The sequence below is a fragment of the Schistocerca cancellata genome, chromosome 2, assembly GCF_023864275.1.
Source record: "Schistocerca cancellata isolate TAMUIC-IGC-003103 chromosome 2, iqSchCanc2.1, whole genome shotgun sequence".
NCBI lineage: Eukaryota > Metazoa > Arthropoda > Insecta > Orthoptera > Acrididae > Schistocerca > Schistocerca cancellata.
The window spans coordinates 122,529,365-122,673,543 of record NC_064627.1 but is presented as its reverse complement, the minus strand read 5'-3'; the positions used below and the strand labels follow the sequence as shown (position 1 = coordinate 122,673,543).

The following is a 144,179-nucleotide window of genomic DNA, read 5'->3' as shown; positions in this document are numbered from 1 at the left end:
TTGGTTAGCAGAGCTTTGTGGCGATGTGGCTGCGACTCTTTTTCTCTGTTTATCGAGAGTGGTTGTGCAGTTTTGTTTCGTTTCGCTTTGCCCACAAGTGAGAGATTTACGTTGAATTTATGGTTACACAGGAGCCACGAACTACTGTGAGAAATTAAATGGAATTAGGAGCTGCCATTCATGTTAAGAAATAACGCAAAGTATACCCTCCGATTTTGCAGTGATTATCAGTTTGAAGCTTGTGCTACAGAAGTAGAATTGATGGAAAGTTCACAGTAATAGTCGCGACACAGTGGGCTCCATCTTGTGATTCTAAGAGATATTTATACGCATTATTAAAGCTTTTAGCTTCTAAACACAATGGCGTAAGTTCCTATTGTAATGCTAAGAGGACATTTTAATTTAGATGTTCAGGACAAAGCTATTACATGGTTATACACAAGCCCCTTGTCATGTCATATAATCTAATTCTCTTTCACACAATTTATTACAAGAGTTACAATAATAAGTAGTGCTGCTATTGACAGCATCTCTACAGACACATCGGATCAATTGTGTATACACTTGTATTTAAACTACAAGACGAATGAATAAAAAAAGGAACTGAGGACTTATAAACGCGTCGAGGGTCGGCACAATTTGCTCCACAGAGTCCACCCACCGTTCTGGAGTCTGAAGATGGTTCTTAAATAGAATCGAAACCGGTCACTCCAATAAAACTAAAAAGTTGCGATCAAGACAGTTTTTAATCTTTAAAATATAAAAAAGAGTTTAACGTTCAGTCCGGAACGACCGAAAGTGGAATGGCCACATAGAACAAACTGTAGGGAAAGGAGATGCAAGGATGAGGTTCAATGGGAGAATCGCAAGGACATGTAACTCATCCACGAAAGAAGTGGCCTAGAAAACACAGCTTTGATCGATTCCTGAATATCAGTCTATAGTCCTTATCAAACTGGATTAATTAAAGAGAGAGGGAGAGAGAGAGAGAGAGAGAGAGAGACATACAGACGGAGAGAAGATCCAACGAAGAACGGCGCGTTTCGCCATGGTGTCGTTTAGGCGGCACGAGTGCATTAAGACCCCCATAAACCACCAAATGTATTTCACGAAATCGCTCTTATCTAGCCACGGATTTGCCAAGCAAACAGTGTTTGTCGGCTTAACCCCACTTCGAAGCAGGCGCTGTCCGTGTTCGTGTGTATTGTGAGCGTAGTGAGTGCGGCCACAAATGCAGACACGGCGCTCCTGGCATTGACTTTGGTGCTGTGTTTAAATAAGAAGAAGAAAACAAGACTCTGGTCCAGGGAATGGCTTAAAAAGAGATTTACCCACGAAAATATGCTAGAGGAAATGTTACTCTCAGAACCCGATGATTGCATCATCTTTCTTCGAACGGACAATGAAACTTTTTAAAGCTTATTAAGTCTCTCCTACAAGAGCAGACTTGCCTCTCAAATTCACTATTGTCTAGCCACGGATGTGTCAAACAACCCGATGATTACATCAACTATCCGCGGAAGGACAGTGAAATACGCTGAAAGGCATAATCAGTCTTAAATGATGATGATGATGATTCTAAGTGGTCTCTAATGACAGGTCATTAAAAAAAGCGCTAGGTGGGAACGTATACCCTGCATCGTCCGTGGAAGAACAGGAGAACTTCGATTTATTTTATTTCATTCCACTCCACTTGTATATCACTGTATGTGTAAAATAATGATTTTGTTCATAACCTCTTCACACGTAGTGTATGCCTGGGAAAGATGTGATACCTCTACTATTTTGGGAATTGTCACTACTATTTCGCTTTTATGGCTCTAAGCACTATGGGACTTAACATCTGAGGTCATCAGTCCCCTAGACTTACAGAACTACTTAAACCTAACTAACCTAAGGACATCACACACGTCCATGCCCGAGGTAGGATTCGAACCTGCGACCGTAGCAGCACCGCGGTTCCGGACTGAAGTGCCTAGAACCGCTCGGTTACAACGGCCGGCTTTTGCTTTTATACTTGATAGTTTCCATAGTCGTGGAAACTCACGATACAGTGAGATAAATAGTAACAAAACATTTTTTCACGAAACATATGTGGCGGAACGTCAACACAAACAACGTCCGCCATCTTGCCAAACTTGTGAGTCAAAATTTCTCTCAAAGACGTATCACGCGATCTATGCTTGACAAACACGTCAAATTGCACTGAACGCTATCAAATATTTGGCAAACTTAATTAAGTTTGACAAAATGTTTGATAGATTACGGAGGCCTTTACCGAGATGCACAACGAACTTCGGCGACAGATACTGCAAGAGAGGCGTTGTGCATCACGAAGATGTTTACTGTTGAAATTTTGAGGAAGTACGTTCCGGCAAGAGACACTTCCTCCCACATACGTCTCTAGAATTGTCTACGACAAGATCAGAGAAGTTCACTGACAATCATTCTTCCTGAGCGCCAGCCTTGCCCGAACAGAGATCGCGATCTGTATCCAACGTCTGCGTTGTCGACTGGGCAATAAACCCGTATCTCCGTTTGTTGCCAGTGAAGAAAGAAACTTTGAGGGTGTATGACGCTTGAACGACCAAGGAATTTTTGTTTTTATGGTTTTAAGTCACGAGGAAGATTTTGTTTATGATGTATTCCGCAAATGCAGTAAGTCTTTGTTTAGGCTAACGTTTACGTTTGTTTCAAAGAACAATGAATGGTCAGTTTGCGTATTTAATATGTAGTGTGTAGCGTGTATGCCTGCCGGAGTGGCCGAGCGGTTCTAGGCGCTACAGTCTGGAACCGCGCGACCGCTACGGTCGCAGGTTCGAATCCTGCCTCGGGCATGGATGTGTGTGATATCCTTAGGTTAGTTAGGTTTAATTAGTTCTAAGTTCTAGGGGACTGATGACCTCAGAAGTTAAGTCCCATAGTGTTCAGAGTCATATGAACTTTTTTTTTTATAGCGTGATGTGGCGAAGGTCTTGACGCCTATCCGGAATGGCAAACAGACAATTGATATTTTCGAATAAACTGCCGTAAAACACGTTTGGCCGCTGTATTTCTCCGGAAAACGTCGTAAAACAGAGATTCTCCAACAAAGTCTTTTTTATGACCTATTACAGTAACGGTGTTTCAGTGCTGTAAGGGCGCCAGAACGGGATTTCATTCCAGCTGCTCCAGCGCACGAGAGCCACAGTTTCACCACGGAGTAGCCCCACGTGGTGACGCGGCTGTATCACAGTATCACTCGAACAGAGATTTGCATATACTGGCTCGACGACTTATAGTTCCTCTTGCAGCGCCAAGAGCAGCGCTTTCGCTGGCGGTTGATCGGCGTGCTGCATCACCGTGTGACAGACAAGCTATCTGACCCTAGCCGGTGTCACAGTGGCTGTCCCAGGTGAAAGTGACGGCCGAGACACAGATGCGCATGCGCGCCTCTGATGACCGAGGCTTTCTCCAGTAGCTCGGGCATGCGCACTAGCCATGGTGGCTGCAGCATCCGATCTGCTAGTCATGTAATCGTCCTGGGATGTAACGATATATTTCAAAGTCTGACGCTGTTACTTCCCGTAGTTTCTTGATAATCTGGCATTAGGCGATCGATGAGAAGTACTCGATTTTTCTAATGGGCTGGTGAAAGCGAATTTGTAAGAAAGTAATCCGAAGAGAAATAAGTGACATATTGTATATGTGACAAATATGATTTTCCGTAGCCCTTATAACAACAACTGAACGTCAAGACGGGGGCCGAGAGTTCGGTTTTGACGAGAAAAAGCGAGTAGCTACATGACGCGTAGGAAAAACGTCAAGATCTACCGGAACACTGGTAGTAAATTGTTTCTTCCAGAACTTTTCCTCCAAATTTACTTCGACACTCCGCAAAAAACTGCGAAGAGCATGGTAGAGGGTACTTCACACTGTACCTGTTATTAGTGCTTCTTTCCCACTCAATTCAAGCATCGAGCGCGGAGGATTGATTAAAAACAAAGCCTCTGTGTGACCTGTAATTAACTTAACACTGCTCCCGCGATCAATGCGGTTGCGATACGTCGGGATTGTATTCCTAGATGCATCGCTTAAAGCTGTATCCTGAAATTTTCTAAGTAGGCTTCCTCGTGATACTTTGCATCTATCTTCAAGTGTCTGGCAGTTCAGTTTCTTTAGTATCTCCATGATCCTCTGTCCTAGGATCAGACAAGCCTGTAACCCTTCGTGTCACCCGGCTTTGTATATATTCATTATCCCATGTTAGCCCTTTTGGTACAGATCCCATGCACATGATCGATACTCCATGATGCATCATACGAGTGTTTCATCAGCAGTCTCCTTTGCAAACTGATTGATTTTCCTAGAATTCTGCTAATGAACTGAAGTCTGCCATCCGATTTACCTACGGTTGATGATGATGATGATGATGTTTGGTTTGTGGGGCGTTCAACTGCGCAGTTGTCAGCGCCCGTACAAATTCCCAACCTTTGCTCAGTCCAAAGTCGCCACTTTCATGAATAATGATGAAATGATGAGTAGAACACAAACAGCCAGTCATCTCGAGGCAGGTGAAAATCCCTGATCCCGTCGAGAATCGAAACCGGGACCTCGTGCTCGGGAAGCGAGATCCTACGATTGAGTCTCTGTGACTGATTCATTTCATATCCCTACAAAGTATTACACGCAGGTATTTGTGTGAGTCGAACGATTCCAGTTCGTTGATATCAAAGTCGTAGGATATCACGTTTTTTCGTTTTCTGTATTACACGATTTTACGTTTCTGAACAATTAAAGCAATTTGGCAGTCTTTACACGACTTTGAAATCTTATAAAAATCATACTGAACGTTTGTACAACGTTTTTCAGACAATACTTCATTATACATAAATGCATCATCTACTAAAAGTGTGGGGTTGCTATTAATGTTGTCTTCAATATCATTTATATTCCGCATTAACAACAAGCGTCCCAAAACATTTCTCTGGTGCGTACCTGCATCTGCCGATGACTCTCCATACATGACAATACGCTGTGACCTCCCTACTAAGGAAACCTAAATACAGTCATAAATGTCTCTTGATACCACATACAATCGTACTTTCAACAACAAGGTATGGTACTAAGTTAAATCCTTTTCCGAAGAAAGTAAATAGTGCATCTATCTTACTGCCTTAATCCAAGACCTTCAAGATGTTCTGTGAGAAAAGTGCAAATTAGATTTTATATGATCAATGCTTTTGGAATCTTTGTTGGTTGGCACGGAAGAGGTCATTCTGATCGAGACACCTCATTACGTTAGTGCTCAGAATATGTTCTAAGGTTTACGGCGAGAAAGGAAGAATGAATTGATTGTTGGTGTTCATAACGATCATCCTCTTTTACCTCCTCTGCATTACTGCAGAAGACGTGTCACTGAGCACATTTGTTCTGTGCATGCAGTACACGTGAGGCGCCTACTTGTTTCCACTGCCCTGTGTGGAATACAAAGGTTCTGTTATAGTTCACTGATCTGCTGTCTTCAAGTAGATGTCCCCATAGCAGAAAACAGCACGCAGGTCGTAGGTTTTGTATCTTGAGGTTGAAACTGACTTTTAGCGAGGTTCTGTTCTGAAATAATGTATCACTTCTTTGGGATGCCACTTGCGTATTTTAATATAGCTACACGTGAAGACTACATGATCTTAATACAACACCTTCTGATACAGCAAAGTACGTGATCAAACACAATGTTTACGAAAATGTATCTTTACACTATTTGTGGCACGTGTCTGTGCCTCATGACTACCGGAGTGAATCTTTTAATACTGAATACTGGCAAACACATCCTGCCACAGACAACATGACTGAACATCTCGACTGCCTAGTCCAGAGTGACGAACAGCCCGAAACACTTCGCGCGCCATACCAGAAAAGGCGTGACCCGAATGCTTCCGAAGTGCTTCGTCTGCAATTTCGTGTCATTTGTTTTTGATTTATATTGTTTTTAATAATTCTAAAATGACTGTTTGATAGCTGTTGAGAGATATTTATATTAAAAAGTGAAGTCATTCCAATGAGTAGTTTAACTAATAATAGTAGCTATACTTTAACGTTTTGGCGCCCTTGCTCCGAACACAGCAGACAATCACAGAGCAGTAGCATTATGCAGGCGGTCTTTCTCACGGGAATGGTACCAAATCTAACATCTGTCACAGGTACCTCAGACCACATTTCGTGCATCTCCACTGCTCTGGGAACAGCTTCTTGGAGCCTGATATGATGGCTGACTAAGCCCGAAATACAGGGTGATTCAAAAAGAATACCACAACTTTAAAAATGTGTATTTAATGAAAGAAACATAATATAACCTTCTGTTGTACATCATTACAAAGAGTATTTAAAAAGGTTTTTTCACTCAAAAACAAGTTCAGAGATGTTCAATATGGCCCCCTCCAGACACTCGAGCAATATCAACCCGATACTCCAACTCGTTCCACACTCTCTGTAGCATATCAGGCGTAACAGTTTGGATAGCTGCTGTTATTTCTCGTTTCAAATCATCAATGGTGGCTGGGAGAGGTGGCCGAAACACCATATCCTTAACATAACCCCATAAGAAAAAATCGCAGGGGGTAAGATCAGGGCTTCTTGGAGGCCAGTGATGAAGTGCTCTGTCACGGGCTGCCTGGCGGCCGATCCATCGCCTCGGGTAGTTGACGTTCAGGTTTCATAACTCACCTTTTTCGTAGGACTCTCCATACAGTTGATTGTGGAATTTGCAGCTCTCTGCTAGCTCTGCGAGTCGATTTTCCTGGGCTGCGAACAAATGCTTGCTGGATGCGTGCTACATATTCATCACTCGTTCTCGGCCGTCCAGAACTTTTCCCTTTGCACAAACACCCATTCTCTGTAAACTGTTTATACCAACGTTTAATACACCACCTATCAGGAGGTTTAACACCATACTTCGTTCGAAATGCACGCTGAACAACTGTCGTCGATTCACTTCTGCCGTACTCAATAACACAAAAAGCTTTCTGTTGAGCGGTCGCCATCTTAGCATCAACTGACGCTGACGCCTAGTCAACAGCGCCTCAAGCGAACAAATGTACTACTAAATGAAACTTTATAGCTCCCTTAATTCGCCGACAGATAGTGCTTAGCTCTGCCTTTTGTCGTTGCAGAGTTTTAAATTCCTAAAGTTGTGGTATTCTTTTTGAATCACCCTGTATTATAGGTTCTACAAATAATGGATGTCAAGTATATTGGACGATACGAGGGGCGTTCAGTAAGTAACTCAACCCCTTTTTTCCGATAACGGATTGGTTTTATTCTGGACTCCAATACGCCATATTATTCTCCACTCTTTTGGCGACAAAATAATATTTTTCTATATAATCTCGGTTCAACGCGACGGCCTTACGTTCTAGGAGGCCTATACACCCGTGTGGTACCACTCTAATGGTCGACGTCGGAGGCAACCTCTTGCTGTATCATTGACTTCACGTGGAGTGCATCCTTCATTGGGCCTAATACACTCCTGGAAATTGAAATAAGAACACCGTGAATTCATTGTCCCAGGGAGAGGAAACTTTATTGACACATTCCTGGGGTCAGATACATCACATGATCACACTGACAGAACCACAGGCACATAGACACAGGCAACAGAGCATGCACAATGTCGGCACTAGTACACTGTATATCCACCTTTCGCAGCAATGCAGGCTGCTATTCTCCCATGGAGACGATCGTAGAGATGCTGGATGTAGTCCTGTGGAACGGCTTGCCATGCCATTTCCACCTGGCGCCTCAGTTGGACCAGCGTTCGTGCTGGACGTGCAGACCGCGTGAGACGACGCTTCATCCAGTCCCAAACATGCTCAATGGGGGACAGAGCCGGAGATCTTGCTGGCCGGGGTAGTTGACTTACACCTTCTAGAGCACGTTGGGTGGCACGGGATACATGCGGACGTGCATTGTCCTGTTGGAACAGCAAGTTCCCTTGCCGGTCTAGGAATGGTAGAACGATGGGTTCGATGACGGTTTGGATGTACCGTGCACTATTCAGTGTCCCCTCGACGATCACCAGTGGTGTACGGCCAGTGTAGGAGATCGCTCCCCACACCATGATGCCGGGTGTTGGCCCTGTGTGCCTCGGTCGTATGCAGTCCTGATTGTGGCGCTCACCTGCACGGCGCCAAACACGCATACGACCATCATTGGCACCAAGGCAGAAGCGACTCTCATCGCTGAAGACGACACGTCTCCATTCGTCCCTCCATTCACGCCTGTCGCGACACCACTGGAGGCGGGCTGCACGATGTTGGGGCGTGAGCGGAAGACGGCCTAACGGTGTGCGGGACCGTAGCCCAGCTTCATGGAGACGGTTGCGAATGGTTCTCGCCGATACCCCAGGAGCAACAGTGTCCCTAATTTGCTGGGAAGTGGCGGTGCGGTCCCCTACGGCACTGCGTAGGATCCTACGGTCTTGGCGTGCATCCGTGCGTCGCTGCGGTCCGGTCCCAGGTCGACGGGCACGTGCACCTTCCGCCGACCACTGGCGACAACATCGATGTACTGTGGAGACCTCACGCCCCACGTGTTGAGCAATTCGGCGGTACGTCCACCCAGCCTCCCGCATGCCCACTATACGCCCTCGCTCAAAGTCCGTCAACTGCACATACGGTTCACGTCCACGCTGTCGCGGCATGCTACCAGTGTTAAAGACTGCGATGGAGCTCCGTATGCCACGGCAAACTGGCTGACACTGACGGCGGCGGTGCACAAATGCTGCGCAGCTAGCGCCATTCGACGGCCAACACCGCGGTTCCTGGTGTGTCCGCTGTGCCGTGCGTGTGATCATTGCTTGTACAGCCCTCTCGCAGTGTCTGGAGCAAGTATGGTGGGTCTGACACAACGGTGTCAATGTGTTCTTTTTTCCATTTCCAGGAGTGTAGATGGAAGTCGGAAGGTGCGAGATCCGGGCTGTAGGGTGGATGAGGAAGAACAGTCCAACGAAGTTTTGTGATCTTCTTTCGGGCGCGCAAACTTGTTTCATGAAGGAAGAGAAGTTCGTTTTCATCTTTGTGGCGACGAACGCGCTGAATTCGTTTCTTCAAATTTCCTGAGGGTAGCGGAGCTGTGTGCGACCGGCCGGCTCGCGGGAGACGGGACAGGTTTGCGCGACCTCGTTCCGCCGGTGACAGACTCCTCGATCAACCACTCAGCGTTCTTTTGTTCCCTGCCAGGTCTTCGTAGACATTCTGCAGGCGCCTATGAATATCTGCGATGTTCTGGTTTCCCGGCAAAAGAAACTCGATGATATCTCTCTGCTTGGAATGCACTTCCGCTACAGACGCCATTCGGAGGGCTACGTACAGCGCCGCCATCTATCGTAACTTGTGAAACTATAGGGGGCTGAAGTGGGAGTCTTCCACGATGCCCCACAACAAATAACGCGTTGTTTCAACCGAAACTGGCCGAGAAAAAAAGTGTTGCATTACTTATTGAACGCCCTTCGTACTTTTGTGGATCTCTCCTGCTTCCCTTCCTGTAGACGAATGGGACCTATTGGGTACGATTTTTTGCTGGAGGTTTCTCCGGTATATTGTGGTTAAAAGACATGACATTTATTTATTTAATATCTGAGATCATCTGAAGATTTACAAATGGGGTAGAAGTTTACCTTCTCTGAAATTACCTTCTCAATTGTAAATTACTGGGTAAAGTTCCAGTTCTTGTTTGGCGATTGCACAGAATTTTATCTCTATTCTTTGTTCGCAAAGAATGGTAGTAAGTTGTACTATCAGTTTCATGGCTGTAAATAACAAGAAGTTCTGAAGCGGACACTTCTCTTACTCTAGTAGTACTATAGTGTTACTCCTACTACTGTCAATTGCTACTAAATGAGACCGAACACAGGTTGTTTCCCCTTAGAACTTAAGGCAAATGCCGAGATGTACGCTTTGAAAAGACCGTGGCGTAATTCCTTCCCCATCCTTCCACAAGCTGCGGTTGTTCCCCGTCACTAATAACCTCACTGTCGACGGGATGTTAAACCCATATTCTCTTCTACACTCCCCGCCAAACATCAGCTGATGGAAATAGCCTCAAGGGAAGTGGTAAAACAGTTTCTTCAAGCAACATGAGTAATTACCCAAAGACGCAAGTAATGGAACACCAATGGATACGCCGGCCGGAGTGACCGTGCGGTTCTAGGCGCTACAGTCTGGAGCCGAGCGACCGCTACGGTCGCAGGTTCGAATCCTGCCTCGGGCATGGATGTGTGTGATGTCCTTCGGTTAGTTCGGTTTAATTAGTTCTGAATTCTAGGCGACTGATGACCTCAGAAGTTAAGTTGCAGCCATCCACGTACAAGTAGAACCCTCCGGGCGTCTTTCACCAAACGTCATCGCCTGAAAAAAAGTAGGAGCCGAATCACTGCATTTTTTCTGTGGCATCAGCCAGGCAGTGGTGGGCTGACTCAACAAAATTTACGACGTAGGGAAAGCTTTAAATGTAGGGGTGGTGTTAAGGGGGGTGGAGGCTCATGACGTAAAATGGTCCTGAAAATTCTAAGACGACGTGTTAATACAGTCTCGGCCATAAAAACTGTAACACCGTGAAGGCGGAAAACATCAAATGTAAAATTGACATGAGATGTACTACATGCTTGGATATGCAAGCGATTAGAATTTCCATCAGCGGAGTGTCTGTATTTGACAGTTTCTATAAAGTTCTATGCAATGTTATTTCCAGCATGCATGCATGTCCTAAGGGGCAGACACGGCTGGTGTTTTATAGACGTATTAAATCATGAAGTGTATTCGCAAAATGCGAATACAGCACCACCGGAGCTATACAATTTACTGGAAACAAATGAAAATTCGTGTCGGACCTGGACTCGAACTCGGATTTTCCGCTTCATGTGAGTCGCGTTAATCGCTTAGACTATCCGAGCACACTCCCTGGACTGACCGGAAGTACCAATTGCCCCAGTGTCTGCTTCCCATAGCGCTTGCGCAGTTATGTGATTCCTGCACAGGGAGAGTCTTATTTAGTTTTCTCGTCGTGTTGTCTTGGCTATATTTGTGCAGTGTCTGTATATTTCGGTGTCTATTAGTGCAGTGCCTGTATTTGAGAGGATATTCGCACTTGCATGCATGTCCGAAGGAACAGACACCGCTGACGTTTTGCAGCCTTATTAAGTCATGAAATGTATTCGCAATATTAAGCAGCCACTTTCTCATTCAGAAACCGCAGCTGAGTGTTCTTCGTTTGTGAGAGTGAGAAGGTCATTTTATATGTCGTGTAAGAAGGGCAAACGTCTATCATTAATGTGTCGGTATTCGACTGCGACATGATTGTACTGTATGAAAACTGCGGTTTATCGTCCGGGATAATGCTGTTCACGTTGGTCGTCTTCCCACGAATGTCGTGCGAATATAGAATCACTGGCTTCAGGAGGACCACACCCAACACGATACAGGATCTCATCGGCCCCACACGACTAGCGCCCGAGAGGACGGACCACGGTTCACTCGACTGTGCAGCATCGTACAGCCACGTCATATGCCTTCAATCAGGAAATGGGCATTTTTGCAACAATCCCCGGACGACGTCTCGAATATCAGCAAGGCGACCACTGTTGCGGCTTCCCTCGATGGAGGAGCAAGGAGAAGAGTGGCGACAATCGTACGCCCAACGACAATAATGGGCACATAATTGTCGCCACATCGACTTTTCAGAAGAGTCCGGGTCTGCGTGCAATATCACGTTGCTCCAATACGTGTGTGGAGGCACTGGGAATAAGAAACTTGACCTGACTGCAATCTTCATCGTCATTGCTATCCTTGTTGGTGTTGCAGTTTAAATGGCCGGCAGTGCACCTTTGTAAAACGTGAGGAATAAGCAGCTGGCCTTTAGAGCTTGCAATGACGGCATCGTGGAGATCGTTTCATGCAGTTCTCGCCGGCAGAGATTTGTATCTGCGCGAATAGCCCCGGCGAGGTGCTAATTGGGTGTGATCGTTCTCGTGTGCGCCGGCCGGAGGCGGGCGGGCTGTTTCCGTTTCCACGAGTCACGCTCGCGAGAGTGAGTCGTGTTTGCGAGGGAGAGCGCTTCGCCATCTGTCTAACCTCTCTCGCCGCGGCCGCCCCCAGCGACTATCGGGCAATTTCTCGGCCTAACTAGCTAGCTGCTGCAGAGAGGCTTTCTGTTTGTACAATACATGGCCGGCGGACCAGGAAAGCGGCTCAAGAGCGGCTCGCGCCCACGCAGAGTGACCTCTGCCTCAACATCTGCCGGAACCGGGCAGGGCAGTGGCGGAGGCGGAGGCGGCTGAGGGCACACGGCGTGTGTGAGCGCCAGGGGCGTGCGGGCTCTGACGGCACGTACACCTCGTCAACAGTATCCGGACATCTGTTAGTGGTGATTAATATGGGGTGTGTCCACCCTTCACCTCCATGATGGCTTCGTCTGGAGGCACTTTCACTGAGATCTCGGAATGTCTATGGAGGGGTGGCAGCCCTTTCTTTCCCAAAGGTAGAAACTAGAAAAGATAGTCTACATGTACACGGTTACTCTGCAATTCACACTTAAGTGCCTGGCAGAGGGTTCAAAAAATGGTTCAAATGGCTCTGAGCACTATGGGACTTAACATCTGAGGTCATCAGTCCCCTAGAACTTACAACTACTTCAACCAAACTAACCTAAGGACAACACACACATCCATGCCCGAGGCAGGATTCGAACCTGAGACGGTAGCGGTCGCGCGGTACCAGACTGAAGCGCCTAGAACCGCTCGGTCACACCGGCCGGCGCAGAGGGTTCATCGAACCATTTTCAGTCTACTTCTCTACCATTCCACTCTCGAATGGCGAGTGGGAAAAACGGAACACCTAAATCTTTCCGTTCGAGCTCTGATTATCTCTTATTTTATTATGATGATCATTTCTCCCTACGTAGGTGGGCGTCAACAAAATATTTACGCATTCGGAAGAGAAAGTTGGTGATTGAAATTTCGTAAATAGATCTCGCCGCAAAGAAACCCCTTTCTTTCAGTGACTGCCACCCTAACTCGAGTATCATATCAGTGACACTCTCGCCCCCATTGCGCGATAACACGAAACGAGCTGCCCTTCTTTGCACTTTTTCGATGTTCTAGTAAGGATCCCACACCGCGCAGCAATATTCCAGCAGAGGACGGACAAGTGTAATGTAGGACGTCTCTTATCGGGTTTGTCGCATCTTCTAAATGTTCTGCCAGCAAAGCGCAGTTTTTGTTTTGCCTTCCCCAAAATATTATCTATGTGTTCATTCCAATTTAAGTTGCTCGTAATTGTAATTCCTAGGTATTTAATCGAATCGACAGCCCTTAGATTTGTGCGATTTATCGTATACCCAAATTTTATCGGATTTCTTTTAGTACGCATGTGGATGACCTCGCACTTTTCTTTGTTTAGTGCTGATTGTCATATTCCACGCTGGAATGAAGTCGATGTGCACATTCCAGAGATGTGCCTCTGGGGTCACGTCGGGACTATGGGTGGGCACGTCCATTTCAGGAATGCCGTTGTCCATTCCTTCACAGATGTTCCCTTATGGCAGGGTCCACTGCCACACTTATACATAGAATCAAAGTTTCTGAACTGCTCCTCTACTGCACGCAATACGCAAAGCTGTTAAATGTGTTCATAACATCCCGCATTTGTCCTTTCCTTATGCGCAATAAACGGACGACCTCCTAACCACGAAAACACCCCTGTACCTTAACAACACTTCCAGCGCACTTCACTGCTGGCGCTACACATGACGGCAGGTAACCTTCTGGCATTCGCCAAACTCAGTCCCTTCCATCAGATTCGTCATTCTAAATCACTCATTTCCAGTTACGGACGGTCTAGTGGCGTCACTCTTTACAGTAGATGTAGCGGCGCGGCGCTTACCACTGACTGCAGAAACATGTGGCTCATGAGGGGCTGCTCGACCATCGTATTATTTGTAAATAGCTATGCACATGTGGTGGCTGGACAGACAATGAGCACTTCTATATGACATATTTTACCAGGGTAGGAAAAGTGTAAATTATTTTAGTAGCACAGTATTTACCCTATCGTACAATATATCTATTCATTCTCATTAATCTGACAATGGATAAGGGGAAATGAAATTTGGGGTCATAAGCATCACATATTGTAATTACTAGAATATTGCGTGAATATACCAAAAAACATGTCCGTTTGTCGTAATGGATGAACCAAAACTGTACCAATCTTATCAACACATGGCAGTTGCTATTTCGTCAGATCCATTTGCGATAAAATTGCCACCTTTTATAGGATGTCGTACGACCAGATAATCTGAAAACCAAAGTTAGAAATCGTGCAACAGTTTCAGCTAATGTACAGCCACATTTACTTTGAGAATTAATGCAACAAAAAATGCATTCAGTGGGCCTAAGCCTGTCACTTACTTTTGTGGTGGGAATGGGTTATTAGGGGTGCGCAGTGGTTATGTATAATCCTCTGGTAGGTTACTCTTGTACAATGTTTTCAGTTAAAGTGTATTCTGTATAACTGATGGGGTTATATTTGCTGTTTAACCTTTTATAGGATGTCGTACGACCAGATAATCTGAAAACCAAAGTTAGAAATCGTGCAACAGTTTCAGCTAATGTACAGCCACATTTATTTTGAGAATTAATGCAACAAAAAATGCATTCAGTGGGCCTAAGCCTGTCACTTACTTTTGTGGTGGGAATGGGTTATTAGGGGTGCGCAGTGGTTGTGTATAATCCTCTGGTAGGTTACTCTGTTTTCAATTAAAGTGTATTCTGTATAACTGATGGGGTTATATTTGCTGTTTAGCCTTTCGTTTCTGTTGTTGCTCTTTAAACGTGGAGAATGTCGGTACCTCTACGCGACCAGCGCCCGCGAGGCCAGAAGTGATGTTCGCTCGACCGTGCAGGTTCACAGAGCCAAGCCAAGTACCTTGATTCAGGAAATGGGCTTGTTTTCAGCAAGAAAAGTATCCACAGATGATTACGATTACCTCTAGAGTACTTCGGACTGTCAGGAAAGTGATCATTGTTGCGGCTTCCCTTGACACGGCAGCACAGAAAGGCGCGTCGAAAGGATAACGCAGAAGCCGCAGCAGGTAACACTTTGGAATTCACGAGTAAATCCTTACGTTGATTTCATGCGATTTTGTATAACCACCATACGCAATGCTCGACGACCCCTGTCTATCAATACCTAACGTCTGCCTGGACATGATTTAGCTTTGTTTGCTCGCTCGTGTTTGCACTTCACAGTCACATTATCAATAGACGACTTGGGCAGTCTTAGATATGTTGAAGGGTCCCTGACATCCAGTGACTGGTCCACATTCGAAGTCAGTGAGCTCTCCCGGTCGACCCATTCTGCTGTTATTGCTTCCCTACAGGGAACGTAATACTTGATTATATGAAGGAAGACAAAAACTTTAACCAACAGCTTGATACAATGGTGGCACATAACACTTGAGCATATTAAAAGTTCTTGATCCCTGTTTAAGTGCGGACTCTGTCTTCCTCTGACCGTGGACACAATGATCATTGCGATATGTAATTCCAATGTGTTCAAGACCGTTATCTGATAGAGTATGGATGAGGTAATGTGGACGGATATGCCGATATGTCGAAGTCAAACCTTGAACAACGATTATCTGATGCTATTGTTTTACTACACGTAAAAATCCAAAAACAAAGAAAGAACTGTAACAGAAGAGAAGTAGTACTGAAATGAACCAGCAGTAGGCCTTAGTACTAAACAAAATAAACATTGTCAACCCTTCTACTGCACAAGCTGCTTAGCACACGTCGGTGCGACTCTGCGATCTTTGGCAGTAAGATTACTACGTCACGACTCAACGGTTCCGCCATTGTGTTTAGGCAGTTCGGCGTGTTGAGTTTGTTTTAAGTTTGGAAATCATCTAGCTCTCCTTTATAGCTTCTGAGAATGTCCCCAGCACTAAGGACGAAACGTTGTGCAGAGAAACATGCCCTGGGCCACGGCCTACTGTCCGTGAATCAGAAATCACCATGAATTTTAATTAACTTGTCGGTAAGACTATTTAGGACGCTCCACTAGATTACGGTACTGAATATTTCATATTAACGCGAACTGTCATGTGAGAAAAGCGTTTACCTGGAGTTAGTTTTCAAAAGGCAGTTTAGATAAGATACTGTACGAAAATAGTTCATCAAACTTCACTGGTGAACAGAATTTAGTTTCTATCCTTTCACGTTACCTGCTATACTTTAAAAGAGGTTCACTTTTTACATATATCTGTCGCCAAAGAATACCGCTTAGGTTAACATCGGGTTAAATAACAGTAAGCTTATTTAGACGACTTCTGCTAAAGGAAAAATCAAGTTACAAAGTCCGATGACTTCATTAAAAATTCATTTTAGTTTGAAAAAGCTATCGATAAACTATATTTAATTTGTCTCACAGCCAATCACTTAATTATCACAAAGGTAAGGAGTCAAGCCCTCTCAGACCACGTTGAGCAAATTTAGTTGAAGTGAAACAGTTCCACTGTACGACGGTTGGTCATAAAATTTTGATTATGGACTCGAAAAAAAATAAGGTTACGTAATTAATTTTTAGTTTGTTTGCAAGTCCATGTCTGAAGTTCTGGTACACACTGAAATCCCCATGTCCTAGTACCGTATTACGCTGCTGCAGGATCCAAAACAAAACGGAGGACTCCAACCACAAACTGGTGATTCATGTCCTGCGTTTGAAGGGGAACAATGCTGCATCAAGCCATGCTGAGTTGTGATCTAGTGGAAGTATATGGCGACAATGAACCATCACATGGCACTGGTTAGATGGCGCAGACGCTTCCAATGTGGTCAGACAAATGTACTTGACGAAGAACGAACTGGGAGACCATCTCTCCGTGAAGTACCAGGAATGGCAAGAAAGGTAGAGGTCCTGGTGCTCGAAGACTGGCTATGACAACCGAGGCGACTGTGGAAAAAGTGAAAATCGCTGATGGCTCAGAAGACTCGAACGTGATGAAGTCGCCGCTCGCTGGTTTCTGCGACTACTCACACCCATTCAAATGAGACCGCGAAAGCGAGGCATAAATGGAAGTGTTGCAACTATGTTAGGCCAGTCCAGATGGCTTCTTTAGCCACCTAATCACTGTGGACGAATGCTGGATGTATCGCTGTGGCCACGAGATAAGGGAGCAACGTAAGCAGTGGAAACACGTGGAATCACCACTACTGCAAAAGGCGAAGACTCGATCTTCATTGGCCAAGGGGATGCGGAGTGCTTTCTTTGTTTGTTCCATTTTCGCTTTTTGGTACTGCCACACCCTGGTTCAAATAAAAAAAAACACTCCGTCGTCAGGCCACGAGTGGCCTACCGTGACCATCCGACCGCCGTGTCATCCTCAGTGGAGGATGCGGATAGGAGGGGCGTGGGGTCAGCACACCGCTCTCCCGGTCGTTATGATGGTGTTCTTGACCGAAGCCGCTACTAATCGATCGAGTAGCTCCTCAACTGGCATCACGAGGCTGAGTGCACCCCGAAAAATGGCAACAGCGCACGGCGGCCTGGGTGGTCCCCCATTCAAGTTCCGACCATGCCCGACAGCCCTTTACCTTCGGTGATCCCACGGGAACCGGTGTATCCACTGCGGCAAGGCCGTTGCCTTGGGTTCAAATAAACTGCGGACACCTGCAAAGACAACGTCGAATTTGATCCGATGACGGCATATGCCATGTGGGGGGTAATAGATGTACTAATAATGGCTCTGAGCACTATGGGACTTAACTTCTGAGGTCATCAGTCCCCCAGAACTTAGACTACTTAAAACTAACCAACCTAAGGACATCACACACATCCATGCCCGAGGCAGGATTCGAACCTCCGACCGTAGCAGCACCGCGGTTCCTGACTGTAGTGCCTAGAACCGCTCGGCCACCTCGGCCGGCAGATGTACTAATAATGGTTTCACCGTCGTCTGCCAAACGTAGCGTAGTGGCGTAGCTACCAGAGCGCCATCTGTGTCTACCCTTTAATAGCAAATGCTCACAGCCGTGAGGCTCAGTGTGGTGCAAACGTGTGAAGCAAGCAGGGAACCATTCCACTGAAGCGTACTCGTGCTCCCTACAGCCAAGTGAGCGAGATTGATAGGGACCAAATTGTGGCCTTCCGAGTGGCGGGATGGTCCTTTTGGAGAACTGCCGCACAAGTTGGACGAGTTATGTGGGTTGCGCGACCATGTTCGTATCAATGGTAACGTGATCATTCTGACACCTGTAGACGAGGTTCCGGACGCCCACGTAGCACAGACGCCCGCCAGGATGGTCTTATTGTAAGGGCAGCAGTGGCAGTTCATACAGCTGAGCACATATAAGAGGGCTTATAAGCACAGACGTGTCAACACTGACTTGCGAACTGGTTAGTAGCAATGGGACTACGGGCACGCACGACTCTAGCCTGTCTTCCAATGACGTCAGAGCATCGACGTGCACAGCAATACTGATGCCGCCAGAAGATCTGTTGGAAGATGGAATGAAGCATCGTGATCTTCAGCCATGACAGCTGATTCTGCCTGTACACAATTGATGGTTATTAGCCTATACAGTGTAGACCTGGTGAGCGCTGTCTTGTAGAGAGTATTCCTCCAAGAAACACCCAGTGCCTTACGATCTGCAGTGTGATAAGCTACGACTCTCATTCAGCTTTTGTGTTTCTGGAAGGGACGCCAACCAGCGCTCGGTAGGTGCAGAATGTTGTTAGATTCGTTCTTTTGCTGTGCTTGCAACAAGAAGCTGATGTGTTGCTCCGACAGGATAATGCTCGCCCACAAACTGCCTGTGAAACTCAACGCACTCTGCAGGACATGCAGCAACTTCCCTGGCCAGCACGACCTCCGGTCTTGTCTCCAATCGAGCAGGTATAGGATATGATGCGGCCAGAAGTGACTAATGCCACTTTCAGCCAACAACTCTTAGAGAAGTACGTGGACAGGTCAGACAGGCGTGGCATAACGTATCCCAGGACAATATGCGCCATCTATACGATCGACTGGATGCCAGAGACAGTGCCTGCATTACCGTCCGTGGAGGCTATACCACGTACTAATATAGGTGTTTCTGCTTGGGTAACTAAGAACCGCTTGTACTATTGATCTGTAAATGTAATCATTTCATGTACTCAATATGCACTGCTGCAACAGTAAATCTTGTGTGAACAGGAAACTTCTAAAAGGGTGTACTAAGTTTTTCACGTAGATTCTGCTATACTAGTAAAACGTAAACCATCACAGAAGGATACTAACGAAATCTCCTGACGTAGGAACAGTAAATTGTCAACCTAAACACGACAGCCTGATCTCATACTGCAAAGGACGTGGTCACACATGCTGCTTCTTCGGACCTTCAAATTTTGAGTCGCCCCCGGCATTCTCCTGCTATGGCGGCCAGTAACTGTTTTCTCTAATGAATAAACCACAGCGTGTCAGCCACTTCGGGAATGACGAATTTTTCGAGATGGAGCGTTCCCTGATCAGCCAAAATGCAGACTTCTACAACCAAGGCACCCAACAATTCATCCATCATTGGGAGAAACGAAGGGATGCAAATTAGAGTTTATGATCTCGTCGACAACGGGGTCATTAGAGACGGAGCACAAGCTCGGATTCGGATGAGGCAGTAAAATGGCGGTGCCCCTTTCAAAGGAACATCTCGGCATTTGCCTTAAGCAAATTCGCGAAACCACGTAAACCTAAATCTGGATAGGTGGACGGGGAATTCAACTGCCGTTCTCCCGAATGTGAGTCAAGTGTGGCAACCACCGACCCACCTCGCTCGGTTGGGAGAAATTTGTCTAATTGAAGGATATATGTGTAAAGAAGGACGAAGACTATCACCAAGTTTCATGGTTGCCTCTATAACAATATGGCTACCACAAGTATTTGTGATATATCGAGCAGAGAGATCTTGCGAATAACGCAACAGACATTTAGGTGCGTGTGAAAGGATTGTAACGTTTCGGTCGTTACCTAAACATATCGAATGGGAGAGGGACTTAGTGAGAATTTCCCTTCGTCTTGCACTGTGCAGTGGGTTTTAATTGTATATGGGGAATTAATGATAACTGTTTACATCGTACCACAGTGGTGTAGGGAATGTCGAGACAAACAGTTTGTGTAGGATACTTGTGGTTTAAGCTGTAAAACTACGATCATAAATCAGCATAGATTAGGGTAGTTGTCCTAGTAGCCTTGATCAATTGGGACTGTACCCTGTTACCTGTAAAATAGGTGTGTTGCATACCATTCGGACCTTTCCTTATATCGATCGCTTTGCTTATGTATGTGATGAGTGTCTTACTAGAGTCCCCTAACATCAGAAGCGGTGAACCGTCTAGAAACTGAGTGTGGATATATAAGGGACCACGTAACCTACTGAACATTTCTGTTCTACATAGTAATCATTGTGTCTGTTACTTAAACAATATTTACAGCAAATCTATCAGTGTTTAATTCAGGCTTCAGTCGAAAATGTTTGATTTGTAATGTGAAACAGAGGGATGTTGTAGTACGAAAGATAGAGGTTTATCATATAGCTCTCGAAAACACAGTTTCCATAAAAAGAGAAAAAAATTAGATAAACGCAGAACGATAGGTATCAAACACTGCTTCAGTACTTCGTCGAGCTCCTATAATACATTTTTTTAAATCCACAAACAACCTTGCCATTTATCAATAATAACAAGCTTGCCTTTGATCATGATGAAGAACGTTCTATTGAGTACAAAATAACAACAATAATTATATACATTTTTATGTTTGAAGGTGTCAACCGTACACGACCAACTAATTTTTATTACTTATAAAATGCAATTAACATTCGGTAAGGGAACAAAATACACAATGGACTAACACTGAGTGATGTGCCTTTCTAATAACATGCAAAACAAACAAACGAATAAACAAAGGGAAATCGTCGACTCCCAGTTTCTTCGTTACCCATTTACCTACAAATGCTACCGGTGATCCTACCATTTACTTCATCATTTATGTGCCGTACCAAAACTACCGAATCGTAGTATTGGTAGGACGCAACTCTATTTGCCGAGAAACAACCCCACATTGGCCTACGAAAGCCGCCTAATCTACAGCACATGTGTGCCAATATCCTCAAGCCCTGTTGCGCCACCGACTTATTTGGTCATATTTTTAACATTTTTTATTTCGTTAACATCAGTAATTTAAACATTGCCGTGAGAGTAATGAAAGAAAAAAAGACTTATGTAAACGTTACGCTAAAACTAATTAGGGTTCACAATTCAATCGTAGCAAAAAGGTCAGGGAAACAAAATGATGTAATTTTTAATTTTGCGCTGTTAAAATTAAAAAAATTGAGTTAAAATTTGTACAAAAGACAGTTTTGCAATTTCTAAGCTTAAGAACAAGGAGTGTAGGCTTATGTGGCTTTTTTGTATGGGTCAATTTGAGGTTGTTTCGCGGCTTGACAGACCACTAGTGTCCCATACCGAAGTGCTCCTCTAGACTTCCCTACACCATTGTGACGCCGGCCGGTGTGGCCGAGCGGTTCTAGGCGCTCTAGTCTGTAACCGCGCGATCGCTCTGGTCGCAGGTACGAATCCTGCCGCGGGCGTGGACGTATGTGATGTCCTTAGGTTAGTTAGGTTTAAGTAGTTGTAAGTTCTAGGGGACTGATGACCTCAGACGTTAAGTCCCATAGTGCTCAGAGCCATTTGAACCATTTTGAACCATTGTGATGCTTACTAAACAGTTGAATACTCAAGTGCAGAAAGACTGGTAAGAATATTGGGTTTAAGGCACATGCCGGGATGGTTACTTTATCGAAAGGGCACGACCGCTTTCCTTCTCCATCTTTCCCTAATCCGAGCTTGTGCTACGTGTCTGATGACAACTGTCTTTTGTATGAATTTTAACTTAAAATGTTATTAATTTTAACGGCGTAAAATTATTAATTAAATCATTTTGTTTCTCGACGGGACGTTAAACATTAACTTCCTCCTGGGTTGCCAAAGCCCGAACGAGGTGGTCCCACAGGCTGGACTGAATTTAAATCCGGTGTGTTTGGTGATCAGGGGAGTGCAGTAAACTCACCCCGAGTCTCTTCATACGCCGCACCTACACTTTGAGGTGTGGGACACGTTGCGTTGTCCTGCTGGTAATGCCATCGTGCCGAGGAAAAACCAAACTGCGTATAGGGGTGGAGGTGGTCCCCAAGGACAGATCATACTTGTGTTGGACCATTGTGCCTTCCAGAATGAAAAGATCACGAAACCATTCCCCAGACCATAATGCTCCCTCCTCCAGCCTGGACCGTTCCGACGATTGTTGCAGGGCCGTACACGCCAACGGCCATCTGTACGACGGAGCGCAAAACGTGAAACATCTGAAAAAGCCACTTGTCGTCACTCAATTGACGTCTAGTTGAGGTATTGGCGCTGGAAGTCCGCCTACGGGCGACAGTTCAGTGTGGTTGCATGAACCAGACGCGGTCGCAGAGGCCCCCAGGTAGCAACGTTCGCAGCAACGGTAGTTGATGGAACGCTGATGATAGCTCTTCGGTTCATCTGGACTGTGAGTTGCTCGCCAGTTGCACGTTTATTCGCCCGTGGACATCTTCGGCTGCCGTTGTTGACCCCTGTCATCTATGGCCCGTGTCCACCACAGTTGCCTCGGCGCCAGTTTTGGATAGCACCATTTTGCCATGTACGGTATACTTTAACCACGGCACCAGGCGAGCAGTTCAGGAACGTAGCCGTTTTAGAAATGCTTCCACCTTTGACCCGAAAGCCAGTGATCATACCCACTTCGACGTTGGATAAATGGCTCCGTTTCAACATTACGACAACGACAGCACTGTTTTCCGCGTCCCCGAGAAACGCTTTATGTACCCTCCACTGCTAGTGCTGCCATCCGCTTCTGAGTACGGTTATTGCACTTTTACGTCGAACGTAGGCAGTGGTGACAATCTACATCTACTTTGAGTACCTCTGTCGGTTCTCCCTTCTATTTCAGTCTCGTATTGTTCGTGGAAAGAAAGATTGTCGGTATGCCTCTGTGTGGGCTCTAATCTCTCTGATTTTATCCTCGTGGTCTCTCCGCGAGATATACGTAGGAGGGAGCAATATACAGCTTGACTCCTCGGTGAAAGTATGCTCTCGAAACTTCAACAAAAGCCCGTACCGAGCTACTGGGCGTCTCTCCTGCAGAGTCTTCCACTGGAGTTTATCTATCATCTCCGTAACGCTTTCGCGATTACTAAATGATCCTGTAACGAAGCTCGCTGCTATCCGTTGGATCTTCTCTATCTCTTCTATCAACCCTATCTGGTACGGATCCCACACTGTGAGCAATATTCAAGCAATGGGCGAACAAGTGTAGTGCAACCTACTTCCTTTGTTTTCGGATTGCATTTCCTTAGGATTCTTCCAATGAATCTCAGTCTGCCATCTGCTTTACCGACGATCAACTTTATATGCTCATTCTATTTTAAATCACTCCTAATGCCTACTCCCAGATAATTTATGGAATTAACTGCTTCCAGTTGCTGATCTGCTATTTTGTAGCTAAATGATAAGGGATCTTTCTTTCTATGTATTCGCAGCACATTACACTTGTCTACATTCAGATTCAATTGCCATTCCCTGCACCATGTGTCAATTCGTTGCAGATGCTCCTGCATTTCAGTACAATTTTCCATTGTTACAACCTCTCGATATACTACAGCATCATCCGCAAAAAGCCTCGGTGAACTTCCGATGTTATCCACAAGGTCATTTATGTATATTGTGAATAGCAACGGTCCTACGACACTCCCCTGCGGCACACCTGAAATCAGTCTTACTTCGGAAGACCTCTCTCCATTGAGAATGACATGCTGTGTTCTGTTATCTAGGAACTCTTCAATCCAATCACACAATTGGTCTGATAGTCCATATGCTCTTACTTTGTTTATTAAACGACTGTGGGGAACTGTATCGAACGCCTTGCGGAAGTCAAGAAACACGGCATCTACCTGGGAACCCGTGTCAATGGCCCTCTGAGTCTCGTGGACGAATAGCGCGAGGTGGGTTTCACACGATCGTCTTTTTCGAAACCCATGCTTATCCCTACAGAGTAGATTTCTAGACTGCAGAAAAGTCATTATACTCGAACATAATACGTGTTCCAAAATTCTACAACTGATCGAAGTTAGAGACATAGGTCTATAGTGCTGCACATCTGTTCGACGTCCCTTCTTGAAAACGGGGATGACCTGTGCCCTTTTATAATCCTTTGGAGCGCAACGCTCTTCTAGAGACCTACGGTACACCGCTGCAAGAAGGGGGGGGGGGGGGCAAGTTCCTTCGCGTACTCTGTGTAAAATCGAACTGGTATCCCATCAGGTCCAGCGGCCTTTCCTCTATTGAGCGATTTTAATTGTTTTTCTATAGCTCTGTCATCTATTTCGATATCTACCATTTTGTCATCTGTACGAAAACGTAGAGAAGGAACTACAGTGCAATCTTCCTCTATGAAACAGCTTTGGAAAAAGACATTTAGTATTTCGGCCTTTAACCTGTCATCCTCTGTTTCAGTACCATTTTGGTCACAGAGTGTCTGCACATTTTGTTTTGATCCACCTACCGCTTTGACATAAGATCAAAATTTCTTAGGATTTTTTGCCAAGTCAGTACATAGAACTTTACTTTCGAATTCATTGAACGCCCCTCGCATAGCCCTCCTCACACTACATTTCGCTCCGCGTAATTTTTGTTTGTCTGCAAGGCTTTGGCTATGTTTATGTTTGCTGTGAAGTTCCCTTTGCTTCCGCAGCAGTTTTCTAACTCGGTTGTTGTACCACGGTGGCTCTTTTCCATCTCTTACGATCTTGCTTGGCTTCTGACTCGACCTCGTAGCACGACAGAAAATCACATTTTCGTAATAGTAGTTACTTCCGCGAAGAAGAATTCGACGGAGCCTGTAGGAGGTTGCAGAGTAGGCTGCGACAAGTGGTCGGCTCCCAGGCTAGGCTAGGAGAAGAGAGAGGCCATGTCAGTGGGCCAGCTGGGAGCTTCGCCGCCCGGTCGCCTGGGGGCAGCACCGCCGGCCCACGCACTTTCCCTTTTCTTTGCTTTCTCTTCTCCTCTTTCGCTCTCCGCCCGGCGTCCTTGAAGAGCCCGCAGCCTACCATCCGCTCCCGTGTCCCCGTTTGCTCGCAGTTGACTTCCGGAGATCTGCCGTCGCGATAGCGACGCGGCTTTGCGCAGTATTCGCGGTCGAGTTACGTCGCCGGCCGACGTGGAAGTGCTTCACAGATAATGGGTAGCCGTGGGAAGTTCTGGTAAGTGCTTCCTCATCTAAATTTCGTTTCGTAGCCGTTGCCCACTGTTATAGCGCTGCTCGGAAAGAAATGCTTCATTTGTTAGGATGTACTGTTTGCTTGTCCTCCTCCGCGCTTCTCGTAGGGTGATATTTTCATGGCTGGCTTTTCTTATGAGACTGTTGATTCTTCAGTTCGTCTATTTAGTTGTTCTTCGGTTTCTCTGCTTCTCACGGTGTTCATTCTCGTTCGTTGGGAACTTAAATGTGTTTCACGGTCTTCTTATTTTCGCCGTTTTGCTCCAGAACTGTTAAGATCTCCTCCTTTTTTACGTTTGGGCATTGTCTAAAATATAAATGAAATCAATTTTTCATCACCCAATAGACTGAGTACACTTTACACACTTTTCACACTTTATTTTCGATTTATATTGAGTCAACGTATCATTTTAACTACTCACACTCCACTGTTTCGGTTTTATTCGTTCATTGCACCACTTTTCCGGTTCCTTCCTTCGCACTGATAAGAAACTGACGTTCGAACCCAACAATGGGTAGCCTCACCAGTGGCAAACTCCAGAACATAACAAAAAGGCTTCGAATGGCCCACAATGTTCCAGGACCAAAGCAGTTACTTCTGATCAAGTACGGTTTACATGCACAAATATAAAAGAAGTCAATAGAACATTCAAAAAATGGCTCTGAGCACTATGGGACTCAACTGCTGTGGTCATCAGTCCCCTAGAACTTAGAACTACTTAAACCTAACTAACCTAAGGACACACATCCATGCCCGAGGTAGGATTCGAACCTGCGACCGTAGCGGTCGCGTGGTTCCAGACTGTAGCGCCTAGAACCGCTCGGCCACTCCGGCCGGCAATTAAAAGCCTGCCGTTACGTCATGTAGCTATAATTTTTACTGACGAGTAGCACTGTTATGTCAGTTTCAGTACTTGTAATTTTTATGTGGTTTTAAATATGATTAACCGTAATTGTTTTAGGTTTTAGTCGGTGTAGAAACCAAGTCAAGTTAAATCTTGTTGCAACCGGTTTGCTATATCATACAAATAATATTGTTGATATTAAATATTATGACAGTTACTGTATGACAGTTCTTATGATAATTTTTAATAATGTATACAGTAGTTTGCTAACAATGAAACAGTTTCTTGTTTATTCCCTGTAATCGTCACAAAAATGATAAGTGTCTACTGGATGACGAAAACAATGATTATCCTTACACCAGGCACACTTGATAATAGAAAATTAATAAATTCAGGAACTTCACAGTAATTACTAATTTTATTTAGAGACAACTGGAATGCAGTTATAATCCTGCATATTGTACTTTGTGCCAGGCATGCTTGACCAAATTCGCAAAACGTTATGATGCAAACAAACTGACAATTGAAGAAATGACTGAAGTTTAACAATATATTACGCTGATAAACCTCAAATGACAAAGAGGTATCGTAAATTATTTTCTGACAATTATCCCAAAAGTGCTTTACACTGTTGAAAATATGTTTTATCGAGAGGCTGAATCACACTATTAGTTCCGGGTGGAGTTCGAATTATGTTAGCATTTTTCTCTGTTCAGGGTGTTATGTCCAGGCCAAGAGTGGAACAAAAGCAATGAATTAGTCTCTGCAAATGGTAAGAAGACAGATATGGCAGGGGGTGTACACTTCTCCAACCATTCGGCGCGCAAGGAATTCGGCAAATCCGAACATTTTTTTTTTAAATTCTTGCAGCATGTCTCAGTTAAAAATTTGACGTTACGTTTCTTTCGCTGTATTCTTCCTGAATAAAAACATTCAGGGCAGGTTTAGACATGTCGGATAGTACAGTTCCCTTGTCAGATAGGTGCAAAACTACTGTGACGTGGTTTCCGTCACTGCAGGAACAGCTCAGCATAGCATCCGTGTGATGTTCTTCTCTTGCATTCAGTAAACCCGTACACAAGGTGCATATCGGCCAACTCTTCATCGGCAAAGTTATGCATACTGCTGATATAGGTGCTAACGTTCAGCTAGCACTGACACAAAAACAAACTCGACAGACAACCGAGCAGTACAGAATGCAAAAATGAGGCCGAAGAGAAAAGTGGACATTATTATTGGCAACAGCAAGTAACCTGAGTGAACTGAAGAAGTTTGTTTGCAAACAAAATATTTGCACCATTGTGCAAGTATTTCCAGCGTAGTACAGATACCAAAATAAATGGGGGTAAGAAATCAAATGAAATGCAAACCAACATACTCTGAATATATCTCTCAATAATCTACGAAATTTTGTTTTAGGAATGCATATTCATCCTTCATATTAACAAGCTTTCTCCATCCAGATGTACTTTACTGGTGAGTTAGTTTTTATGCGATCGATCTCAGAATATTGGAACTGCGTGCTTCATATCCTAGTGCAGGTTTATGTTTTCCGTGATTTCCCTAAATAACTTCCAGATTTACATCTGCATCTTTCGTATACGCCGGAATGTCTCTAACACGCTTCCGCTTGTCAGACGTGAGCGCTCTGAATTTTGGGAGTAAGACTAAGCACGAAACTCTTTGCCTTTCCTACAGAATATCCCACTGCATTTCTGTTTGAATCTCTATCTCTCTCTGTCACAGAATACATAAATTTAAGTTGAATATAATGACTGCAGCACAGGGCCCCAGTTTAGTCTACATGTCACAATTGTATTATATATAAACCTCCCGTATATGGCATTTTCAAGTAGACGTTCTTTAGTATCTATACGATTCTCTTCGTCTCTACATCGTGGAGAAGGTAGCTGGTCCGCTACCTAAGTCAATTATTATCCTCAAAGTAGTTATAAAATTTTATTGTAATCAGATAGGAAACTTACAAGAACATCATTTTTCGACATAGTCTCTTTGCGTTTAAACGCACTTGGTCCATCGTTGTACAAGCTTCCTGATGCCCTCATAAATACACCGGTTGACTTGCGAGCCAGGAATGCACCCCTTCTTTCACTGCTTCGTCCGAGGTAAATCGAAGGCCTCTTAATGCCTGTTTTGGTGGACCAAACAAGTGATAGTCAGAAGGGGCAAGATCGGGACTATATGGAGGATGATTCAGTACTTCAAACTTGAGTTTCTGGAGCGTTTCAGCTGTGTGGGCAGCAGTATGCGGACGGGCATTGTCGTGCAGCAACACAACACCTTTTGACACCAATACTGGGCGTTAGCTTCGAATTGCAGGCTTTAACCTGGCAGTAAGCATCTCACTGTAACGTACACTGTTTACTGTTGTGCCCCTTTCCCCCTAATGTTCCAGTACTGGACCTTGTGGGTCCCAAAAAACAAAATGTGTGTGAAATCTTATGGGACTCAACTGCTAACCCTAAGCTTACACACTTCTTAACGTAAATGATCCTAGGGACAAACACACACACCCATGCCCGAGGGAGGACTCGAACCTCCCAAAAAACAGTAAGCATTAGTTTTCCTGCGGACGGTTGGGTCATGAACTTTTTCTTGCACGGCGAATTTGGATGTTTCGATTCCATACTCCGCTGTTTACTCTCCGGCTCGTAATGATGGAACCATGTTTTGTCACCAGTAATGATCCTGTCTAAGAAGTTGTCCCCTTCGTTGCCATAGCAATCCAAATGTTTTTTGCAGATGTCCAAGCGCGTTTGTGTATGCAACTGTGTGAGTTGTTTTGGGACCCATCTTACACAAACTTTATGAAACCCAAGTCTGTTGTGGGTCATTTCGTAGGCAGAACCGTGACTAATTTACAGACGATGTGCCATTTCGTCAATAGTTAATCGTCTGTCTAAGACAATCATTTCGAGTGAACGCTCAATGGTTTCTTCATTTGTGGCGGTAAACGGTAGTCCGGCTCCTTCATCGTGCGTAACACTTGAGCGATCATTTCGGAATTTTTCAATCCATTCGTACACACTCCGTTGTGGCAAAACACTGTTCTCAGTCTTCGATGAATTTCGGCCCGTGATACGCCTTCCGACCACAAAAAACGGATCACTGAACGTTGTTGCTCTTCTTTGGTGCAATAGACGGCGGAGCAGCCATGATTAACAGCACTGCAGCGATAACGAAACTAACCTGGCAGCTTGAAAATTGGAAAGATGTAACAACAAATAAACAAGCATGCGTCTTCAGCATAAAACGACAGTACTACCAAAATAAATAAAAATATAACTAAATTGCGGATAATAATTGACTTACCCTCGTACATCACAAGACCTGTTCCAATATTCTTTTGAACAGTTCAACTCCAATTCCATCCCTATCCTTGAGCATCTAAGCTAGTAGTGAGTGTAATAAGGCGTTCTCATGCTAAGAGGATACGAAGTTCTGACCTGCCTCACAGTGCTTGTGTGATGGAACGCCCAACGCGCGGTGGTAGTGCGGGAAGCATAATCAACATGCTAGCAGGGGCCTCATTGGCGCCCTGTAATAATACACAGGTTTTCCGAGGCGCAGAAACGACCAGGCCGAAGAGCAACGCGTGTCGCTGCGTCCTGTACTTGATACATAAACTAGTCAATCAACACCAAGCCACAGAACAGTCTGTGTGCATACCGAGCATTCTGTACATAATGGATAGTGCGCAACCACGAGAGCAAGACTAAACTCTGGCAAATGAATGTGGTGTCTATTAGACCAAAAATAAACTTGTATTTTGACATAACCCCCATGTTGGAACAGGTATTCCCTTTATTTTTTCATCCCTGAAGAACGATTCTAGAAAATCTGCAAAATACCCCTGTATGTCTCTTTTAACCACTCCATTGGATTCAAAACGTTTTCCAGCCACAGGTTTCTTGAGATGTCGCAACTGGTGAAGGCCAGACGGTGCAAATCAGTTGAGAAACATGGATGTTCCGAATTATAATACTTCATATCCACCCACTGTCAAATCACCTTTCTGGGAAGGTACATTCTTTACGAAGATGATTTAATTTTTATTTGTAATCCTGGTCTCTTCTTATGTATTTTTCCAGACGACTTGTGAACTATTCGCGTTATTGGTTTACCGCTTGCAAGTTAATCAATGAGAAAAATTACTTTTGCATCCCAGAAACAATGATCTAAGCCATTCCAGCAGGTGGAAAGACCATTATTCTTTTTGAGCTGGGATACAACCTTTCTCCCACTATATTCATTGTCGATTTGTTACCAGGGTAAAATGGTGATCCCGTGTCGCAGGAACAAATATCAGCCCTCTATATCAGTAAGTATTTTTTTGTAAAACTTTCCTAACGTTACGGAGAAAATCTTTTTCACATTTTCTTTTGTCAGGATCAACAATTATGGCGGCACGCATCTTGTACAAAGAACTCTCGCAGTTAATTCTTTACGTAAAATGTACCGTACTCTATTTTCGATATGCCAGTGACGTCATGTATTTTGTATACCTTCTGTCGCTGCCTTTCGAGTAACGTGTTGTGGACTTTCTCGCTATTTTTTTCCTACGGTTAAAGTTCTGTGACGTCTTTCGCGACAAATGTCTTCAAGAGGTATGTGACCGCGTTTGAATCCCGTCATCCTTTTCTAACTATTGAAAATTGAGGAGAAGACTCATTACAAATGACCACCAGCTACTGATAAATTAATTTCATTCATCGTTATCAATGTTTTTCGAATTCAATAAGAAAACACTGCCCCAGTAATTTGAAATTGTAAGTAAATTAGCCTCTGGCTGCAAGACTGATTTTTAAGCTCCTGAATTCATTAAAAAAATTAAAAATCCTTCTTCCAGCCAGAGACTGCTCTATTTACTTTTTCATTTCATGACACAGCTGCATTTCACCATCCACTACTGCGGAAAGTCAAATACGGTTACTTTTTTTTATGCATAGCACAACGCATTTCGAGAATTTATTCTCATTAGCGAGTGCAGATATTTACAGTAGTATTTAATGTGATGTTTGCGTGTGTGTTACTGTGCCTCTCTTGCCCTGAAGTCGTCTTTTTGTGGTTTTTAGGGTAGCAGCCTCGCTCACAATGCAGAAATCCACGACACGCAAATCGTCTCTCACATTGTTTGTGAATTTCTGCACGATGAAGTACCTTGAAAACACACGAAAAACATCAGATAAAGTAGCTATGAAAATATTTGCACTTGATAATGAGAATAAATTCTTGAAAGACTTAGTGCTGTGCATAAAAGAAAGTAACTGGTGAAGTGTTTTATTATTTAAATCATACTGGTAAATTCCTTTTTCCGATAATCCATCAAAATAAAGTACTTTGCAGTAGCACGGTGTTCCAGTACAAGCACATAAACTAATGGAACTCAGTAAGAAAACCATAAAAACCCTTGTGAAGAAACCTATTTCGTATATCATTCAGACACTGACTGTTACTATTGCACAATATGTACCAAAGTAATAAAAACAAATAAAAAATTCCTTTTGTAATAGTAAAGGCAAAAAGAAACATCTGGTAAATAGTGACGAGTGTTGAATTACCTGCAAGCCCCTTGAAAAGACTGTTTTGGTCGTTCAGACAGAGCTGTGGCAATTAGGTTATAGGAACATAAGAGAAACTGGAGCGTAGGCAAGGCATATCCGACCTTCGTGGAGCATAGAATTTTTAACACAATACCACCTACATGATGTCGAATGTGATTGTTACGGAAAGCAGAAAGATATCCCTACTGAAAATACTTGAAGTCAGTAAATACACGCCCCAAACTTAGTATGATTTAAATACGATTTCCTTTTTTCCCCCTCTATTAAATTAAGTTTGAGTTATGAAAATGATAGGTTACAATAGTAAATCCAATTTTATTTTTCCACGCAATATAAAAAACATTATTTCATAATTCTGTTGTTGAACTTCACGATCTATGCGTTACATAAGATAGTAACGCTTTTGTTTGTAAACACTTTGTGTCTTTAGAACAGAAAAAACAGTCTTGGTTGCGCAAGACAGGTTTACCATCAGACAATGACGGCAAATGACAAGCTGGTATAAGAATGAATTGCTATTAAAGGCAATAATAAATGAATAAATTAAAAATAACAAGAGGAAGACATACACCGATTGGACTAAGTAGCACAGGGTCACATTTGTGTTTCAGGGGTTGGCGAGGAGTATAAATTTCAACCAATAAAATATTTCACCATAACTGAGCTTACCGCTAAAAATAGTTGCTAATGGTATTCGAGGTGTCGAACGTAATTAAGAGTCCCATAGAACTGGGAGGTAACTAGACAGCCATTGTCGATGCTTCATTACATCACCCAGAAGCAACAAAAAATTGTTCAAATGGCTCTGAGCACTACGGGAACTACCTAAACCTAACTAACCTAAGGACATCACACACATCCATACCCGAGGCAGGATTCGAACCTGCGACCGTAGCAGTCACGCGGTTCCGGAATGAAGCGCCTAGAACCGCTCGGCCACCGCGGCCGGCCAGAAGCAACACGAAAAAAGGTAATGACAGTAGGAAAAAGAAAGCTGCTATCTGATGATACCTACAACAGACGAAACGCGTCATATGTAAAGATTAAATAAACCTGTCTTGTGCAACCAAGACTGTTTTTTTCTGTCCTAAAGGTCTCTCACGGTTCCTGCACCAGCGCCACTGTGGTAGTCATGGAGTGGAGTGATTTTAATCTCTCTGAGCCTCTTATCTGTACGAGTAACGTCTGTGTAAGTCGCACGCCATTTCATCTGTGGCTGCGACATTCAACTGTCAACTGATGATGCCCTGAAAGCCCTACCAGACTGTGGGCGTGCGCCCTCGCTAGGTCGCTCTTGCACGCGGCGGGAAGCTGCCAACTTGTGGTTTCCTACATAGACCGCGATGGGCGAGCGTTACAAATGTCGGAAGAAACCGAAAAATTTATTGATCTAGTGCGCTGGAGCGCATCTTTATACGATACACTCCATACTGAATACAGGGAGTTCGGAAATCCACATGACAAGGTTCTAGGAGTTGTAGAAGGGAGTGAGTGCATAATATTTTGAGTAGAAACCCACGTCCAGAAACATACCGTTGCCGATATGACGGTTGCATTTCAGATGTGTATCGTGTCCACGTCTGCTTCCACTCAGGCTCACTGGTCCTGCATATTTTTTCTTCCTGTAAAACGTATTGGACCCATTCTTGGAAGCTGTGCCACTGAATGACCGTCAGGAAATGTGGTTTCAGCATGAAGGCGCACCACCTCTCTTCTCAAGTGCGGTTCGGAGACATCTCAACAGACGATGTGGTGAAAGATGGACAGGCCGACTGGTCCAACCGCGTGGCCGCGCGTTCGCCGGATTTAACTCCAACTGATTACTTCTTGTGCAGCCGTATGCAAAGTTTAATTTACGAGACTCCTATAGAGACAGAGGAAGATCTGCTGGCACGAGTTCTTGCCGCTGCACTGAACATTGAAGAGACACCAGGTGTGATGGAGAACATTTTTCACAGGTACAGTGTCGGTAACAATGTTGGTGATCGCTACATCGAGCCGCTACTGTAACGCATCAGTGCTGTTCCGTACGTACAATATGCTGGGTTCTTTTTGTTTCGGAATAATGTAAAACGGGTAATGGTAGGATTTATACAAACAGATCTGATAAAGTCATAAATGGATGTTACTTTTCGTTTCCTTTCGAACTGTTTTACCTAGTAATTGTATTGCGTCATGTCTGGGGATATGTGAAGGAAAATGTGTTCATCTCCCCTTTATCTTGTGACAAAGAAGTCAAGAACAGAATAACAGCCGCCATAACTTCTGTAAAAGCAGATACATTGTGTAAAGTTTAGGACGAATTTAGCTACCGTCTAGATGTTGTTTATGCTGCTGGTGGTGGACGCATACAGCATTTGTAATAGCACAGCTAAAATTTAAGATTTTGTGAGTATTTAGCAATGTATCTCCTGTTTGTAGTATGTTTTTATCAACAAATATGGAATTTTGAAATCAGGTCATTCTTTTTGAAACGCCCTGTATGTACACTCCTGGAAATTGAAATAAGAACACCGTGAATTCATTGTCCCAGGAAGGGGAAACTTTATTGACACATTCCTGGGGTCAGATACATCACATGATCACACTGACAGAACCACAGGCACATAGACACAGGCAACAGAGCATGCACAATGTCGGCACTAGTACAGTGTATATCCACCTTTCGCAGCAATGCAGGCTGCTATTCTCCCATGGAGACGATCGTAGAGATGCTGTATGTAGTCCTGTGGAACGGCTTGCCATGCCATTTCCACCTGGCGCCTCAGTTGGACCAGCGTTCGTGCTGGACGTGCAGACCGCGTGAGACGACGCTTCATCCAGTCCCAAACATGCTCAATGGGGGACAGATCCGGAGATCTTGCTGGCCAGGGTAGTTGACTTACACCTTCTAGAGCACGTTGGGTGGCACGGGATACATGCGGACGTGCATTGTCCTGTTGGAACAGCAAGTTCCCTTGCCGGTCTAGGAATGGTAGGACGATGGGTTCGATGACGGTTTGGATGTACCGTGCACTATTCAGTGTCCCCTCGACGATCACCAGTGGTGTACGGCCAGTGTAGGAGATCGCTCCCCACACCATGATGCCGGGTGTTGCCCCTGTGTGCCTCGGTCGTATGCAGTCCTGATTGTGGCGCTCACCTGCACGGCGCCAAACACGCATACGACCATCATTGGCACCAAGGCAGAAGCGACTCTCATCGCTGAAAACGACACGTCTCCATTCGTTTCTCCATTCACGCCTGTCGCGACACCACTGGAGGCGGGCTGCACGATGTTGGGGCGTGAGCGGAAGACGGCCTAAGGCGTGCGGGACCGTAGCCCAGCTTCATGGAGACGGTTGCGAATGGTCCTCGCCGATACCCCAAGAGCAACAGTGTCCCTAATTTGCTGGGAAGTGGCGGTGCGGTCCCCTACGGCACTGCGTAGGATCCTACGGTCTTGGCGTGCATCCGTGCGTCGCTGCGGTCCGGTCCCAGGTCGACGGGCACGTGCACCTTCCGCCGACCACTGGCGACACATCGATGTACTGTGGAGACCTCACGCCCCACGTGTTGAGCAATTCGGCGGTACGTCCACCCGGCCTCCCGCATGCCCACTATACGCCCTCGCTCAAAGTCCGTCAACTGCACATACGGTTCACGTCCACGCTGTCGCGGCATGCTACCAGTGTTAAAGACTGCGATGGAGCTCCGTATGCCACGGCAAACTGGCTGACACTGACGGCGGCGGTGCACAAATGCTGCGCAGCTATCGCCATTCGACGGCCAACACCGCGGTTCCTGGTGTGTCCGCTGTGCCGTGCGTGTGATCATTGCTTGTACAGCCCTCTCGCAGTGTCCGGAGCAAGTATGGTGGGTCTGACACACCGGTGTCAATGTGTTCTTTTTTCCGTTTCCAGGAGTGTATTAATTCACGAAGCTTAAAATAAAGGTCAATTAGTGACTGGTACCACAGTGCATAAACGAGCTGCTCTCCAGGCCGTGAAGGCCCAAGGAATGTATGGCAGCTGCCGTGTCATTCGCTGCCTTGCGGCGTTATGTAGATTCTGTGTAGAGGGGTGAAGAATACTCAGTATTGTAGAACACTCAGTATAATGTCGTTTATTGAAACTGAACTACACTTCTCGAACAATCACTATATACCCACAAAGCAAACAAATAACATGTAGACGACTATTCATCAAGAGCGTCAGTGAGGTCCGTCGGAGCTGGTCCTAGCTCGGCAAGGAACTGGCTGTACTGCTGCTGCGCTGGCCTTAAAAAGCCAGCGGAGGTCGGCGGAGTACTCCAACTTCCCTGTGTCTGTGAGGCGACCCCTGCAGAAAAAGATTCGCATTAGGCTCTAGCAAGTTCTGTTTATTTTGAAGAATTGTTTTACTCTTGGTTGCGCCTGCAAGTGCTTTAGTATGTTATATGGCACACGGGGGTGTCTTGAGTGTAGCCTGCCTGGCAGGGGCCGTCTGTGGCAGACGTAACAAGAGGCATGTGGTGAGGGCACCGCTCTCGCGGCCGCTTTGGAGCCGCTACCATTCGGACAAGTAACTTCTCAGCTGACATCACCCCGTACAAGTCCTCCAACCAAGAAAAAATCCTTGGCAGTACCGGGAATCGAACCCGCGTCATCCGCATGGAAGCTATCTGCGCTTACCACTCAGCTGCGTAGCTGGAAGAGTGCATAAGACTTAATAATTTTCGTTCTCAACGCTATTTCTTTAGGAGGGCAAGGAATCTCCACCTAGCTTCGTAATGCGTCTTGCTGCTCCTTCTCTCGTGCCATGCGAAACCATGCGAAACGAGCTCGAGGAAGCTCCAGCTGCAGCGTGCGGTACGGATGAGCGCGCGAGTACCGGTTCTGCAAGAGGTCGAGATTGTGCTTTGCAGGGCAGGGCAGAGCGGCGGCCGAGAAAGCGGCCCGCACCCAGGGCGGCATTTCCGGAGCATGGGAGCACGCCGCGCTCTGCTCTGCACTAGGACTGTTCATGAAATATCGACGTATCGATATTTCTTCCAAAACATATCGATATATATATCAGACACACTTCCCAGCGATATATCGAGACATCGATGTAGTAATGGCAAATTGAGTGCCGATATTTTTATTTTATATTGTACGTGTTCGTCTCGTTGTCTCTGTAGAGCTGTACAATGGGAAGCAAACTGCACGCAATTAATAACTGGGTTCTTTATTCATAAAGAAAGAGCTACTTAGGTTTCCATGTGCTGTGGTACAAGCTCTCTTCTGTATAGTCCACGTAGCACGAATGCTGTTGAACTATAAGTCCGCTATGTTCACCATAAGGTTGCTATGTGCTGCCTGTCTCTATGCTAGAGGCCAAGTCTGCGGTTCCATCTCGGTGACACGCTGGAACTCCATGGCGTACAGACTCGAACTAACTGGCGTGATAGGCTCGATATAACTGGCTAAACTGGCCCTTAGGTCCGCAGTGGCGATCCTAAATACTGGCTCATGAGAGGGCATTGGCGCCACGTTTCCAGTGAGTCTTGCCGTTGGCCTCTATCGATACTTCTTGTGACCTCTATGGCGCATGATGTGCTGGCTCCAGCGTACGCCAGCACAATACAGGGCTATTACAAATGATTGAAGCGATTTCATAAATTCACTGTAGCTCCATTCATTGACATATGGTCACGACACACTACAGATACGTAGAAAAACTCATAAAGTTTTGTTCGGCTGAAGCCGCACTTCAGGTTTCTGCCGTCAGAGCGCTCAAGAGCGCAGTGAGACAAAATGGCGACAGGAGCCGAGAAAGCGTATGTCGTGCTTGAAATGCACTCACATCAGTCAGTCATAACAGTGCAACGACACTTCAGGACGAAGTTCAACAAAGATCCACCAACTGCTAACTCCATTCGGCGATGCTATGCGCAGTTTAAAGCTTCTGGATGCCTCTGTAAGGGGAAATCAACGGGTCGGCCTGCAGTGAGCGAAGAAACGGTTGAACGCGTGCGGGCAAGTTTCACGCGTAGCCCGCGGAAAATTGGCTCATGCCGCAACTGGAGACTGACAGCACCGACTTCATCTTTCAACAGGATGGTGCTCCACCGCACTTCCATCATGATGTTCGGCATTTCTTAAACAGGAGATTGGAAAACCGATGGATCGGTCGTGGTGGAGATCATGATCAGCAGTTCTTGTCATGGCATCCACGCTCTCCCGACTTAACACCATGCGATTTCTTTCTGTGGGGTTATGTAGAGATTCAGTGTTTAAACCTCCTCTACCAAGAAACGTGCCAGAACTGCGATCTCGCATCAACGACGCTTTCGAACTCCTTGATGGGGACATGCTGCGCCGAGTGTGGGAGGAACTTGATTATCGGCTTGACGTCTGCCGAATCACTAAAGGGGCACATATCGAACATTTGTGAATGCCTAAAAAAACTTTTTGAGTTCTTGTATGTGTGTGCAAAGCATTTTGAAAATATCTCAAATAATAAAGTTATTGTAGAGCTGTGAAATCGCTTCAATCATTTGTAATAACCCTGTATATACACTACTGGCCTTAAAATTGCTACACCACGAAGATGACGTGCTACAGACGCGAAATTTAACCGACAGGAAGAAGATGCTGTGATGTGGAAATGATTAGCTTTTCAGAGAATTCACACAAGGTTGGCGCCGGTGGCGACACCTACAACGTGCTGACATGAGGAAAGTTTCCAACCGATTTCTCATACGCAAACAGCAGTTGACCGGCGTTGCCTGGTGAAACGTTGTTGTGATGCCTCGTGTAAGGAGGAGAAATGCGTACCATCACGTTTCCAACTTTGATAAAAGTCGGATTGTAGCCTATCGCGGTAGCGGTTTATCGTATCGCGACATTGCTGCTCGCGTTGGTCGAGATGGAATGACTGCTAGCAGAATATGGAATCGGTGGGTTCAGGAGGGTAATACGGAACGCCGTGCTGGATCACAATGGCCTCGTATCACTAGCAGTCGAGATGAAAGGCATCTTATCCGCATGCCTGTAACGGATCGTGCAGCCACGTCTCGATCCCTGAGTCAACAAATGGGGACGTTTGCAAGACAACAACCATCTGCACGAACAGTTCGACGACGTTTGCAGCAGCATGGACTATCAGCTGCGGTTACCCTTAACGCTGCATCACAGACAGGAGCGCCTGCGATGGTGTACTCGACGACGAACCTGGGTGCACGAATGGCAAATCGTCACTTTTTCGGATGAATCCAGGTTCTGTTTACAGCATCATGATGGTCGCGTCCGTGTTTGGCGACATCGCGGTGAACGCACATTGGAAGCGTGTGTTCGTCATCGCCATCACTCGGCGTGATGGTATGGGGTGCCATTGGTCACACGTCTCGGTCACCTCTTGTTCGCATTGACGGCACTTTGAACAGTGGACGTTACATTGCAGATGTGTTACGACCTGTGGCTCTACCCTTCATTCGATCCCCGCGAAACGCTATATTTCAGCAGGAGAATGCACGGCCACATGTTGCAGGTCCTGTACGGGCCTTTCTGGATACAGAAAATGTTTGACTGCTGCCCTGGCCAGCACATTCTCCAGATCTCTCAGCAATTGAAAACGTCTGGTCAATGTTGGCCGGGCAACTGGCTCGTCACAACACGCCAGTCACTACCCTTGATGAACTGTGGTATCGTGTGGAAGCTGCATGGGCAGCTGTACCTGTACACGCCATCCAAGCTCTGTTTGACTTAATGCCCAGGCGTATCAAGGCCGTTATTACTGCCAGAGGTGGTTGTTCTGGGTACTGATTTCTCAGGATCTATGCACCCAAATTTCGTGAAAATGTAATCACATGTCAGTTCTAGTATAATATATTTGTCCAATAAATACCCGTTTATCATCTGCATTTCTTGTTGGTGTAGCAATTTTAATGGCCAGTAGTGTTTTTGAAGTTGTTCTTTTGAAATTGTAGTAGAACATAATTTTACTTTCACTGTGTGAAGGAGTTTTATTACTTTTTGAGCTTTCATCATGTCCAGTTTTCTCTTTGATTGTGTGAAGAAACTATAGATGGAACAAAGAAATCGCACTCGCTGGTGGCGGCGTGGATGGAATAAAAAGAGATCCGATGGGAAGAAATAGCACACCAGTTGCATTAAGAAAAAACTTTTAACGCAACTCCCCCCGCTATTTCTTCACATCGGCATTCTTGAAAAACTGTTGCTGAAACTGATGAACAAAATTCTAAGTGACAAGATTGGTCTTTGCAGTGGGCGGAGACGTCTGAGGGGAAATGCTGACGTAATCGGCCCTCGGTGCTACCAACAGAAAACTGCAACGTTTAGCTTCACCACCGATTTTGACACTACAACTGCTAGGTTGCTGGCGTTTGCAGAAAGGAAAAAACCTGGGAAGTCAACATGAATATATAAATGAATTCCATATGTGACGGAAACGAACGACAGGCCCATCGGACAGTTTTTGTTGTGCCACTTACCTGCAGTTATCACTGTTAGCAAAGTGGTTATCGCCAAGCGTGAACGGGCATCGTTTTTGCCTTTGAATTCTTGCTCTAAGGGGATAAGCTTGTTGCTGTACATAATATCTAATAATAAATAAAAAATGTAGTGCTCTAAAAGTGACAGTGCCTTTACAATGTCCAGCCGATATTTTTTTGTTCTGGACGTCGATAATCGAGAGCCGATAACGATATTTTTTAAATATCGACATATCGGATTGCCGATATTTTTAAAAATATCTACTCTGTACCGCTGTGCAACCCACTGAGAATTACGTTCAATGGCCATCTGGACGCGTGCTTTGTATGGCGGCGGAATGCTGCGGCTTGAGGCGAGTGTAGACACGATAACTGGACAGTGGACGTGGCAGCATGTCACGAGATAAGCGGCTTTGGACGCCGGACCGTAATTGGTCTAAAACGTCAGGGTGAAAGCACACAGACGTCACTTTGTTCCACCAATACAGGGCAGTAGAAGGGTCTTTTTTGAGTCAGGTAGCTGCCCATTGGAATATGGGACGTCAGGAACCCATTTCTATTAGGGATGAACGGAATTTACTGCATAGACTTCAGCAGCCGCCCATTGACATCACATTCAATGACTTCCATGACTTTTCGCCAGCTTTAGCCACTCAGTGCATCGTCTTCCCAGTCTTGTGAAAGGCACTGGTATCCCGATTACCAGAAGCAGATCCTGTCGCGGTCGCCACTGGACACAGCCACTTGGAGATATTGACCGTCTACCGTGAGTCTGATATGAAACTGAGGTATCACGAACCCATTACTGTACGGAGACACAGCGCAGCATAGGCTTCAGTCGCCAGCTAGAGACTGTTGTCTGTCTCCTACTATATCTTTCATCCAGACACTGTATAATCTTGCCACTCCTCTAAAGACACTAATACTGACAATAACAGAAAGACAGCTTGAACACGGCAAGTGCGTTTGTGTTGTAACTGATTGTGGGAGTGTTCTGAACTGGAAACAGGTCCTTTCACCGTCCTGTGCCTTCATACCAGCCTCTTACACTATGCCGATGATTCGCAATTTGCAGTGGAGACTCAAATGCACCTTGGTACACAACATCGTAATCTGTAACTTTGAGTGTAACTTTCTTGTACTCTTTGGCATACCATTCAAACAGAACACAACAGAGTTATCCACTGGTTTAACCGATAACGCTGCTGCAGGCAAAGGCACGCAACAATTTTGGAAAATACAACTGATTGTTGAACAGAAAAAAAATCTTTATGTTATAATTTTGATGATCACTTTGATTTAAGCCCGATCAGTATAAGAAATTTAGATTAAAACAGAATGGGATTTTATAAAACGGAAACACTGGTGTTATGTGGATATTCACAGCCTAGCAGAGACAGAGGTATAATTGTCATCCTTATACAGTCGTAAAGACGGATGAAAGATCCTCGTCCGCTAGTTTCTTTTAAAGATATCCCGGACATCAGCAGTGCAGCGTTCAAATTAGATTCCTGCTCTTACACTTCAGTACCATCATTATCTTTGTCCCTGTTCCGCCTACACAAACGATCAGAAGCAGTTCGTTCACAGTAGTGTTCTCTTCCACAACAGCATCACCTGGAGCCTCTGTAACAGCACCACTAACGTAACCGACAGACAGCAGCAGTATCGCAAACTTTACTACGTTAGCATTCAGCTTTAATTTGAGTAGCGCCACGCCGATGTCGATCGTGACGTAAGAATCACTCGGGATACCGGTAATGAACGTATGGGGTCTCTCACATCTTACAAATACCTATCGGTGGTACTCTAAAGCGAAGTGAAATGGAGAAAACATGTGAAAGCGGTAGTATAGCTGTAGATAAGACAGTGATACAAACAACTGTCTCGTGATACAACTTCCATAGATGGCTTGGTGGCAGCAGACAAGAGTGATATAAACCAGACATGAAGCGCTCACGAGCAGACCACACCGCACTCAGATTTTGTAATTTTTTTATATTTGTGGTACGTGAAGTTCAGCACTCAAGTACCACTCTCCCAGAGCAGGTCGATGCAACTTGCAAAAATGTTCGAGGAAATCGACTTTCAAGTTTCCGACGAAATTTAATTTACTAAGATTGCGAGGGTGTTCAAGATGGGTCCCGTGGCTCATTCGGTAGCGTTGGACAACGGTAATCAGATAATCAGTGGCTAGCTGTTCGAATATTGCTAGGGTGTTCTTTATTTTATTTTCTTCGAACAGTTCGGATACCTACATCATTTAAATATAAAATTCATCTCTTATATGTTAATTAACATGTACGTGATAATCATTTTTGTGAAAAATACTCGTCTTCTTGTTTTTAATTAAATATCTCGCGCACTGCAAACATAAATTCTTAATTAACGAAAGGAGCGTCAATAAATTTATAAGTTTTTTCATTTAAACAATCTTTATCAACAATCTTCTATAAAATTGATAATTAGTAATTTATATTGTAATGCCTTCTCATTTTAAAAATTTACATTTGCAATGTGTATAATTTGTAATTAGAAGCAACAAGACGTGCATTTTTCATAAAAAGTGTTGATTGGGTATGTGCTAATTAGCATATATTTGACAAGTTTTCAATTTAAATGGTGTAGGTATTCGATTTGAACGAAAAAAATTAAAACATAGTGAGAATCGAACTAGCAAACCACTGATTACCATTTTACGCCGCTACCAAGTGATCCACGTGGTGCGTTGTACAATGTGCCTTAACTTTGATGAATTACATTTTCCCCGAAAGTCGATGTTCTCGAGAATTTTTGAGAGTTGGATCGAACTGCTTTGGCTGATTGGTAGTTGAGTTCTGAACTTTACGTACTATAAATATAAAAAATTGCAGAAATCCGAATGCCGCGTGATCTCATTGTCAGTGGCTTCTCTTCCTCCAAGACCTGTGGACAGAGAGCATTGCTGCTGGAATGGCGCTGCGTGGGCTGCAGCAATCGGCAACAGCACAGCCGCCAGACAGCTTGGCGCCAAGATCCGCTAATCCCCCCCCCACCTCTCCTTTCCCATCTCCCCTACCCCTCTCCTGCTCCGAGCAATCCCCACCAACGAGCTAGCTGCTGCGCGACAGCATCTGCCCTCCGCGCGTAATTCGGCGGTAGCACAATTTAAACACATACAGCTGTTCCATTTTTGTTATACACTGCAACAGCAGCGCGCCAAGCGGAGAGTAAGCTACACTGTTGAATACGATATCCGATGATTGCGAACAGTATTGTTTGCACAGATTTGTAACACAGTTTGCACGAAAGGAAGTGTGCGTAGCGCAATAAATTGTAGCAGTAACAAAAAGACGACACCAAATTTGTCGATTTACAAATTTTTTGAAGACCACAAGAGATACAAAACAGGTCTGGTTAGTTACAATTTTCTTGTAACCTAAACGCATTATTGAAGAATAACGGTTCCTTTTAAGAAAAAGAAATAGTAACAGGAGAAGATAATTACGATGAGTTGCAGAAAGACGTCGTATGTCTACACTATAACGTGAAGTTTTGTGCCCTACACTTCGTAACAAACCAGTTTATTAAATCATAACACAGTAAACTGGCTTGGGATGCAGTACGAAAATTATTTAACGTACCAGAAGAAGTTGAAGAGAAAAGTACCACACAGGCGTGATAATCAGGCAACTCAAATGAAACCATCTCCGCAGTTTTCAATTGTTGCCACAACAGAGCCAAAACTTAAGTCGTGTTCTTCTGAAGAAGTAATTATGTGAGACAAATACTCGTAAACTGGAAAATAGAGTGACGTGGAACGATGAACAAATCTTTGTACAAAACTGTTGCATGTCAAAAAAAATGTCCATAATATAAACATCTTATGGATATAATACTGCGCTTAAATTTTCATGCTGTCAGTAGGATACGTCACAACTATATGCATTTTCGAGAGCATTTCAGCATGAGAACATTCCAAAAAATGATTCAAATGGCTCTGAGCACTGTGGGATTTAACATCTGAGGGCATCAGTCCCATAGAACTACTTAAACCTAACTAACCTAAGGACATCACACACATCCGTGCCCGAGGCAGGATTCGAACCTGCGACCGTAGCGGTGGCGCGGTTCCAGACTGAAGAGCCTAGAACCGCTCGGCCACTGCGGCCGGCGAGGTCATTGCAGCTTAGCTTTGTTTACATATATTTTACGATTATTCAGGTCTCTTCACGTCTTACCAACTTTTGAGACAAAAAATATAATAATAATTTCATAAATCAAGTAGAAAAACAATTAAAAGCACAAATTAATCAGACGTTGAATGACGAATGATTTTCTTGTATTAACTGTCAAACACTAACAGCTTCCATGTCTGTGAGCGTCGCGACTGTATCGTCACACTCACGAACGTACCCAGCATGGGGGAGAGAGGGGGGGAGGGGGCACCTGGAGGTGGTACAATTACGCACTTCCTCCTCCTCCCCAGAGGAAATGGTCTTTACTAGGCGGCATTGCAGATTGACTTGCCACAGTGGCAGATCAGCTCAGCATCAGTTCGAAGAAAAGCGGAACATGTAAAGGGTGTTGAGGAGTAGGTAGTATACTGACAAGGAAACACCACTAACTCGAGCTCATGATATAAGGAGGCAGCAATCGATCCTGCGCGAAAATTTGGTCAATAATTCTTATAATACGCATTGATAACCTTCTGAATGTGCAGCTTTTAAATTTTCGCGCATACCGGTTGTTTGGCATTCGCTCCGCGGCGTTGCAGCCACGTAATGTCCGAGCACCAAGTACTGTACAGCAGAGATAACAACCAGATCCCTCCTATTCTCGGGACGTAGAAGATGAAGAAAGGGGGGAGGGTTCCGTCAACGTTTTTTGAAACCTTGTTCGAGAAGGCTGTGTTCATGCGAAAAGAGTACGTTATATGTCAATCTCAGGCACATATGCGTTCTATTTTAAATGTATAGTCTGAATGAATAAGCCGGCCTGGGTGGCCGAGCGGTTCTAGGCGCTACAGTCTGGGACCGCGCGACCGCTACGGTCGCAGGTTCGAATCCTGTCTCGGGCACTTTGAGAAATATCGCAACTCTTGCAAAAGCCCTTCACTTTAATAGTGTTAGTTATTCAATCCAAAGAAGCACGGCAGCGATGTTAATAATTAAATAGCGCTACGTTACTTATTTAATGACATATTCATTTCGTTGATTTAAACTACATTTGTGAATCTCAACTTACAAATGTTTCTGTGACAACTGTTACAAGTTAGAAACGGAGCACTTTGACATAATGGCTCAGATGGCTCTGAGCACTATGGGACTTAACGTCTGAGGTCATCAGTCCCTAAGAACTTAGAACTACTTAAACCTAACCAACCTAAGGACATCACACACATCCATGCCCGAGGCAGTATTCGAACCTGCGACCGTAGAGGTCGTGCTGTAGAGGTCGTGCTGTTCCAGACTGAAGCGCCTAGAACCGCTCGGCCACAGCGGCCGGCTTGACATAATGAACAAACAACAATCGCCTGTTGGTTCACGGACATTATGAACACGATCTTCTTACTCACTGCGCTGCAATTGGGCGGATCGAGTGACAGTTGGTGTGCGTGTAAGTTTAAAATCTTTATATTCGGAAGGCCATAAATGCGTACTCTCGCAATTATGACCGACATTTTCGCGCTGGATCGATTGCTGGAACTAATATCTTCTAAGCGTGCTTTTTCCTCCTTAAAACATGAGATCAAGTTGAAAATGTTTTTGTCGGAAAAATTTGTCGTGAAATGTCAAACCTATTTCGCCATTCGCTGCGAAACTACTACGAGTTCCCCCGTCCTCTCCCTTCCCTAATACCCCTCCCCCCTCCAATCACGTTTCCGTCGGATTGTAGCCTATCACGATTGCGGTTTATCGTATCGCGACATTGCTGAGGAGAGTAATACGGAACGCCGTGCTGGATCCCAACGGCCTCAAATCACCAGCAGTCGAGATGACAGGCATCTTATCCGCATGGCTGGAACGGATCGTGCAGCCACGTCTCGATCCCTGAGTCAACAGATGGGGGCGTTTGCAAGACAACAACCATCTGCACGAACAGTTCGACGACGTTTGCAGCAGCATGGGTTATCAGCTCGGAGACCACGGCTGCGGTTACTCTTGACGCTGCATCACAGACAGGAGCGCCCGGGATGGTGTACTCAACGACGAACCTGGGTGCACGAATGGCAAAACGTCACTTTTTCGGATGAATCCTGCTTCTGTTTACAGCGTCATGATGATCGCATCCGTATTTGGTGACATCGCGGTGAACGCACATTGGAACCGTGTATTCGTCATCGCCATACTGGCGTATCACCCGGTGTGATGGTATGGGGTGCGTTGTTCGTATTGACGGCACTTTGAACAGTGGACGTTACATTCCAGATGTGTTAAGACCCTTCATTCGATCCCTGCGAAACCCTACATTTCAGCAGGATAATGCACGACCGCATGTTGCAGGTCCTGTACGGGCCTTTCTGGATACAGAAAATGTTCGACTGCTGCCCTGGGCAGCACTTTTTCCACATCTCTCACCAATTGAAAACGTCTGGTCAATGGTGGTCGAGCAACCGGCTCGTCACAATACGCCAGTCACTACCCTTGATGAACTGTGCTATCGTGTTGAAGCTGCGTGGGCAGCTGTACCTGTACACGCCATCCAAGCTCTGTTTGACTCAATGCCCAGGCGTATCGAGGCCGTTATTACGGCCAGAGGTGGTTGTTCTGGGTACTGATATCTCAGGATCTACGCACCTAAAGTGCGTGAAAATGTAATCACATGTCAGTTCTAGTACAATATAGCTGTCCAATGAATACCCGTTTATCATCTGCATTTCTTCTTGGTATAGCAATTTTAATGGCCAGTAGTGTGTTTCACCTTTTCCGCGAAACTACTACGAGTTCCCCTGCACCCTCCCTCCCCCCCCCCCCCCCCCCGCCACCCTGCTTAAATTTCTTTCTGGAAATCCGCCTGTCCTGTTTTTGTCAAAGCGCCCCCTCCTCAGCTCCCGTGGCTCCTAATGAGCACCAGCTACGGACTGTTTGATGGAGAGATCGGCGCCTTACGCGGGAGTGGCCGGCCAACCGGTCTCGGCGGGAATGTAAACACAGAGGCGGGGAGCAGCGGCCGCAGAAAGTCCGCGAGAGCGCGCCGCCCGCAGTTCGCAGCCCGGGCGCGCCCCGCACTCTCGCCGTGAGTACCGCTCGCTTCTTCTGCACTCGCTTTCCTCCATTCCTCTCGATGTTCTCCGCTGGCGGGCGTTCGTGCGAAAGCAGACAACTTCTGGAGCGTCGGGTCACCTCTGACGCCTGGTTCACTCCGGAGCGAATGCAATCGAACACAAGCGAGAGAGCTTCAAATGGTTCAAATGCCTCTCAGCACTATGGGACTTAACATCTGAGGTCATCAGTCCCCTAGAACTTAGAACTACTTAAACCTAACTAACCTAAGGACATCACCCACATCCGTGCCCGAGGCAGGATTCGAACCTGCGACCGTAGCGGTCTCGCGGTTCCGGACTGAAGCGCCTAGAACCGCTCGGCCACCACGGCCGGCCAGCGAGAGAGAGCACTCGCATGCAATTCGCCAGTGTTCGCTATCATTCGCTCTTATCTGCGAATCGGCGTTTGCACTAGAGGAAACGGAAGAGAACACCAGGTAACGGACTTAGCCTAGCCTATTGCATGCCGCTGCGTTTATACAGAGGGGTCCAAAAAAATGTATCCACTGTTTAAAAGTCCATAACTTGCAAACTAATTGACGGAGTTGTCTCAGTTTTGGTGAAACTGTAGCTTAAAGTCCAACTTAAAGATATCACTGTAGGTGTTCGAAATGGTCACCATTAACCTATACACACAAAACGATGCCACCGAACTGCAGCACGAACTACTGACTGCAACGTGTTCAGTTGGATATTTGCACATGAATGTACGATGGATTCTCGAAGTTCATCCAATGTGTGTGACTTTTGTAGATAAACTACGTTTAAAAAAATGGTTCAAATGGCTCTGAGCACTATGGGACTCAACATCTTAGGTCATAAGTCCCCTAGAACTTAGAACTACTTAAAGCTAACTAACCTAAGGACATCACACACACCCATGCCCGAGGCAGGATTCGAACCTGCGACCGTAGCAGTCCCGCGGTTCCGGACTGTAGCGCCAGAACCGCTAGACCACCGCTGCCGGCGATAAACTACGTCCTTTAGTGTTCCCCACAGGTAAAAGTCCAGAGGAGTTAGGTCTGGGGAACGTGGTGGATACTCCACAATACCTCTACGGCCTATCCATCTTCCTGGTAGATTTTCGTCGAGATACGCCCTAAGACGATTTTGGTAGTGGGCTGGGGCACCATCTTGTTGAAAGTAAACTCTTCCGTCTCCATACAAGTCTCGGATGGCAGGTAAAATGGATGTCTGAAGCTTCTGAAGCTACACCTCACCGGTAACTGTGCCGTCAAAGAAGAATGGCCCAGTCAAGCTTCCGTAAGACAACCCACACCACACATTTACTCCTGGCAAAAGTTACGGCTTTGTCGATATGGACGTTCGGATTTTCGGCGGCCCAGTACATGCAATTGTGGCGATTTACTGTACCATTGGGTTTGAACTGTGCCTCATCAGACCACACAATCATCTCTGCAAACTCCTCATCGTTGCGCACGATGTTAGTAAATCACTCGCACTACTCCATTCTACGATCTGGGTCGTCCTCGTTCATTGCGTGTAGCAATCTTGGGATGTAGCACTTCCACTTTGCTGTCTTCAAAATTCGCCGAACACTTGAGCGACTCACTCCAGCTTCACGGGCACACTGTCTCACAGACTTCTGTGGTGAGCGAGTGAATTGTTGTAACACACGACGGGAGTTAGCTGGACTTGTTACTGTTACAGGTCGTCCAGATCGTTGTTTGTGTACATCTTTGACACAGCCTTCGGCTTCAAATTTTTCTCGAATGCGACGAATCGTTAAACGTATCGGTGGCTCTGTTTGATACTCATTTCGCCATTGCCGTTGGACCTCATTAATGTTTTCGTACTTAAAATACCACTTCAAAACTGACTTCCTTTCATCGAATGTAAGCCTTGCGCCAGCCATGTCTACTCGAGTAACTAGGTGCAACTAAGAACAAAACACTGACTATCTGGTGACCGTCACCTGACAAGACAAAACAACGCAATACAACGCTTGTGTGGCGATTGCCGGAACTACAAACTATTACACCACCAAAGATGGGACAAAGCGCTCCATTCAAGGCGCGCAAGTCCGTGCGTAATAGTCACTATCTTTGCATGAGGCCCCCAAAACCGGATTTCGTAAACCGATTTTACAATATATTTTCTGGTTTGTCATTTAAACTTCCCAAAATCAATTCTGGAAATCCGTTTCTAGCTGACGGTTTTCCACTTCCGCAATCAATTTTCACTCGTGTGTTAACGCATCACCGTTTTTGAAACGAGCTTAGGTTGTCAGGTTATGCCTTGTTCTCAAAATATTTAGCTAATACACAAGTAACGGGTAAGGCGCACTCTAGATTGGGGTTTATTGGTAGAATCCTCAAAGCGATGCAGTCCTTCAACAAAGGAAATTGCTTACAATAGTTTGTCCAGTCTTAGAGTATTGTTCGTCTGTATAGCACCCTTACCAGTTGTGCCTGATTCAAGAGATTGAGAAGGTCCAAAGAAGAGCGGCAAGATTCGTGACTGGTACATTTAGCCATCGCGAGAGCGTTACAAATCTCATAGAAAGTTTGAAGTGGGACCCACTTGCAGATACCCGGCCGGAGAGGCTGAGCGGTTCTAGGCGCTTCAGTCTGCAACCGCGCGAACGCTACTGTCGCACGTTCGAATCCTGCCTCGGGCATGGATGTGTGTGATGTCCTAAGGTTGGTTAGGTTTAAGTAGTTCTAAGTTCTAGGGGACTGATGACCTAAGATGTTAAGTCCCATAGTGCTCAGAGCCATTTGAACCATTTTGAAACACTTGCAGATAGACGACGCGCTAAACGGAAGAGGCTGCTCACTAAATTCCAAAATCGCCGAGGATGTAGAGCGTATATTATTACCACCAACTTTCATACCACGCAATGATCGCCATTCAAAGATAAGGGAAATTAGAGCTCGTACTGAGGCGTTCAGACAGTCGTTTTCCCTCGCGAGATCCGCGAGTGGAACAGAAGGGGGAAATATGACTTTGGCGCGAATAGTACTCTCCACCACACACCGCTTGGTGGCTAGCGGAGTATAGATATGTAGATGTAGAGGTAATATGGACGGAGTGACTTATTGTGCTGTGAAGGAGCATGGAGCGGGTACCTCTAACAATTAAGTGAAGAGGAACAGCCATTGTGCTGACTAAATCGGAAACTGAAGAGCTGTTTTCCAGACGCCATATTTAACTGGGCTACCAAATCCGCTTCAGACCTTAACATGTAAACACGGCAGCGAGAAACGGTTTTACAAATTCGGTTTTCGTCTTTCGGAAGATATGTAGCATGCAAACCAAGTGAGTGTTGTATGCACGACCTCTGACGAATTGCTCCCCAGCGGAGTTCAAATTTAATGATCAGACCGATTGAATTAATTGTTTTTGATCGTGGCAGTAGGCTTAAAATTCTGTCTTTGTGAATAAAATGAAGAAATCAACGCGTACTGCGACTTATCTAGGTGAAAGTCGCCATTGCGATTTACGCCTTGTAGTCAGATAACTGACTACAACGTTGCACTATATTTTTCTTTTCGTCCAGGCTGGTCAAGAAAAAAGAAGGTAAGTGAATATTACCATTCATATCAGCTACTCCTGCACGAAACAATCAATAGTTCATGTCTTCCTTTAGTTTTTCATTGCAATTATTGTGTAGGATCTGTTCTCGGGTGAACAAGATCATCGCAGAAAAGCTGCCCCATATTTTGACAAATAGTCCTGTTGCCAAAATACTGTTAATCTGCCGTAACGATAAGACCGTTCAAGCTATTCTATTGTTGAATGTGACACTTGAAGAACTTGACACAGTGTTCTCTTTCTCAAGGACTTCAGCACCTGCGCGTTAATGAAACGAAAATCCACCGACTGGACGTGTAGCAAAACAATCTCGATCACAGATTTGTCAGAATTTTAAACAACATCGAAAATCTCTATGATGCTATGACGAAGAATCAGTCAAATCTGTCTAATAAAATGAAGTAGTCGTCGGGAAAAACTGCTAATCCATAAGAGAACATTTTACGTTATTTTATGCGTGCAGTATGTTTGGTTAACTTCAGGGACAAGAACGTAAATCTAATATTATAAAGCAGGAGTAGACAGAATATTCTAACGGCAAATATGGTTCTACTTGTTACCAGTATGTGGCTCATTTGGAAACACAACAGATAACATGTGCAGTCAAAACCTTATTAACACCTTCGCTGCCACTGTAATTGGCCTTGCGTTGCCACGTAACCAATTATTTCCTAATAGAATCTCAAATTGGATTGCTAAAAGTAATGTAAAATGTATTTATTTTGTAAGTAAAAGACAAAATTTACTCTCGTGAATCACATTTTTTTGGGGCGCATTAAGGCGTCAGTGGCATATCACGCCACATTCTGTAGCGGGTGGCCATGGACGTGCTAGTGCGTCTCGTTTATTTTTCCTGAAAATTGTGACAGTTTAGAGTACTACATTTTTATTTTATATTCAAAAATAAAACGAAACATCCTACTGACAAACGACTTATTTATTGAACAAGAAATATAGTAGAAACAGCATTCAAAAACAAACACAAGATCTTGAAGAAACTTCTGAAATACAATGTACGTCAAATATCAGAAAAGATACAATCAAGAACGTTACCGATTACACTCAAACAAATAAAATAAATACAAAGTTCAAGAATAGTACCTACACATAACTGTCGAAAAATGTTAAGTACAAAGAAAGTGCTATCTGCCTTTAGAGGTGGTGAGTAACACAACAATTCAAACAAAACCCTGCTTTATTTGGGCAACATGGCCACTCGTAAATCGTGTCTGTTCATTGTCCTCGGCTGGCGCATGATCTGCACTTTTTTCTCGGTGTTTTTGATTTTCCAGTTGATTCTCGTTTTACCACAACATGTTGGGGATTTCTGACTGGCCGTTCTACCTGCTTTTGTAGCAATACTGTTCTTATAATACTGAGTCTGAATTCTTGTAGGGGTATTTTTGTGCCAGAATATTTATTGTGTATGTCATGTGCGTTTGTCAGCATCATTTCCATAACGTGGATAAAAAGTTTCTTGTATCAGCGTATGGTTTTTCGTTCCGAGAGGTAATATGATAACATCTGATCGTGCCGATCAACTCCCGACATGAATGTATTGTAGTTTACAATGGCCAAGGGCTTAGATTTCTTCTCCTTTCTTTTGTTTTCAACCTCAACCATTTCATTTGTAAATGCATTAGAAATGTAGCAAACATCCCTCTTATCACGCCACTTACCTATCATAACTCCTTTCGCAAATCTGGCAACGGTTTCACCTTTTCGTAATTTTGCCTTCTGTATTTCCTTGGGTATATCCTTCCTATTCGCCCTCAGAGTTCCCGTGCAGTGAGTCTTCTTATCCAGGAGCAACTAAGCCAATGTGAAGCTATTGTAGTAATTGTCCATGTACACGTGGTGACCAGCATTCAACTTTTCATCGAGTAAATAAAGAACAATTTTTTGCGCATGGCCTCTTCCTCCTAAATCGTCCAGCATGCCAGTGTATACCGCGAATTTTAGGACCATTCCAGTGGGAATTGCCAAAATATATAGCTTTATGCCATATTTGTGCTTTTTATTTTTGATGTATTGGCGGAAAAGTAATCTTCCACGCCAAAGGATCATTGATTCGTCCAGTGACAGTTCCCGTCCAGAGTAGTAAACTTGGCACATCCTTCCAATGAAAAAATTGATAACTGGACGTATTTTATACAACCTGTCGGATGGTTTTGGTTCGCCCTGTTTTGAATTTTCAGAAAAATGCAATGCACATAGTATTAGAAGAAAACGAATACGTGAAATACTATAGGCAAATCCTTTCACGTGAAATAAAGGGCCCTTTTTCCAATAGTCCTGCAACTTCCTCATCTTTACATTTCCCATGTACAGGAAAACTCCCAAGAACACTAACAATTCGCCACCTGTCACATCTTTCCAACAATTTATTCGTGATTGTTCTTTGGTTCCCACAGAAAGGAATAATTCAGTTGCGTTTCGATTTGTTCCTTCTACAGCTTTCAATAAAAATTCGTCCGTCAACAAAAGACGTAAATATTCTAAGGGAGTGTTTCCTGTTAGTTGAATTAGCAGCGCCAAATTTTTTTTATAAACGGGCAATTTACCATTCCAACTGGCTCGCTTTCCCATGCACAATATTTGTTACTACTCCGTCTGCCTTTCCCCTGTCGCTTGGATTCACAGCCATTTCTACAGTCTCATCTAAAGCAAACTCGGCTCCGTCAGACTCTTCACTGGATTCCCACCCGTCCTCCCCACTGGCCAATTCCGTTTCTGAATCGCTTTCTTCTAATATTCGTAATAATTCCGCATCCGTTAATTTTTGTACGTTTATTGTGTCCAGTATTTTGCGTTTCTTAGGTTCTGAAGGGCCCACCGTGTCACGATTGTTTTCCATTTTCAGTTCCACAACACAGAAAAACTGTAGGGAAAAAACGCGAACCGCACCCGTAAAATTGAAAACAATACGTCCTTAAAGTGCCTGCGCGAAATAAAACACACCGAATGGCTGTACCCGACTAAACCGTGGTGCGTCGCAAAAGCTGAGTGTCTCGCACCGCAGGCACGTCCACGGCATATGCACCAGTATCGGCCAGGGATTCTGGTGCGCCGATGGCAGCGAACGTGTTAAACATACTATCCTAACAGAAAATATATGATCAACTATATTTTCAAACTACTTACGTAGCCGAAGCTGAATTTTCCCTAAGTCATTGTTGCGGTCGCAACGATCAAATTACTAAGTTTATACCTGTATCGCTTTAGAAATACTTTCAGTATTAATGCAATCGGAGAAATGCTACAGAGTTAGCTCTGCTCACTATTTAAAATAGTTAATTACTTACGCCTTGATGACATCGACAGTTCTCTGTGAGCATTTTATACGTACAACAGCAAACGACATTAATTGTGTATTCATCAATAGTATTTCTAGGGTATTCTGTGCTGCATGTTTATAATGATAACTTGATGACGACAGAGCTAAATCCTCTGTATAGTATTAGATTTAATTAATGTCTCTGTGGTGGCGCAATGCTCCCCTAAAAATATTATAACAACGTTTTTCAATTAATTTGTTTAGAAAAAGTGAAATATTTTGAGCGAAATCTTTTACAACTGGCGCTTTTTATATGTTTGTAACGTAAAGGTACTAATCTGCGAACTTATAGAGGTAATTTACAGATATCGGAATATTGATACATCACATAGCGTAGCGTAATTTTCTTGCACATTAATGCTAAGCCTTCACAACATTCGTGTGTGTTGTTTTGCGTTTTGTGCTACATTTTAATATTATATATGGTTAACAGCTTACCTCTTCAGAGTTATTTGTTATTCAAAACGGCAACACTGTAATATCGCAACACCAGAGATCTACATGCTCTCTCTCGCTTGTCTTCACAGATTCTCTACATTTTGTGTCGCAACTTATTCCGCGACTCCTTGCGGTCTAATGACGGTTATTCTCCAATGACTTCAAGATGACGATTTCACAACAGTGAAAACAACAAATAATTCACAGGTCTTCAGTTTCGCATAGTCTACGTTATTCCATCATACGTCCAATCATATACCTTCATAAAACTCTGTTCTTCTCTTCTCCATCAATTCTACCAACTGTATGTACCAATTATTATTTGTCGAGGTGTAGTCTTCTCCGAGCAGCTTTCATTTTTGGCCCACCCTTTTTCGGAGCATTTTTCTCTCTTTATTTTTGGGTGTTCTCCTTTTCTAATCGTACTTTCTGTAGCATACAAAAATGTAGGTCAGATATAACATTTTACTGTTCTTATGGCGCATCGTTAGTAGTTACGTTGTTGTTATTCTTCTCAAACGCTGTTTTATCGCGTTATTTTCGGAACCAGGATCTTGTATCTCTTCCTACACTCACTAGGTGCTGTTGAGCTGCCTTATAGTTGTTTCTTTATATTACCAGATGCCGGAAGCATCTTTTATGTTTGTCAAAGCACTGTCTTCCCATTACAGATTTATACTCCAATGAATCTGTCCGTATTATGCAGTTAGTCAACTCTTATATTCGCTGTTTCTTGGTCTTCTTCAGTACCGCTACGTCACCGCGTATATCAAGTAATCTGTTTTTATATCCTCGTTCCCTGGTGCAAATCTTATGAAATTCCTTTATAGTACTACACTATAATCAAAAGTATCCGGAAACCCCCAGAAACATACGTTTTTCATATTAGGTGCATTGTGCTGCCACGTACTGCCAGGTACGCCATATCAGCGACCTCAGTAGTCATTAGACATCGTGAGAGAGCAGAATGGGGCGCTCCGCGTAACTCACGGACTTCTAACGTGGTCAGGTGATTGGGTGTCATATGGTTCAAATGGCTCTGAGCACTATGGGACTTAACATCTATGGTCATCAGTCCCCTAGAACTTAGAACTACTTAAACCTAACTAACCTAAGGACATCACACAGCACCCAGTTATCACGAGGCAGAGAAAACCCCTGACCCCGTCGGGAATTGCACCAGGGAACCCGGGCGTGGGAAGCGAGAACGCTACCGCACGACCACGAGCTGCGGACGATTGGGTGTCACATGTGTCATAAGTCTGTACGCGAGATTTCCACACCCCTAAACATCCCTAGGTCCACTGTTTCCTATGTGACAGCGAAGTGGAAACGTGAAGGGACACGTACAGCACAAAAGCGTACAGGCCAACCTCGTCTGTTGACTGACAGAGACCGCCGACAGTTGAATAGGGTCGTGATGTCTCCGGACCACGATACAGGGATTCCAAACTGCATCAGTATTCACCGCAAGTACTACCATAGTTTTCGGTGGGAAGTGAGGAAACTTGGATTTCATGGCCGAGCAGCTGCTCGTAAGCCACACATCATGCCGGTAAATGCCAAATGACGCCTCGCTTGGTGTAAGGAGCGTAAACATTGGACGATTGAACAGTGGAAAAACATTGTATGAAGTGACGAATCACGATACACAATGTGGCGATCCGATGGCAGGGTGTGGGTATGGCGAATGCCCGGTGGACGTCATCTGCCAGCGTGTTTAGTGCCAACAGTAAAATTCGGAGGCGGTGGTGTTGTGGTGTGGTCGTGTTTTTCATGGAGGGGGCTTGCACCCCTTGTTGTTTTGCGTGACACTATCACAGCACAGGCCTACATTGATGTTTTAAGCACCTTCTTGCTCCCCACTGTTGAAGCGCAATTCGGGGATGGCGATTGCATCTTTCAACACGATCGATCACCTGTTCATAACGTACGGCATGTGGCGGAGTGGTTACACAACAGTAACATCCCTGTAACGGACTGGCCTGCACAGAGTCGTGACCTAAATCCTATAGAACACCTTTGGGATGTTTTGGAACGTCTCACCGACCGACATCGATACCTCACCTCAGAGCAGCACTCCGTGAAGAATGGGCTGCCATTCCCCAAGAAACCTTCCAGCACCTGATTGAACGTATCGTATGCCTGCGAGAGTGGAAGCTGTCGTCAAGGCTAAGGGTGGGCCAACACCATACTGAATTCCAGCATTACCGGTGGTGGGCGCCACAAACTTGTAAGTCATTTTCAGCCAGTTGCGTCCGGATACTTTTGATCACATAGTGTATCTAATAACTTTCTCCAGGATGTAACTGAACAGAATCAAAGTTGTTCTCTTCGTTATTTGCGTGAAGTTATCTTAAAAATTCTTTTTTTCATCCATTCCGTTCTACTCTAGTGAGTTCAATATATTTCTTCGCTGTTTTTTGGTCCTTGATGCCTTGGGCCACGCCACCTGTTAATTTCAGACAATCTATTATATCGCTGTCTTCCCTTTTCACAGTCCTGAAAAACTCTTCGTCTGAAATATCCTTCTTTCAATTCCTTTATCACTTTTTTTCAGGATGGGGTTCTGCAGAAACCGATGAGAAACCATCCGTGTGATCGCGGCGTTCTTTGTCTCGAAATGACTCAGGGGAATATGTGAATCGTTTATAGAGGATGACAACGGTCGCCAATTAATCTTTCGTAAATTCCAAAAAGTACATTAATAATCGTGGTTCGGGCGCTGTCGTGTTGATCATCCCGAGTCATTGCTATACAGGGTGACACTAACTAGTGCCATCTAGAATAATTCCAAAGGTATGACAGTAGCTGAAAAATTTGTGGGGCCATAACATGACGTTGGTTTTTTGTTGCTAAGTGGGGTGATGTCAGAGATATGAAGGTCAACTTTGTTTTTTTTTTTTTTAAATGGGATGCTATAGTTTGGTACTTATTTTCTGATAGTGGCTATCGAGACGAATCCAATGATGTGTAACAGTAAGGTCAACTAAGATAAAAAATAGGGGCATGAACGTCCATTTAGAAAAGGCGTTCGAAGTGATGACCATTGGTATCAATGCAGTGCTGCAATCTTCTTATCATGGACTGAGTGGTATTCCGTATCACTTCGGCACTTATCGAAGCACATGCTCTGACGATTCTGTCTCGTACATCGTGCAAATAGTAAATATCCATCTAAAATGTCATTGACATGTAAACACCATTCGACTGTTTCGTAGTACATCACTAATAGGAACGGTAAGACTAGTATAGTCGAATCTAGCGAATGTGAATGATGTATTCCTTCGAAGAACAAGTCAATATGCTTCTCATTTGCGGAGAATGCCAACGAAATTCAGTGAGAGCTAGAGACTTACGGGCTGAAAGATATCCTCAACGTACTCACCCTACACGTCGTACTTTTAAATATGTGCATAACAAATTGAGAACAACTGGATCTTCAACGCATCGGAAATATATCCGACAAAGGAAAGTTACTAACGAGAAAACGGGAAATGGCTCGTCACTAGCTGCTGTAGCTCTTCAATAAATGATTGTCAACGAATTATTTTATTGATAAAGAATTCAATTTATCAGTCACTTCTTTATTGATCAAATAACATATTACTGAATATATTTTACATGAACCGTTCAGTGCAGTGATTTTCATGACAACCACCTACATAAGAAGGTAATAAATGTCAGTTATCAAAAGAAGTTACCTCTATTGCCGAAGCGAGGTCGTCACCATTAGCAGTGGCTTGTTTTTCCGCCCTTTGACAACCGATTACGCATCGCTTGCGTTAATATTCGGTCGTTTACATCAACGCCTGGAAGACTGCACTCCGGTAACGACAGAATGATGATAATTGATGTACATTTATCAGAGGTGTGCCCTACCCCACACATGTACTTACGTATAAGTACGTGCATGGTGAGCAACATGTATAGTTCACTCCTAGGAAAAACGCGTGGTACAGTGCATTGACGAGACTCACATCAATTGCTACGTTGGTAGATGTTCCGCTTCTCTCGGTGTATTTTTACGACACCCTACATTTGTAAAATCTCTTCTTGCACACGCCAAAATATTTAGAAATTAATAAAGGTTGGACACTGTAAATACCTCATAGACGATACGTTTCACAGAAAGTTTGATCCCCCTGAACAGTGCAGTTGTTCCCCAGCAGTTCATTCAAACTCTTTAGAGGGCAACACACAACTGACCAAAGGTGCACTACATCGGTAAAGCACGCTTATGAACAGAGTGGCATAAAAATCCGGAAGGCACACCATTCATCCCACGACAAACGTAAAAGCTTGTACTGAGATTTTTTTATCAGAACCATGAAATTTTACTGATTTAGCCTTGTTTTGAGTATATAATATATAAATTGCTGCCAGTTATGAAAGAAGCGATACTTTAAATTACAGAAACCGAGCGAGGTGTCGCAGTGGTTAGAATACTGGACTTGCATTCGGAGGCAGACGGTTCAAATCCGCCTCTGGCCATCCAGATGTAGGTTTTCCATGATTTCCCTAAATCATTCCAGGCGAATGTCGAGTTAGTTCCTATGAAATGTTCGAGCTTGTGCTCAGTCCCTATTGACCTCGATGTCGACGGGACTTTAGACACTGATCTTCTTTCCTTCCTTCCTTCCTTAAGGGGCAGAATAAATTCTAAGACCGACTGAAGCTTGAATCCCGAAACTTTGGATTCACGCAGATGGTGAGTAAGGTTAAGAAAACAAATTGGTCATTGAAACTTCCTGGCGGATTAAAACTGCCAGGAAGTTTACAGAAGCTCATTGGTCATTGAAACTTCCTGGCAGATTAAAACTGCCAGGAACTTTACAGAAGCTCTCCGGCGAACCTTGCAGAACTAGCACTCCTGAAAGAAAGGATATTGCGGAGACATGGCTTAGCCACAGCCTGGGGGATGTTTCCAGAATGAAATTTTCACTCTGCAGCTGTGAGACTGGGCGTGAGTCGTGCTTGGGTAGCTCAGTTGGTAGAGCACTTGCCCGCGAAAGGCAAAGGTCCCGAGTTCGAGTCTCGGTCGGGCACACAGTTTTAATCTGCCAGGAAGTTTCATATCAGCGCACACTCCGCTGCAGAGTGAAAATCTCAATCTGGAAATTGGTCATTGTTTACGATTACCTTGGTACTATTTGTACAGGTTAGAACAATTACCAATATCTCTGTCAAAAGGTAAAAAGAAAAGTGTCGATGTATACTGCCAGTAACTATGTCCCACTGGCTCATTAAATCAGAGGTCTGAGGGTTTTAGGTGTCACCGGCACAATGTTGAGCGCCTAGAATATTTGCGCCAACGTCTTTTGTCCCGTTACTTACGAAATAGTGATGATAAAAATTTCTTCCTTCATCACACTAGCAGGCTTCAGCGCTCTCGCCTTTGGGGGCTGTTTCAGTAAGTCATCAAAACTAACAGAACCTTAGTGTGTGCCCTCTCATCAGCAGTGAGACAGGGAAAGATGCGTCTCTCGTTCATTTGGTCGTGGGTCACGGAAGAGGACAGCAATCATCTATGGCCGTACCAAACGAAACATCTTGGCATTGGTCTGAAGTAACTTAGGAAACCCGTATGAAACGTGAACTGCGTGACTGGACGGTGGCTTTTACCTGAACACGAGTAATTACGCAGCCAGTTATCGGAGGCCTCCAGTTTACCGTGGACTCCAAATTACTAAACAACTTAGTATTTTTCTCTCTAATAAATAAATGCCAGACGTAAAACTAGCGGTAAGTGATACGAGAAGTACTGAAACGAACTTCTTTAAAAAGGCAGTTAAAAAGTATCTGTTAAGTAATGCATGCTATGTAGTGAAGGATTTTATGTAAATTGAAAGTAAAGTCCCGATACAACTGATATCAATAGTTCCTCTAGCTGTTGATATCAACTATCAGGACCCTATACGGAATCACCGGCGACGAATGAAAATATGTGGCTCATTGGGACTCGAACCCAGGGTCTCCTGTTTCCTAGGTAGTTGCTTTAACCACTACACCATCAGGACACAGTGTTTATCGCAAATGCGCAGACTTTCTCGGCACAGTCCCCGGCCGACTCACTCTCCTACACACCGACCTATCGCAGTCCACCATGCTTGCAAATTTTAGATTCCCACCGGAGGTCGAATGAAATGTGCATACGTACTGAAGATTATGGATTCATTGCCCACCGAGGCGAAATCCATTATGTGAATGAGTGGTGTCTGTTCTTTCGGACGTGTCCGAAAGATGGACACCATGCATTCATCTACATCTACGTTATACATCTACACAGATACTCCGCAAGCCACCATATCGTAAGAGAAGGATTTCTTAGATGACACAGAGTAACGGTTTGGGACGTGTGTCTCTATATTTCACTTTGTAGCCACAACTATTCACCCCAAACCAATGCCGTCTATGCGTGGGAGTAGCCTTAAGCCTCCCATTGTGCACTATGGTGTTTTGGCTGCGGTGGGTGGAAGTGGGTGGTTGCGAGTGGAAAAAATTGTAATGCTAATGTAATTAAGACTCGGCGGTGCCAATACAAATTGCGTGGTACACTACTGGCTATTAAAATTGCTACACCAAGAAGAAATGCAGATGATAAACGGGTATTCATTTGACAAATATATTATACTAGAAATGACATGTGATTACATTTTCACGCAATTTCGGTGCATAGATCCTGAGAAATCAGTACCCAGAACAACCACCTCTGGCCGTAAAAACGGCCTTGATACGCCTGGGCCTCGAGTCAAACAGAGCTTGGATGGCGTGTACAGGTACAGCTGCCTATGCAGCTTCAACACGATACCACGGTTCATTAAGGGTAGTGACTGGCGTATTGTGACATTTGCACGTGCCCTTAGCGCTAGGATTTCACCCGGAACAAGTCCCGCCCATTCACCCCACCTCCACGCCTCTCTATAGTGTAAAGCCCTCCCCTGAACAGCCACCAGTTCCCAGTTCCGCAAACTGGAAGCTACAACAAAGTTGTTATCATCACAGTCCAACACACGTTACACTGTGATGAAATTAAGTAATGATAAGAAATTTAAGTTGTTCTGGATGGTAATATAACATGAATTTGCATTATTAAAGAAATAAAAATATTTATAGAGAATTGATAGCATCGCCAGCAATAGAAAACAAAAAAAAATAACGTGATGTTATTTAAGGGCAATAAGGACAAATTTTCATTAACTAATTCACTTATTAATAATACGTTTATTTGAGGGTAACAGCAGAGCAAACATACAATGCGAAAACAATGGTCTTGAATCTGTTATGTAGATAGTAAAGCCACAGATGCAGTCGACTAACTCTGTTGTCTAAAATCAACGTTATATAGAGATAAGTGAAAGTCGTTTTGTTTATCTAGGCCCTCATAGTAACTCACGAAAATTAAAGAATGTAAGAATGCCATAAAGTAGAAATGCCTAATGAAGGCAGTACGATATTTCCTTATATGACATATTTCGTTGGTATTTGCATGGGTAATGGGTGAATTTTAATTTGCAAATTCTTCTAATGCCATACCTGCGCATTATAAACGAGGTTACAAAGAATTGCGGCTGTTTCTGTGTGATTAATGTACTATATGCTGTTGCAAACGTCTCAGGGAAATAATCTGTCGTTATTCTTTGTCCTGTCTATTTTTAACCAAAAGATTAATTAATTTTGTAAATTTCATTCAAACCATTTTAAAAAATAATAATGATGATGTGTATGTTTGTCACAGAACAGTTATGGAGGAAATAAATGCTGCAGTGTTTCACGGCTGTAAAACATCCTTCATGCTGTGCTAGCTCTTCTTCCACCCCTAAAACTTTTCAGCAAAACTATTCAGTGAATAACACGCGAAAACAGCGTGGATCGATCTAGCAGGAACAAAGTAATTTTGATGCCCTCTGGAATTACAGTGAACACTGACGCCTGTTTCGCGTATACTGCCTGAGTTCTGAAACTCAGAGTGTCAAGTATACCGTGGTTCATATTTCTCCGAGCAAATTATTATTTGAGGGTAGGTTTATCCTGTTTTAGCTTTGGCTGCTTTTTCTGACACAGAAGTATGTTTCTTCATAGGCTATTGATCTGAATACTGAGTTCTCGTATTTAAAGAATTCAGTGCTAAATTGTTTTCTCTTATGTTTGCTGTGGAAGTACCTGGCACAGCTGAGGCCAACTGTGCACGTTTTTTGGTAACGTGTCTTTTAACTATCTGGCGTAATTTAAGACCTGGCAAGATATTAATTTAACATTCACTCCGAGCGAGTGCAGCCGAACGCGGTAAACCACGTGGGTCAACTGAAACGATGCCCAGGCGCCGAACAAAGACCGGGAAAACCGGGGGTGAGTGGGCGGGACTCGTTCCGGGTGAAATCTTGGCGCTAACGATTCTTGACATTTGCCACGCCGGTCATTTGCCACGATTTTACCTGCTCCGAAGGGTCGGGTCCCTTGTCTGCCCCTCCCCCTCCTCCTCTCCCGCCGCCCAACCCCTGAAATGCCCGTGGACGGTCACCGAACCCGCATACTGGTCGCAACAAAAGTCCTTACACTCAGTTTGCTTTCGAAGTTCCTAACGTGACCATCAGTATTGAAGTTATTAAAACGAACAAGGGCACGCCTTCTGCTCATTACAATAGTTGCGCGTATCTTAAACAGAGGTAATCTAAAGAAGGTGTTGTTACGTGGGTGTGCTTACGCTGAAAAGCGGATCATTGCAAGGGAAAGCTGCTTTCGAAGAACGGAGAAGTGTTGAACGTATCAGAACATCTCTGTGGACCACCTGACGATGTGGCTCTGGAAATGAGAAAGCAAGTGGAAAGGGCGAAGAGAAGGTCTCGAGAAGAAACTACACAGTCATCGGAGATATACGCGGATGAAATGGGAAATCTTCATGATAAAGGTTATGACTTTGTTACAGTGATGCCTAATTCAGAATCTATGAAGAGAACCGTGCGTCGTCGACGGAGTCAAGCGCGGGGGAACCAACAAGAGCCTAAGAATTCTTATGAAATTGATCTTCATGAAGATCTATTAAAAATCGGAGATGGCACTAGTTTTCTTCTAGAAGACGATACATTAGAGGAGAGAATAATGAGTTTTAGTGGAAGCAAGGGAAAAGAAAGTTTAAAAACATGTTCCCATTTTTTTATGGATGGAACATTTAAGAGCTGTAGCAAGCAGACTTAGGAGGCCCAATTAAAGAAACAAACATTCTTCCTATTGTATTTGCACTGCTCCCAAATAAGAAGAAAGACACATACGTCCGTCTGTTCCGTCTGATAAAACAGGCAGTCCCTGAGTGGTGTCCTAAAGAAGTGAATGTCGATTTTGAGGCAGCTGCGATATCGGCCATTCGCCAAGTTTTTCCCACAATTGAAATAAATGGATGCTATTTCCACATGAAGAAGAGTTTATGGAGGAGAATTCGAGTTCTCGGTCTAACTGAGGAGTGCCGCTAGAGCGAGGATTTACGACTTCACGTCAGCATGTGTGCAGTGCTGGCACTTGTAAAACCAGAGGAAGTAAGCAATGGATGGATTGAGATTCATGCAGAAGCTCCTGATAACGGAAGGCTCTCTCAATTTTTTGACTACTTTGTGGACAACTGGCTAGACTATGAAGATATCCCAATAGAAATGTGGAACTGCTACGGAAAAAGGCACCGAACGACGAATGCTGTTGAAGGGTGGCACAACAAAATAAATAGTATTATTGGAAACCCTTACCCTAGAATCACCTTTTGGTGGAGTGCTTGAAAAAGGAAGCAGAGCTCACAAACTGCATGTACATGAAATTGGAAATGAATCTTGAAGGTAAGAAGAGGAAGAAGAAGTACTTGAAGCTGGACGACAGGATAGAAAGAATCGTAAAGAATTATGAAGAGACTGGCAGCATTAGGCCTTGCTTGAAAGCCATTGCCCATATTCAGAAACTGGACTAGAATACGTTAAAAATAATGCATTAAAACTATGAATACCACTGAGACCTCGCAGATTACTGAGCTAAAATTACTAAAACATTGAAGCAGCATTATCGGCGCTAATATTAAGTTGTATTTGTAAATAGAGTGTACATTAGTTCAGCCTGTTTAGGCTGATTTTAAACACGTCAAAATGGTAAATGGTCATTTATCATTTTGACAGTCCAAAGCCTGTGCAAAGTGTGATGGGAATCAGCTTTTATTGTAAAAATTAAAGAGTGTTTCAAGCCTCACAGAAGTATCCCTAAATAGCTTAACGATGTAACTAGCTGGTCCCAGCTAGGTTTACTAGCGCGTAATCAAGAAGCAGTGAATTAACGAAGCCAACAGAGTTACATCTAATTTTTTTCAATAGCAACTTACTTTTTAAGTAAGAGCTCCTATTGTTGTCACGTGAAGATAAATGTTTTCTATCTTCTAATATTATGGCCATACTATTAAATAATTGTGAGTTCTAAAATTATTTTCTTAAGCTTCAGAGTCGCAACTATCACCTAAAATATCATGCTTTGTTAAACTGATAGTATAAGCTTATGTAAAAGAAAATGGGAACTGAACCTTTGAATTGAGCCTAAAATTGACATTCCAAAACTGATCTTATCCTAAGGTTGACAATTTTTGCATCTCAAATATGTTTTTATTTATGTTTAGCTGCAAACATTTATAGCAGATGTAAATCTATTTAAGTACATTTAGATATAGTCCTTTAAAAATTAAAATTCCTTACTAAATTGTTGATTATCTTTAAACAGGCCAGTAAAAGCAACTGAAACTAGGCAAGGAGCTACTACTGAAAATTAATTGTTATTGAAGAACATCAGAAACGTATTAGACCTACTTTTCGTATACATTAGGGACTTTCTGAAAAGATATTTGATGATTTCCTCTGTCACTGACATTTCAGGCACCTCTGTAACATCAGTTATTTAATAGTGTAATTTGATTTGCTTCGCAACACCAGGCATATCTACTTCTATATTATGTTTGCAACTGTTCTCATTTCGAATTCTGGAATATTTACTTCGTCTTCTTCCGTGAAGGAATTTCGGAAAACTGCATTTAGTAACTCCACTTCATCAGTAACATTACCGTCAATGTCGCGCAGTATGAAGGTACTTAGTGAGCCTTTCCGCTGCTTTACTTAACATACGACCAGAATCTCTTTGGATTTTCCGCCACATTTCTAGAGAGATTTTCGTTGTGGAAACTATTAAATGCATCTCGCATTGAAATGTCCACCAAATTTCGAGCCTCGGTAAAACTTCGCCAATATTGGAGATTTTGCGTTCGTCTAAATTATACGTGCCTTTGTCGTTGCTCCTGCAGCAGCTTCCTGTCGTGTTTTGTGTACCATGGGGGATCAGTTCCGTCTCTTATTAATTTATTCGGTATGAATCTCTCGAGTGCTGTTGATACTATTTCTTTGAACTTAAGCCACATATGGTCTTCACTTACATAGTTTAGAAGGACTGGAGAGTGTCTCTTAGAAAGAAGTCAACCGAATTTTTAGCTGCTTTTGTAAATAGGTATATTTCGCATTTAGTTTTCGTGAATTTCTTTGTTACGGAGTTGAGCCTCGTTACGACTGTGTTCACTAATTCCTGTATCCGTCGTGATGCTCAGCATTATTTGTGGCTAAGAGGTCAAGTGTGTTTTCGTAACCATTTACAATTTGAATGGCCTCGTGAACTAATTGTTCAAAATGGGTCTGATAATGTATTTTTGTCAACATACGAAAGGTAGATTGAAGTCACTGCCAACTATAATTGTAGAATAGGGTTCCTATTTGTGATGAGACTCAAGGTTTCTTTGATCTGTTCAGCAACTGTTTCATCTGAGACTGGTGGTCAGTAAAGGGAGCCAGTTATTAATTTATTCCGGTTGTCGAATGTAACCTCTGCACATACTAAGTCACAGGAACTATCTGCTCAATATCGCTTGTGAGCTGGAATACGCATTACATTATTTTTCCTTAAGTTGTGCTTCTTGTTTCTGTTGTAGTGCAGATCATTACAATTACGGCTTTTCGCTCCGAAACCTAGGATGCTTTCTCTGTGATCCTGTAAATACCAGAGCTAAACAATGTAGAACAACAACGTACGTTACAAGCATAGCACTCTGTATTACTTCATTTGCTTATTTCTTACATTTTAAAATTGCACGTCGACTTTAGGTGACATGTCAATCATAGATGTTCTTATCTCTATTTAGTGAACGTACGAGTATTTTCAGCCATGTTTTGAACATTGTCCCGCTACACTTTATTAACTAATGTTTCACCAAAAGGGATATCGCATTTTAGAGAGTAAATTAATATAGAGTATGTCGTTCTTCTTTTCAAACATTCGCATACACATTTCTTCTTTCCTTGTTGTGTTTTGGGCATGCAGTTGTAGTAATTAAAGTAGGCACAAATGCAATGATCAAAAAGAAATGATTAGCGTACATTCGCATTCTCTTTACGTCGTTCCTTTCTTGTTGCTCCCATGGCGATGGACTGTTTCTATCGCAATCAGTAAGCGTGAAAGGAAGCTACAGTACAGACTGAGGAATCTATATTTATACTTGGCAGAACTAATTACATACTGACATAATCGTCGGTATTGCTTTCGTTTCCCAGAAGCTGTAAATATTTCGACTTCGGAAAAGAAGCTCTGTATTTCGCCAAGATGTCGAAGAAGAAGGTCCCTTACGTACTGGTTGTATCGAGTAAGATGTGGAGACGGAGGTTTGAAAGCGGACAGAAGTAGTACGAGGAAGGGCGTCCCTTACCTGAGGGATCGCTACCTGGCTAGGGGCAAGTGTGGCAAATATCCGGCGTGGCAAATGTCCGGCATTCGTGGCGACACCTACAACGTGCTGACATGAGGAAAGTTTCCAACCGATTTCTCATACACAAACAGCAGTTGACCGGCGTTGCCTGGTGAAACGTTGTTGTGATGCCTCGTGTAAGGAGGATAAATGCGTACCATCACGTTTCCGACTTTGATAAAGGTCGGATTGTAGCTTATCGCGATTGCGGTTAATCGTATCGCGAAATTGCTGCTCGCGTTGGTCGAGATCCAATGACTGTTAGCAGAATATGGAATCGGCGGGTTCAGTAGGGTAATACGGAACGCCGTGCTGGATTCCAACGGCCTCGTATCACTAACACTCGAGATGACCTGGCATCTTATCCGCATGGCTGTAACGGATCGTGCAGCCACGCCTCAATCCCTGAGTCAACAGATGGGGTCGTTTGCAAGACAACAACCATATGCACGAACAGTTCGACTACGTTTGCAGCAACATGGACTATCAGCTCGGAGACCGTGACTGCGGTTACCCTTGACGCTGCATCACAGACAGGAGCGCCTGCGATGGTGTACTCAACGACGAACCTGGGTGCACGAATCGCAAAACGTCATTTTTTCGGGTGAATCCAGGTTCTGTTTACAGCATCATGATGGTCGCATCCGTTTTTGGCGACATCGCGGAGAACGCACATTGGAAGCGTGTATTCGTCATCGCCATACGGGCGTATCACCCGGCGTTATGGTATGGGGTGCCATTGGTTACAGTTCTAGGTCACCTCTTGTTCGCATTGACGGCACTTTGAACAGTGGACGTTACATTTCATATGTGTTACGACCCGTGGCTCTACCCTTCATTCGATCCCTGCGAAACACTACATTTCAGCAGGATAATGCCCGACCACATGTTGCAGATCCTGTATGGGCCTTTTTGGATGCAGAAAATGTTCGACTGCTGCCCTGGCCAGCACATTCTCCAGATCTCTCACCGATTGAAAACGTCTGGTCAGTGGTGGCCGAGCAACTGGCTCGTCACAATACGCCAGTCACTACTCTTGATGAACTGTGGTATCGTGTTGAAGCTACATGGGCAGCTGTACCTGTACACGCCATCCAAGCTCTGTTTGACTCAATTCCCAGGCGTATCAAGGCCGTTATTACGGCCAGAGGTGGTTGTTCTGGGTACTGATTTCTCAAGATCTATGCACCCAAATTGCGTGAAATGTAATCACATGTCAGTTCTAGTATAATATATTTGTCCAATGAATACCCGTTTATCATCTGCATTTCTTCTTGGTGTAGCAATTTTAATGGCCAGTAGTGTATTTATGTTTACGTGCAGTTTCTCTTGAAACGTAAATGTGTCACTGATCGCTACTGCCTTATACTCATGGAGAGGTAGTGCGCACGCGGTTGAGCATGACACGATCGCTGCACTAACTAGAGGCTTAACTCTTCATCTGTGCTTGTGCACTGAGATGACACATGTTTTGTTCAGTGAGTTTAATTTAACGCTACAGAACTATCAGCTGATAGCAGTACCATGGCGTCGATGTTTTTTCTACGTTTTGTGTGCCACTACTTCTCATTTGCTAGCCTGAAAAACCGAGTCAGCAATCCTCCATAATGACTGAGGTGTTGAGCTCAGAAAGAGGATAAGGTGTTAGTATTATACGAGCATTGCATAGCTCTCGGCGTAAGGTGCTCCAGAGAAGAATAAAAGGAAGAAAACTTAATGCGAACGTATTATGTAAAAGATGGATATTTTATTAGTCTTTCTGTTATTATTTAATTACTAGATGCGCCCTGCCACCCTTTGGTGTGGTTCAGTCTGCTTAAATGAAAAAAAAGAGAAGTCACAAGTTTCTGTTATGTATGAGAATTGGGTATACGTCATAATCTCCTTCTCTCCCCTGTCTCTGTCTATCTCCGAATCCTCCGTTCTTTGTCCATCTGCTCCTCCTTCCCCACCCCCCTCTCTGTCCATCAGCTCCCCCTTCCCCTCTCTCTGTCCATCTCCTTCTCCTCTGCGATCTCCTACTGCCTCCTCTCTCTTCCCCTCTCTCTGTGCATCACCTCCTCCCCCTTTCTCTGCCCATCTTCTCCTCTTCCCCTGTCTCACCATCTAATTTCGCCCCCCCTCTCTGTCATTCTGAATCACAGTTTTCGCGAGCAGTTTTTCCTTTGTTATTTTTTTCCTGCGATTATTACATATAATACTGAGACGCGTCAGGCAGAGATTATACACTACTGGCCATTAAAATTGCTACACCACGAAGATGATGTGCTACAGACACGAAATTTAACCGACAGGAAAAAGATGCTGTGATATGCAAATGATTAGATTTTCAGAGCATTCACGCAAGGTTGGCACCTGTGGCGACACCTATAACGTGCTGATATGAGGAAAGTTTCCAACCGATTTCTCATACACAAAGAGCAGTTGACTGGCGTTGCCTGGTGAAACGTTTTGTGATACCTCGTGTAAGGAGGAGAAATGCGTACCATCACGTTTCTGACTTTGATCAAGGTCGGATTGTAGCCTGTCGCGATTGCGGTTTATCGTATCGCGACATTGCTGCTCGCGTTGGTCGAGATCCAATGACTGTTAGCAGAATATGGAATCGGTGGGTTCAGGAGGGTAATACGGAACGCCGTGCTGGGTCTCAACGGCCTCATATTACTAGCAGCCAAGTTGACACGCATCTTATCCGCATGGCTGTAACGGATCGTGCAGCCACGTCTCGATCCCTGAGTCAACAGATGCCATTTGCAAGATAACAACCATCTGCACGAACAGTTCGACGACGTTTGCAACAGCTAGGACTATCAGCTCGGAGACCATGGCTGCGGTTACCCTTGACGCTGCATCACAGACAGGAGCGCCTACGATGGTGTATTCAACGACGAACCTGAGTGCATGAATGGCAAAACGCCATTTTTTCGGGTGAATCCAGGTTCTGTTTACAGCATCATGATAGTCGCATCCGCGTTTTGCGACATCGCGGTGAAGGCACATTGGAAGCTTGTATTCGTCATCGCCATACTGGCGTTATCACCCGGCGAGATGGTATGGGGCGCCATTGGTTACACGTCTCGGTAACCTCTTGTTCGCATTGACGGCACTTTGTGTGGTGTCACCGCCAGACACCACACTTGCTAGGTGGTAGCCTTTAAATCGGCCGCGGTCCGTTAGTATACGTCGGACCCGCGTGTCGCCACTATCAGTGATTGCAGACCGAGCGCCGCCACACGGCAGGTCTAGAGAGACTTCCTAGCACTCGTCCCAGTTGTACAACCGACTTTGTTAGCGATGGTTCACTGACAAAATACGCTCTCATTTGCCGAGACGATAGTTAGCATAGCCTTCAGCTACGTTATTTGCTACGACCTAGCAAGGCGCCAGTACCAGTTACTATTGATACTGTAATCATGTACCGTCAAGAGCGACGCTCATCATTAATGGATTAAAGTTAAGTATTCCACCAGCTACGTCCGTTTTTCTAAAGTCTAATTTCCTTGTCCTGTTCCAGACCTCACGCCAGCCTGCGTGAGCTAAAACGCGTGCCTTTCGGCTTCCTCTCATACCTGGTGTTGGCTCTCCTGCCAACCCTCAACACTTTGAACATTGGACGTCACATTTCATGTGTTACGACCCTGGCTCTACCCTTCATTCGATCCCTGCGAAACCCTACATTTCAGCAGGATAATGCACGACCGCATGTTGCAGGTCCTGTACGGGCCTTTCTGGACACAGAAAATGTTCGACTGTTGCCCTGGCCAGCACATTCTCCAGATCTCTCACCAATTGAAAACATCTGGTCAATGGTGGCCGAGCAACTGGCTCGTCACAATACGCCAGTCACTACCCTTAATGAACCGTGGTATCGTGTTGAAAAACCCACCGATTCCATATTCTGCTAACAGTCATTGGATCTCGACCAACGCGAGCAGAAATGTCGCGATACGATAGACCGCAATCGCGACAGGCTACAATCCGACCTTTATCAAAGTCGGAAACGTGATGGTACGCATTTCTCCTCCTTACACGAGGTATCACAACAACGTTTCACCAGGCAGCGCCAGTCAACTGCTGTTTATGTATGAGAAATCGTTTGGAAACTTTCCTCATGTCAGCACGTTATAGGTGTCGCCACCGGCGACAACCTTGTGTGAATGCTCTGAAAAGCTGATCATTTGCATATCACAGCATCTTCTTCCTGTCGGTTAAATTTCGCGTCTGTAGCACGTCATCTTCGTGGTGTAGCAATTTTAATGGCCAGTAGTGTAAATGTTAGGATGTTGCAGAGTGGCAGAAAGGGGCAATCATGTTTGGGCATGCCCGGCTTCACCTGGTGTTTCGCGGCCGCCTGGTGAACGTGTCTACAAGAAGTGTATATATAACACACGTGGCCACGAAACACGAGGTTAAAATTGTGGTCGGGAAAAGATTCTGACTGAAAGAGACCAGAAATGCGTTTCGCAGTTTGTGAATCAAAATCGTCTCCAAACCGGACAGGCATTGGTACATGCAGTGAATGGAGGTCAATTCCTACCTGTTAGCGGGAGAACTTTACGACGGGAACTGCAAGGAGTGAACGTTTGGAGTCGGTCACTTCGCAAGAGGCTATTGCTCATACACGCACACGCAGACGATAACTGCAAAGTTCATCGGGTTGAGAATACGTGACTGATTTTCTGAAGACTCTCACCACACTGCTATATCTCGACTGCCCTGCATAATAAAAAAAAATGGTTCAAATGGCTCTGAGAGAACGCTACCGCACGACCACGAGCTGCGGACGGCCTGCATAATCACCTGACTTGAACACCATAGAAAATCTGAGGGACAAACTGGAACAGCATGTAAAACGCCGACATCAGCATCTCCGCAATTTGGTGGAACTACTACAAGTCCTCAGCGAGTGGCTTAAATTGGGTGCGACGTACCTACGTAACCTTGTGGGCTCACTTTCTAACCCAATACAGGCCGTTATCAACTCTAAGTGCGGAATTACACGATATTAAATGATGCTTGTAATGATTTGTCTAGGCGTGATTAATTTTTCCGGTGAACTTGTGAAGTAATATGTGTGTTGCATGTGTAATGCTTGCCGTGATTGGTAGTGAGAGACGAATGAACGGTGTTGCACTAGCCTTTTATAGAGTTAAATAACTTCATTGCAGAACAGTATTGTACAGTGGGTCGGTAGGAATAAACCAAATGAGAGAACACCATTTTAAATGGACTGGCCTTGTATTCGGGAGGGTGGAGGTTCCAATCTTCATTCGGCTGTCACGATTTACATTTTCTGTTGTTTCCCTATATTACTTCAGGCAAATGCAGCGATGGTTCTTACTTTAAGGCTACGGCCAGCTGCCTGTAACATTCTTGTCAGACTAGACCTATAAGTATGTAAATGGCGGTAATATGAGTTACTACATTTTTGTTCTTCTGATATGTTAATACCACAAAACGTCTAACATCCTCGTACAAGTGACCTGCAGTTGAATAAAACTACAACCAACACCAAGCATGATCTGGGCTGCTACTGCTACCACTATTACTGACTTGTGGTGTTTACAGAGTAAATTAATTCAAAGCGTGGATCTAGTCAGAGAAACAGGCGGACAATAGGTGAAAATTTTAAACGATAACGACTGTATGCGGCGAGTAATGACCAATGCAGGACAGTTCGAAAATTTACGGTATTATGATGTACTCTGTGGCGACATTTGAAAATGAAACGAGGAGAAGATAAATAAAACAGTAAATGTATGAAGAAGCGGATTCGGTAAGTGTGCCCCCTGTGGATTCTAGATTTCAACAAAACCACACTGCCGTCTTTCGCTGGATGCACTCCAAGGATTCGAGGTTAGCCACCAGATGTGGAGTCGCGGTGGCTCGACGTGTTGTCGCGATGTGCGGGCGTGAGATTCCTCGCCAGGGGAAAGGGAGCGTAACCCCAATTTGCAGAGATAAGGGCTGAGTGGGTAACCGGCTGTAACCGGTTCGCCAGCTCTCAGCCCTCGTTTATCTCTGGCTGCCGCTGTCTCTGCAGCGGAGAGAGGTAATCGCTGGTGACGTTAATGCGCCGTGCGCCACGTACGCCCCCTGCCTTGCAAGGTTATTGACGGAACTGGTTCCTAGAGGAAACGCATGGCCATAGAAAGACCTTTTCCTTTCTGTAGCACGGAACACGTCACAGCCTCTCAGTACGGGACGTAGTACACACGACTCTCATTTCAGTGCTCTCTTAAACAAGTTTTAAGAAAGTCATACGTTCGTAAGCTGACAGTCATACCAAAGGGTTGGTGAGAGAGGCCCAACAGGTATGGAGGGGCACAAAAACTAACCGACAAAAAGAAACAACTACCCAGAAGAGGTATGTGAGTATTCCTGTTTCTGTCTTTGAGAAGCAGTATTTTCCTACTTCGGCGAGTGGATGCTGAAGCGAATATGCTATTTGACCGAAAGTTTCCTATTTTTGCAGTTTTCCATCGACTGAAGAGCAGAAAAAGAAACAGCAGTGGAGGAAGCAAGCAAACAAAGGTGGAGAGGATATGTAATTTACTTGCCGTTCCAGCAAGTACTTCTGCTGCTCTAAAGTTTCTGTCGGTACAGTCTGCTGCGCAAATAAAAAAGAATTCAAGACTATGCCTTTCATGGCTTATTAATAATATTGCTACGTGAGTTGTTAGTCATGGTGCTTAAATACAGCTATACTGTTATTCATCTAAACTGGATCCTCACGCCGGCCGGGTTGGCCGAGCGGTTCTAGGCACTACAGTCCGGAACCGCGCGACCGCTACGGTCGGTGGTTCGAATCCTGCCTCGGGCATGGATGTTTGTGATGTCCTTAGGTTAGTTAGGTTTAAGTAGTTCTAAGTTCTAGGGGACTAATGACCTCAGAAGTTAAGTCCCATAGTGCTCAGAGCCATTCGAACCACTGGATCCTCACGTAAACAAACATATGCTGTGTCGTTGGTCATTGGATACGTTACTGAAATATCTGGTGTCGTCAGTTCACAGGAAGTGGACCTTACCATTAAGTGTTGTTCTAGTGTGAGTGAAACTTTGACACACGTTCAAGCAGCGAAAGTTGTAAGCTTCTCTGGTAATCACTGTCAAAAAGTGTAGTTCGTGTATCAAATCTCACAGGACAGTTAGTTTTTCGGAGCTTGGTTGTAATGATCGCATAAGTTTGTATGTATTCCTGGCTGGAATGCTTGTAATGAAATGCAGGCAGCAGATTAATGCTGTTAAGATACACTTTATTGACAACATGGAGATCCAGCAAGAATGCATGTACACTAGACAGTTCTTCATCGCAAACTGACAATGTCGAAGATACTTTCCTCATAGGCTCTCAACCAGTGACCAAAGAGTCTTCTTATCTCTCACTTGCGTTATCGACGCTACGACCTCACGAATTCCCGCTCCCCCCCCCCCCCCCCCAATCCACTTGAGGAGTAGGTCACAGTTGTTGAAGTCAGCTTCGCACAGGTGCACATGATCAACTGTGCCATGGCTGAACGTTATGCAGGGCACAAGTGGACCATTTCTCGGCGAGAGAGAAGAAAAATTATGGGATGTTGTGATCCTTGCGCTGACTTGAGCCTTCGATGCCAGTGTATCACTAAACTATTACTTTTTGGATGACAGACTGTGATGCAGTAATGCTGAACACCATAAAGATGACAGAGTTTGGAAAATAATGTAGATTCAAACTGGCAAACTTGGTCAGTCATGATGCAGCCAGGGCAATTGAAACATGAGATCCGCAAGTGGACAAGCACTCTTACTGTCGTTTCTGCCATGATGTCTGGCAAGGATGTGGCTTTGACCCAATGGGTGAGGAAGTCCATGGTGGAAAGAATGTATTAGAAACCTTTTGACTCTGGGAAGGGTCCGATCATGTTGGAAACGACCTTTAGGTATTTCATATCACCTGTGCTTCAGTTGTGTGTGCCATCCGATTGCAGAGTTGGAAGCTGTGAAAGTTTGAATCCACTATTTACAGTCTCATTTCACGTGTGGCCAGACAAACAGTCTGCAACTAGCTTAGTCATAGGGCATGTTTCCAGGTGTGACAGTCCATGCAAGCTATGAAAAATAGGTTTCTGCATATTGAGTGGGACTAGAGGCCAAAGATGATATTGTGATACATTACACCAAACTTGCTCAGAGGAACCAGGGATGGTGCACCGTTCAAGTTTAAAACCGGCCGCAGTATCTTGTAGGGGATTACATATTTGTGTATCCTGATCTTACATTCTGGTGAGCCCATTGGAGTTCACGTCAACAGATAGTGCACTTACTCAAGAGAGTTAGTCAGCCATGACACTGTACACAACTTTGAGGTGCTGAACATCAATCGTAAATTGTGTGATGCAATCGAGGTGTCAGAGAGGAGGGGGACAACAGTCTTTTGGTGAATTATATATGGACTCTACCAGTGGCTGGCGGTCAGAATAAATAGTAAGTGGTCTTCCCTCAGTATCATCCTTGAAATGCCACACTACTTCACGTACCATGAGCAGTTCTCTATCACAAGCTGACGACTTACAGTGAGATTCGGTTGGTTTCTGAGTACGACAGTGTTGCTCATATCAGAAATAACTGACTTGGGAGCGGTCGTGAGTGGATGAGCTAATATCATAGCATGTGATAAACTGAGCATAATTTCATCAAATGCTTGGTACATTTGCAGGGTTTTTCCGCATGGACATATCCCAGTGCATTTGTCAATGGGGTCTGTGTGGCTATTACATGAAACAATGATGTCTGCAAAACTTATTCACGCCGAGAAATTGGTGTAATTTGTGATAATTTCTAGGCTGTGGATGCTGACAGATGAGTTCCATGCGATGAGTCGTGGGTCGAATCCCATTACAACTAACGGAGTGGCTGAGAAATATTCTTTTGGAAAAAACGATATTTTGTCTATGGAGTGCGTGATTGATTATTTTGTAAAAATTTTTTTGTTTATTTATAGAGGTAATCACATGTTTATGACACAGTCATAACCGGTTTCGGCCATACAATGACCCTCTTCAGGTTCTACAGGCGGCATACACTGAACACAGGTTCATGCATGACAAAGGGAAACTTGAAGAGGATATCGTTAATTAGCATTGGCGTGTTTGGACTGCATTTTTCAAACGATAAGGCACGAACAAAAGTTCTTAGAGCAGAAATACTGTTATTATCGCTGTTTTGGATTTGTCCGTAGTAACCAAAGGAATTTGTAGGTAAGCTTTTTTACCGTGTATTACAATGAACATAGAATTACTTGCTAAGGTGTGAGTAAAAACTTGGATGTTCAGTATTTTGTAGCTATCAGGGATTGTGCAAGCATTGACAGCCCGATAATCACCACATAATGTTTACAGTCGATCTTTCTTAGGCACTAGATTAATGGGCACAGCATAGGTGCTGTCAGACTGTCTGACAATGCCTACTTGATAGCAGTTCTGGCTGCTTGTAGCCATCTGCTGGCATTCTGCTCGATTTGTGGTGCTGGTGCCATCTGAGGTGTTGCAGATAAGGATGCATTACATTTAGCTCACTTTTTAACAAAAGAATTGCGGCCATGCAATTCACGATTCCCCTTATATAGTATGAGTTTCTCCTTCCTCACTTCTTCGTGACTTGTCGGGGCCTTCTGTATCTCCGATTCTGAGAGTCATTGAGTAGCTGTAGCCAAATGTCATATGTAGATCAAGCGGGGGATGTTCAAAGACTACTGTTCTCAGAAGATGATTGTCCATAAGGTGGCGGACTACCAGTGATGCCAGGCAACGGCGCCGACTTATAAAAAATATTTGGGGAGGGGGGGGGGGGGGAAGAGGCATAATGGAGGTCTTGCCCCGGGAAATTTTCTAAATTTGAGATGAAAAATAGTGAAAGTTTTTTAAAGCATTTTAGAGTCATATGATCAACATTAGAACCCCGAAAACTGGACTCTCGATAACTCGACACTTCGGGAAACTCGACAAGCGTACCACATTTTTTGGCTTTGAAAAAAGAAACAAAACATAAACACGCACGGCATTTTCGTCAAAAGCTAATTTAATTTACAGTAATAATCATGCTTATAGACTATTACAGAGTAGTGAATATATAGCTCTGAAAAGACTGAAATTATATTTAAATAAATCCTAAACTATCATTAAAAGAATAAAACAAAATATTGCTTTCGCACAGTAATAGCACTTTGATTAATAAGTGAAATAGCTAATTTAAACTTACTTTGAATAAGGCTCAGGGTTCACTAAATAAAAACAACGTATCAAAGTTAATGTTTTAATACAGTTAATAAGGTTAATACAGTATGCCTAATACTTTCAGTCAAAAAGTACGCAAATAACGGGTTTTAATTGGGTCTTACACCCTAACGTGCTTTTGGTTGTATGTCCAAAACTAACTTTTTTTAGTCCTTTGAACGAGATACCATCATAGGACTGTCCTCTTAAGTTGAAATGAAATGTCGTGTGACGAGGGCCTCCCGTCGGCTAGACCGTTCGCCTGGTGCAAGTCTTTCGATTTGACGCCACTTCGGCGACTTGCGCGTCGATGGGGATGAAATGATGATGATTAGGACAACACAACACACCCAGTCCCTGAGCAGAGAAAATCTCCGACCCAGCCGGGAATCGAACCCGGGCCCTTTGGATTGAGAGTCTGTCGCGCTGACCACTCAGCTACCGGGGGCGGACTCCTCTTAAGTTATCCATTGACAAATCAAGACGAGCAAATACGTCCTTTAAAATGCTACACAGGGTTTGTGATTCAGTGTTTGGGGTCTCATATAAGCCAATTTGTTGATAATTACGGAATCATCAACAATACGAATACAAAAGACACTTGTTCGTGAATCAAAGAATCACTTGTTTCGTCAACCAGAATAGAAAAATGTTCAGTCTTCTTGACTGAAGTCAATACCTTTCTCTACACAGACTTTCCTAGTCGATCAATGATCACGTTTTGAATATTGTGGGACGTCCACTTTACCCTGAACGCCCTTCAGAGTTCCAACAATTGAAAAAAAAAATTGTGTGTACATCTTCGTGCCCTCTAATTGCTAGTCCCTGGCGGCATAGAAATTGCACGGTAGTAAAAACTGTCTCAAGAGCTAAACGGCCTTTCTTCATATCGCTATCTAACTGTTCATTGAATTGGGCGGCCACACTTCGGTTAGTGATAGAATTTAGTTTCAGAACACCTTCTTTATGCGTAAACGTATTTTCATGAAGACGGAATTGTTCCAAAGCCTATTTCCAATTAGAAAACCCTACGGAAGTAAATGCATCTTCCTTTTTTGAAGAAAATTGTAATAGATTTTTATCATCTGCCTCTTTGCAGTTTTTGCAAGAAACTTTGTCGGTACATGCATCATATTCTAGCCATGTATATTTGATCAACCAAGACTTCTGAAATGATCTCCCGGTACCGGATTGACCAGTTTTCAGCTGTAACGGTCCTCGCCTGAATACGACGAAGTAATTGACGACACAATAATTGTTGGAGGTTGACTTGCAGTATCATCAACTTCCAAGCGCGCCTTTTTGGCAACAAATTTATCCATTGCAAACTTAATTAACAATACACTAAGAGACTAAAGTAAATGAATAAAATATAATCATAAGAAATAGTCCACTGGACACTAAAGTTGGAACACTAAAGACGTCTGAATGAAACTATCCACATTGAATGACCGCGACAGCAGGGTGGACTTCATATACCGGTAGCGCGGCGTCGTAATGTCTCGAAAAGTCAAGGCGACGCGAGGCGGAGGGTTCCAGGCGTTTCTGCTGCAGTCCATTTGATGGCGCCACGGCCGCAGCGCTGGCCCGCCGGCGCCAGACTTTACCCGAAGGTTCGCGCACCGAGACAAATTCTGTGTGTGCTCGCAGCACCGTAACACTATCATGATTCACACCACTCGTTTTCAGTTAACCTGCTTACTACCATAATAATTATTTGTTTTAACTCATTACTGAATGTATTTTAAAAGGTAACTACCATCATCTAGGTAAATAAAAAATTCCAGCATAATTTTGTGATTTTACAAAGCATAATATAACTAATAATTTTCCTAAATTACTGGGGGAGCTCCGCCCCCCCCCCCCCCCCCGAACGAGTTTTTGAGGGGGCTCAGACCCCCTCAGGCCCCCTCAGGCCCAATGGAGTCGGAGCCTATGATCCAGGTACAGGTTCTTCTCTGCTGGTATGGAAAATGATTCCTCACGTCCGATCTGGGGTGAGATGAAAGTAACGGAGGAAATCTGGACCTAAGATTGGTTCTTGAACATCAACGACCAAAAAACTGCCTTGGTAAATTTTCACAAAGGCCGAGATCTGCAGTGCATCTAACAGTTCTGTAAAGTTTGAAAGGAGAATCGTTTGTGGCACATCTTGCATGAATATCAAGAGCTCAGATGGACACCCAGTTCTAAGCAAAGAAGGGAAAGCAGAAAGGTGGAAGGAGTATATAGAGGGTCTATACAAGGGCGATGAACTTCAGGGCAATATTATGGAAATGGAAGAGGATGTAGATGAAGACGAAATGGGAGATATGATACTGCGTAAAGAGTTTGACAGAGCACTGAAAGACCTAAGTCGAAACATGGCCCCGGGAGTAGACAACATTCCATTAGAACTACTGACAGCCTTGGGAGAGCCAGTCCTGACAAAACTCTACCATCTGGTGAGCAAAATGTATGAGAGAGGCGAAATACCCTCAGACTTCAAGAAGAATATAGTAATTCCAATCCCAAAGAACGCAACGGCTGCAAAATACTAACGCGAATTCGTTACAGACGAATGGAAAAACTGGTAGAAGCCGACCTCGGGGAAGATCAGTTTGAATTTCGTAGAAATATTGGAACACGTGAGGCAATACTGACCCTACGACTTATCTTAGAAAATAGATTAAGGAAAGGCAAACCTACATTTCTAGCATTTATAGACTTAGAGAAAGTTTTTGACAATGTTGACTGGAATACTCTCTTTCAAATTCTAAAGGTGGCAGGGTTAAAATACAGGGAGCGAAAGACTATTTACAATTTGTACAGAAACCAGGTGGCAATTATTAGAGTCGAGGGACATGAAAGGGAAGCAGTGGTTGGGAAGGGAGTGAGACAGGGTTGTAGCCTCTCCCCGATGTTATTCAATCAGTATATTGAGCAAGCAGTAAAGGAAACAAAAGAAAAATTCGGAGTAGGTATTAAAGTCCACGGAGAAGAAACAAAAATGTTGAGGTTTGCCGATGACATTGTAATTCTGTCAGAGACAGCAAAGGACTTGGAAGAGCAGTTGAACGGAATGGACAGTGTCTTGAAAGGAGGATATAAGATGAACATCAACAAAAGCGAGACGAGGATAATGGAATGTAGTCGAATTAAGTCGGGTGATGCTGAGGGAATTAGATTAGGAAATGAGACACTTAAAGTAGTAAAGGAGTTTTGCTATTTGGGGAGCAAAATAACTGATGATGGTCGAAGTAGAGAGGATAAAAAATGTAGATTGGCAATGGCAAGGAAAGCGTTTCTGAAGAAGAGAAATTTGTTAACATCGAGTATAGATTTAAGTGTCAGGAAGTCGTTTCTGAAAGTATTGGTATGGAGTGTAGCCATGTATGGAAGTGAAACGTGGACGATAAACAGTTTGGACAGAATAGAAGCTTTCGAAATGTGGTGCTACAGAAGAATGCTGAAGATTAGATGGGCAGATCATATAACTAATGAGGAGGTATTGAATAGAATTGGGGAGAAGAGGAGTTTGTGGCACAACTTGACTAGAAGAAGGGATCGGTTGATAGGACATATTCTGAGGCATCAAGGGATCACCAATTTAGTATTGGAGAGCAGCATGGAGGGTAAAAATCGTAGAGGGAGACCAAGAGATGATAAGCAGATTCAGAAGGATATACGCTGCAGTACAGACTGGGAGGTGAAGCAGCTTGCACAGGATAGAGTAGCATGGAGAATTGCATCAAACCAGTCTCAGGACTGTAGACCACAACAACAACAACAGCTGGAAGGCTGATATAGTAAGCTCCAGTGGTGAGTTCCCCTTGGGATTGGTGATCAATCAGAAACTATTGATTTGTTGAGTGATCTAACATGTAGAGCCTACTACTGTTACTTAGAACTGGGGCAAAACTATTCTGTTTAGATGACTGCACAGCATGGAACATTTGTGATCCTTGTTGCTAAAGCGAGTGTGGAACCAGCACAGCCAGGGGCACACCAGCTCACATGATAGTAGAAAGTTGTTGTCAGCAGGAGGTGTGGCCATCATGGGTGACTGAAGGTCAGTGTACCCATGACAGAAGGCTCGTGACATCACTCTCATGAGTGTATAGAATCACTTGGGGCACCTCAGCAGCCCTTGGCTGCAGGTGGCATTGTGTTCACTGCATATGCTGGTTGCAGCCATTGTTGTCCGGTACATCTATATATTGTGGGTACTAGAGAATAACAAAATGTCTGTCAGCCAGAAGTAATTCGCATTCCATAATTTCGTTCTCATGTAAAATGACTGCTAACTGTATCTGTGGTGATAGTTTGATGAGCCTTAGCGTCCACAATGCATTGTCTGACGAGTTGATATGAATGGGGACACCTCCAAAGCTGAGATGACGTTCTGTTGTCTAATCTTTCACTGTAAATTCCTTGTCATAAGTGCTGCTCTGGTGTTTTGCTGACATTGAATTTGCCTTTAGCTGGAGGTGTTATATGACATTACTTATGATCTGGGTGTGTTTTGCTATGTTGCTCAACAGGGCAACAAACTTGGAAGTGTCACCAAAGATACTAAGGATATGTAAAATGAACTCAATGATCGTGAACCGTGTTACCAGCTGTTCTGGTTGGTGGGTGGCAGTTTAGGGTGAAAAGCACTTTGTACATAAGCTCCACAGAAATTTTGTCATAAATGTGGTGCAATGTGTCATCTGCAGGCAATAGTGGATGGGCTATGCACAATGTGATGGTAAACTGAGAATCTTCATTCATGGATCAACTGGCTGGCACTTGCATGAGGCTACAAGTTGATTCAGCTGGACTGTGCCCAATGCGGATGGACCTGTAAAATCAAACAATGTGTGCTGTTTATGTCCAAAATAGCCTGTGTAACAGTGTCTTGTTGGTGGGAAGACAGAATGAACTCATCACGAAGAAGATCAAGAGTCATCACACATTGTCCATGAATATATAGATATTGTTGTAGTAAAGAATGTCACTTTCATGTTTCACATGTATTGTACACTGATCCAGGCAAATAAAAATTGTTATACAAAGTATCATGATAGTCACTTTCTTGTACCTGTCGTCACATGAGCAGTAATTGTTTGATGGCTCCATTGTCATAGGGAAGGCAATCAGGCAAATTGCACTGTTTAAGTTGTAGTACTGTTATCATTCACTGCGGGGCCAAGAATGTGGGAATTCTCGGTTGGAAAGCTTCTAGTGAAATGCAGATAGCAAGTTTATTGGCAACATGGAGACACAACAAAAATGCATGTAGACTAACAATTGTTCATAGTGAACTGAAAGTGTCCTCATAGGCCCTCAACCACTGACCATAGAGTCTTATTATCCCACACTTACTTTACCAATGGTGTGATCTCCATAGGTTGACTTAGCATTCTTACAAAATTATAAAATTTGCTAATTATGCATAGAAATTTGCATTGTGGTAGGTTAGAGACTGTGTTCCTGGGAAACAGGGAGCAGCTTTTGTAGTTTTAACATAGACCCAGTAGTATCTCATATGGCTCTGTACTCTAGTGTCACAAAACATGTTGATGCATTGGTGGCATTACAGGTTTGGAGACACAGAAAAATAAAGAATCATTACACTACATCACTGAAGTAACACTGTGAACACTCAGAAGGGAAAACAGAAGTTTTAAGGTACTAGTAGTGATAAATATCTGAAATTTGAATACCCTACTTCTTGCATACAATGAATTCAAAAAATTACTAATTATTTTAAGATTTATTATATGTTATCCATAAATACCAAAGAACAAGTGCTCCATCATAAGAAGAGTGAATGAAGAATTCAAATGATTCACTTGCTCCACATATTGTGAGAGAGTATTTGAGCATCGCAAAAATTCCAATTGGTTCAAAAACTGTTTCATAGCAAGCATTTGCAAAAGACCCACTGTCAAGGAACATCTTGAATTTGAAATTTGATGCTTGAACAAATCCATCATACCAGAAAAATATCACTATAGTATGAAATTTACTTTAATGATTTCAAATAATGAGCTTTCAGTTGTGTCAAGTAGTTTACTCTCTCATGAGTTTTTGGTCCAGTGTTCCCCTCACTGTCTAGTGCTAACCACTTATTTTTTTCATCTTTCATTCACAACTCAAGTCGACATGAAAGTACCATGTTAATATAGCGATGTCAGTCATCACAACAGAACTGGTATCTTAGTCATTGTCATGAAAAACTTTGTTTTTCACTCAATATTCTATGTGGTTGGAGCAACCTCATGATGACAGGGTTGCATACTGCATTTAGGAGCATTATTTGTTATTTTAATTAATATAGCTTCTTGTATAAGATATGTCTAGTTCTAGAAGCCGCTTGTCCATCTGATGATGGTTTCATTTAATTTGCTTCTCTAGACTGTCAGTTACAGCTGATTATTTGGGGTAATATAGACATGTAAATCTCTCATGTTCCTCTAACACAGTAATGTCCACAGTTGTATGGCATTTTTATACACTGGGTTGTTTACATACTACAGTAGGAGCAATACATTTTTCTTCCATTGATATGAGAACAATTTTTAAAAATTGTGTTTGCATACAGTATTGCATACAGCTACCAATCAGTGCCATGAAGTTGCATAACAAATACATAAACAAATAAGTACAAAAGGCTGTTGTCAGTGAGTAGTACTCAGTTGCAATATACACACTATGTGACCTAAAGTATCTGGTCACCCCCAAAAACATACGTTTTTCATATTAGGTGCATTGTGCTGCTACCTACTGCCAGGAAAGCCATATCAGCGACCTCAGTAGTCATTTAACATCATGAGAGAGCAGAATGGGGCAATCTGCAGAACTCATGGTCTTCAAATGTGATCAGGTGATTGGATGTCACTTCTGTCATATGTCTGTACACAAGATTTCCACACTCCTAAACATCCCTAGGTCCATTGCTTCAGATGTGATAGTGAAATGGAAATGTGAAGAGACATGTACAGCACAAAAGCATACAGACCAGCCTCATCTATTGACTGACAGAGACTGCCGACAGTTGAAGAGGGTCGTAATGTGTAATAAGCAGACATCTATCCAGACCACCACGCAGGAATTCCAAACTGCATCAGTATACACTGCAAGTACTATGACAGTTAGGCAGGAGGTGAGAAAACATGGATTTCATGGTCGAGCGGCTGCTCATGAACCACACATCATGCCAGTAAATGTCAAACAATGCCTCACTTGGTATAAGGTGTGTAAACATTGGACAATTGAACAGTGGAAAAACTTTGTATGGAGCGACAAATCATGGTACACTATGTGGTGATCCAATGTGTAGGTATGGTGAATGCCCGGTGAACATCATCTGCCAGTGTGTGCAGTGCCAACAGTAAAATTTGGAGGCGGTGGTGTTATGGTGTGGTCATGTTTTTCATGGAGGGGGCTTGCACCCCTTGTTGTTTTGCATGGAACTATCACAGCACAGGCCTACATTGATGTTTTAAGCACCTTCTTCCTTCCCACTGTTGAAGAGCGATTCGGGGATGGCAATTGCATCTTTCAACATGATCGAGCACCTGTTCATAATGCACAGCCTGTAGCAGAGTGGTTACATGACAGTAACATCCCTGTAATGGACTAGCCTGTACAGAGTCCTAACATGAATCCTATAGAACACCTGTCAGATGTTTTGGAATGCAGACTTCGAGTCAGGCCTCACTGACTGACTCTCCTCCGTGCAGCACTCCATGAAGAATGGGCTGCCTTTCCCCAAGAAATCTTCCAGCACCTGACTGAACATATGCCTGCAAGAGTGGAAGCTGTCATCAAGGCTAAGGGCAGGCCAACACCATATTGAATTCCAGCATTACTGATGGGGTGCACCACGGACTTGTAAGTCATTTTCAGCCAGGTGTACAGATACTTTTTATCACAAAGTGTACTCTTACTGCCAGATGGTACAACTCCCAGAATAGCCAATAGGAACACACATTAAAAAACATAACACATCATGGTCTTAAAAGAGGGAAATTGTTGAGAGAAATATGAAATACAGGTCACTCAAAACCTTGGTTAGAAGTGCCGTCATGAGTTGTGGCTGATTTCTCCCCTACTGCCTCTGCTCTATCCCATCACCCAACATTTTCTTTCCCTGTCCTATGTTCCCACTGTCTCCAGACTTTTTCCTCGTCTTTTTTTCCCTGAAGAAGCATCCTGTGGTTCCAGAAATCAGGAGTACTCTTTACTTTATTTCTTATCTGCTGCGTCTATTAGGAGATGTAACTCCTGTAGGTAATAACTATTAAACTCATCTGTCTCTTTGTTAATCTGACATATTTCTGAAATGGATTTTCAAGTGTACACAGAAAACCTGTTGCAGCACAAAAGCAGACTGCAAATAATTATAATTCAAATGGAGCTTCCATCTAATGTTAGTAGTTGAGAAACCTCTATACAAGAGCTATAGTTTAACACATATTACTACCCACTTAAGCATAACTTGAGTTAAGTCTTTTCCCACTCCTGTGGTATAAATTTATTTTATGAAGGATCAAAATGTCAGTGTCTGGAGCTACCAAGTGTGCTCCACATATTTCTTTATTTTGATTTGTAATGATAACATTTTACAGAGATATTTAAATAATAACTTTAATACGTTTAATACGTTTGTGTGTGTCTTCACCATATCACAATCATTTCTTCTATACATTTCAGAAGGAGGGTCTTGGTGCTCTGCCAAATAAGGATCTACAAAAAAGGACACCACATAACTTTTTTAAAATGCTGCTTATTGGTAAAACAACGGGAATTTTGTTTGTGGCACACTTGTTATTGGCTGCGCCACACGAAGATATGAAATACACACAGGCTCCACGTAAGTCGACAGACACTGTAAGAAGTATTTCTTCTGTTTCTCATGGTGTATTTGCTGATCAAACAGTTGACAGGTGTGCTGCCAGTCCATAGTTTCCAACAGTCCCAATATTTTGTCAATCAGACATATCACCATCATCAGGTGCACTGACAAACTGAGCTTCTGAGGGTGCATGGTAGACTTATATCCCCTCCCACTGCAAGCCATTCCCTCTGTGATCCATGCCTGAGGGTAAGTGTTACCTGTTAGGCATTTGAGGTGGCTTTGAAGTAGTTTCTCTGCCCACACCAGTCACCAGATCATTGTGTTTCCTGAGCATCTTCTTAATTAGACCCAGTTCTGGTTCCCAAGCCTTGCTGAGATTATAGCCACACTACCAATTGCTAAGATTTTCCCCGGTGCAAATTTTGTTGGCTTCTCTAATGACGCTGCCCCTGTATTGGAAGTCTGTGGTAAAATCCTGGTACATGCTACAGAGCACATGCCATCCTGGATGCAGAGTGTCTGCCACAGGAACTTGAGCACCTCAGAACTGTGTTCCAAAAAAATGGATATTAGAATGGTAGATTAAACACACTCTTGCTCCACCACCACAGTACAGCCTGTGGAGGCAGAAGAAAATATGGAGGAAAAGGTAGCCACCGCATTTATACTACACACCAGCGTGCTATTGGAAAAAGTTGGATGTGTACTGAAAATGCACCATGTAATAACCATCGTTTGCCCACCAAATGAAACGCAGCCATTATTTGGGAGTGTCAGATATTACCTCGGTTTGTAGAAGGCTGGGGTATGTCAGACTCAGTGTCAGTGTGGCAAGACATATATTGGACAAACAGTGTGCACCATCATTGGTCGATGCTGAGAAGACCAGTGGCACGCTTGACTAATGTACTCCAATAAGTCAGCAGTCACAGAGCACTGTTTGTTAGAGAATTACTCTATGGAATATGAACATACTAGGATTTTTGTGTGGACCTCCAATGGGACATAGCCATTAAAGAAGCCACTGAAATTCACACAGGGATAATCTTATCAATCAGGACTGCAGCTATAATCTCAGCAAGGCTTGGGAATCAGCATTGGGCCTAATTAAGAAGATGCGCAGCAAGCTCAGTGATCTGGCAAGCAGAGCAGACAGGGAAACTTTATCAAAACTGATGCTGCTGCAAGTCTCCCCACAAGCTCGACTGCCGATGCATGCCCTCAGGTGCGAACCATGGAGGGAATGGCTTGTGGTGGGAGGATATATAAGTACACACCCTCAGGAACTTGGTTCATCAGTGCATCTGATGAGGGTGACATGCTGATTGCTGAAATATTGTGCCCACTGACACTTGGACCAACAGTACACCTGTGGACTGTTTGATCACTGTAAGTAGTAATTTTTAAATGAGTACTGAGTAAGGCATATAAATTAATTAAAAATCTGAATTTAATTCCTTTTTTTGCAACAGCCAGATTACGAAGAAGTGGTGGCTATCCTAAATTTCCCTTTACAAGCCCTGTGCCAGTCATCAGTTGTGGAACAAGAGAGGTTGAGCACCATCCACATAGGAATGGAGCCCCTTATCCTAAGATTGTTGGTGGCACCGAGACCTCTTATGGAGCATACCCCTGGCAGGTGAGTTAATAACCAAGTACTAAAAATGGTGAAATTATGAGACCAATGAACTAGTACTTCTCATAGGAAACTTATGTATGGGGTGGGAAAAAAGTCATTACCAATTAAAGCCTGGTTGTGATAATTATAGATACAAAAACCATAGTGTACTGCTATTAAATCAAACATCTCTGACATCATTCTTTCCTAATTCTGACTTGTTGTGAAAATGATTTTAATGAAGAGAGAGGCTTTGCTCTAAAAATGTCATACAAAGGTGATTATAATGTAATAATAAATGAGGAGACTAATAATTTCAACACTCTTCCACCTACAAACAATGCTGTCTACAATTTATGGAAATGTTTATAGAAGCGTGGATCTGCAGCAGGTTGCCAGAGATCAGGCACTGGTTGCCATAGGTCAGGTAGGCCATGATTAAGTGAAGAAACCAAGCTTAAGGTTTTACAAGAGGTTATCTAGTGCCCTAAAGTGCCTCCTTGCAGATTATCTCTCAGACAGGATGTTTCTAGAACTTCTGTGCAAAGAATTTTACATAAGGCCAAATTTGAACATTACATACCTCATCTCATACGTGGGCTATTGGAAGACAATTATGATCATAGGCTTCAGTTTTGCAAGACAATATCAAATTGATTAAGAGATGTGGTAATGAGTTGTATCAACAAAGATGGAAAGCAGTTCAAGAAGGAATGTTATAAATAGCCCTATAACTTCAATAAAGTGTTCAGTTATTTCAAAATTCCTATCATTTTATTTCGTTTTCAGTTAGGTTATGATGGGTAGTGACTTTTGACCCACATTCATCTACATCCACACCTATATCTATGCTCCAAAGTCCTCTGTCAGATGCACAACTGAGGGTACATCTCATTGTACCAGTTATTAGAGTTTCTTCCTATTCCATTCACATATGGAGTGTGGAAAGAATGACTATTTAAATGCCTGTGTGCATGCTGTAATTAGTCTAATCTCGTCCTCACAATCCCTATATCAGCGATATGTAGAGGGTCATAGTATATTCCTAGAATCATCATTTAAAGCTGGTTCTTGAAACTTTGTAAATAGGTTTTCTCTGCATAGTTTACGCCTGTTTTTAAGAGTCTGTCAGTTCAGTTTCATTAGCATCTCTGTGACATTCTTGCATGGGTCAAACAAACCTGTGACCATTCATGCTGCCCTTCTTTGCACGTGTTCAGTATCCCCTGGCAGTCCTCTCTGGCATGGGTCCCACACACTGAGCAAATATTCTAGGAGGGGTCACATGAGTGATTGCCCTTCCGCAATATTCTTCCAGTAAATGAAAGTGTACCACCTGCTTTACCCATGAATGAACCTATGTGATCATTACATGTCATATCCCAACAAAGCAGTACAGCCTGGTATTCATATGAGTTGCTGATTCCAACTGTGACTCATTGATACTGTAGTCTTAGGATACTACGTTTTCTCATTTTCTGATGTGTACCATTTTACATTTCTGAATATTTAAAGCAATTTGCCAGTATTTGCACTACTTTTAAATCTTATCAAGAACTGACTGAATATTTATGCAGCTTCTTTCAGACAGCACTTCATTATAGATAACTGTATCATCCACAAAAAGTCTGTGGTTACTATTAATATTGTCTGCAAGGTCATCAATATACAACATGAAGGGTACCAATACACTTTCTTGGGACACACCAAAAGCTGCTTCTACATCTGATGATGACTCTTCAACCAAGATAACATGCTGCATCCTCCATACCAAAAAATCATCAATCCTGCCCCATATGATTGTTCTTTGGATAATAAGCATAGATATGATACTGACCCAAATGATTTTTGGAGATGAAGAAATACTGCCTGTAGCTGACTGCCTTGGTCCAAAGCTTTCAGTATGTCATGTGAGAAAACTGTGAACTGGGTTTCACATGATTGATGTTTTCAGAATCCATGCTGGTTGGCAAGGAGGAGATCATTCTGTTCAAAATACCTCATTATGATCGAGCTCAGAATACGTTCTATGATTCTACAACAAACTAATGTCAGTGACCCTGCAGTTTGGAAAGATTATCCAGAATAAAGATTACATATTGTGACTTACCACACTTTCTAGTCGAAATGTGGAAATAACATTGCAAAGCAATGACACTTTCTGGAGCATAAATGACAGTATGTATCCAAACACAAATATGACAAACTGATTATAACTTCCGATTAATGATATGAATATAATAGAGGGAGACATTCCACATGGGAAAAAATATATCTAAAAACAAAGATGATGTGACTTACCAAACGAAAGCACTGGCACGTCGATAGACACACAAACAAACACAAACATACACACAAAATTCTAGCTTTCGCAACCAACGGTTGCCTCCTCAGGAAAGAGGGAAGGAGAGGGAAATACGAAAGGATTTGGGTTTTAAGGGAGAGGGTAAGGAGTCATTCCAATCCCAGGAGCGGAAAGACTTACCTTAGGGGGAAAAAAGGACGGGTATACACTCGCACACACTCACACATATCCATCCACACATATACAGAGGCCTCTGTATATGTCTGCTTGTGTCTGTATATGTGTGGATGGATATGTGTGTGTGTGTGAGTGTATACCCGTCCTTTATTCCCCCTAAGGTAAGTCTTTCCGCTCCCGGGATTGGACTGACTCCTTACCCTCTCCCTTAAAACCCAAATCCTTTCGTCTTTCCCTCTCCTTCCCTCTTTCCTGATGACGCAACTGTTGGTTGCGAAAGCTAGAATTTTGTGTGTATGTTTGTGTTTATTTGTGTGTCTATTGATGTGCCAGCGCTTTCGTTTGGTAAGTCACATCATCTTTGTTTTTAGATATGATTATAACTTCCTATATTTTCTTTGCAGAAACCATGACAACAGTCCATGAATTTGACAGAGGCAGGATTTTGGTGAATTGAGATTGCAGTTTCTCATTCTGTGACATTACTGCTCATGTTGGTCAGCATCCCACAATTATCATGCGAATATGGAGTCATTTGCGTCAGGACAGTCATTCTTGAAGAACATCCCAACAACCCCCAACATCACTCCAGCTGAATCCTGTGCCACTAAGGAACTGAAAACAAACTGTTCTATTGTCATCCTCCCGGCGGATAAAGGCTCCCCGACTGTGGTACTTGACCATGTGGAGTATGTGGCAGAAGGACTGTGTCAACTCTCCGACACCTCAACTTACAAAGCTGTTACCCAGGATCCCATTCCCTCCATCCAGACTGAGCTGCAGAAAATCCTAAAAATCCAGGGTCACTCACAAGGCCTCACAACGGCTTCCATAGATCTACTCACTCCACCTGAGCCACGTACTCCTACCTTCTACCTATTACCAAAAATCCACAAAGAGAACCATCCTGGCTGTCCTACTGAGGCAGGCTTCAAAGCCCCAGCAGAACATATCTCAGCTCTGGTAGACCAACACCTCCAATCTATCACCTGCAGACTCCTATCCTACATCAAAGACACAAACCACTGCCTAGAACCCCTCAAATCCATTCCCACTCCCCTCCCACCTGGAACTTATCTTGTCACCATAGATGCTACATCCCTTTACACAAACATCCCACATACCCATGGTCTCTCTGCCCTTGAACACTACTTCTCCCAACGCCCACCCGAAGATCTTCCAAAAACCTCATTCCTTATCACACATACCAACTTCATCCTCACCCATAATTACTTCACTTTTGAAGGCCAGACCTACAAATAAATCAAGGGAACAGCCATGGGAACCAGGATGGCTCCATCCTTTGCCAACCTCTTCATGGGCTGCATGGAAGAGGCTTTCCTGAAGACCCAACAGCTGCTTCCCCTGGCCTGGTATACGTTTATAGATGACATCTTTGTGATCTGGACTCATGGTGAAGAAACACTCCTTAATTTCCTCCATAACCTCAACTCCTTTTTGCATCTGAATTTCACCTGGTTCTTCTCCAAAACCCAAGCCACCTTCATCTTGTTGAAGCTCACATCCACACCTCTGTCCACATCAAACCCACAACAAACAACAGTACCTACACTTTGATAGCTGCCATCCATTCCACATCAAATTCTCCCTTCCCTACAGCCTAGGTATTTGTGGCAAACGTATCTGCTCCAGTGACAAATCCCTCAACAATTACACAAATAACCTGACCAGTGCTTTCCTCTCCCGCAACTATCCTGCAGACCTTGTCCACAAACAGATCTCCCAAGCAATACAATACATTCCTCCCCGTCCAACAACAATGTTCCTACCCTCAAACCACAAAGAGCATCCCCCTTGTCACTCATTATTATCCTGGCCTCGAATACATCAACAAATTACTCAGCCAGGGATATGACTTTCTCAAGTCAAGCCCTGAAATGAGATCATCCCTTGACAATATTCTCCCCACACCACCCAGAGTTGCCTTTCGTCACCCTCCTAGCCTCCGTAACATCCTTGTCAAACCCTACAATATTCCCAGACCACCTTTTCTACCAAGCGGTTCCTAGCCCTGTAACGGACCCCGCTGCAAAACCTTCCCCATGCATCTCCCCACAACCATCTGCTCCAGCCCCACTGCTGGTAAAACATACACAATTCAAGGCAGGGTCACATGTGAAACAACACATATCATTTATCAGCTGACATGCCTGCACTGCACAGCCTTTTACATTGGTATGACTACAACTAAACTGACTGAGTGCATGAATGGGCACAGGCGAACTGGCCGCCTAGGAAAGGTCCAATACCCAGCAGCAGAGCATGCCCTCCAGCATAATTCGAGGGACCTAGGTACCTGCTACACCGTACATGCCTTTTGGCTTCTCCCACCCAACACCAGTCCCTTGGAACTGCGGAGATGGGAACTTACACTCCAACACATCCTCTCATCCCGCCATCCCTCTGGACTGAACCTATGTTAACCAATCTCACTCCCATTTACTCTTCAGTCTTCTCCTCTTTCACTTTCCTCTTTAGCCATTCATGCATCTTTTCATCCTACATAGTTGTGTTTATCTTTATACTATATACTCTTTACTTCCGTATGCATCCTCTTTGGTTTGAAGCTGGCACAGTACTTACAGTAGAATATCTTTGGCTTCTCTCTGACACCCATGCCTCCATCCTTGCTACCCTCCCTGTTTACCTTTCCCCTGTTGCTTCATAACTGGGATTGTGAGTAACTGAATCCACTTTCCCTTCTTCCCCTTTTTTCCCCTCTCTCCTCCCTGATGAATCAACAAAGTTCCGAAAGCTAGGATACATAAATTTTCTGTTCTGTTTTGTGTATCTATCGGCTGTACTGAGCTAAGTACTGGCCAGCCCCTCTATCTCTTTGTTAGTATTTGTTTCATTTTATATGAGATTTTCCACTAATCATTTAGACTAATTGTGTTTTCGCTTTAGTCTTCCATGACTCCCTCTATGACTCAGATGCAACTTCCAGGCCCCGTCTGATCTCAGTTACGCCAGCACCAATTACACATTGGCAAATTTCCAACTGTGGTGTAGATTTATACATAGCAGATTCTTCCTAACTTCTCTGCTTAATGGCAGCTTGTCATGTTTCTCTTGGCATTCATTACATTAGCATGTGTGTTGGAAGGCATTTCAATGTGTGTTATTCATGTTTTTTCATGAAACAATTACTAAACAGAGGCAATCAAGGCAGAATTTACAGAAACACAAATGGAAAAAAATCTTGAGCCCTCATATTTTTCAGAATGCTGTCTTTGTGACAGAGAAAATACACATAGGTGAAGATGTTAAGTTGCTCCAGACAAAGATGAAATGTAAAACACAATATACTGATAAAGATGAAGAAGAAAGAAGTCAGCAAGAAAGAGAGGAATTTAACAAGAATATAAAATAACAAAATCCCTAACATAAACACAATCCAGTCACATTAATGTGGCCACTGCCTATGTTCAATGTGAACATGCAATAATCACTTACAGAAAGCAGGGGGAAGCACTATAGTGGAGGATATATAAGGTGTGTCTAGGGGGGAGAGATGTATGCAGAAAACAGTGCAGTTGTTGTAATGCAGAAACAGAGTGATCTAGACATCCAAAAGGGCATGATATTGGCCTTCCATAAATGGCTTGGGTGTATGATGGCTGTGGAGATATATACAGGTGAATAGATGTGTGACTGCTGAACAACTGACCATCCAGATGAATCAAGGGGATACCAACTAGAGGCGTTCAGTGAATGTTGCTGTGCATGGGTCTCCACAGCAGGAGTCAGATTCATGCATCTATGCTGACTGCTGCTCATCAGCAACAAAGGCTGGAATTTGCACGCCAATACAACAGCTGGACATCCAGTGAATGGTGACAGGTGGTCTTTTCCAATTAATCACCTTGTATGCTCCATCGGACCCAATAGCCACTGACGTGTTCAGCCCTATAGAAATTGTAGTAAGGGTCTAGGCCTGATGAGGGAGTGTTATGATCTGGGAAATGTTTTTGTAGCATTCCTTGGGTGATCTTGTCATTCTGGAAGGGACAATGGATCAACACAAGTATGCATCTATCCTTGGGGATCATGTCCACCCCCACATGCAGTTTATTTCTCCCCAGCACAATGGCATCTATCAGCAGGAAAATTCAATGTGTCACACAGCTTACAGTGTATGTGCATGGTTCAAAGAGCACCAGGATGAGTTTACCATACACTCCCGGACATCAAACTCCCCCGATTTAAACCCAAATGAGAATCTGTAGGATGACCTTGATCCAGCTGTTTGCACCATAGGTCTGCAACTGAGAAACCTAGAACATCTGGCTATGTCACTGGAGTCACCATGGCTCCACATCACTGTCAATACCTTCCAGAACCTCACAGACTCTCTTCCTGCATGTCTGTGCTGCAAAAGATGGTTATTTCAGCTTTTGACATGCACTCACATAAATGAGACTGTACCATATATACAAATACACACAAACTCATTCACAAGAGCATGGACCAGATTAACATTATTATCACTGCTGATATTGGAGTCACTTCATTATTGTTGTTGCTTTGAGGCTATCAGCATGGGAAGTGACACACTTGACATTTATCTGCTCTTAATTTTCACCAATTGTTCCTCCTAAGCATCTTGTCAGCACCTCTCCACAGCTTTCCATTACTTCTTACAGTTACTTTTATCCTCTGCTTTATCATTATCACAATTCCCTATTTTTGAAAAGTTACTAAGTGTTCTACACTTTCTATTGATTTTCTTTGATTGTGTCTTTTCTTTGTCTCATCCTCTTTGTTTGTGCATTTATCTTCTATTTTCATTAGCTATTTATGGATTATTATTTTCCTATGTGTTAACTGACAGCAGCTTGCTGCTGGTAGACTCTCTACTTGCATCCCAGGGGGACATTTCACTTTATATTCTTTGCTCCAGAACACAAGAAAGAAGTCCTTATCCTGGAGAAAATTCTTGGTTCTTGTCGTCTGGTTGAACTAATTTTATTTTACTGTATGTGCCATGTTCTTATCCCCCCCCCCCTCCCTCCCCTTGACTTATTTTATTGGTTACACAATTTACCAAGATAATTCCAAGAATGGGGCTCAGTATAAGAGTACACTATGTTGTTAGTTAAGTGATGGGAACACATCACACAATATTGTTCATAGTGTGTCTAGTAAATTAGTACTGTTCTGTAATAATGTGAGAGATTTTCGGTACTAAACAAGACAAACTGCAGAGGAAACTCAGTACTACTGGATGAAACTTTCTGTAAGCCAAGTTGAGAACTGCTTTTAAAGGAACATAAATAAAGACAACCTCTCTCATTCATCTCAAAATGTTGGATTCCTATAAAATATGTACATCAGAAAAACGGTATCCAGTGATAAGACTTTTGTTATATATAGGTGTGAAATGAGCTGCAAGTTACTCAGTACTGTTGATACAATATACTGAGAAGTGCTTAATCCACAGAAATGTATATAAGCAGATTGAACATTTTAAACAATCAGAACAAATGTCAATTATATTCATCCAACTATACCACTAGATGAAGTATCAAGCAATAAACTACAAAACTGCATAATGACAAATATTGCACAATTCTAAAATGCTGTAACTAGAAATGTGGATTTAATTGCTCATGAAAAGCTTAATTGTCACAAAATGTGTGAATTGGGTTCCAGGAGAGTTGATTTATCTCCACAAAGACAGCAGTGTATGCTTCTTTACTAAACTCACACAATAGTTTTTTTATGGAAAGCAATAACTTCTTATACCATGTTATTAGTGATTAGTGATTAGATGTGGATTCACTACTCTGAAAATGAACCCAAATGGTAAAGTCTTGAATGCAAACATTTGGACACCCTATCTAAGAAAAAACTCTAATCTCAGGGTAATAAAGCCATGTTAATGATTACCAGTGGCTCTCAAGGATCAAATTTTTGTAACTACTTGAAAGATCATGCTATGAAGATGTTTCAACATAAAATGCAAACTGAAATAAGAAAAAAACACTAGGTGCTCAAAAGGCATTAGTCCAGTACAAAAAGTATTCTGCATTTATTCTGACTAGAAAATATGAGAGGTGATTCAAAATATTGAATGGGATGTGTTGCCATATTTACTTTACCAAGCCAATCTTGTTCCATACACTTTTTATCTGTTCAAAGCATTTTTAAGCTTCATAAAATTTAAATACAAAAGTACAGCTAAACAAAGTGTGCAAAATGGATCAAATGCTAGGCACGGGAATTCTTCATAATAGAATTTAGAAATTTAAAAGAGATATGGAATAGATCTTGCTGGAGACTTCACCAAAAAGTTATAAAAGCTTAATTTTCACTGAATACTTTTTTCCCACAAGCATTTGTCTACTTAATTATTGAACTTGTCTTGTATATATTAGTGAAGTCAGCATGTGAGACTGGGCTTATTTGGGAAAGCATCGCTACAGAACTTGAAGTCAGCAAAAAATCACATTATGTTTTTGCTGCTGTTAATGTCACAGTGAGCTGAAACTGAGGGTATGCTGCATATTGCAAAGGAGATGATAAAATTGAACTGCCAAAAAATAATAAATATCTGTGAAAGAAGAAGTTCCAGTGACAAACTAATTCAGTACAGGGTTTTGCTTACTGGTACTGAAGGAGTATATAAATTTTAATGTAGATACTGGAGGTAGTGGGGAGGGGAAGAGAGAGAGTGAGAGAGAGAGAGAGAGAGAGAGAGAGAGAGAGAGAGAGAGAAGCCAGGAATGTTAAGCATTAAGCACTACAGACCAGTGTGATGGACCAGTTTGAAAATCTCTGCCAGGAGTTTTTAAGAATCAGGAATTATGAGTATTTGTTTATCTCTTTCCTGAATCAGCAAAATAAATTAAAATTTTTCTTGTCAGCTAGTCAGTGGCTGTATATCTCAAAAGAAATACAATTTTGACAGATGCTCCATTTCCTTGTCAATCTAGATCTCCCCTGAAGTTAACTGATGAATACCTTTACATAAAGATCTAGATCTCAAATAATATTAGTGAAGCAGTCCCACATGATGTAAGGCATTTATTTAATAATATTTACTTGGTGAATGCATTCACAGAATTGAATATCCTCCATCTTCCCATGATCCATATTCTCAAAGACAAATAAACTACCGTCGTTACAGTATCTTCTTTAACATGAAAATTTTTGCCTTGATCCTTTTTGTGGATGTCAAGTGTCCTCCATTATGCTAAATGCTTAGTGTTTATGGCATTCCATGTCAGCATATTGCACAATGTGAAGTACAAGAAATCAAAAATATTATTTATTTATTTATTGTCCTCTGCATCAATACTGTACATGACATGCACATCGTGATGCAAAAACATACATTTGATGTTGGACATTGTGATAATTTGCTGGCATGAAGTAATATGCTGAAAGTTTATACAAACATGAGTTTACATACGTATTTTCTGAGAACTTATGAACACACAAATTTATGAACACACAAATTACTTACTCAGTTACACATTTGTATTTTAGTGCTGTATTCCTCTTACACATATATACAACAGTACCTGGTTGGATATTCTTTCTGTAATTAATTTGCTTAGTAGCAGATGATATAGATGTAAGATTTTTGCACATACTTCCATTAATGTTTTACTCTTTGCAAAATTCTTTGCTGCAGTTTGTTCCATGTTTATTTCCACCCATGTGGATCAGAAATTCACTTGCACTGTAAAAACAATGATCAAGTAGGAATGATTTGAATTTTTTATTAAATACAGTCAGGGACTTACTGTTTTTTATTTATGATGACAGGCTGTTGTATATTTTAATGACTTTGTCGAAGGGAGAGTTTTTAAAGGCAGAAGTGCGCATTTCTTTAACATGGAGTTTTATTTTCTTCCTTGTATCATAGTCATGGACATTTACATTTTTATTGACTGATGACCATATATGTTAAGTCCCATAGTGCTCAGAGCCATTTACATTTTTATTAAATTTTGTAATATTACTTTTTTACAAATTTGCATAGTTCTAGTATATACAGGCTGCCAAGGGGTAGGATGAGCAACTTTTGGAAGAGAGGTCTGCAGCTATCAGTCAGCTTTGCCTTATTCATTATTCTTATAGCTCTCTTTTGGGTGAGGAGAATGTTTGGGCTATGTGTAGGGTCTCCCCAGAATATAATACCATACTGCATTAAACTGTGGAATTGTGCACAGTAGGCTGTGTGAACAGTTTCTGGGCTCGTGCAGTATGCGAGGATTCATAGGGCATAGCATACTTTGTTTAGCTTACTATTAGTTTTATTAATCTGTGTTTGCCATTTTAGATTATCCTGGATCCATAGGGCTATAAATCTTGTTTCTGTATTTGGGGATATTTGGGAACTGTGTAATTTCATATTAGGCATAATTTTATTTGTTCTTAGGTGGAAATTTAGGTAAGTGGTTTTCATTGTGTTAACTATGAGCTTGTTTTTCTCAAACCAATCACCAGTTAACTGAATATCATAATTTATATGTTCTTCAAGCTGACTGGTTAATTGAGATCTGGTCTGAGTGAGGACTCTGAGGAATTTAAATCTTTATCAGTGGGTATAAACATAGGGGACATTGGTCCCACATTGGCACTTGCTATGAAATAAATTTCACACATGTTTTATTACACAAACCACAATGTCTACAATAATTTCATTGGTAATAATATTAAATGTGTCATAAATACACACTGTTAGTCAAACTTGAAAACAAATATAATGTACAGTTATTTTATTGCCAAACATAAGTAGCATTCTCCTTATACCCCTTGCCCCTCAACTTAGCAGCCCTAAATTACTTTTTCTGCACTTGAATTCTTATTGCATTCTCTTATTATTAGTTGCAGCACTTAAATTGTGTCATCCAAAGTTCTAGACCATATCTTTTTTCAGCTTATCTTCAGAAACAGATTGCAGGATTGAGATCAGAAATGGCAAACTGCAGTTCCCAATACACTCTGCACATGAATGTTAGCAACAACTATGGAATTCATTGAGGCTGTGATTCTTTTTGTTTGGCCTTTTCTTTTTATGCAAGAAAACATGTATGTCCTTGGACATTGCAAATAGTAATTTCATGATTTTTCAGAAAAATCAATTACAGATAATAAATTTTTATACATAACTCTTCATTCAATTTATGCTCTACAGCAGTGACATTTTCCTATCATATGTATAATTTATTCAAAAAATACAGAGGTCACAATTTGTATGTAATGCTGGCAGAAACTTTAATAAACTTCTATAATGAAATTAGAGAAAAGACCTGTGGTCTAATAACTCTATAATTTTAACTATCTGTAGGTATAAGTAATTTAATTCAGCTCTTGGTGAAGGAATTCTGCTTACTACTATGTATTTCTGATGTTAAACTAATTTATCGACTGCTTAGTCTGCAAAAGCACATTGAGATTGTCAGTTGCTTTGCTGATCTCCGGTAATGATTTTGCATTGGCAGGTTGAAATAGAAATACTAAAATATGGTGCAAAATCATATGAACACCACTGTGGTGGAGCTATAATATCAGAAAGGCTCATTGTGACTGCTGCCCACTGTCTTCAGAGTTATGATCCAGAACGTTTGCGTGTCACAGTGGGAAAACATCGCCGCAGCCAGCACAATAAATATGAGCAAGTCTTCAGAATTGACAAGATCCTTCTCCATCCAAAATTTAGAAGAGGTAAATTCTTTAATAATAAAAATTTGTAGCAAAAGTATGCAATTTTTTTCTACAGAAGCAAGAAACCGCTACCTTGCTTGTAGATCTAAATGTAACTTTATCAATGTCATGCAGCTACATGTTATATAATGGGAGAGTACAAATATTTTGGTCACATTGCCAGAAGGCAAGCAGCAACAGAAGGAACAATCATAGAGGGAAAAGACATGGAGAATGCCCACCATTGTGGTGGACAGACCAGATTATCAGCCTGACTGGGATTGGCTTACAGCAAGCAAGTCGTCATGCCCAAGACAGAGTGTTGTAGAAACAGGTTGTCAAGGGGCTTACCACATGATGCCACTACATCCTTGCATATGGTTAGACCAAAGAGGGAGGCAAATACTTAAACATATGAATGTTGGAAATGTGATTATAATGACACAAAAAGATACATGATGGACATAATTTATATTTTCTTCCAAGATCCAGTTTAGTCAAGTGTAAGTTTTTCTTTTTATTCCTTGCACATGATTAACTTCATGTTAATTGTAGTACCACTATTTTAGAGAGTCAAAAGGCTTTGACTTTCTCTGTCACTATCATATAAATTTCTTTGTATTGTTATATTAAGCAGTCTGGAATAGAAGCAAAGCATGGTTGCCTGTGTTTATGAAAAAAAATGGAGAAGAGGGGAGTCTGGATGTAATTTTTGGTTTGTTCATCCAGAAATACATTCCTTAAAAACAACTGTCATCATCAATACAGTCACTTTTAATTATCAGAACTGGATTGACTCTGATTACAGGCAATCTTACCACACAGATATTAAAACAAGAAAAAAGCATATGTTTTAGAACATTTGCAGGCAGCTGTAATAATGGTGATATGTACTTAGTAATCAGACAGAACCAAATCTGTAGCTCATGGTCTACTGGCTAGCACCATTACCTCTAGATTGAAGGGTCCCTGATTTGATTCCCAGCCTGGTCAGAGATGTTCTTCACTCATGGACTGGGTGTTTGTGTTGCTGTAACCATTTGATCCCATGATCATCATTGACAGGCAAATCACCAAAGTGGCAGTAAACTGAAAGACTTGCATCAGGCAGCTGAACAGCCTCAGATGAGGCCTCCTGGCCAACAATGCCATACAGTCAGTTCAGAAAGAAGCATGTGTATCACTAAAACTCTGAATTGACTTGGAGGCAAGAAAAATATTATAATGTTCCTGAAGTAGCCCACAATGTTGTAGCTCAATCAATTAGCCAAAAATAAATTTCTGTAATACAGAAATCACAACTGTCCAGAATCTGAGACAGATGTATAGGAACATAATCATGAATCTCTGTATTGTTGTGAGACGATAACAGTGAAAATCTGTTATGATTTTAGGAATATGTAGTCTGCTAAAAATTTAAATGGCTACATTTCAAAACATATTCACAGAAATTCCAAAAGAAAACTCTGAACTATGTTTTTTTTTATTATTTTCATGTAAATATACTTTGAAATAGCTGTTAAGCAAATTTTACCATTTAATTGCACTATTCTTACCCATTAATAGACAGTACTTCACACATCTATGATTGTGTCCAAGTTGCTCATGGTGTCGATTATATTCTACACACTCTACGCTGGTCTCATAACAGTGCCTTCATTATATCTTTTTTACTTAATGGCAAAAACCATTCAGCACCAAGTTGAACACAGACACTGCAGAGTATAGAACTGGACGGAACTGAAGTATAGCCATATTGCAGTCTAGAGTTAAGCAGTTATTGTTGCCTAGCACTGTTCATCATAAGGTAATCAAAGAAAGATTAAAATTTATCAGGTGCAATCAGTCAATGGAGATACATGCAAAAACAGTTCTAAAATGAGCCACCTTCAGACGAGGTGCAGACTGAGAATTAAAATTTATCAGGTGCCATCAGTCAATGGAGATACATGCAAAAACAGTTCTAAAATGAGCCACCTTCAGACGAGGTGCAGACTGAGAATTGACTAGCATGTTATTTCAATTTTAGGAAACTTATAACTTTGCTTATAATTATATCTAAAAAACAAATGTATTACAATAGCAATATCTATAATAAAAAAGAAAGAAAGATAATAATTCCAATATTCAATCATGTTGTGACAGCAAAATTTAAAGACAAACTTCCACAAGTTTCTGAAGCATATTGTCTGCACCAAACTGCAGTTAAAACAGATATTTAGATAATAGAAAATTAAGTTATTAGTTGATTAGTAATGCACTATTGAATGGTTGCACTACTGAATGGTTGCCTTTGAAAATGAGCATAAGTTAAAAATATCAAATGCTACAGAAAGAAGAACAGTGCTTTAACCCTTTAACTGCACTGGATGTGTTAACGCGTGTGCCTTTGTACCTGTCCCTGTGTGCTCTGAATGTGTTTAAGCATGCCACCAGTCCTTCTACCTGGTACTCTAGACACATTCAGAGTACCAGGTAGAAGGACTGGTGGCGCGCATAAACACATTCAGAGCACACAGGGACAGGTACAAAGGCGCACGCTGTGTTATGTGTATGGTACCACCATAGTTGACAATACTGAAATAAACAAATGGTACAAAATTTTACAGTACAATACAGAAAATGGATAAAATTCAAGAAGAGAGGATGTATACGAACATGCAGGGCTACATGTCTTGCAAAACATTGTCCTATATAAATTTGACTATGTAATCATTTTATTGGTAAAAGTCAAGGATGAACACACAGTATTTTTGTTACAGATGGTTACTACAGTCATGATATTGGGTTGTTGAAACTGAAAGCCACAGGTGATAAAGGGATCAGTTATAACTCACATGTACGACCCATATGTCTCCCGGCTGCACATACCAGAAATGCTGCAGGGACTTGGTGCACTGTTACAGGATGGGGAGCACAGAAACGTAAGTCTCTGGTTGGTTTAATTGCATAACCCGTGTCTCTCTTTAGGAATCCTCAGTTATCATTTATCCAGTCTTTTGGCAAATATAAGCAATTTAATTTTTGCAGTGTGTAGATGGAGTCAGACCGAACAAATACTGCATATCATATGTTTCATGCACCTCCCATTGTCAGAGGAAAACATAGGTTTGTTTCTTCTTACATTTTTTAAATAATTTTTTGTGTCAATGTGCTGGATTGCTTAAAAAGTAATGTAGAGGAATGTACAGGTTAATGGTTTATGTTAACAAAGACAAGAGAGTTTGAAGAATAACCTGGACTTCAGCAGCTGCTGAGAAACAGTGCTATATGGTGGTAATGGACAGACAGCTTAATGTGGGCTGTTGCATAAGATGGGGCAAGTTTGACCAGGATGACATGCCAAACAATATTTACTAATCTTTCACTGTCTAGTGCAGTTATTCACTGCATTAGAAACTGGACAACAGCAAGCACATCATCACAGTACTGGTACAGTCACATACAGTACCTAATTTCAAGATAGCACGGTGTGTCATTTTCCCTATGCCTAACACAATAACATCTACTATGACTTTTAATAAAAAAAATTAAATAATAATAATAAGCCCAATTTAACCCTTATTGTGTTGTGTACCAGCTCATGCCAAATGTCAGAATCTGAATTTTGTTATCTCATTACATAAACTTGTAAATCATTGATACAACGCCCAGAAAACTCACCAATGTAAGTAATATAATTAAGGTATATATAATTTGTCAAGACAAGACCCTAAATTAATCTTCATTTACAATCATCAGTAAAAGTTTATAACATTACTCTGCAAAAAAATCTTTTTCATCATTAAAAAAAAACCTGCGTGCATACTATGAAAGGTTTTCAGTTTTAATATCTCATAATTGCTGAGTCTGGGAGTACAGTTTTAATCTAAGAGATGTTGTCATGAAATGATCATTGATTCATGGTTTTCTATAAATAATTCTGGATTCTTACATACAAAGATAATCATTTCATAAAAATAAATACACAGAATAGTCAAAATATTTAGATCATTGAACATTGTTAACATTAATTCATAGGCATAATATTAAACAATGGAAAATCCAGCATGGAATAATGACAATGTTATGAAAAGGATAGTTGCTACTCATCACAAACAGAGATGCCGAGTCACAGATAGGCACAACAAGAAGACTGCCAAACAAAGCTTTCAGCCAAACATGCATTCATCAGAATTAGCCCTTTAGTGACCAAATTATTTCCGGAAGTTGTAGACTTTTTATGAACACTTTATTGGGGTAAGAAACCATTCATAAAATCATAGTTTAAATCTTGAAAGTGAGAGTATAAAAAAATTAGTGGGAACTATTGTTCCCACTGAACTCTGGAGTAACCTTATTTGCTAATTTAACAAAATGTATTTCTTTTATTTTTTAGTGCAAAAACATGTTAAACATTACATTTATATTTATATTAGTTCATACTGTCCTCTGAGTTCACTAAGGTGATGTACTATGGAACTTAGAGGAGCATGGTGCTACACACAAAGGACACGACAGTTGCTACACATTATTTTTGTCCTCTTTTCTTTGTTCTTAGTGCTACTTTGGCGGCATCTTCTGTGTGTTGTGCCTTTTGTAGGGAAATGAGTTCCAACTTTCTCCGGACAAACTTCATCTGGTGCTCCAGACACACCTCTTTTTGGTGTTTGAAAATGAATGGGCCTTCCTCTTCTCTTACGACTTGAGAAGCCAGAGATAAGCTGCCTTGCCAATTGCAATCTAAATGTTAGCTGGTCTGCTTCTGTCTTCTGTAGCTTCCACGTAACTTAGGAATTGACAACTGCCATATCTACAAGAAAGAAAAACAGTTTGTGCCACCACTTCCATGAACGACAGCCAAAGCATACCGCTCAAGCAGCTGATCAAATCTATCCACTCCTCCCATTATTTTATTATACTCTGCCACAGCCAATGGGCAGAATACTTCACTTCTGCTTCCACTAACTTACCTTGTAATATTTATGTAATTTTCAGTCAAATCCAGCAAATATACACAAATACTATCTCCCCCATAAATATAAAAGTAGATCAATACAACACAAGTCACTTCACATGCAAAAGGAAAGCACACTATCCAAAAACCGCTGTAACGGTCGAAACAGTGGCTTGTTTTCACGCGGGAACTGCGCTTCTACATTGATTGACTCACAAGGTAGAAATATAATAGCTTTCGCCTAACCGTTGACAATCTACATGTAGTTATCACACTCTAACAGAGATGGTAGCACAAGTTAGAAGTGGGAACACGGATTACCACTGAACTTACAGCGAAAACTAATAAGTGGGAACTATAGTTCCCACTGGTCTCTAAAGGGTTAGACAACATAGGCACTCACACTCATGCAAATGCAACTCACAGTCTCTGGTTTCCAAGGCCAGACAGGAGTAAGAAACAGTGGTCATGTGTCTGTGTGTTGCGTTTGTGTGAGTGTGAGTGTGAGTGTGTATGTTGTCTAATTCTGATGAAGACCTGTTTGGCCGAAAGCTTTTTTTGATAGTCTTTTTTGTTGTGCCTATCTGAGACTCAGTGTCTCTGTTATATTGTGAGTAGGCTTAACATTATATACAATTCTAATAATAGTTTTTTGTATTAATAATATCCTATTTATATTACTTGCATTTCCTCAAAAGATTATTCCATATCTTACAACAGATTCAAGGTAACCATGTAAACAACTTTTCCAGTGTCGATATCACTTGCGTAGAACAATATTGTCAATGATATTGCAAGACTGTTTAACTTGTTTGCTAAGTGGCTTGTATGAGAAGACCAGGATACATTTTGTCTAGAAATATCATCATGAGTTTGACAGAATCTGCTTCCCTAATTTTCTGATTTTTGTGGGTAATTTGGAAGTAATTTGATTTTGGTTGTTTAGTTAAACAGAGTTAGTTGGATCTATGACCTGTTTAATTTCATTAATTAACATCAAACCAATGTTCTAAGCTGTTTAGAGCATCAATGACTCTTCGGGGAACTTATTCTGTGGTATCATTTTCAATAAGTACTGGTGTATCATCTGCAAATAAAACTGACTGGGATGTTACATTTGGAGGTAAATCACTTATATAAAATAAAAAACAGAGTTGGGACTGAAGTGGAACTTTTTGGGACTGAAGTGGAACTTTTTGGAACTCCTTGTGAAATAATTTTCCAGACTGAGAAACAATTTACTGTTCCTGAAGTTGTAACTACCATTTGCTTTCTGTTTGTTAAAAACCATTTGAACCACTTCAAAGTCCTACTGTTTATTCAGTATCTTTCTAATTTATGCAGCAGTAGAGGTTGGTTTATACATTCAAAAGCCTACATAAGGTCACAGAAAATTTCTGAGACTTTTTCAAACTTGTTAAACAGTAACAAATTTGTTGATTGCACATACTGTATTCACATTTTTCTGGTAGGCAAACATGTAATGTGATGATACTAGATTTTTCTATGAAATTTTGAATCTGGGTTAGAACAACTTTTTCAAATAGTTCTTAGAAGACTGGGAGAAGACTTACTGGCCAGTAGTTTCCTACATCTTCCTGTGAGACTTACGTGAGTAGAGGCTATACTAAAGTGTAAACAGAGCATCTAGGAAGCATCCTTCTTCAAATGACTGATTAATTATTTCAATTATCAGTAATGACATAGTAGAAACTGTTGTAATTACTCTAGTGGATATTTCATCCCATACAGTTGAATTTATATTTTTGAGGTATAATACTATTTTTTCTATATCTTCAGTTGCAATTCTATCAAAGTTAGTAAGAACTTCCATGTTATCCTGATCAAGACTAATGGGTTGGATATTATCTAGGTAACCACTGATATAAACATTTGATTTTGCTACATTTACAAAAAACTCAATGAAATATTGTGATATGTCTGGAGAATTTACAGTCGATTTGTCACCAACTCAATTTTGGAGATTTTGGGCTGCTGGCTATGACACTAAGTTCACATTTTATGACTGACCATACTGCCTTTGATCTATTTGTATGGTCCAGAATGAATTTTTTATTTGCCTTTTGTTTGCTGCCATTCTAAACCTTTCAAAATACAGTTTTATATCTTTTTACATATTTTATAAAGTATAAAATTGTATTACTATTCACTTCATTGTGTAACTGTCATTTTCTAGCACTTGACACTTTTAAACAAGCAGTTATCTACTTCAGTTTGCTTCCCTTTTTTTAAGGCATACTGTAGGGGAAATGTTATGCTAAAAATCTCCAAAAAACTTTCAAGATGTGTCATAATTTTAGAACTTGAATTACGATGATCCACTGGCCAGTTTACTTCTTCAAGACCACAATAAAAGAAGTTTATATTTTCATTGCTGGAGTATCATTTGATGAACATTTCTCAAATGCCTAGTTCATTTACTTTTGGTAGCTCCAAAAACAATGAACAATATGAGCCATACCAAAATAAAGGAGAATTTTCTTGTATCAACAACTGTGTTGTTGTTGTTGTTGGTTTTATCTTCAGTGCTGAGACTGGTTTGATGCAGCTCTCCATGCTACTCTATCCTGTGCAAGCTTCTTCATCTCCCAGTACTTACTGCAACCTACATCCTTCTGAATCTGCTTAGTGTATTCATCCCTTGGTCTCCCTCTACAATTTTTACCCTCCACGCTGCCCTCCACTGCTAAATTTGTGATGCCTTGATGCCTCAGAACATGTCCTACCAAGCGGTCCCTTCTTCTTGTCAAGTTGTGCCACAAACTCCTCTTCTCCCCAATTCTATTCAATACCTCCTCATTAATTATGTGATCTACCCATCTAATCTTCAGCATTCTTCTGTAGCACCATGTTTCAAAAGCTTCTATTCCCTTCTTGTCCAAACTATTTATCGTCCATGTCTCACTTCCATACATGGCTACACTCCATACAAATACTTTCAGAAACGACTTCCTCACACTTAAACCTATACTCGATGTTAACAAATTTCTCTTCTTCAGAAACGCTTTCCTTGCCATTGCAAGTCTATATTTTATATCCTCTCTACTTCGACCATCATCGGTTATTTTACTCCCTAAATAGCAAAACTCCTTTACTACTTTAAGTGTCTTATTTCCTAATCTAGTATTCTGTCCAAGAGCTGCAAGCTGGCACCTGCTTTACTTGCAACTAACACTATGTGATCATTCCATTTCATATTCATTTAAATTGTTACACTCAGGTATTTGTATGAGTCGACCAATTCCAGCTGTGATTCACTGATATTACAGTCAAAGGATACTAATTTTTTTTTAAGTGCCCAGTTTTATATTTCTGAACATTTTAAGCAAGTTGCCAGTCTTTGCACTGCTTTGAAATCTTATGAAGATCTGACTAAATGTTTCTGCAGTTTCTTTCAGACAGTGTTTCATTATAGATAACTTCATCATCTGTCAAATGCCTGAAATTACTGTCAACATTAGCTGCAAGACCATTAACATAGAACATGAGCAGCAAGGTCACAATGCACTTCCCTGGAAAACTCCTGATGGTACTTCTACATCTGTTGATGACCTTCCATTGAAGATAACATGTTGCTTCCTCCCTACCAAAAAATTCTCAGTCCAGTCACAAATTTCACTTGCTACCCCACCTGTGGTTTTAAACGTCTTATGACCCATAAATATTGTTTCTAGCCTTTTACACTGTTCCCTGGCACTCCAGTTTACTTCATCCATATATTTATCTCTTACTGCTCTTCTTTTGATAATGCCACATGCTACTAATATTCACATTGCAAATACATTTTTGCTGTTTTGATCACATTTCTCATTCCAATGAGGATATTTTCTTGACTGTGGCTTCAAAGGAAATTTGTTCCCATGTGGATAAAAAATGCTTTATAGTTTAATATTAAAATTCAGCCTCCAGTTGCATAAGCAAAGTAACTTTAACTAGATTTCGGCTATAATAATGTAGCCTTCTTTAGAAATGTCACAATATAAAATTAAAATTAAAACATGCCAGATATTGGACTTATCAAACTTAAAATGTTAGCACTGCAGTACATAGTCATAAGACTGCGTCACTTCTACTAATGTTTTGTCAATAGGCCACACAAATGGGCGAGACAGGTGGGCTGCGGGTGCTGAGTCATAACTGGGTGAAGGTGTTGGTCCACAAGAGCAGATACTTTCTCAATTGGGGCACCTATTCTAGGTTTACAAGATATATTAGCTAAAGGAAAATAATATTTCATTATATGCTAAATTCAACTTTTATATTATTAATAAATATGAATGCCATATTTCATACAATGGAAAATTGATGTAGGGATATCAACAATGTGGGAAAAGATAAGACTTCTACTTACCGTAAAGAAGACACGTTAAGTTGCGGACAGGCACAATTAAGACAGTTACACAAAGCTTTCAGTCACAGCCTTCATCAGCATTCATATACACAAGAAAGCACACCTCACACATCTATGATTGCCAACTCTGGCAGCTCAGGTCAGAATGCAACCATCACATAGAATGGCAACAGCTATGGGAATTGATTATTTGTGCTGCCAGTCCCTTGACACATGGGTCATATCTATGTGAAAAAATCTAGGTGCAATATTGCTCTCCTACATCCAACCAATACATCTTGTACATCTCTGCCACTTCCATATCTTATTTCATTAGACACAGAAATAACAGTTAGGGTTTAACACACCATGATGAGGACATTATAGATGGAGCACAATCTTGGCTATGAAAAGATGTGGAAGGTAATTGGCCATATACTATTTGAGGAACCACCCCAGCATTTACTTTAATCAATTTAAGGACCAAAGAAAATCTAAATATGGATACCCAGACAGAGATTTTAGCCTCGTTCCTCCAAAGTGCTAGTCTGGTTCATTAACAACTATACTGCCCTTTCTTAGTAGGATCAGCAGTAAAACCAGAAATGTTGTACCTACATAAACACTGTTGTCTATTTTTTTAATACATGTATTATAGCCATTCTTTATGGACACTCCATGAAGCACAGTTGTGGTGATGGTAATCAAAAAGTATTTGATCCAAACAGTAAACCATTTGTTTTTGAAGTCCTGAGATGCAGTGTGATTCTTGAAATGAAATTGCAAACTTTAGTAATGTAATGTTCATCACTTTCCTGGTAAGATGAGCTTGTACTGCATCTTAAATTGGTCAGATTATTGTCAGCTTATTCGCCCATGTGATTCTCATCTTGTACTGCATCTTAAATTGGTCAGTTTATTGTCAGCTTATTTGTCCATGTGATTCTCAGTGGAAACCACCTATTGTTGGTTATTGTAGTTTATTGATATTCATGTTGGAGCTACTGCCATGCTCTGATCATGATACAATAGGTGTGACCACCAACAATTTGGCCACCTGCCATCCATGTGAATGGTCACTTTCAAGCTATCTATGGACAGGAAATATTTGTTCTGAAACATGACATTATGTGTTATGAACAAAGTATGATCAACATAGCATGTGCTATGATCCATAGCATGTACTTACTTGTGGAATTATGTATTCCACATCAGAAACTAGTGCTTAATAAAGTCATGCATATCCATATTTCTTGTGGAGAGGCTAAGAAAAACTCTGTATTCACTCCTTCCAAACCTTCCTGAAATATAAAAAATTGATGACATCATTCTATGTTGCAGTGGCAGTGATAGCTTGTTATAATAGATTAAACAGATTGTGATATCTCCTATTATTAAAATTTAATGGTGTTAAGATATAATTTTGTATATGAATATTAGATAATATTTCTACTCTTTATGGACTCTAGTGAGGAAAAAGGGGGAGGGGTGGGGGGAGAATGGTACAACATAATCATTCCAGCCTTGTTTTCGATCTTCAGTATGGACTATATCCCCTTTTCTCACCTGCTACTGCCTGTTTTCTTATAGCTCAGGACATGGAGAGCCTTTCTGATGTACTGCTAGCAGCATATGTTCCATTACTGGAACAAGAAACATGCCGCACGAAGGAAGTTTATGGGGACCGAGATCAAGCCATTCTAGATGGCATGCTTTGTGCTGGTCTCCTTGAAGGTGGTGTTGATGCTTGTGGAGGTGACTCAGGTGGACCCCTGGCTTGTGAAGTTGATGGTAAGGATTAGTAATATACCTATATTTTAACAGCTGAGAAAATAAAACACATATTTTATATAAGTAGTTTATCATATATTACAAGAGACGTCTTTCAATCGTTGGAATTACAATACATGCACAAAGTGGAGAAATTAAAGATAAACAACATAGTTTTGAAGTATATAAATATTTTGAACAGATTGAAATTACTGTGAAATACTGTTTTAGCATAAGGAATCAACTGAAACGTACTATTTTAAAGTTGTGTGAGTAATTAATTAAGAGATGAAGTTCAGAAAAAAGCTGAGAAAAGCTTAACTGAATTAAAGAATTTGCTTTTAAAATGCAGTTTGGCAGCTGGGAAGAAGCAGTAGCACACATACTAAGCTCTTACACTCAGCATTATAATTTGTCACTTAATACATTCTTCAAAAAAGAAATGGAATGGAATGAAATATAGTTTACTTTTAAAGAGAAAAAAGACTGGATAGTCATGGCTGTGTTGACTGCACAATGAGTAAAATACCACAACAAATTCAGACTATCAGTTATTCAAGAAAAACCAGTTTATAACTGTGAACCTTGAGTTTCTGCAGGTATATCAAATGTTTAAAGAACTTATGGGAATGAAGTCAGATAACATCCTCAACTTCCTCAGATATTTTGTCAAGTGAAAAGGGTCATTTTAAAGGCATGAATGTAATGAGAGATAATTGTGCATGGCAGTTTAAACCCTTGGTGAGTGAACTGTACTGATGCAGAAACCAAAAGGACACATATTTTTAAAAAAAAAAAAAAAAAAAAAAAAAAAAAAAAAAAAAAAAAAAAAAAAAAAAAAAAAAAAAAAACGTACATTAAATAAGCAGTGTATCTTCTGCTTCAGCAATATCGTTTCCTTGCAATGAAAATAAATAATGCAATCAGGGCATATATTTGTTTTGAGTTTCTATGCACCCAGATACTATCTTGAACTTTTGGCCTGAATAATTTTCTCAGTGACATTGCTGTTTGATGGGTAATGATGATATTTCAACTTCATGGAGTGATTCTGGGAGAACAACTATCTCTTAGTGGAACAGTTTGGCTTAGGTGGAAAGGGATTTCTTGTTATGAATATTGTAGGTGGTTTTATAGGCTCTATGGATATTTTCTGTTTGGCTTTTATTGGTCACTCTGCTATTATCAGTATTCCTCATAACTTCTCCCATGTTTAACCTGTGTGATGTTTCCATATATCGTCATAAGGGACTCCTGACTATTACACTTCAAATCTGTGTTCTGTATTTTCTTGGAGGCCAATTTTGGTAGTGGTCACATGAGGCTTCTCTAGGACATGTATGGATTCTATGGTAGTCCTGGTCATCACTGTTAGGTCATCAACATAGATGAGGCACTTGATATTGCTTTATATATTATGTTCCCATATTTATTGTAGATATTTCTCTCTGCCATGTTTTTATGACCCTATCAGACTGAAAAGGGATATAGATAACCCATCACCTTGCCTTACTTTTTTTTTTTAAAAAAAAAAGGATTCATTATTTTATGCAATACCATAATGCATGGAAAGTTCTGGTTGAGAATAACAATTTATTTAGAAATAAAGAGACAAATAATATATTTCATACATTAATTTTACTTTCAAGCTGTTTGGTAAAGTCCATTGGATTGAGTTAGTTGTTTTGCTATCTATATCATGTTCAAGCAATACCTTAAATAGGGTGGCATGGTGAATTGAGTCATAGGTTTTAAAAATCACCATACATGACCACTATTCATATCAGACCATCACTAATGAATGTCAACCTAGTTTTCAGCTATAATTAATTACATCAGTTGTCCTAATCAGGTAAGAAAGATGTGTGAGAAAGCATTTTAGGCAAATGTGTTCATTATAAAAAACTTGTTATTGACTATGAATTATATTTACTCTTCTTATAATTGAAAGTATACTTAGTTGTGTCCATTCATGTTAGAAATATACATGATGATGGAACATGAAGCAGGCATAGATGGTATACATAAACTACATTGTTTTTAAATAAGTTTTATTTTTGTTCACATGAGATCATTACTTACCATTTCAATATGGTTACAGGGAGGTTCGTGCTAACAGGACTTGTATCGTGGGGTGATGGTTGTGCTAAACCATCAAAACCTGGCGTTTACACCAGGATTTCACATTATGTTGATTGGATACATGCATCTTTCAAGAAACTGGGCTTGCAACAAGAACTTTAGCCCACAATGTTATACTTTTCCCAAAAAGGGACAAAAAAAAAAATCAAGAGCTGAATACCAAAAATTTGTTACACTGAAACTATTTTTGTAAAAATGATTGTACATATGATGTATATAGATGTACAGTTAATTTATATGTACATATTGCATAAAATTCCCAAAGACTGCCATATTAATTTATAAAGATAATTTTATTTTTTGTTGATTTGTGCATTTTTATTTTAATGCTCTATCACCTTCCACTAATGAAATCAGTGAAACATTTTCAGATTTATGACAAATTTCTCAGCTCATTCCAACCATCAGACATAATAAGTTCGTTGAAAATATTAATCCTTGTGCTGTGCTGAGCACAAATGAGTACAATGACAAGGTGCAGTGCTTTCTGTACAGAACAGTGCAATCCCATGCAAGTACAACGTTGAGGGTGTAAAAATGTCCTGTATCACACAAACAACAGAACTACACATGTAATCCATTATTCCTCCACTTGCAGTCAAATCAAATATTTATAAGAAAAGTTACAGAAGTCATCTATGAAATTATTAACTGTTACCGTTCAGAGTTGTTTGTTTGTTGAGTTTAATAACATTTCCTAAATGCAACCATAAGGACATTTACTGAGTAGAATGAGTGTCTCTGAACAAGGAAGTGAACTTTATAAATATGTAGCTCTTGGAATTCAGTTCCATTTGCATGAATTAATGCCGCACATACAAAATAGTCTTTAGTACAACAACAACAATAATTGTTATTATTATTAGTTGTAGGCACTTATGGTCCATTTTTGCCAAATGCTGTCACATATACACTGAGCTGACAAAAGTAATGGGATGGCGATATGTACATTTATAGATTGTGGTAGTACCAGATACACGAGGTTTAAAAGGGCTATGCATTGTCAGAGCTGTCATTTGTATTCAGTTGATTCATAATGGAAAGATGCCTGACATAATTATGGCTGCACAATTGGAATTAACAGAATGTGGAATGATAGCTGGAGCTAGGCTCATGGGACATTTCGTTTGGGACGGATAATACAATGGGCGATGGCCTTCACTTAACCGCTGAGAGCAGCAGCATTTGTGTAGAGATGTCAGTGCTAATAGACAATCAGTACTGCATGAAATAACTACAGAAATCAATGTGGGGTGTATGACTAATGTATCAATTAGGATAGTGTTGCAAAATTTGACATTAACAATATTAAAGAAGGAAAGTTGCTACTCACCATATAGTGGAGATGCTGAGTCTCAGAGACTGCAGACGTGTGTGAAAGTTACGCGCGCGCGTGTGTGTGTGTGTGTGTGTGTGTGTGTGTGTGTGTGTGTGTGTGTCTATTGCTGACAAAGTCCTTAATGGCTGGAAGCTATGATTGTGTGAATCATTTTGTTCTGCCTATCACGACTCAGGATCTCTGTTATATGGTGAGTAGCAACTTTCCTTCTCTAATATTGGTTCATTCCATCCTGGATTTTCCATTGTTTGATTAAAATTTGACATTAATGGGCTCTGGCAGCAGACGACCAACATGCTAACACCATGTAATCACCTGCAGCGCCTCTCCTGGGCTCATGACCATATTGGGTGCACCCTAGATGACTGGTGAAATGAGCCTGAATTTCAGTTGGTAAGAGTTGTTGTTGGAGACCATTTGCAGCCTTTCATGACCTTCACATTTCCAAACAATGATGGAATGACAACGCTCCAAGTCACTGGGCCACAACTGTCCTTCATTGGTTTGAAGAACATTCTGAACATTTCAGGTGAATGATTTGGTGACCTAGATCACCCAACATGCGTCCCATCAAAAATTTATGGGACATAATCGGGAGGTCAATTTGTGCACAAAATCCTGCACTGGCAACACTTTCACAATTATGGACAGCTATAAAGGCAGTATGGCTCAATATTTTTGCAGGGGACATCCAACAGCTTGTGAAGCCCATCCCATGAGGAAGAGTTTCTGCACTACAGAGGGAAAAAGGAGGTCCTACATGATATTAGTAGGTACTCCATGACTTTTTTCACCACAGTGTATATCATCTGCTGTTGCTATGTACTGTTTCACAATCTGTACACTTTTTAGGAATTAAACATTTGTGCTTTGACTAGTTTAGCTGCAATAGTAATGCAGGGATGAAGAGGCTTGCACAGAATCGACTCTAGCAGTGTGCACATGAGAAGGTACGTGGTAGGGTGATGTGCAGTGGCAAGGAGCAGTGTGTATCAAGTGACACTCCAGCCAATAATCTCATTCTGCCACATCTGCCAGTAGCATGTGCATTGGTGTGCATGTAGAACATTTAGTGTTGATTTTCATTTTATTTTAGGTATGGTGAGGTTATTTAGGCACTATGGTGTTCATCAGGGGCAGCATAACGCAAAAATGACATGTAGTACATTTAGAAGTGGCGGTGATAGTTTTCCAAGTTTACAAATTCTGCTAAGGAGAGTCAGAAGCAGAAACAGTGGCCTGGTATAGCACTCATACCTGCATTGGCGGTTACCAGCATAGGCAATGGACGGAGTGTGAGACATGGGATGAAGACAAAGATCACACTGGTGACGCCACAAAATATTCTTTGTCTCTCTATGCAGATTGCATCGCACTGCTGTCTTCTTATGTTCATGCCACTATAGCATTGAGAACTTCATCAGATCTTCAGGCTGAAGACCACAACAATAACAACATCATGATATACTAGTTTGCCTATATTACTACCTCACCATTTAATAACATACTCTTTATTTGTCTATAAGAACTTTCGAGTCTTGGATATCTTTGTATCTGTGTATTACAATAAACAAAACATACCACAAATATAATGGCTATATAACAAAAAATAGCACATTAGATACTACAGTTCAACTATCTTTAAATAAATATTATTACCATAAAATACTGGAACTGAATATTTACAAAAAATTAGAAACATAAATACTGGAGTTCTAAAATATTTGAGTATGAACTTCTTTCAGTTAATAACTGTTTTAATTTGTTGTTAAACAAGATTTTCATGAACTTGCTGTTAAAGAAATGTCTTCCAGCAGCAAGTATGCATGATGTGTAGATCTTTTATTACTTAGTATTGTACATAAGCATTACTGGTTTACGTATTGTAGTGATGAATGTCTCTGTTGATTTAGTATTTTCTACATTCTCCTTTACAACCTTTTTTTGTCTTAAGAACAGACACAGGGAATGCAGTTAGTAAATTATCTTTGATGAAATAGTCCCCATAGGATTCACATGTAACACATTTGAAACCCACGTTGCAGATGTGAGAGGATTAATCCACATCAGATTTGTTTTAGGACAGGAGGAGTTATCGTGGTTTCAACATGTGTAATAACTAAATATTGCAACTAATCTTTTTACGGATGTAGCTGATGTGGTCATTCCATGTAAGATGCTCATCCACACAATGCTTAAAATTTGTTATGAAACTCTTCACCTTAAGACAATGATTTGACATTTATATCAACTTAAGGTTGATTATAATTTTACAGAAACTTAATCATGACTTTCTTATCCTTATTCAATGTGAGTTTAAGTTCAGCTTTATTGTTTTGCACTGTGATCTAATCAGAACAGCTCCAGCTAATAAAGGATGTATTATCACCATAGTTAACTTTTCCTGGCTGTATGATATCTTTAATGTAGACAAGGGACAAATATGATTAATGAGTGCTTCCTTGTGAGACCTTAAAAAGTAAGGATCTTGTATGATGATTTCACTTTACGATATTCCCTTTACTTTTGAAATATAGCCTGGCATAATATACTTATCACAAACATAATAGTTTAAAAAATCTAGTGCTACCCCTCTTATACCATAAATTCCTAATAAATGTACCAAATGATTCACAGTCTTTTATTCACATATTATGACCTGTAAACCCCATCATGAAGGAGAGCCTTCAGGGCTATGGAATGAGTCTAGTTACGCATTGACAGTCAGAAGCAGCCAATGCTGGTGACTGTAAAATACACTAACAACAAATTTATGTCTAGTGCTAATCTACTCACACAGGCAATCATGGTTATTACTTCTAGAGTTCTTTATGTATGTATAGTCAACAATGTACGGAAAAGATAGATTGCAACTTACCCTAAAGATGACACATTAAGAAATTGCAGACAGGCACCATTAAAAGACCCCTACACATAAGTTTTTGGCCACAGCCTTCTTCAGAAAAAGGAGGAGGAACACGTACCATTCATTCACACAAACATGCACACATCACTCACACATGACTGCCAAATCCAGCAGCTCACACCAGAATGCAACTGTCACATGGAATGGAAGCAGCACTCTGGAGGGGGCAGGGAAGGGGAAGGGATAGCAGTGTATGGGTGGGGGGAGAGAGGAACACTGTTTGGCAGACTGTGCAGTTGCTAGACTCCCAACAGGCATGGCATCAGGAGGCTTTGAAGCAGTGAGGTGGGGAAAATGGAGCGATAAAGGATAGGAGTTGGGAGAGATGGATTGGTGTGTTGGCAGAGGACAGCACACAAAGAATGTGGGAGACGAGAATAGGGAGGAGGTTATAGGACAGAATGGATGGAAACTATTGGGTGGAGAGTGTAGGAACAGTATGTTACCACAGGTTGAGGCCAGGGTAATTTTGGCAATGGAGAACTCCAATCTGTGCAGTTCAGAAAAGCTTGTGGTGGAGGGAAGGATCCAGATGGCTCAGGTAGTGAAACAGGTTGTGCCACAGAGTTGTCCACTTTGCTCTTCACCACAGTTCAGCAGTGGCTGTTCACCCTGGTGGACTGTTTTTTGGAAGTCATATTGATATAAAAAGCTGTGCAGAGCTGGTCTATGACATAGCTACTTTCACAGGTGGCATGGCCCCTGATGTGATATGATAACCCTGTGACAGGACAGCAATAAGAAGTGCTGGATGGATGGATTGTGCAGGTCTTGCACCTGTGTCTTCCACAGGAGTATGATCTTGTGGCAAGAGGTTGAAATAGCCATAGGGATGGACTAGGATGCTATGGAGGTTGAGTGGGTAATGGAACACTGCCTTGGGAGGGGGGGGGGGAGGATCTTGAGTAAGATGTCCCTCATTTCAGGACATGATGACAGGTAATCAAAGCCCTGGTGAAGGATGTGGTTCAGTTTTTCCAGTCAGGGGTGAAGAAGGGGGCGCTCCTTTGTGGCTAGTTTTTGGAGGTGGTGGGAGGATTCAGGGTGTGAGGAGAAATGGTATGGGCAACCTGTTTGTGAACTGGGTCTGGGGGATAGTGTCTGTCATTGAAGGCCTTAATGTGACCCTCAGGATAATGGACATGGGAGTTCTTGTCACTGCAGATATGCCATCCACAGGTGGCCAGGCTGTGTGGAAGGGATTTCTTTTTTGGTGTGAAAGGGTTGACAGCCACTGAAAAGCAGGTACTGTTGGTGATTGGTGAGCTTAAAGTGGACAGAGGTGTGGATGGAGTCATCAGGTAGGAGAAGGTCCATATCCAGAAAGGTGGCATGCTGGTTTGAGGAGGACTAGCAGAAGTGGGCGGAAGAGAAGAAGTTGAGGCTGAAAGATAAACATAGGGTGTGCCGGCCGGTGTGGCCGTGCGGTTCTAAGCGCGTCAGTTTGGAACTGCGTGACCGCTACAGTCGCAGGTTTGAATCCTGTCTCGGGCATGGATGTGTGTGATGTCCTTAGGTTAGTTAGGTTTAAGTAGTTCTAAGTTCTAGGGGACTGATGACCTCAGTAGTTAAGTCCCATAGTGCTCAGAGCCATAAACATAGGGTGTCCTGGCCCTGAGTCCAGATCATGAAGATGCCATCAATGAACCTTAACAAGACTAGGGGTTTGGCATTTTGGGAGGCTAGCATGGTCTCCTCTAGATGGCCCATAAACAGGTTGGCATAGGAGAGTACTAAGTGGGTGCCCATGCCTGTGCCACGGATTTTATGTTAGGAGAAAAATTGCTACAGTAGTTTCTCAACTATCTTGCCTAATGTGCCAGAACGTTGAGCTAGATAGAAAGAAAAAAAGGAGGATAGGCCAGAGCTTCAAAAATTCTCTCATCTGACTCCAGCCACACCACTCAAACCATCCTTCTTTATACCAAAAGCAGTTTTATTGACATTTTCTGACTTGTTATATAATACAAGCTAGTTATAAGTGCTTGTTATGTATGTACTGCACCCTTCAGAAATTATTAAAGGGAACATAAAATAATCCAATGTATGTTTACACGTATATGGAAAGATGTTGCAAACAAAAAAGATTAAACTTAGGTTGAAGTGTCAAAAAAGTCTTTGATAGATGACTATTTCCCTCCTTTAGCCCTATTGCCTGCTGCAATAACCTACAACTTATGTAAACAGATGATTTCAGCTAGCATTGCTTCCTCCTGTTTACTAATGTACTGCATCACTGCCTTAATAATCTATGAACCTTCCAAATGTGGGATGAGATTTCTCCTGTCAACTAAGTGTGCATGTCAGGATGTGGCTGAGGTGGAAGTGGGGTCTAAAAAAGAACAAGTGTTAATTTTTCAACTCCAGGCGGCAAACTGCCTTCCGTTTATTGAGAAAACATTTACTGATGACCTAGCCAGGGTACATTATGTGAGTTTAGTGGCCCTAAGACGCAAACAAATTGAGCCGGGGCTCGAAAAGTGCACGGAGGCAACCGGCCAATGCGTCTGATCTCGTTGGGGGCCTGTCAGTAAAAGAGAGCGATCCACACGCCTCGCTCTACATCTACATCTACAGGATTACTGAGCAAACATTTACTGATGACCTAGCCAGGGTACATTATGTGAGTTTAGCGGCCCTAAGTCGCAAACAAATTTAGCCGGGGCTCGAAAAGTGCACGGAGGCAACCGGCCAATGCGTCTGATCTCGTTGGGGGCCTGTCAGTAAAAGAGAGCAATCCACACGCCTCGCTCTACATCTACATCTACAGGATTACTCTGCAATTCACATTTAAGTGCTCAGCAGAGGGTTCATTGAACCACAATCATACTACCTCTCTACCATTCCACTCCCGAACAGCGCGCGGGAAAAACGAACACCTAAACCTTTCTATTAGAGCTCAGATTTCTCTTATTTTATTTTGATGATCATTCTTACCTATGTAGGTTGGGCTCAACAAAATACACTCCTGGAAATGGAAAAAAGAACACATTGACACCGGTGTGTCAGACCCACCATACTTGCTCCGGACACTGCGAGAGGGCTGTACAAGCAATGATCACACGCACGGCACAGCGGACACACCAGAAACCACGGTGTTGGCCGTCGAATGGCGCTAGCTGCGCAGCATTTGTGCACCGCCGCCGTCAGTGTCAGCCAGTTTGCCGTGGCATATGGAGCTCCATCACAGTCTTTAACACTGGTAGCATGCCGCGACAGCGTGGACGTGAACCGTATGTGCAGTTGACGGACTTTGAGCGAGGGCGTATAGTGGGCATGCGGGAGGCCGAGTGGACGTACCGCCGAATTGCTCAACACGTGGGGCGTGAGGTCTCCACAGTACATCGATGTTGTCACCAATGGTCGGCGGAAGGTGCACGTGCCCGTCGACCTGGGACCGGACCGCAGCGACGCACGGATGCACGCCAAGACCGTAGGATCCTACGCAGGATTTCTTTTGGAACTCATGTGGATCACCTCACACTTTTCGTTATTCAGCGTCAATTGCCACCTGCTACACCATACAGATCTTTTCTAAACCACTTTGCAACTGATACTGGTCTTTGGATGACCTTACTAGACGGTAAATTACAGCATCATCTGTGAACAACCTAAGAGAACTGCTCAGATTGTCACCCACGTCATTTATATAGATCAGGAACAGCAGAGGTCCCAGGACACTTCCCTGGGGAACACCGGATATCACTTCAGTTTTACTCAATGATTTGCCGTTTATTACTACGAACTGTGACCTTCCTGACAGGGAATCACGAATACAGTCACACAACTGAGACGATACCACATAGGCCCGCAGCTTGATTAGAAGTCGCTTGTGAGGGACAGTGTCAAAAGCTTTCCAGAAATCCAGAAATACAGAATCAACTTGAGATCCCCTGTCGATAGTGGCCATTACTTCATGCGAATAAAGAGCTAGCTGCATTGCACAAGAACAATGTTTTCTGAAACCGTGCTGATTACGTATCAATAGATTGTTCCCTTCGAGGTGATTCATAATGTTTGAATACAGTATATGCTCCAAAACCTTACTGCAAACCGACGTCAATGATATAGGTCTGTAGTTCGATGGATTACTCCTACCACCCTTCTTAAACATTGGTGCGACCTGCGCAATTTTACAATCTGTAGGTACAGATCTATTGGTGAGCGAGTGGTTGTATACGATTGCTAAGTGGGGAGCTATTGTATCAGCGTAATCTGAAAGGAACCTAATCGGTATACAATCTGGACCTGAAGACTTGCCCGTATCAAGCGATTTGAGTTGCTTCACAGCCCCTAAGGTATCTACTTCTAAGAAACTCATGCTAGCAGCTGTTGGTGTTTCAAATTCTGGAATATTCCATTCATCTTCCCTGGTGAAGGACTTTCAGAAAACTGGGTTCAATAACTCCACTTTAGCGGCACAATCGTCGTCGGTAACAGTGCCATCGGCACTGCGCAGCAAAGGTATTGGCTGCGTCTTGCCGCTTGTGTACTTTACATATGACCAGAATTTCTTTGGATTTTCTACCAAATTTCAAGACAATGTTTCGTTGTGGAACCTATTAAAGGCATCTCGCATTGAAGTCCGTGCCAAATTTCATACGTCTGTAAATTTTAGCCAATCTTCAGGATTTCGCATTCTTCTGAACTTCACATGCTTTTTCCGTTGCCTCTGCAACAGCGTTCGGACCTGTTTTGTGTACCATTGGGGATCAGTTCCATTTCTTACCAATTTATGAGGTATGAATATCTCAGTTGCTGTTGCTACTATATCTTTGAATTTGAGCCACATCTCATCTACATTTGCATAGTCAGTTCGGAAGGAATGGAGATTGTCTCTTAGGAAGGCTTCTAGTGACACTTTATTCGCTTTTTTAAATAAAATTATTTTGTGTTTGTTTCTGGTGGATTTGGAATCCTAATGCTAATCTTCAGCATTCTTCTGTAGCACCACATTTCAAAAGCTTCTATTCTCTTCTTGACCAAACTATTTATTGTCCATGTTTCACTTCCATACATGGCTACACTCCATACAAATACTTTCAGAAACGACTTCCTGACACTTAAACCTATACGCGGTGTTAACAAATTTCTCTTCTTGAGAAACGCTTTCCTTTCCATTGCCAGTCTACATTTTATATCCTCTCTACTTCGACCATTATCAGTTATTTTGCTCCCCAAATAGCAAAACTCCTTTACTACTTTAAGTGTCTCATTTCCTAATCTAATTCCCTCAGCATCACCTGACTTAATTCGACTACATTCCATTATCCTCATTTTGTTTTGTTGATGTTCATCTTATACCCTCCTTTCAAGACACTGTCCATTCCGTTCAACTGCTCTTCCAAGTCCTTTGCTGTCTCTGACAGAATTACAATGTCATCGGCGAACCTCAAAGTTTTTATTTCTTCTCGATGGATTTTAATACCTACTCCGAATTTTTCTTTTGTTTCCTTCACTGCTTGCTCAATATACAGATTGAATAACATCAGGGAGAGGCTACAACCCTGTCTCACTCCCTTCCCAACCACTGCTTCCCTTTCTTGTCCCTCGACTCTTATAACTGCCATCTGGTTTTTGTACAAATTGTAAATAGCCTTTCGCTCCCTGTATTTTACCCCTGCCACCTTCAGAATTTGAAAGAGAGTATTCCAGTCAACATTGTCAAAAGCTTTCTCTAAGTCTACAAATGCTAGAAACATAGGTTTGCCTTTCCTTAATCTAGCTTCTAAGATAAGTTGTAGGGTCAGTATTGCCTCAAGTGTTCTAATATTTCTACAGAATCCAAACTGATCTTCCCCGAGGTCGGCTTCTACTAGTTTTTCCATTTGTCTGTAAAGAATTTGCATTAGTATTTTGCAGCTGTGACTTATTAAACTGATAGTTCGGTAATTTTCACATCTGTCAACACCTGCTTTCTTTGGGATTGGAATTATTATATTCTTCTTAAGGTCTGAGGGTATTTCGCCTGTCTCATATATCTTGCTCACCAGTTGGTAGAGTTTTGTCAGGACTGGCTCTCCCAAGGCTGTCAGTAGTTCTAATATAATGTTATATACTCCCGGGGCCTTGTTTTGACTCAGGTCTTTCAGTGCTCTGTCAAACTCTTCACGCAGTATTGTATCTCCCATTTCATCTTCATCTACATCCTCTTCCATTTCCATAATATTGTCCTGAAGTACATCGCCCTTGTATAGACCCTCTATATACTCCTTTCACCTTTATGCTTTCCCTTCTTTGCTTAGAACTGGGTTTCCATTTGAGCTCTTGATATTCATGAAAGTGATTCTCTTTCCTCCAAAGGTCTCTTTAATTTTCCTGTAGGCAGTATCTATCTTACCCCTGGTGAGACAAGCCTCTACATCCTTACATTTGTCCTCTATCCATCCCTGCTTAGCCATTTTGCACTTCCTGTCAATCTCTTTTTTGAGACATTTGAATTCCTTTTTGCCTGCTTCGTTTACTGCATTTTTATATTTTCTCCTTTCATCAATTAAGTTCAGTATCTCTTCTGTTACCCAAGGATTTCTAGCAGCACTCATCTTTTTACCTACTTCATCCTCTGCAGCCTTCACTACTTCATTCCTCAAAGCTACCCATTCTTCTTCTACTGTGTTTCTTTCCCCCATTCCTGTCAATTGTTCCCTTATGCTCTCCATGAAACTCTGTACAACCTCTGGTTCTTTCAGTTTATCCAGGTCCCATCTCCTTAAATTCCCACCTTTTTGCAGTTTCTTCAGTTTTAATCTACAGTTCATAAACAATAGATTGTGGCCAGAGTCCACATCTGCCCCTGGAAATGTCTTACAGTTTAAAACCTGGTTCCTAAACGAACATCTGTCTTACCATTATATAATCTATCTGAAACCTGTCAGTATCTCCAGGCTTCTTCCATGTATACAACCTTCTTTTATGATTCTTGAACCAAGTGTTGGCTATGATTAAGTTATGCTCTGTGCAAAATTCTACCAGACAGCTTCCTCTTTCATTTCTTCCCCCCCAATCCATATTCACCTACAATGTTTCCTTCTCTCCCTTTTCCTACTACCGAATTCCAGTCACCCATGACTATTAAATTTTTGTCTCCCTTCACTATCTGAATAATTACTTTTATTTCATCATACATTTCTTCAATTTCTTCGTCATCTGCAGAGCTAGTTGGCATATAAACTTGTACTACTGTGGTAGGCGTGGGCTTCATGTCTATCTTGGCCACAATAATGCGTTCACTATGCTGTTTGTAGTAGCTTACCCACACTCATATTTTTTTATTCATTATTAAACCTACTCCTGCATTACCCCTATTTGATTTTGTATTTATAACCCTGTATTCACCTGACCAAAAGTCTTGTTTCTCCTGCCACCAAACTTCACTAATTCACACTATACCTAACTTTAACCTATCCATTTCCCTTTTTAAATTTTCTAACCTACCTACCCGATTAAGGGATCTGACATTCCACGCTCCGATCCGTAGAACGCCAGTTTTCTTTCTCCTGATAACAATGTCCTCCTGAGTAGTCCCCGCCCGGAGATCCAAATGGGGGACTATTTTACCTCCGGATTATTTTACCCAAGAGGACGCCATCATCATTTAACCATACAGTAAAGCTGCATGCCCTCGGGAAAAATTATGGCCGTAGTTGCACCTTGCTTTCAGCCGTTCGCAGTACCAGCACAGCAAGGCCGTTTTGGTTAGTGTTACAAGGCCAGATCAGTCAATCATTGAGACTGTTGCCCCTGCAACTACTGAAAAGGCTGCTGCCCCTCTTCAGGAACCACACGTTTGTCTGGCCTCTCAACAGATACCCCTCCGTTGTGGTTGCACCTACGGTATGGCCATCTGTATCGCTGAGGCACGCAAGCCTCCCCACCAACGACAAGGTCCGTGGTTCATGGGGGGGGCAGATGTAGGTAACTGGCCTGCAAGGTAATTCCAGTTTTAATTACAAATCTTTTTATGATAAAATTGTCAAGGATGCCTACATTACTTTTCTCAGGTAGATTTTCCAAGTTGCAAAAGTGCTACAATACTTTGATTGACATATTTGTGTGAAAGATATTTTTGTGATAATGAAACTAAATCAGTCATGATTATGTGGCAAGTTGGGTGTGAAACTCTGTGAAACTGTCTGTGTCTGTCTGTATGCCGACAGTTTGTACCAGAAAAAAATTATATTATGTGTTTAGTGTGGGAAAATAGTTATTTAATATTAAAAACTTGTTTTATTTGTTATCTATGTTGTTGAGAAATGCAAAATATAAAACAAAGTCATATTCAGTACAACTGTACTGCCATTTAAATGCAGTGTGTTCACTGTTTTCCCCTCTTTGCCCTCCTCCCACACAGTTGGCACGGCATGGCGATGGGGGGGAAATGTGAAGTGAGGCTGAGCACTTTGGCACTCAGGCAATCCAAAAACTTGGCCACCCCTGATGTAGATTGATAGACAAGATAGCTAGGAAATAATGAAAAAGCCGTGTCCAACACCTCTGAACCACATGAGGTGGAGTAGATTGGGCCACCAGTGGAACATGTTTGGTATATTAGGATTGGAAGGAAAGTTCTGTTGCACTACACTGGTCCTCAGTGTACCTTTTCTTACCCCCCAACATTCTCAGTTGTTGGATGTATTCCAATCTCCAGTTTTGCCTACTGTTTTACCCTCTAGAGCTACCTCTAGTACCATGGAAGCTACTGCCTGATGTTTTAATACAGATGCTATAATTCTGTCCTAGCTCTTTGTCTGTGTTTTCCATATGTTCCTCTGTTATTGGAAGTTCTGTGGAGAACTTCCTCATTCCTTATCTTATCAGTTCACCTAAATTTCAAGATTCTTCTGTTGCACCACATCCCGAACTCTCGATTCTTTTTATTTCCAGTTTTCCCACATTCCATGATTAACTACCATAGCAAGCTGTGATACAAATGTACATTCTCAGTAATTTCTTTCTCAAATTAAACCTGATGTTTGACACCAGTAGACTTCTTTCGGCCATGAATACGCTCCTTGCCTATGAAACCCTACTTTTACGCCCTCTGAGCTTCATCCATCATGTGCTTTCAAAGTAGCAGAGTCCTATAACTTTGTCTACTTCATGGTAGCCAATTTGATGTTAAGTTTACTGCTAATATTATTTCTGTTGCTCCTCATTAATTTGCATCTCTTCAGTTTATTCTCAATTAATATTCTATATTCTTCAGACTGTTCATTGCATTCAGCAAGTCCTGTAAATCTTTTTCACTTTCACTCAAGAAAGCAATGTCATCAGCAAATCTTATCATTGGTATCCTTTTAACCTGAATTTTAATCCCACTCCTGAAACTACCCTTTATTTCTTTCTCTGCTTCTTTGATGCTTAGGTTAAACAGCAGGGACGAAAGATGATAACCCTGCCTTATGCTATTTCAATCTGAACACTTTGTTCTTGATCCTCCATTATTATTGTTACCTATTGGTTCTTGTACAAATTAGATAGTACCCATCTTTCCCTGCAGCTTACTCCTATTTCTCTCATAATTTAAAACATCATTTTACATTGTCAAACACTTTTTCTAGATCAACAAATCCTATGAAGTTGTCTTGACTTTTCTTAAGTCTTGTTTCAATTATCAATTGCAACATCTGGACTGTCTCTCTGGTGCCTTTATCTCTCCAAAAGCCAAACTGATTGTCAGGTTTTCTTAACAATTCTGCAGTTTTCTTAACAATTCTTGTCATCAACTTAGATGCATGAGCATTTAAACTGACTGTGCAGCTGTTCTTGCACTTACCTGCCCTTTGACATCTCCAGTCTCATAGATTCCACATATCAGCTTGAATAGTCATTTGGTTTCCACTAAACCCAATGAGTTCCAGAGGAATGTTATCTAACCGTTCTAACTTATTTGATCACAACTCTTCCAAAGCCCTATTAATCTCCAACACTAAAACTGGTTCCTGTATGTCTTCCATATTGATTCCCATTTCTTCTTCTAACACAACTTCAGACAAATCCTTTCCATCACAGAGGCCTTCATTGAACTCCTTTCATTTACCTGCTCTCTCCTCCACGTTTAACATTGGAACCCCTTAATCCTGACACTTTCACCATTAATTTTGTTGAAGGTTGTCTGAAGCAGCCCTTTCAATGACAATTTCCTTTTTGGCTTCATCCCATTTTTCCAGCTATGATTTTATCTTGATTTCCTTGCACTTCCTGTTTATTTCATTCTGAGATTTTTCACTGACATTTTTGTACTTCCTTTCTTCATCAATCAATTGAGGTATTTCCTCAGTTACTCAAGGTTTCTTCACAATTACATTCCTGGTACCTATGTTTGTCTGCCCAACTTGTGTGACTGCCCTTTTTAAGAGATCCCATTTGAACTGAATTGCCTATTAAGTACAAGATCAAGAAAATTGTGAAATAAATGTAAGCTTCGTGCACGACAACTTATTTCAAGTACTTTCCACAACAGATTGTGGAAGTGGAGTGTTTAGTGATAGTGCTCATGAACCATGTGAAAAGCAAAAGGATCTTGCAAATAAGCCAGAACAAAAGAATTTGTTGACGCAGAAAAATAAGAAATCCGACGTAAATTTAGTAAACAAACATCTGCCGACCTGATGTAGTTCCAATGGATTATCAGCTTGTGTGAAAAATAAAGAGGAAATAAACAGCGCAGTTAGGCCTACATTTTGTAGCTCCAAAACAATTACAAAAATCAAAATATATTCAGATAGCCAAGGGCAAAACGTAGCTACTGACTTTCATAATAAAAGCAATGTGAACTTAACTTCCATGGTGAAACCAGGTGTGAAATTCTGCGCAGCAACTGCAATAAGCCATGAAAAAATTCCCACATTAAGCAACAAAGACTTTGCCTTTTCCTGGTGGGAACAAATGACATCGCAAGAAACGAAAAACAAGATCTGTTGCTTTCACTAAAAAGGTGACTGTATGACCTAAGATGTACTAACGTCATTGTATTTTCAGTACCACATTGTCATGACCTAGCGGAATGGTCCTGCATTAACAAAGAAGAGGAAAGTGCAAATAGTGAGATGAAACAGATGCAGATGATTTGAAAATGTGACTTTCATTGATATAAGCAAACTAGGAAGGAGATTCCATACTAGACATGGTTTCCACTTAAATAGATTAGGAAAAAATTTCGTAATTGCAAAAATAATAGAAATAGTAAATGCCAAAACAAAAGTAAATAGTGACACTTCAAACATAATTCCCCTCAAGGGCAAGACCCACAAACTACTTGGTGAATATGAAAATGAAGCATCACCACTACAAGACAAGTGTGATGTTCTGACATTGCAAGAAAACACGAGGAAGCATATCAATAACAACAGAACCAACACCTGAAGTATCAGAAACAGCTACACCATCATCATCATCATCAACAACAACAACAGCAACAACAACAACAACAGAAATGACAGCATCAATGACACCGGGAGCTACACCACCAGCAGCAGCTGCAGCAAGCAACTCACCATAGCCCAGTGAACGACCTACAAGGTGCAGAAAACCTGTCCTTCTGGAGGAGTTTTAGTACCTCGCCAGGGCAAGGAACGGAGTATGACACCACAAAATGTAAATACAAATGTAACCAGTTCTCATCCTCATCACCTGCTGATTCTAAGCTTAAACAATCAGTGTCTTAGAAATAAATCATTAGAACTTAAGGTAGCTATGAACACTGCAAATATTGACTGCATGTGCATTATGGAGCATTGGTGCAGAAGTTTTTAATTAAGTAGCATTAATATTCATCCGTTTAAGTTGGCAAGCCAGTATTGTAGAAAAAATACAAAAAATGGAGGTGTATGTATATTTACCAAACCAAGTATCAGCTATAAAAGAAGGTGTGAAGCTGAATCATTGAGTATGGAAAATCATTTTGAAGCAGCAGCTGTGCAGTTGAATGAAATACAGGGAAAAGTCATAGTCATAGCAATATACAGACCACCTACTGGTGATGCAGACATATTATTTAACCAATTAGAAATATTGCTTAACACTCTGTTCATCGATAGAGCCACTGTGGGGACTTCAATATTAATCTTATGAGTGAAAGTAGGGTAAAAGACCAGTTCCTAAATCTGTTATGTAGTTTCAACCTGCTTCCACACATACACACACCCACAAGAATAACAAATAATACAGTCAGTCTTATTGATAATTTATTTTCAAATTTAGGACGCACAGAAGTTTAAGTAACAAATACTGATTTGGGATTATCAGACCATAATGCTCTTGTCCTCAAAATTCCTTCAAGGCCACTGAAAGAGAAAAAAAAAACACTTCATGTATAAAAGAAATTTTTCCATAGAAAACTGTGTAGAATTCATAAATATGCTAACTAATGAGGCTTGGGCAGAAGTACTATCCCTAACAAATACAAATGATGCATATAACACATTTTCTTCCTTTTCATGGGATATTTTGAAATGTGTTTTCCAAAAAAGCTGTCAAAACTCAGGTCACATGGCAATACAAAGCCAAGTTCTTGGATCACAGCTGGCATCAAAACTTCCTGTGGAACTCTAAAGAGACTAATTTCTAAAATGAAAACATCCACAGACTCACAATTCATAGAATATGTCAGGAATTACAAGAGGGTATATAGATTCGATTAGATTAGATTAATACTAGTTCCATGGATCATGAATACGATATTTCATAATGATGTGGAACGAGTCAAATTTTCCAATACATGACATAATTAAGTTAATTTAACAACATAATTAAGTTAATATAACAACTTTTTTTATTTTTTGTTTTTTGTTTTTTTTTTTAATTGTTTTTTTTTTAATATTTTTTGTTTTTTTTCTTATTTTCTTAATTTATATCTAAAAATTCCTCTGTGGAGTATAAGGAGTTGTCATTCAGAAATTCTTTTAATTTCTTCTTAAATTCTTGTTGGTTATCTGTCAGACTTTTGATACTGTTTGGTAAGTGACCAAAGACTTTAGTGGCAGTATAAGTCACCCCTTTCTGTGCCAAAGTTAGATTTAATTTTGAATAGTGAAGATCATCCTTTCTCCTAGTATTGTAGTTATGCACACTGCTATTACTTTTTAATTGGTTTTGGCTGTTAATAACAAATTTCATAAGAGAGTATATATACTGAGAAGCTACTGTGAATATCCCTAGATCCTTAAATAAATGTCTGCAGGATGACCTTGGGTGGACTCCAGCTATTATTCTGATTACACGCTTTTGTGCAATAAATACTTTATTCCTCAGTGATGAATTACCCCAGAACATGATGCCATATGCAAGCAATGAGTGAAAATAGGTGTAGGAAGCTAATTTAGTAAGATGTTTATCACCAAAATTTGCAATGACCCTTATTGCATAAGTAGCTGAACTCAAACGTTTCAGCAGATCATCAATGTGTTTCTTCCAATTTAATCTCTCATCAATGGACACACCTAAAAATTTTGAATATTCTACCTTAGCTATATGCTTCTGATTAAGGTCTATATTTATTAATGGTGTCATACATTTACTGTACGGAACTGTATGTACTGTGTCTTATCAAAATTCAGTGAGAGTCCGTTTACAAGGAACCACTTAGTAATTTTCTGAAAGACATTATTTACAATTTCATCAGTTAATTCTTGTTTGTCAGGTGTGATTACTATACTTGTATCATCAGCAAAGAGAACTAACTTTGCCTCTTCATGAATATAGAATGGCAAGTCATTAATATATATTAAGAACAACAAACGATCCAAGACCGACCCTTGTGGAAACCCATTCTTGATAGTTCCCCAGTTTGCGGAATGTGTTGATCTTTGCATATTATGAGAACTGCTTATTTCAACTTTCTGCACTCTTCCAGTTAGGTACAAATTAAACCATTTGTGCACTGTCCCACTCATGCCACAATACTTGAGCTTGTCTAGCTGAATTTCATGATTTACACAATCAAAAGCCTTTGAGAGATCACAAAAAATCCCAATGGGTGGTGTTCGGTTATTCAAATCATTCAAAATTTGATTGGTGACAGCATATATGGCATTTTCTGTTGAAAAATGTAATTGCTAAAGAAAAATTCATGAGTAATGATAGTTTTATAAGACAGTCTGAAAACAAATCAAAAGCCATATGGGGTATTGTGAAGACTGAAACGGGGAAGAGTTGTGAAAACCAGACATTAGCCTCAAATATTTAAAAAATGTCAATATTAATAAACAAGATTTGCCAAATTATATTAACAATTATTTCATAAATGCAACAACTTCATTAAGCTTAAAATTTACAAACGAAGAAAAATCTGAATATCCAAAAACAGCTTGTAGGATGAGGGTAGAGCCAACAAATGAAGGTGAAGTGTTGAAAGTGATACAAAGCTTGAAACCCAAAATGTCGGCTGGCATAGATGAGGTGCCTGTGTCAACCATAACAAGGACAGCACCACAAATCGCAAAGCCCTTTGCACACATAGCCAATTTATCATTCAGTGAAGGAGCTATTCCAGGAAGGTTGGAAATTTCAATAGTGAAGCCATTATTTAAAAATGGCGACAAGTATAAGGTAGAAAACTATCACCCAATATCTCTCCTCCCAGCATTTTCAAAAATATTAGAAAAACTGATGAAGCACCAAATCAACAAATATCTAAATGACCATAATTTACTAAACAGAAATCAGCATGGTTTCCAAGCACGTAAAAATACCAAAACAGCAGTAATGTGCTACACTGAACAAATAATCCAAAATCTAGAAAAAGATTATAGTGTAGTAGGAGTAAATTTAGACCTCTCCAAACCTTTTCACACTGTGAACCAGGACATTCTTTTAGAAAAATTGGAAGTGTTGGGTATACATGGGATAGGAAAAAAATGGTTTGAATCATACCTAAAAACCAGAACACAGGTTGTAGGACTGACATCAACTTACTCCAACCACAAAATAAATTCAGTATCAGAGGCAAAAAATGTAGAAATAGGAGTACCAAAAGGCAGCATTTTAGGGCCCATATTGTTTCTTGTCTATATAAATGATTTTCACACCTCAGATGATGCAGCCAAAGCAATAATATTTGCAGATGATACTAGTGTGATAATAAGTGCACCAAAGCAATTGCTACCAACAACTGCTGATAAAGTATTAAATTACATCCACTCTTGGCTCAATGCAAACAGGTTGACATTGAATGTAAATAAAACAAATTATACGCAGTTTGGGAAAAGATGTCAAAATGTAAATCTCAATCTGGTGTGGGGTGACAAAGCCTTAGACAGAGTGACATCCATAAAATTGCTGGGAATTCATGTAGATGAAAACTTAAATTTTAATGACCACGTAATAAAACTTGCACAGAAACTTAATTCAGCCTGTTTTGCCCGCAGAATTATTGCAAATGTTTGTACCTCAGAGGGTGCCAGAATGGCATATTTTGGCTATTTTCAATCTCTTGCCACATACGGAATAATATTTTGGGGTTCCACAACAGGGCGCCTAAAACAATTTTTTTTTGTTGCAGAAGAGGGCCATCCGAATAATAACTCACAGTCATCCACAGAAACACTGTAAACCCATATTCAAAAAGCATAGAATACTTACTATACCATCATTTACATATACAAATGTGTACTGTATGTCAGGACCTACATTGCAGATTTTCAGACAAATGCCGACTTTCATAACTACAATAACCGTAATAGCGCAGCACTCCATACTCAGCGAACAAAAAGAACGAATACACAAAGGCATTTGAGCCATATCGGTACAAAACTGTACAACGCACTGCCAGTCAACATCAGGCAGTTAGAAGATGATAACAAATTTAAAACAGAATTTAAAGAATGTCTAGTAGAACAATGTTTTTATTCTGTAAATGACTATGTAGGTCAATAAATTTTTTCTGATGATATTTATAAAGGCAAAATGGAAAATACTCTATCTGTACCTAATCATTCATTACCTAATCATTCATTACAATTACATACTTAAAGGACAGCTGTTGTGTGATGTAAATATATACTTAAGCAGTGTTGTGTATATAAGGACTTGCCATTTAGGGAGGACAAAACTAAAGCCTTACGAAAAACAGACTATGCATTTAAAATAACAAGCAGTGATGTATATAGGCTATATTAATTTCATTGTATTATTATTAACTTCATTGTATTATTTTGTTTTGTACTTTTTTACGTATATATTGTTAGTGTCCCATTTCTTTGAAATGGCTTACAGGTACCCTTGACAACATCCATACAATATTTTTTGTCAACGGATGGATAAATAAAATAAATAAATAAATATTGATTATTGTGGTATCATCAGCCTTAGAGAACTTCAAATGCATCTCATTGTTCCTCAAAACTTTGGTATCCCACTTCTGCCCATCTTAATTCTGCTATACTATTCTGTTCAACTTGAGTCTACTCTTCACTATTACTAAATTGTGATCTGAATCTATATCTGTTACTGTGTATACACTATAATTTAAATCTGATTTTTGTGTCTCTATCTGACAATGATGTAATCCACGAGGATTCCTTTTGTGTCTCTAGGCTTTTCCAATTACAGCTAAACCTCCTGTGACTTTTAAACAGTGTATTCACTATATCCAGCTGAAATTTATTACAGACATCAATTAGTCTTTCTGGTCTTTCTGCTCCCTCATTCTGACTGTGAAATCTTCTGTCTTCTATTCCTTCCCCTACTACTGCATTCCAATTCCCCAATACAGACACTTCAAAATCAGTCGAAAAATTTGTTGGGTGGCTTGGGAAATTTCAAATTATGAGCTATATGCAACACCTTTAATAACAGTGGATATGACTGCTGTAATGCCTGTGTGCACATGTCTCTATCAGGTTGAAAGAACCACATCCCCAATTAAACTGTCTCTGTACAACAGGCTACAAGCCTATGAATCTTACCTTTCTCAGTCTGATTTACAGATCGCAAAACCATTAACTGAGCTGCAACCACTTGCATTTTAGTAGAAAAATGTTCTGCAAATAATGTCCAAAAGAGATAACTCAGTGGGTTACAACAGCAGGTCTAATTTCTGTATGAGATGAGAAAACTGGGAGTTCATGGACAGCAAAAAAATGCATCTACTGAATGTTGTTTGTCTGGAAATTTACTGCTGACCACTACTGGTTAGCATCCCAGCCTTCTTATGCATTGATAAATGGCTGTAAAGCCAGAATATCTGGCAGGAATTGTGGCCGCTGATGAGCTGAGCTCAGCAACTGTTCCATCAACTCCTGATGTTGATTAAGCTACTGCTGCCACAATTCAAAAAACTTCACACCTCTAGTAGCCATGTTTTCTGACCATACAGCCACCTTCTTCAGTGTCAATTTTGTATTTCCCAATTTAGATCACACAAATCATTTATTAACACTTTGTTGAGGACACACTTGAATTATGGTGGTGGACTTCATGTGTAGGTAAGGCTGAAATAAATCATGTGGCTGAGTGGTACCACAGTCCACTGAAGTGAGAACTTAGTATTGGTAAGTCGAACATCACTATAATAAGATTCCAGGCAGGCCCAGTAGCGCTGCAGTCCGGAACCGCGTGACTGCTACGGTCGCAGGTTTGAATCCTGCCTCGGGCATGGATGTGTGTGATGTCTTTAGGTTAGTTAGGTTTAAGTAGTTCTAAGTTCTAGGGGACTGATGACCTAAGATGTTAAGTCCCATAGTGCTCAGAGCCATTTGAACCATTTTTTTGAACCCAGGAGTAACACAATCAGTACCAAAAATTTGGTTTAATGCAGAGTCATCGTCAATATTTCAGTTGGTTGTGGAAAGGGACATGTCAGCTTTTGAAAGGAAGTAAATGGTGCCTACTGCCGCTTGGGCTGTTGCCTGGCTGACAGGCCCACGTGACCTGATAGCTGAAGATGCTGTCTGCTCACTGCTTGCAGTAACCCTCCTGAATAGATTAGATTAGATTCAGTTTTCGTTGCATATACCCAAAAATGAGATGATTCTTGTGGGTGTGGAACAAGTCAGAAACTATAACATAAAAAAACATAAAACATTTGAATATAACATTCACTATCCTGATCATTTGTCAGGATATTGTCAAAATAGGTGAATACGTTATAGTAAACTGGAACTGCTAATTTTTACAGATTTAATATGCTGTCAGAATGAAATGTAGTTATGCACTTTTAATAAATTTATCATACCTAATCTTGACTGTTGTGACCAAGTGCTATCAAAACTGAAATCTAACAGACATTTTTACTTAAGCTGGTCCAACAGTCACTGTTAAGATATTCATCTACAGAGTAGAAGGAGTTGCCTGTCAAAGAGTCTTTCAAGCTCTGTTCAAACTGTGCTCTATATGAAACCAAGTTTTTAATGGTTGCTGGTAGTTTATCAAAAATGTGCGTACACCAGAAACAAGTTTTATTGCATGCTTCTCCACACTAAAAACTTTTGCTCTGTTTGATGAACTACCCCAAAAAATGATCCCTTATGACATAACTGAATGAAAGTAGGAAAGGATGTAAGTTTTTTTTTTATATTTATATCTCCTACATCTGACATCATTCTCACTGCAAATGCAGAATTGTTTAGGCACTTCAGTATTTCTGTTGTGTACTCTTCCCAACTGAAGTTATTACCAAGTTGATCCCAGAAATTTAACACTGTCAGCTTCTTTGATCTGCATGTCTTCATACATTACACACAAGCTGAAAGGAAATGACTTACAGGTTCTGAACTGCATATATTTGGTATTTTCAAAGTTTAATGACAGTGAATTAGCTTTAAAGCATTTATTAATGTCAGTGAAAATTTGATTAGCAGCCATTTCTAAATCTGTACTTGACTTGCTACTTATTGCAATGTTTCTATCATCTTCAAGTAAAACAAATTTAGCATCTGGCAATGTAACAGATGCAAGGTCATTAATGTACACAATAAAATGCAACAGAGCCAAGGTGGAACCTTGAGGAACACCACATGTATTTAATTGCCAGCCAGATGAAGAGCGATTGCTTTCTCCACAGGTATTTCCCAATGACACTCTTTGTTTCTTGTTAGTTAGGTAAGACTTGAACCATTTCACAGCACTGCTGGTGACACCATAATATTCTAATTTACATAAGAGATTGCTGTGATTCACACAGTCAAAGGCTTTTGACAGGTCACAGAGAATGCCAGTAGCCTCTAATTTGTTATCTAACAAATTAAGTACAGTCTCACTGGATGTATGAATAGCTTTCTCTTTATTGGAAACCTTAAGGAAGCCAAACTTTGACTTGGACAATATATTATTTGCAGTCAGATGCTTAAGGAGACACTTGAATACAGCCTTTCCAAATGTTTTTGAAAAGCCAGAAAAAGTGATATGGGTCATAGTTTGAAGGTATCTCTTTATCCCCCTTCTTGTAAAGAGGCTTAACTTTGGCATATTTTAGCCAGTATGGAAATGTTCCACTGATAAATAGATTGGTTACACAAATAACTTAATATAGAACTCAACTCATATGAGCATTCTTTGATTAACTTTGTCAATGCGTTATCATAGCCACTAGAATATTTAGATTTTAAAGATTCTGTGATGGATGCTCCTTTTTTGGGAGACGTGAGTGTCATTTCTTTTTCACTGAAATTATTTGGAAAGACTGGTCTCAGATAATCCATTGGACTATTTACTGAACCTGATAACCCTAAGCTGCCAGTAACAGCAACAAAGTACTTGTTTAAGAGGTTTGCAACACTACGTGCACTTGTTACCAATGTCTCATTTATTTTTAGAGCTATCTGTTCCTTCTCTTTTTTGGTCCCATCTGTCTATGTCTTCACTATCTTCCATACAGTTGTTATTTTATTGCTTGATGTAAATATCTTTTCTCATAATAAAGCTGCTTAGTTTCCTGGATTATTTGCTTCAGCATTTTGCAATATTCTTTGTAATGCATTACAGTGCTAACATCAGAGCTGTTCCTAGATAGTAGATACAGTCTCCTTTTCGTCCCATGTGATATCTTTATTTCTTGTGTAGTCCATGGTTTATTTTCAGACTTCTATCTGATTTGAGTTAACGTTAAGGGAAAACAAGCTTCAAAAGGGGAAGTAACTTTATTAATAAATGATTTGTATTTTCCATTTGAGTCAGAAGTATTGTAAACATCTATCCAGCTCATGTCTTTCAGCAGTCTCCTACAATTCTCAATTTTTGACTGATTTATTACCCTCTTGTACTCAGATTTAATATATTTTTTATCGTGGCAAGGTTCCACATTTAACACAAGATGCTGATTGCAATAATTGTTCACTGGCAGGTATAATGAGCTGTAACAGTCATATGGTCAGAATAATTACCATTATAGCTTAAGAGTTATGTTCACATCTCCTATTATTGTAAGCTTATTTCACTTGTTGAGAGTTTATGAAGAAATTCTTCTAAATGACAGAAGAATTTATCAACTTTCCTGTTTGGTGATCTATACAGGCCAACTACCACAAAAATTCTCCTTCTAGTTTTAACTACTGTTAGGCTGTTCTTACCTAGCCTCATTTTTATGGTTGTTGATTCGAAGACCATCTTCACAGTAAGTATACTTTTTTTAAACTCAACATTATTTATAATGCAAATTCACTCCAGGTAGGTACAGCTATACAAAACCCTGAAGTATTAGTGCTGTAGAATTACAGAACCTGTTTTACACTTAAAAATTTTGACATTTTCAAAAGAAAATCTTCTCTGTAAAAATCAACACAGATTCCACAAACAGAGACCATATGAAAATTAGTTCGCTCTGTTCCTCTGCAAGATCCATAGTGTTGTAGACAATGGTACTCAGGTTCATGCCATATTCCTGGACTTCAGGAAGCCATTTCACATGATACTGCACTGCTGTTTAGTGAAAAAAATACAAGCTTACCAAGTACTGGACCATATTTGTGACAGGTATAAAGACTCCCTTTCAGACAGAACTCATCATATCCCTCTCAATGGAAGGAGGAGGAGGAGGAGATTGGTGTTTAACGTCCCGTCGACAACGAGGTCATTAGAGACGGAGCATAAGCTTGGGTGGGGGAAGGATGGGGAAGGAAATCGGCCGTGCCCTTTCAAAGGAACCATCCCGGCATTTGCCTGAAGTGATTTAGGGAAATCACGGAAAACCTAAATCAGGATGGCCGGAGACGGGATTGAACCGTCGTCCTCCCGAATGCGAGTCCAGTGTCCTCTCAATGGAACAAAAGCTACAGATGTAAGAGTAATTTCCAGAATACCGCAAGAGAATGCGATAGAACTGTGTTACAATGTATGTGAATGATCTAATAGGAAGTCCCAGAAGCTCTTTAACAGTGTTCACAGATAATGTGATTGTCAATAAAAAGATACTAATGCCAGAAGACAGTATCAATCTGCAGCATGTCCTTCAGAGGACTGATGGTTGGTGAAGAGTCTGGCAGTTGACTCTGAATGTTAATAAATGTAACATATTGTGCATATATAGGAAAAGAAATCCACTACTGTACAGTTACAATATTGATGAAAAATTTCTGAAACAGTATCTGTCATAAAATATCTAGGGGTAACTATTGAGAGCACTCTTTTAGTGGAATGACCACATAAAACAAAAAGTAGGAAAAGCAGATGGGATAGTTGGGATGGCATGAGAGTTACAGAACTGCTCAACAAACTATAGTGGCAGATTGTACAAGAGAGGATAGGATTCCTATTGAAATTTCGAAAGAGTACTTTCTGGGAAAAGTCAGACAACATATTACTTGCCACATATATCTCGCAAAATCACCAAAATGAGAAAATTTGAGAAATTAGGTCTAATACAGAGGCTTACCAACAATCATTCTTTCCATGCACCATCTGCAAGTGGAACAGGGAAAGGGTGATCAGTTAGCAGTACCAGATGTACCCTCTGCCACACACTGTCAGGTGGCTTATGCAGTATTTATGGAGATATAAATCCACATAAATGTTCCGCAAAATTGAGAATGCTAAAGTCCAAATGACTGAATGCTCAGGCACTGAAAATAAAGTGCCAGGACACATCCTGTGCAAGGCTATTCAGTTTGACCCATTCCTTAATTATTTTGCTTAATTTTTCACCCTAAATATGCTAATCCTCATAGTTCGAATGTAATCCATGCTTGGTGAGCAGACTGTTATCTAAATATCTTTAGTCTAGAGTTAGGCATTTTTCATAACCTAAGAGTAATATTGTAAAGCTTCCATTTGTTTTTCTTATTTCTCTGTTAACACACGTGTCCAATGTGGAACAGTAGTAACTATAGCATTTTTCAGTTGGTTTTGGTCTACAAAATTTGTAAAACCTCCAGCACAAATATCCACCTCATTACATACCACATCAAAGGAACAAAATCATATCATAAAACCTGTTATAAATGGACTATCAGATCATGACATGCAGCTCCTTGTTTTAGATGTAAATTCTAAGCAGATTATCAAGACTGCTAAATCTGAGTACAGGAGAGTAGTCAATCAACCAAAAATTGAGTGTTTTAGAAAGCTGCTCAAAGACATGAACTGGAAAGATGTTTATAGTGCTTATGACATGAATGAAAAATATAACACATTCATGAACAATGTCAGTACCATGTTTGAAAACTGTTTTCCTCTAAAAGTTACTCAAATTAAACAGAAGTCTATAATAAAACCATGGATTACACAAGGAATAAAGATTTCCTGTAAGACAAAAAGGAAAATATATCTAAATGACGACTAACTGAAAACCACAGCTGCCGACAGGTGTTGTTGATATACCTCGACGTGGACAGCTGAAAATGTGTGCCCCGACCGGGACTCGAACCCGGGATCTCCTGCTTACATGGCAGACGCTCTATCCATCTGAGCCACCAAGGACACTGATGAATAGTGCGACTGCAGGGACTTATCCCTTGCACGCTTCCCGTGAGACTCACATTCCCAACTGTCCACAATTCTACATATGTACCACTCACCTTACCCAGTCGGGGCAGACATTTTCAGCTGTCCACATCGAGGTATATCAGCAACACCTGTCAGCAGCTGTGGTTTTCAGTTAGTCATCATTTATTCCAGGGAAAAGCTGCATGGTCATCAACAGTAACTGTTCTTTCAAGAACAAGTTCTGTCTTCGTATGAAAATGTATCTGTTGACCAAGAATAGCTCCAATGCTGATGATTTAGCTAAATACAAGGAATACTGTAAAATATTTTTAAAAAAGTAATTCAGGCGTCTAAACAAATGCACTACGAGAAGAAGATAGCAGTGTCAGGGAACAAAATAAAAACAATATGGGATATAGTGAAAGAGGAGACTGGTAGAACCAGAAAGGAACAGGACCAAATAGCACTAAGGGTAGATGACACTTTAGTAACTGATGGGCATAGTGTGGCAAATCTATTTAACAAGTACTTTATATCCATTACTGATAGAATGGGACTGTCGGGATCAGTAAATAATGCCCTTGAATATCTGAAACTAGCCTTTACAAATAGCTTCAGGTACATGAATATGTCACTCACTTCACCAAAAGAAATAACTTCCATAATAAAATCTTTAAAAACAAAGCATTCTAGTGGTTACGATGAAATATCAACAAAGTTAATTAAGGCATGTTCTTGTGAGTTTAGTACAATTCTAAGTTACTTGTGTAACCAGTCACTTATAACTGGGACATTTCCTGACTGGCTAAAATATGCAGATGTTAAGCCTCTATTCAAGAAAGGGGATAAAGAGATACCATCAAACTACAGACCAATTTCACTTTTGCCAGCATTCTCAAAAATTTTAGAAAAAGTGATGTACAGGCAGCTGTTCAACCATCTGACCACAAATAACATATTATCAAGAACACAGTTTGGATTTCTGAAGCGTTCTGATATTGAGAAGGCTATTTACACCTACAGTGAAAATGTACTTAATTCATTAAATAACAAATTACAAGCAGCAGGTACTTTCTGTGGTTTGTTAAAGGCATTTGATTGTGTGAACCACAACATCCTTTTAAGTAAATTAGAATTCTATGGTGTCAAGGGCAGTGCTGCAAAATGGTTCAAGCTATACCTCACTAACAGGAAACAAAGGGTGCCAGTGCAAGGGACTACTGAATTAAGTCATTAGTCATCATCAGAATGGGAAGCAATTACATGTGATGTTCAACAAGGATCCATCTTAGGTCCATTGCTTTTTATTGTGTACATTAATGATCTCTCATCAGTTACACTGCCAGAAGCAAAGTTCGTTTTGTTTGCAGATGATACAAGTATTGCAATAAATAGTATGTCGAGTGTAGTTCTAGAAAGATCTGATAATGATATTTTCATGGATATTAATAAATGGTGTAAAGCCGACTCACTGACATTAAACTTCGAAAAGACTCACTATATGCAATTCAGAACCTGTAAGAGGTTTCCACCCAGCATATGCATATAGTACGAAGGAGAGCAGATAGAAGAGGTTGGCAGTCTTAAATTCCTGGGATTACAACTTGTTAATAAATTCAGTTGGGAGGAGAACACCACAGAACTGCAGAAACGCCTTAACAAATCTGTATTTGCAATTCGAATGTTAGCAGATATAGGCGACATAAAAATGAAAAAGCTTGCATACTTTGCCTACTTTCATTCCATAATGTCATATGGTATAATATTTTGGGGTAACTCCTCAAGTCAAATAAAAGCGTGTAATACGTATTATTTGTGGAGTAAATTCACGGACGTCCTGTAGAAACCTCTTCAAAGAACTGGGTATACTAACTACTGCCTCCCAGTATATTTACTCCTTAATGGAATTTGTCCTAAATAATATATCTCTTTTTCCAACAAACAGCTCAGTTCATAAATACAAACCAGGAACAAAAATGATCTGCACAAGGACTTAAAAGCACTTACTGTAGTTCAGAAAGGGGTCCACTACTCAGGAACACTCATCTTCAATAATTTACCAGTAAACATAAAAAAATTAGTTATAAATAAAGATCAGTTTAAAAGGAGCCTGAAAGACTTTACTAGTGGCCAACTCCTTCTACTCCATTGACGAATTTTTTAATAGAAACAAATTATGTGTTGTATATATTCATACTATTAGTATTGTTATTTCAGGTTTAAAAAAAAATTACATGTTCCACATCCATGAGGATCTCCTCAGCATGGATCTATGGAACAAAAAACTAATCTAATCTAATCATCCCTTGTACCAGAGACATAGAAGACAAAATCACTGCCGAGCAACACTTTGCTTTATAAATCTGCAACTTCTAAGATACCCTTTGTTTTTGCTCCTGATGTCACCACATTGGTAACTGGGATATCATTTTTATGTTTTATAGAGTGCCATCCAGCTTTTTTCCATCACAACCAGACAGCAAAAGTATGTTGCACTTGGATTTTTGAGTTCAGCATCCATTTTGTTCATGTTTTTAAGAAGTTTATTACCATTATTAATTGACATTTTCTCTTTCATTCTGTAAACATAAAAAATTTAGTTACAAATAAAGATCAGTTTAAAAGGAGCCTGAAAGACTTACTAGTGGCCAACTCCTTCTACTCCATTGACGAATTTTGTAATAGAAACAAATGATGAATTGTTCTGTAGGTTCACTACAGTTTTTCACTGTAAATCTATCATCATAGCATATTATTTTTATAAACTGATTTGCTTTTCTGTTCAGGTTTCTGTTTATGAAGTTCAAACAATCAAACAATGGAAAATCCAGGATGGCAGTGTGGTTTCAGTTACTTGAGACTGTAGTCATGTGTGTGAGTTGCGTTTGTGTGAGTGTATGTGTGTGTATGTGTGTCTATTGTTGACAAAGGCCATTAGCTGAAAGCTTCAAGTGTGAAAATCATTTTCCTTGTGCCTATCTGCGACTCAGCATTTCTGTTATAAGGTGAGTGGTAACTTTCCTTCTCATAATATTGTTTACGAAGTTCATTAGCTCTCAAGCACTCATTATTACTTGTTGACAGCACACTGTACTGGAATGGTGTAGGTGCAGCATGTCAAATACAAATTGAACTTTAAATAAAATCAGTGGACAATAATTTACTAATCAAGAATTTTAATGTTATTTGTCACCATGTCTGCTTGTGTCTGTGTATATGCGGATGGATATGTGTGTGTGTCCTTTTTTCCCCCTAACGTAAGTCTTTCCACTCCCGGGATTGGAATGACTCCTTACCCTCTCCCTTAAAACCCACATCCTTTCATCTTTCCCTCTCCTTCCCTCTTTCCTGACAAAGC

The 144,179-nt window shown here is 41.5% G+C and overlaps 1 protein-coding gene and 1 non-coding gene across 2 annotated transcripts; one reads left to right on the top strand and one right to left on the bottom strand.

Annotated features, from left to right (window-relative positions):
* Nucleotides 1–47,463: 47,463 nt before the first annotated feature.
* On the top strand, nucleotides 47,464–113,967 carry LOC126143981 (mast cell tryptase-like). The gene is made up of 7 exons (XM_049915462.1): nucleotides 47,464–47,482; nucleotides 86,578–86,737; nucleotides 88,195–88,361; nucleotides 100,302–100,524; nucleotides 103,266–103,427; nucleotides 111,381–111,581; nucleotides 113,662–113,967. The coding sequence occupies exons 2-7, from the start codon at nucleotides 86,644–86,646 to the stop codon at nucleotides 113,802–113,804; spliced, it is 990 nt and encodes a 329-aa protein (XP_049771419.1). The 5' UTR covers nucleotides 47,464–47,482; nucleotides 86,578–86,643; the 3' UTR covers nucleotides 113,805–113,967.
* A 26,774-nt stretch (nucleotides 113,968–140,741) lies between these two features.
* Trnat-ugu (transfer RNA threonine (anticodon UGU)) lies at nucleotides 140,742–140,815 on the bottom strand. The gene has a single exon. It is a non-coding gene; the product is annotated as a tRNA-Thr (tRNA).
* Between the last annotated feature and the right edge of the window lie 3,364 nt (nucleotides 140,816–144,179).

Excerpts from the sequence above, each read along its gene's own strand:
- LOC126143981 (XM_049915462.1), top strand. The coding sequence starts at position 86,644 with ATGCTGCTTATTGGTAAAACAACGGGAATTTTGTTTGTGGCACACTTG. Across the intron at positions 88,362-100,301 it reads ATGGAGCATACCCCTGGCAG|GTTGAAATAGAAATACTAAA; the intron begins GTGAGTTAATAA and ends TTGCATTGGCAG. Across the intron at positions 103,428-111,380 it reads AGGATGGGGAGCACAGAAAC|CTCAGGACATGGAGAGCCTT; the intron begins GTAAGTCTCTGG and ends GTTTTCTTATAG.